General features: G+C 44.1%; 2 protein-coding genes and 3 long non-coding RNA genes across 6 annotated transcripts in view; 1 reads left to right on the forward strand and 4 right to left on the reverse strand.

Annotated features, from left to right (window-relative positions):
• The window catches only part of LOC119135176 (sprouty-related, EVH1 domain-containing protein 2-like), a 14,102-nt gene extending 4,759 nt beyond the window's left edge, over positions 1-9,343 (reverse strand). The window contains exons 1-4 of the mRNA XM_037272585.1: positions 8,771-9,343; positions 2,304-2,496; positions 2,029-2,197; positions 1,528-1,592 (exon numbers count right to left, since the gene is read on the reverse strand). Of these exons, the coding sequence (XP_037128480.1) occupies positions 1,528-1,592; positions 2,029-2,197; positions 2,304-2,496; positions 8,771-8,799 (456 nt within the window). The 5' untranslated portion in view covers positions 8,800-9,343. The remainder of the gene's footprint in view (positions 1-1,527; positions 1,593-2,028; positions 2,198-2,303; positions 2,497-8,770) is intronic.
• Positions 9,344-56,413: 47,070 nt separating this feature from the next.
• On the reverse strand, positions 56,414-61,329 carry LOC119135090. The gene is made up of 2 exons (XR_005100488.1): positions 61,020-61,329; positions 56,414-57,316 (listed from the first exon to the last, which is right to left on the reverse strand). It is a non-coding gene; the product is annotated as an uncharacterized LOC119135090 (long non-coding RNA).
• A 1,613-nt stretch (positions 61,330-62,942) lies between these two features.
• On the forward strand, positions 62,943-118,766 carry meis1b (Meis homeobox 1 b). Of its 2 annotated transcripts, XM_037271131.1 has the most exons (13): positions 62,948-63,586; positions 64,508-64,728; positions 65,354-65,495; positions 65,630-65,680; positions 65,769-65,819; positions 67,741-67,887; positions 75,750-75,861; positions 91,624-91,769; positions 102,959-103,035; positions 113,532-113,590; positions 114,900-114,989; positions 115,366-115,470; positions 118,199-118,766. In XM_037271131.1, exons 1-12 carry the CDS (start codon positions 63,575-63,577, stop codon positions 115,422-115,424), a joined length of 1,167 nt encoding a protein of 388 aa, XP_037127026.1. In that variant the 5' UTR covers positions 62,948-63,574; the 3' UTR covers positions 115,425-115,470; positions 118,199-118,766. The 2 variants fall into 2 exon arrangements, with proteins under 2 accessions (XP_037127028.1, XP_037127026.1); XM_037271133.1 differs by lacking the exon at positions 114,900-114,989 and having other exon boundaries at positions 62,943-63,586.
• Positions 82,205-85,531, reverse strand: LOC119134457. Its single transcript, XR_005100343.1, has 3 exons — positions 84,658-85,531; positions 84,407-84,551; positions 82,205-82,851 (listed from the first exon to the last, which is right to left on the reverse strand). It is a non-coding gene; the product is annotated as an uncharacterized LOC119134457 (long non-coding RNA).
• A 10,389-nt stretch (positions 118,767-129,155) lies between the features above and the next one.
• The window catches only part of LOC119134563, a 19,656-nt gene continuing 4,632 nt past the window's right edge, over positions 129,156-144,179 (reverse strand). The window contains exons 4-5 of the long non-coding RNA XR_005100368.1: positions 144,073-144,147; positions 129,156-130,134 (exon numbers count right to left, since the gene is read on the reverse strand). This is a non-coding gene — a long non-coding RNA (uncharacterized LOC119134563). The remainder of the gene's footprint in view (positions 130,135-144,072; positions 144,148-144,179) is intronic.

Genomic DNA, 144,179 nt, shown 5'->3' on the forward strand with positions numbered 1-144,179 from the left:
ATGTTTTATATTTAGTGTGATGATGATAGTGTATTATATAGCTTGAAGAATTGTTTGCTCGCCACCAAATTACTCAAATAAAAAAAAACATTTGGTCTCACTGTACTAGCGGGGCTTACTAGCTTAAAAGCGACATCCATTTAAAACAATGTTTCTCGCATGACCCATCTGTTTTAGCCATGGTGTCATTTTCACCCCTCGGAAGTTATTCCTAAGAATGATCACACGGACAAACTGTTCACCTCCAGCGCTTTGATCCCGTCCATCTGGCACATAGCGAGGCCTGAACTCTATGAATTATTTGCCAGATTTATATGACCCAGAAATGCGTTTGTGTGTGCGGTGAAGCTATACCCGTTATATCCTGGACGCGTTCCTGAGCAGCGCTCCCCACATGGACACTGCCATACTGAGAATTCCAAACGCCCCCCCTTTCCACCCTGCCCCCTCTTCTTTGCTTTCTTACAAAGCTCTTGCGGAGCAGCCGGCCAAAAATAACAAAACATACCGCCTGTACTCTGGCCTGCTAGGCTGCGACTAATTCAAAACAGGATCGGATCGCTAGCGGACTCTGTGAGCGAGTTTGAAAGTTTCTTCGATATGTCTTTTCTCTCATTTCAAATTCTGGCTACTTCCAAGTTAATTTTCGAGGCTTTTTTGTTGTCCTCCTGGGATGAACCTAGAATTTACACCCAATTTTCTCCGTCGCGTCTACTCCCACTGTTCCGAGACAGGGGAGACCTTCTGAAAGGGAGGTGGAGGACGATGAGGAATCATTTGTCCCGCCCCCTTCCCACCGTCCCCCGATGACTGTAAATCTGCTGGCGCATTTCGTGCCGTCCACGACTGCGCGCTTGGCGAGCCCTACCGGCCGCCGCACCGCCAGATCATTAACAGAAGCTAAAAGGAACAGCAGATATGGCAACAACATTGAAAATATCACATTACAGCGTTCCCTTAGTTTATCGCGATTCAGTTTTCGGCTTCAGCTTTTATGTGTTTTTACAGTTATTAGGCACACCCCCACTTCCAAATATCTGCTACAATTGTTCAAAGTATTGATGTTGCAAGGGAATCTCTTTGCCTATAGTTCCCAGTGTTGTGGAGTCCCGTGACAGCTTTGTCCAAGCCTCTTTTGGTGTTTGTGTGCATCTCCGCGGTGGCGGTACACTCCCAGCAGAGCACCTATTAGTCTTGGCCGTAGCAGACAGCCAGAGTCCAAAAGATGAACCCACGAGGCACTTCCTCTCGTAAATCAGCCGCCCGGCTCTAAGCTGGGAAACAGCTGCGAGCCGCTAGTTTGCACGCTGTTGCTCTCTTTTTAAGTTGCTCGAGTGGGTGGAGGGAGAGTTGGGGGGGGGCAAGAAGTAACCTTCTGACCCTGCCTGCTGCTCTCAGTGTCGTATTACAGGGAGGTGGGGGGGGGGGGGGGACCCTCTCAAGCAGACAAACTTTTTTTTTTTTTTTTTTTTAAACTGCAAACAGCTCTAGTGTTGTCTGAGTTGAGCGAAAAGAAAACACTCTTACGGTGAAGACGTCGTCGTCGCCCAGCTCGCCCTCGTTCTGGAGTGCTGTTGAGGAGGTTGTGGAACCTACGGGACAAAGAAAAAAAAAAAAAAACTCATTTTTTGTTGCAGGCCAAATTGACTTTGTAAGAAACCTGCAGTTGACACACTTTATTTGCTTTTGTGAATGAAAACCCCCCCGGGCCTTGAGTTTGACACCAGTGTTTAAGGTCGTTTACTGCTTCCTCTACAGTGTCAATTTGCAAACCTTATTCCTGTAAAGTTCATTTGGAAGCAACACTATGACTTGGTTTTGTGTATTGGGAACAAAAAAGGGCCTTTCCCTAAAAGTTCCCACAAAGTTTCTGGTTGGCTAAAATGTCAATAAAGCCCAGTAGTAAACACTTCTTAGTCAAGAATAGAAAACAATCAAATGAGAAATAGTAAGCACGGCAGTTATTGAGCGTGCCTGTTTTGTGTGGTGTGATTGAATGCTAAATGTTGTTAGCAAGGCGCTACGTACCTTCGGCCAGGTCTTCGATGGCTTTGCGCACTCCCCTGTCGAAAGCCCTGGCATCGGCCGGACTCTGGAAGGAAAGGCCGCACCTTCGGTCCTCCACCTTCCAGTGGTGAAAGGTGGGCGTGGCGATGGTGTACACCAAGTCCTTCCTCAACGGGCAGTCCATGATCACCTGACAACCCAAAGGACATCAGTCAGGATGAGGCTTGCAGGAATTTCAAAAAGATGAAAACTTTCCATCGAAAGTTAGCTCTTGGATACATCATGGCCGCCTTCACCTGTTTGTCCCGTAGCCGCTCGCCCCGGATGAGAAACTGGGAGCTGCCAGAGGGCGGTAGCTGGGGCAGCTCGGGCGGCCGGAGCCGGCACACCCCCACCCGACTAAGGGCGCCCCCATCCTGGGCCAGCCAGCCTCCGCTCGAGTCGTCCCGCGTCATCACCACCGCTTTCACACGCACGATGTAGCTGTCACTGCAACATGACAATAAGAACCACGCTTAGACACTCGGCCCGATTGCGCAACCTTTACACGGTAGTTCACTGGATCATCTATTCCCGGCATTGAGTTTGCTTTCCACACATCGGCAGAATGTTTGAGGGCGTCTGCAGTCACGACTTTGCCTCGTCCCGGCTCTAACGACGTGGGAGGTGTTGTACGCACACGCGCACGACCAGGCGGGCCTACATAAGTAACCGTATTTTATAAACTTAAACCTGGGCTCCTAATTGGTGGCATTTCCATCCTAAACTCTCATCTACTCGCACCTGCGCGATAATTTTATACGGGATTTTTTTTCTTGGGGGGTAAAAATAGAACGTCAATCTGCCGGCGATTCCACACGAAATGGAGGAAGAAGAAAAAAATACGCAGACGGAAGTCCCTGCGACAGTTTAGTCTACCGAGTTCACCAGTACAGAACAAAAGAGTCGTCATGTTCCAACATGATGGTCGCCACCCTCCATGGGGACACAATGACCTCCGTGCACTGATCTGACAACAACAGGAAGGAGTCTTTGTGTGTGTGTGTGTGTGTGTGTGTGTGTGTGTCTTTTAAAAATGAACATGCAAAGGGTGTGTGGACTCCACTGTTTGTCTGTCGTCACACCGTCAGCCAGCTTGTCATTCAGTCTCTTTTATGAATGTGCGTGGGTGGGAGGGAGGGAGCTGCTCTACTGGTTTCGCCACCTGTGCTCTGTGTGTGTCCATAGATGCGTCAAATCCGCGGCACTGTCTGTAAGCTAATTATATAACAGCACCTCTCTCTCTCTCTCCTGCACCTCCCTTTCCCCCTCTTCATCTCTCACTTGCTCGCCCACACACACATCTGTATTTCCATTCTCGTCCATTGACATATACAGTAGCGTTCCCCCGGCTCCTGAAACCTTAACTGAGACAGTCTTCAGTCATAACGACGGCTCGTATAAATAACTCTGGGATGGGCAACAAGTTGTCCGACAGACGTTCCCCTCTCACTTTTTTGTCAGATTCTCTGTTTGTTGCGTTTAGTTTAGTCAGCTAACAGTTGTAGAAATGAGGGACATCGTAAAACTTGGCCATTACAAAGACAATAGCGCTTAGATTTGATCACCATCACGAGCTGACTCTTGGTGCACTTGAAAACACATGTGCGACAGGTCGGGCCACCCACGAGCAGCACTAACAGCAAAAAAAGAAAAATCCAGACCTTTTTTTATAAGCACACATGGTTCAAAATACACAATGGCGGCTATCAACGCTCTCAGTGATGTGAATATGTCACATTTCGGTCTCGTCTTGTGACCCGTGTTTAAAGCCCCCGTCTGCTGACAGGCCCTGTAATCTGTGGTGGGAACACACAAGGAAGAGCCACAAGCGCTACTTTGATACACACGGCGGCGGAGGCGGCCGCAGCGTGTTCTAGACCAACGGACAAGGATGCACGCAAAAACATTTGCAAGGGTTGGGAACCTCATTCAGACAAAAATGACCAGCTTGAGCTTTTTTTTTTTTTGCGTCAAATTCTAAATTGTAGTCATATGAATTTTTATGTCACTATTTTTTTTGCCAAATGTTGTAACTCTTGCCACTCATTGGCAACTGCGCTGATAAAGGGCAATTCATCAATCACCTCTTCTAATTTAATCAGCCGATCCGTCGTCAGGTTGAAGGTCCGCTGGCGTGGTTAGCCTCCACTTCTTAGTTTGGCTCATTTGTTTGTGCTAATATTAGAAAAATATGACCCCAAAAATGTCATTCAGTAATGGCAATTGTTCTAAGCAACTTAAAAAAAAAAAAAAACACTCGACTGGGCTTCACCATTATGTACCAATTCAGAAAAAAAAGAAAAAATAATTCAATAGTACCCAATTGGCTTCTCTTGGCAGTCACATCAGTGAATACGTGTGTAATTAATTTTATTAGCCTAATGACATAATTGCCCATCATTTTTAATTTACTGTTACCAAATCAACACATAAATACACACCATGCTTGGTGAAAATTGTTTCAGAAAATGTACGACTTATAGGCAACTTGGCCCTATCTAGACTCCAGATAGAATCGGAATAAAATCTCGATTCCAGATGCATCGGAGGATGTGATTTATGCGTAACAATGCGAGTCACCTAACCGGGACTGCCGGTCGTCATGTGCGGCATCCGACTCATGCATGACTGTTTGCGATCGTAAAAAAAAAAGGGCTCGTGCTGTGTGATAAGGGCGGCGACACTTCCTCTGAATAGAGCTGACAAAGGCCACTCCTTGGTCTAATCAACACAAGCACGCATACGCGTAAAGGCTACGCTGCTTATGCCGCACACACCTCAAGTCCACGCCAGCAGGAAGTGGCGGTGACTTTTTGATGCGCCCGTATTGTTTCAGGCCAAATCTGTAACGCCGAGGCACACGTAGGCTTTCTTCACATATTTGATATTCAAATTCCAAATTTGGAATTTTGAATAAGTTTGGCTTTTCGAAAGATCAAATTAAATCGCAATTAAAACATTTTAAAATCACAATTAACTTTTGACAGTTGACTATGTTGATGCGCACAGCGTTTGATTTTTTTTTTCTTAAAAAAATAACATTAAAAATTGCTAATATTCAGTGGGGATCAAACTTTACCAATGCTGCTCCCCATTAGCTACACCATGCGCAGGTCTTGGGAAAAAAAATCAAATTTCCAGTCCAGTTTAATTTGCTAATTATGTAAACGCCTTTAATTTATCTTAACAATCTGAAGCATAATGCAAACCATGACATCTGACAGCCGGAGGGTGAGCCGCGCCGAAAGTTTCCAGGTCAGCGAGTGGCTCCAAGGTTTTGCTGACATGTTCTGTGCACTCCAAAATCAGTTAGGATTTTCATGAAAATGTTTTGACAGCGATCGTCAAAGACACCTCCAAAAATGGCTACTAAAGAATCTGCGTGAACTCGTCACGTATACTTTGCGAGGCGGCGACTTTGAAAAGTTCCACATGTTGAGAAGAAATAGAAATGGAATGAAAAGCTGCCCTATCCCCTCCGCAAACGAAAAAAGAGAGCGAGGTGAAGCGAGTTCATTCCCAACTATTGACACTGATGTCTCCCGGGGGGGGATGTCGCGATCGGCTTCTTGCCAATCCGACACCCTTATATGGAACACTCACTCGCGTGTCCAAGCGGAGAGGTTGCCCAGCCAAGTCATTCAGGCGGACGCCTTTGGAGTCGACATAAATTCAACAAAAAGACGATTATTTAAGAGAGGAAAAAAAAAGATGGGACTATATTAAAATAAATACGCCCTTTGTTCTTAAAACAGGACTTCCTTTTTGTAACGATACGGATTTTGTTAAAAAATAACTTTACGGAGAAATGTTACATTTATGTGATAACGTGACACAATCCTATCCGAGATTTGAATTGGCCCAAAGCTAATTGGGTGATTCTCACCTGCTTTTCTATTTTGAATCTTTTACCAATTATTTTACAGACTCAAAAGCTTCCGGATCTTGTTTTGAAAAGCGCTGCCATTGGGTCAAAGTGTGGTGAATAATGCAAACTGGAAGTGGTAGTTCTTAGCGTGTGTCGTGTTAGCGCTACATCTGATCCGTTGAAATCAAGGTGGAAAATAAGCTGATTGCTTCTAAACCTCTTACAAGGTCAAGCAAAACTCCCCATAATGCTTCATATCCTCTTAGACTTGAGCGGCTAATACTTTCAGTCCAACAACATTGTATTTAGATGGAAATGAATCAAAAGCCTATTTTTCTCACGCTTTGCAAGACTGTTGTATCTTAAACCCTCCTTGTGTTTGATAACTTGTCAACTCTGTTTACATAAACACTCGGATGTTGCGGTTTTCGCTCGTGGCGACGCTTATGGACCTAAAACTCCGCCGGCCGATATTCAATGTGATTTCCGGCTGAGTTATCACCGCTTCAATCACCCTGGAGTCATTTTGTATTTCAGATTTGCTGGGAAAAGCGCCACATCAAAAACGACATTATTTGTCGCGTCTTTGAAGAGAATTCCAAACGAGGGGATTTTCGGGCCTGGAAATGCAAAGCACATGATACGTGTAGATTGCGGTGGCGCTAACCACGTTTATTCACATCAATCATCACCCTAATAAAACGGCAAAGCAAGGGGCTGAGCTTGTAAGGGTCAAAGTTGACATGGACTCTGGCTATTATTAAAATCCCTCGGTCATTCCGTCAGCTGATAAGCAAAGATGAATTATTGTTTTAATGAAAAAGGACAAACAATCGGACTCTGTTGTTTGCTCTCGAGATATAAACAGCTCAGGCTATTATATAAAAGCTGTGATGAGTACAACACAGGAAACACTGTTACCATGGATCTGTTCCACATGATAGTGTGTGTGTGCGTGCATACTTGGCTGGGGGGGGGAGACCACGGTTTATTAAGTTCATAGAATTGATTGGAATGCGCTACCGACATGGTATTTTAATCACACACCGTGTATTTCCAACAATGCATGTTTAAAGGCGGGCCTCCCTTGGGTTACTTTCAAGGTGGAAGTATTCTTATAACCCTTGATCCTTAAATCCACCGTTCTCGTGTCTTGATTGCATTTGAGCCATTAAAAACATTTTGGGGGGAAATCTGCATCGAAGATTTGGAAATTGTGTACCCGCGATCACTATAAAAAAGTGCTCAGAATTTGAAGTCACATTCTACGGACAACAACGCTCTCTGTTGTGTGTATCTCCATATAGTTATGTTATATTTTAGGAAATTCCTCAAAGATGACGCCCGTGTAAGTAAACGTAGGTATGTCGGAGGTAATAAATGACCAAACAAGGCTACTCGAGTGCACTTAGCAAAGGCTGTTGGCACAAATTTAGTGTGTTATTCTTGACTGTTATTACCGGTCGACCGCCATGAAATTCCACACCAAACAGGGGATAGTCTCGATATCAAATGCTGACAAATATAAACATGAGGAACAGAACAATCTTAGCAAGGCGTTTGAGGGGGGGGCGGTCAATATGTAGACCTTCTAACTCGAGCGTCTGCTACGTGATGAGTGCTTTTTTGTTTGGAGTGGATCGCCTTTCCGTGGGATGCCAGACTGACCTCGGATGAATGTCAATGGGCATCTTGCCCACAAATTGCAATTAAAAAATATGCTATAGTCCGTCATCATCATTTCGTAATTGTCTTTCGTGCTGTGAAATGTAAGCGTCGGCATGTATTTTGAAAGTTGCTAATCTGCCCTTATTATAGCTATTGTGATGTGTATATATATCGCGCATGAGCTATAATAGACAGGGTTGTGCTGAATTGTGCAATTTAGCTCGTAGCTATAGCGCTGAAGTGACCTTCCAAAGAGCCGAGGCTCTGTCACTGTTGCTCCCGTGGAGCCGAGTGCGGCCGGCGGGCATGAATGGGGGAGACAGCTCCGGAAAGTTTCGAGGGCTTTTATGAATGACGCCGGCGTCACGCTACCGCAGCGCAAACATCCCTCTCGGATGCCCTTCGGGCCCCTTCCAACACCCCTCCCCTCCCTCTCCAAATGCAAGTTCCCACCGAAACATACTCTAATCGACATCGCAGAGCCAAAATGGCGAACCAGCATAACAAACGTCTCCATGTTGGATCGATGGAGAAGCCTCGTGGGTGCTCACGGAAGCGAGGCGATTATGACGCTATTTTAACCAACATTAACGTGATACATGTGGGATTTGCGAGGAAAACGTCACGGTTTCAAACCGTTTTTTTTTTTTATGAATGGGGGTATGCAAATGAGCTGCGATTGAAAAAGACATGGCGGATGAGGCGTATCGGATATCTCATATCCTGTGAGACTTCCCCTTTCGGTTAGAGGCACCACACACACGCACACACGGAGCTAAAAAAACAAATATTATAACAACACACGCGCCGATATGATCACTTTGTGGCCTTGTCTCGTTTTTGTTTAATTTGACGTGGTGAGAGCTCCAAGCTCTCTCAGCCGGGGGAAGTGTTTGTAAAACGGGGGGCTGCTGGCAGACGATCCGTTCACAAAATGTTTCCGATCCACCCACGCTTCGACTCCTCCACCACCACCACCACCTCGTTTTTCTCCAAACACAAGGTGGCCCTTCAATCTCGCCACCCAGCAACTCATATTGCGTTCTGTTATCTTGAATAATCTTAAACAGAAGGTATTTTAAAAAAGTAGCCGAGACCAAGTTAAGCACGAGAGGGGGGGTGCAGTGGGAGAGCGCAAAGGGGGGTAAAATGTAGGGGTGGTGGGGGTTTTATATGGCTACTTACTCGTTTGGGTGTGTTTCTTCTTCTATCATGTTTCCTCGCTTCACCTTAGGTCACGTAGCGCGGCGGATGCGTTCTCCCTCGTCCTCGTCATCGCGTTGATCCCCGCTACAAATCCACATTTACCACCAAAATATCCTCCTGGAAATCTTTGGTGTGCAGTGCGAACCCACCCCCCTTCTCCCTCTTCACCTCCCTGCTCTTATTCCTCGTCAGCCAGCTGCTTTTCGATTGCAAATGTCGAGCCCCTCTCCTCCGATATCCTCCAACTTTTCAGCGAGCCAGCAGGTACTGTTAGTCCGACGAAAGCCTTCCCTCCCCCCGCCTTGCAGGAGAATATGGACTCGCCCTCAGGTGCTGGCTGGTTGTCGTTTTTTTTGCCCTCCCCCCCCGAAAAAATGTCCTCCGCACGACGGTGGTTGTTGTTATTACAATGTAAAAATCGCGTTGTAGTCGCCGTGGGGTGGCCCCGCTAGAGCCCCATCTCTCGCGCTGCTACTCCATGTTGGTTTGCAAGGCAGCCAGGCAAGCAGGCAGGCAGCCCGAGTCGCTCCAGCGATGCCGGGGGAGGAGGAGGAGGAGGAGGAGGAGGGGGGGAAGCTGGGCGGAAGTTGTGACGTAGGTCTCCAGTTTGGTGCTGGGGCTGCAAGCCACATGCCCCACACCCCCAATAAATAGCACCCCGACTTAGCTCCTCATAACCACTACATGATTTCTAACTCATTGCGCATAAAATAGCATGCAGTAGTTTTGTCCTCTGATCAACTTGCATAGTACTTGTACTGAGAAAAAGAAAGAAAGAAGAAAATCACTGGACACATGTTCATCAAAACAATATGGTCCTATAGTTTGTGGCCTGAGTCTCAAATCCAAATCTCAACCACGGTTGACTACAAGTATACCTCACTCTAGTTTTATGTGCTTTCTACACATTTTATTGTCATCTGCAAAAAACAACAACTAACAAGCCTGGTTTCACAAATAGTAAAAGTAAAAAGAACAAATGAATGTTTTCAAGTACAGTAACAGTACAGTAACTACAGCAAGGTAATAAAATACAGCATTTGTACTTTGGTATATGCATGTGTGTGTGTATTTGCATGGAAATGTCAGTGTGTGCGTCTTACTGTAATAGAAATTTATAGACTATATTCATTTGCATTTTTTTCTTACCATTTTTTCCACAAAAAGATCAATAAAATGCTTCTGCATAATTGTATTAAAAAAAAGAAAGAAATATGATACATGCCTAGCATTGGATTTTTTTTTTTAATACAGTACGCAATTTTATACAGATTTAGACCTGCGGAATCTAAAGTCGAACTTTTCATGCCTTGTCGGTTAATCTCACCTCTCAGTGTGAACTAACATGCAGTTCCAAACTCCACATGCATGATTTACTCAAAAGCCCGATTAATTTTACTGAGACAATCGTTCTGGGTTGATCTTTTCCCACACCTATTGATCCGCTTAAAGTGTGAGCAAGTCAGATGATTGAGCGCTTCTGTTTACAACACCACTAAACACTAGACTGCATTGTTTGTTTTTATAAAGAGAGGATCACGTATGAACTAATCCCCCAGACAGGATCTTATAAAGCGCGATGTAGTACCGCCCTCTGCTGGTCATTGCTGCCTTTGTCGTACCATGACTTCGAAGATTAATTTACATTTCAATCTCATAGCATCGATCTCCTTTTGAATAAATAGAAATGTCATCCATCTTTTCCAGTCTTTCCCTATTTTTGTAATGTATTTTTAATAAGAAAAGGAGCACTCTACACTCTGTGGTATTGCACCATTAACATATAGCTATAATTAAAATTAAATAGGATACAGTATTTACAAGTTTGTGCATAATGATGTTTAATGCTAATGCTGTTTTAATGCCCACTTCGTTGTGTTCCACTTGTGCCTTGGTCACCAGGGGGCAGTGTAATACAAGTTTACATCATACAAAAACATTATCCACAAGTGATTCAGTAATCTTCAGTTGATATTAGTTGTTTTTCTCTGAGTATTAAAAAGTCGTCTGTCTACATGTGTTGATGCACACTTTGCGTTATTTAATTAAAGGGTTATTACTGCATAATTGCTAATTTTGTGAGCATGTCTATGGTGTTTTGCATTGTGTGTTAGCAGTACGCTAGCAACGTTTTGAACATCAATTCGATTTTACCGCGTTCATTAGCAAAAATATATATTTTTTCAATGTTAAAAAAACATTTATTTACAAATGAGTTCCATTTGTATTCTTTTCACATGGCCAATGACTGACTACTAGATGTGGACCTATACTGGCACCGTGTGGCTCAAATGGGAAAAGTTCTTGCTCTCGTATACGTGCTAAATTTAAGATGGAAAAAAGTTCTTCAGACTAAGAAATTTCAAGTCCTTGACTTTTATTTATTATTATTATTATTATTTTCTTTTTACAAATACAAGTAATAGACATGCGTACACTTCGGTTTGGGTATTAGTTACAGCCATACTCTTAGAAATGTGGTCTGGTTTATATCAGTGCACGGAAGACTCAATTCATCCAAAAGGCCTCGTCTGTGCATGCGTATGTACACAAACGCTTAATAAGAGAGAAGACTCGTTCATCATCGGCCGAGTAAACAGCACTGAGTATTTTTCACCATCTCCCTTGGCGCTGTATTGTGTAACACGGCTGTACACATTGGGATTAAACTGGCAAAGATGTTATGACTATATATTTATTAATTATTGGACTAGCAAAAAAAATAATTCTCTCAATTCTCAGAAGAATTCTCTTCTCCTGCTTCTCTCTTTCTGGTTACTGGACCGAGCCCTCAGAAGCTTTTGAGCTCCTTTCACACTAAATTTGAGCTTGAAAGGAACCTAATTTGTCTTTAATTCAAACCACACTGTGAAGCCCGGGACACATTCGTCAGCTCTGACTCCATGACCCCTCTCCATCCCCATGCGCAGCCCCCACGGCCCTCTCCATCCCCTCAGCCAATCAGAAACTATCAAGCCAGCGTCTCCATGTCTGTAACTTTTGTACACTTATGAAGTCTGCCCCCCCTCACCACTCCAAAGACCACCCCTCCACCCTTTTAAAATCAACAACACTAATGACTCCCACCAACACACAAACACGCACGTCCTACCTATCACAACAGCTCACATCCAGGTGATAAATGAGGTCGCCCCTAGTGTGTGGTATGAGTTCAAAGGTCACTCCAACCATTCTTGTGGGGTTCGAGGGCATTGGGAAGTCAGGGGGACCCCACTTCCCCCAGTAGACAGTCTCATCCACCAGGGGGCGACAGACAATCACGTTGTGCTCTGGATGCGCTCTCAGGTAATATATGAAAACAATCTAAGTAAAAGTGAAAATGATAAACCAAACTATAGTGCTGTTTAAAAAAAAAAACAACGGAAAAGATACAAGAAATTTGTTCAAAAGTGAGGAGAACGATAGCTAAAAGAGGAAGTAAATAATATAAAAAATAAGGTTTCATGGCTCATTTCATTCAAAAATAATCTTAGAATGGAGATAAACCCAGTCAAAACAAACATTCAATATATGAAATCATTATAAATTAGGCTTAATTAAATACTTAATCATTTCAAATTCCTTTGATGTTTGGAACAAAAATACATTTTGGCCAAGTGTTTGAGAGGCCGGATCTTGGCATCAAAGGCACATTTGTCTCACGCCAAAAACGCTCGCAAGCTAAATCATTTTGACATCTCCAGGAAATGGATGGAAGTCAATGTCCTCTGAAGTGATATGGAAGCATGACCGCATGCGTGCGTGCGTGTGTGTGTGTTGCAGGTCAATACCGAGGTCATCAGTGTTTAGTCTGTGGTTTTCGCCCGAGTGGCGGCTCCACTTTTCCGTTCGCCTAGCTGAGATTTACAGCCAAACCGTCTCAACTTCAGCCATTTTAGTTTAGCACTCATGTTTGGAAATATATCACATGAAACAAAAATGAAAAGGATGATTGTGCAAAAACTGCAAAAATCACACATTTTTGGACTGGCTTCATATCAGAGTCAGGCTGAACATATCAGTCAAGAAATCTAAGCCGGGCCTCGACGACAAAGTGGAGACTGTGGAGTCTTTCCAGCGCGGTAAGCTAACATTAGCGTGTTTGGTTAAGTGTTTGCTGTAACTGACGGCAAAAGATGTGATCGCAAAGAGGAAGCTCTGGTAATGAACTGGAGCCTGGCAGAAAGTGAGTTGAAAATAGAATAGATCTATCCAAATGAGTTTAAAAACATCTTCCGACTGACTCTGTGGGCTCTTTGAGTACATCAAATGCAATAAACAAACAGAACCATTTGCCCCCCCATGTGGGTGCGTTAGCTGTTTGACAGGACTGTACATCATAGTCTTGGATGGCTTCTAATTGAAAGTGACGGCTCTGTGTTTCTGCGGTGGTCAGTGTGGATACTTTTGGGGGTGGGGGTCTGGAACCTAAACCTGGAGGCGCAGACGGACAGAGTCTGCCCCCGCTCGGAACCATGTCAAGAATTCCAGTTCTGTTGTGGGAACTCAGTGTTTGGATAATTCAAGGTTGAAGGAGCCCATCATCATTTTATTTGATTTGATTATTTTGTCCCAGTCCATCAATTATGCAAAAATGTCCACTGCTGTGTTTTGACTCCACAGTCTCCACTTTACTGTATTGGCCCATTTTCTTTCTTTTCTTCGTCTCCTCTTCAATAAAATTGCTTTACTTTATAACATATTAGCGTAAAAGGCCAAGGTTAACTCTAAAGTCTTCATTTTGTTGTCCTCTGGTTGTTTGTTTTCTATTAGCATTCCTGCGCTAGCTATATATTGTAACCACACAAAGCAGTATTTATTAGCCCCTTTTACTCAGTTGCACTTGGTCATCAAAATTGTTTGCAGCGGCCTGCCAATCAGTGTCGATCCGCCTTGAGCGCTTGTTTTCTTTGAACACATTCGAAAGGCTCAGCCGGCGTGTCTTGTGTACGCCACACATGACAAGTCCCAAACATTTGCAATTGCTCATGACAGATGTGACATAAACAGCCTCTCATCTGCCCGGTCCGGAGCTAAACAAATGCACCGCTGATCAACCAAGCTCACTTAATCTCCCTGTTAGATTTTCCAAACAAACCCTCCTCACCACACACACACACACACACACACATTGTAATTCCGCTCCAACCAAAAATGCCTCGCCGATCTCATACGCCTGTCAGTTTTCCAGATTAGCTGTTTGGCATCAACTATCAAAGCTAACAACAGTGGAACGTCTTTTAAAAAATACTGTGTGTGCACAAATCGACCCCGCGCCCCCTGCCCTCTCAATCGGCCCCCTTTTGTTGGCGGCTTGCTCCAGGAGAGCGTGTTGATGGAGCAGCATCGATGTTCGGATTAGGGCACGCGTCCGTGATCAAGTGCTCAAACAGTAGATAAGAGCAGAAGGAACACACTTTAATCCTGTTAGAGTAGCAACTCCGACGGACGACGCTTTGTTGCACGCCTTTTATCGTCAAATATCAAAGACACAACAAACTGATTGTATCGCTAGCTCTCAGACAAGCTAACTGTACCAATTAACTGACTCGTTAACCGACATACGTTGTTTCTATGTTTGACGTATCTCTAAATATATTACGGGCCATATCTATCCATAAAATGTAAATCGTTCAGCAATGCCGAACAAAAGAAAGAACATCAAAAGAGAAAAGCCAGGCGTCCATTCACAAGTTTTGTCTCGGCACGGCTTTTCATTTTCACCCTGACTCGAGCGAGGGTGCACCGCAAAACTGTTGAAATTGGCTGCCGGGATGGCTTTGCTTTAGCGGCCTGTCACTTTGAGGTAGACGTGTGAAAAGGTAATACAACGTAGGATTTTATTCTCCCTCTCTCTCAACCCCTCCCAATCCTTCTTTTCCATTTTTTTTCTTCAACTACTTAGCGCCACCATGACTTTGTCCTTGTCCACGCCGTCCAATGACGACACTTTTAAGACAATTCCTGCTGGTTGTTTTAAAAGTACTTCTACGCCCAAAGGGATAAAAATGATAGACTATTAATTGGGGAGGGGGGGGGGGGGTCACATAATTTTATGTCCCTCTGGCATTTCTTAATTTCTGTCAATCATCTGTTGATTAAACTGAAGCACTTTCTTACTTTACGTTTACCCTTGCTCTCGGTTTCCATTGTGCGTTAACGTTTGCCCATCAATCGGACAAAGAAAGTAGAGCAAAGCAATTCTAAAGACACCACTGAAAAGTAACGAGATATTAAAACCCGATAAGCAAACAAATGATACAAATGATAAATGGCTTTGGAATGAGTTAAGTGGTTCTAAAAGGTACTTAAACATGAGCCCTGAAGTGGTCATTGGCCATACGAGCTCAAGGAGAACATTCAAACTCCGAAATTCAAACCTTGAACCTCACAACTGCGAGCCAGACAGTCGAACCACTAGATCAACGTGCCGCCCTGATTAAAAATATATTCCGTCAAGTTGAATACAAGCCTTGTTGACTCTGCTGACAAGTCCCAACACGTCAAGCCACCACGGCATGAAGATTAAAAACAACTGTTGGTAAACAAAACGAGCATCCCGCCGAGGCCGCCGCTAATCACACGCGCATCCTCCCGTATCACGACTGTTTAACATTCATCGTCGCCACGGTGACGACGAGAAGCACGTGCGTCAAAAAGCCGGCAATCCCAAGCGTGGGCGCAATTAGTTCTTAAATAAAGTGCCTGCCCTGCTACGCTTTGGCAACATTTTAATTAGGCAACCCCGCTCTAAACCCTCCCCTCCCGCCTTTTTTTTTTTTTTTTTTGTCAAATAAACAGTCCTGTTTGCCTCGAAAGAACTCCCTGGGGGAGGCACTCAGTGGTGAGGGTGCTCATGGTAGGAAATGGAGACCCGAGGAGATAATGGCTGTTTGTTTCTTTTGAAGGAGATCCAACGCTTCCACTTTAGAGCCCATCGATTAACTGCTTGCGTTGCCTAAGAATACTATTTTTGCTCATTACATTGAAAGAAGTTTCTTTAATAGTGTAATGCCGGTCTTGATTCTTTTTTTTTTTTTTTTTTTTTAAGTGGCTTATCATTAAAACTAGATGCTACTTTGTAAACTTAACTCTAGCAATTTTTTAAATACTTTTTATCTTTTTAGCAATTACTTACCTGTTTAAACTTCGTAAGTAGATTTGATTTAGTTATCTGTTATTTAAGCGTGCGAGTACTTTGTCGACCTCTGGCCAACCTGGATACTGATGTTTCTTCTCGTCGCCATAGCAGCGAGTTCTTTTTTTGGCCTCTGGAGGGCAGTGTAACCCAGGTGCTGAGCTACTGGTCAACATTCGTTGACTGCCCTCTGAGCAATTGCGTTTGGCCTCCTTAGATTTCATCCACATACTTTGACTTTATTTTGTAATTTCCAACATTTTTGTTTGGCTTGAACAAAATCGACTATACTCTGTATACGTCCTTTTTACCGTTTCTAGTTTTTACCGTCATGCCACGCACGTAAAAGTTTAAGCCCCGCAACCAATCCACCGTTGTTTTTTTTCAAATTCAGAAAGTGCTCGTTTAGTTGCTTCGACCCGGAAACTTTCGTCTTGTTTCTTGTCAAGAGTGTCTCAAGATAAACTCCTTTGACAGGGTTGCAATCTCTCATCTCCTCACCGCCTCTTCTTAGACACGCCAATCAAGATGTATTCACAGTGAAGGGCCAATGACTTATTTTCTTAGATTCGTAGATTAGCTTGGAGAAAGTTTATAGCCCTTAAAAGGCTTTGTTTTTCATCAGCCTTTGTTTTTCCTCGACGTTGCCGCGATGGGAATTAAGGCATAAAAATGGGAGCGGACCCTCCCAGAAAAGATTTCTGGCCTTCTAAAGAGTAACAGGATACTCACAAGTGTCAGTGATTTTCCACTTTAATCGTTTTTGACTGATTTTCAGCTTTTATTTCCGTGCTTGTAAGCTGACAGGACAACGGGGGAAGGACTATTGGGGAACTTCAGGACTTGGAATTCCTGGAACTTGATGTTCCACTGTATGTTCGGCCCCAACCCATAAGGTTCCTCCAAGGACTCCAGAGTCTTCTTTCGGCGGCAATAAGTTTTCTTTTCGAGATGGCCCAAGAACAACCGGCAGGATAGAAAACATCACCTCGGCATGACTGATATTGTTTTCCGATATACGGCAGAGAGAGAGAAAGACTTGGTCAGTCCAAACAGAGCCGTAAAGTGCCGCATGGTTAAGCCTGATGAATTAATAACAGGGAAGGCAGATGGGTCCCAGGGGCATAGTGGGAGCGCGGCAGCATGGCCGACAGAGTGCACCGTCAACACGCACACGCACACACGCACGTCTAAGTGAAAAGTGAGCCATTTGCATAAAGTGAATCACAGGACAAAGAGAAACATCTCCTCGCTAAACGCAAACACTTCAGTTTTCCAACTCCTGACCTCATTAGTTTCATTTGCTAATGTACAAATGTGGCCGAGTTGGGTCATTAGCACACCTAATGAAGGCCGGCCCAGCTCAAAATCAGCACCGAACGCGGATCAGCATTTCAGCCCGGACGCTCAATCGTGGCACTTTTTTTTTTGCCAAACGAGGAATTGTATAGCGTGGCTTCTCGGGTTTAATGGTCACACGGCCCTCTTGCTCAATTAGCCGGCGATTTATTGTAGGGAGGGTTGCTTTTTTATCATTTAAATTGCAACGCAGGGATGCAATTAGCTGGTTGTTTTTTTCTCATTAGCTTGCCCGCTAACGTCGTATTAGCCCGTCCCAGGACGCTTGCTGGACTCACAGACGCAGTAGTCGCTGGCAGATGCAAACTTTTTCCTTGTACTTGTGCTGGGCAATAAAATCAAATCTAAACAAAGATCTGAATGCGCCACCTGCTTAGAGGTCGAGCTTCCCCGGTTTGCGTTCCTCTTTTCATCTCCACGTGATTGTATTTGTTGGTAACGTCACATCGCTCTTGTGTGATTGCAGATGTGATGACAAGCCGGAATGAGACTGCGGCATCATTTACGACGGGCGGATGGGTCAAGGTTACCGTGCAATCTTCTCCCGGATGCGGAGGAACAGCATGGTGAGACACTTTCGGTTACAAAATAGATCAAATGGCTTTTTATTACTCGGGTCGGACGATGTCAAATAATATAACATCATAAAGGGTTTCCGAAGCCTCAACTACAACCGCTGCCTTTCTTCTCACCGTCGTCAAACGGATCCTGTTGGAAACAAAACAAAATATCCATATTTCATCGGGCGGCAGCGAACGGCGTTTAGAAATGTCACATCAACTCACGCGCTAAAAGGTCTCGGCGCCTCCGTCGACATCTCGATCGGCCCGAGCTGAATATTTGAGCGTTCCTCCCTGCCTGTCCGTCTTGGGCGTAGATTTCACATTGTGGCGAAGCCTCGGAGCGTTCCTGCGCCTGCGAGGCCTCCTTTCCAGAAAGTGTGTGACAATTCAAGAAAGACTTCAAGAAGTCCAACACACCACAGACAGTCGCCCGCACCTGTACGTACGCTCGGGCAATCGTCCGAACCCGAGGCTATATCGTGCGCCTGTCAGGCCGATGGCGCTCACGCGTGTTTGCCTTTCTGTGCGCCTACGCCAACTACGCTGCGCAGGAAGAAGGCAATGGAGAAGATGGTTGGAGGGCCTGTTTCTTTATTCATTACCCAACGGCCGAGGGGGTTCTCACGGGGGACCTGGCAACAACGCTTCTCCCGGGCCCATCAGTAGTGTCGCTCGGTCGGGGGCTCCATGCTACAAGCTAGCAGCCATCTTGTTCCTTTTCCTGAGATGATAACCTTCTAACAAAAAGCCCCTCAAAAATAAACTGTGGCTGATACAAATTTGAATAAATGACAGAAGTGACCCGGAAATGGAAGTTCTGCTCGTGATAGGCGATCCTTGGAGAAAAAAAAAAATTCCCAGCCACGTCCCACCCGGGATCGTTTCCCGCCCCCTCCCCTTCCGTAGAGTGAGCATCGATTACCGCGACATGACACATCTCTCTCCTGACCCTTTCCGCCTTGCCTCAAATCCTCCCCGCCCCATACTGATCAATGGCAATGCCGGGGGATCAATTCCTCAGGCTTTGGGGGTGTCAGATGCGATAGGACACGAATGAGGGCGCGCCGGCGGACGCTTCAAAGCTTGTTGCTCATCAGACAAACAATTCAAATTGAAGACCGCCATTGATACGAGAGATGAGAGGAGCGTTGAAGCTTTTTGTTGTTATTGTTGTGTGTTTTCGATTTGTTGTTGAGCCATGTGAAGCATGAAGAGAAGTACTTTTGACATTACCTCTCCTTCATCTTAAGATGTAGTCACTAATTGGGGGTCTCTAGGTCTAGACTTCGAAGCTCTTCCATTTGGATTCATTTGCTTTTATTTTAAGCAGCGCAGCCATTGTAGGATTTACGGTAGCGTTTGAGGGAAATTACTTAACTGCAACTATTTGTTATGTCCTATAAAACGAGATGAAAGTTCTTTCATGACAAAACAACAGGAAAAAGTCACATAAAGAAACGGTAATGGAGAAAATGGCAACACAAAAAGGAGAGATTGGGGAAGAATGAAAAAAACACACACAAAAGCATTAAAATTTAATTGAAAAATAAAAAGGATGCCGTCCCATGAAAAACATCCTAAATGGGTCTTGTGTGTGGCGGGAAGCAGCTCAATGTACCTGAGGCACTGCAAAGTGTTAACACGGAAAACACATCAGAGGAGGAAGCGGACGAGGCCCGACGGCCTGTTGGGGGTTGGCGCTGCGCGTGCATGCTAACGTGCACGCTAACGTGCTCGATACGTCCCACTTTGCAATTGTTCCGCATGGCGGGCATCGGGTCGGCCATGCTGCTTAGTTAGCTAGCTAGCTCATCGTCAAGTCTCGGGCAATTAGACGATACCGACCGACCAACTTGAATCCTCAACCAGCATTTTGTTTGTATTCCGTGCAAACACCCGAGTGAACATTTAGCTCCCGCGTTTGTATTTATATCTCAGTGTTAACATCCATATCAATACTTTTTATTTTTTGGTTGCTCCTCATAAACACGTTTACGGCTTCCTAATGCGTTATCATGCGGCGTTATTATTTAGACATATACCGCCGATTACGATACCTATATATAAGTAACGGCCTGGCGGCTGAAAGAGATGTTTTCTAATCCCAATCATCCATCGCGCGAGTGCCGTTTCGTGGAGTTCACATCTATTCCGGCGTGGCACATTTAATTGCCTGAAACATTTCGAGCTGCCGGCGTAAAGACGAGAGCTCTCAGGTGGCTTCTCAAGAGGAAGGCTGATGAGAGGCTATATTAAGGCTGTTAAACAGCGGACAGGGGAGGGGGGGGGGGCTCGGGTTTGGGGGAGGGCTCGCGGCAGGCCCGAAGAGACAAGAGCCTTTATTGGAAATGTAATTTTTGTTTATCCGCAATCACCTGCCGGCTCGTTTGTTTTTACGCACGCGGGCGCTTATAGCAAAGAGCGGCCGCATCCTCCCAAGGATTGCTCTGCGGAGAGGCTGCGCTTTATTACAAATAGGAAGGCTTTCATTGCAGATTGGGTAGGCGGAGCTACGCCGCTCTACTACTGAGCTTGCCCGACCGAGCAAAGAATCGCAGCCTTGAGTCATTTACGTTGTAGCATTGTTATTAAATAACATTCATTTACTGTCAATTTAAACTGAAAATAGCACACTGAGGATTAATTTAGACTTAATTTATTATTAAATTTATTTTTTATTATTTGATTTATTGTAATTATTGTTGGACTTAATTTATCATTAATTTAGACTTTTTTCAGTTCCAAATTTTATGAGGTACCTTCTGTTTTAAAAAAAAAACACAGATTGACCGGAATAGCAACGCAAACAAGAGAAATTGCCAGTCAGAGTTGCATGTCAAAGCTCCTCGTTTATTAAATTAGTTTTGAATAAATATTTGGAAAAAGAAGGTCTCCCAAAAAAAGGTCTTGCCCTCTATTGCGTTCATGCGATCCTGTTGATCCGCTGCAATGATGTCACGGTGTGCCTGCGAATTCACATTTGCTCTCTAGTTGCAGCTAATCGCTTTATCATCAGAGAACATTTCTCTAATAAGGTCGCCACCCTGCCTAACCTCCACCCTGTTAATGATCAGGCCGGGTCATGGCTATTAGTTTGCCCTTCCCCCCCATTGGGAGGCACCATTATCGCTGTTCTGTAGGGAAAGGGGGGGGGGGTGGCCTTTGAGGAGGTAATTTGGTCAGTGCAGAATTAGGGAGTCCTCGGGTGAAGTATGATGGGGCCGGTTCCTGGCGGGTCATTGCGGCTTCCTCCATATTTCTAAGCTTGATTAAAAATTGATCGGCGGCGGAGGCAATGTGAATATATTATTGCGGCCATTATTCACCTCTGACACATAATTGGACGGTACACACGGCTCTATTTGCTTGGTCGCCATCGCTTTGTGTTGTGTGTGTGTGGGAAGAAGTGAAACGGAGGCCGTTTGAATCCATTCTGGATGCTTTAGTTCGAGCCCTTTTTGAAGCGTGGATATGTACTATATAAAAATGGATACACTGCGTGTGAACGTATAATGACTTTGCTGCTTATCAGTCATGACCTATCCTCGCAAAAGTTAGAAATAAAGCCTTGAAATACACTGTTGGATAAAACCAACATGGATTTGGGATTTTTTACTTATCTCCGACTATATTTTGTCCTAAAAAGCAGCCCAAGTGTGGAGAATTCCCATAGTAGCGGTTAGCTAGCGTAGCCAGCGGGCACATAGATATAAATATATATATGTAAAAAAAAAAAAAGTGGCGGCTAATGCTATTTGCAATTCACTTGAGGCTTAGTGTGGTGCCATTGTCACGCCTTTTTAGCGTATTAAAACAGCGTGACAGAAAAGAGGCCTTGCACAACATGCTCTGCAAATACACCAGGGAGACTTTTTCATCTTTTGGTCTGCAAATTATCTTCAGTTGCAAGCTAACAAACGTGCGCCATACAACAAATGCTCACAGGAACGAAAAAAAGTGAACAATTCAGCCCACCAACCAACCAAGATAAATATTGTTCATAATGAGCCATTATTTGCTATAACTATATGGTACTCCTCCGTGTGGGAGGGGGCAGGGGGGGCACACCCACCCCTCACTCACAAAGACGTTTCCCCTCCCAAGTGGAAATCACTGGTGGAGATTAATAACGACATTAAGGCGGTAATGATGCTGCAACGGTTGAAATATTTATTAAAAATCCCTCTGCTAGCAATTAGCGCAGCATGTAATGGTAGCGCACAAGAAACGGAAGCCATTGTTGTCGGTCACCTTCATCACCCCCCCTTTCCCCCAATTTAAAGCCACCATTTGTGAACAGCATTGCTCTAAACAGCCTCTTCTCACCTTGACAACAGCAGCCGTGGGAGGTGTGGCCACAGTGGTGTACAATCTTAATTACAAACACGCCGCCTTAAGGAAATAAGCAGGTGATAAGTTTGTCAGGCATGCGGACTCATGAGGACCAGTCCAAATAAAACAAAGTCAATATAACATTCCAAGTTTCCCTAGAGCCGTTCAGGGAACACCATTTTTATTGGATGATCGACTGGCATCTTGGGGGGATTTCTTACTTCCAGTGCCTGGAGGGACGCTGTGAAGTTCCCCACACAACTTTTAGAAGAAAACCTCCAGAAGGCGAAAAGTGTCTCTGCTGGCTAACTGTCTAAAAAATAAGTGAGGTCGCCAACTACATTTCCAACCAGTTTGGCGTGTCCAAGGGATTGTTTTGACACGTTATACTTGTTTGTGTTCACACCTCTCAATTTTCCAGTGGTCAGCTCAGATAGATGACATGAAATGGCGGGAAGGCAGGAGGGGTCCCATGTTGTTGTCGCTAGGAAGGTCAGGGGTCGGACCATCCGATGGATCCGTTTATTGGCGGCGACGTGCGACCTCCAGGTGCTCATCAACAACGTCATTCAGGCGTGAGGCACGGAGCAAGAACCAAATACTGTGTGTGTGTGTGTGTTCTTAATGTAATAGCCGCTCACTTCACAACGCTGACAAAGGGAGAGCGATCAATTTGCAATATTGTCCACTGCAACAAAGAGAGGACATGAAAGCGAGCACATTAAGCGACGCCATTGTATGAACTCTGCAATCAATAAACATCAGGGCCATGAGGAACTGTGTGTGTGTGTGTGTGTGTGTGTGTGAGAGAACAATAGAGAAGATTGTTTAAGTTCCTGGTAAACTTTCTTTTTCCCCCGCTATTGTTAATTACCGTAATTTTCGGACTATAAGTCGCACCGGAGTATAAGTCGCACCAGCCATAAAATGCCCAAAAAAGTGAAAAAAACCATATATATGTATATAAATCGCTCCTGAGTATAAGTCGCACCCCCACCCAAACTATGAAAAAAAACCGCGACTTATAGTCCGAAAATTACGGTAGATAGTTATCTTTAGCCTCGCCGATAGAATGGATAAGACCTTAATTAATCTTCTCATCTAATTAACTGTCTTGCCGTTAATAACGTCAGACACGTCGTTGTTGTACCTTTGCCTGTCAGTGCGGAATATATGATAGTGAAAGCCGTTCCTTCATCAAACGCACTTCACGAAAAGGAATTGAAGTGGTGACGGTCTTCAAAGATTTTGAGCATGACAGAAAGTTGGTGTGGAAAATAATGATTAACTTGCATGTCAGACTAAAGAGTTTTAGTCAATTACATGGAAAGGGATCTGCAGAATAACTTGGACGCGGGAAAAGATGTAGCTGCGCAATACAATATCAGCAGTAACAAATGATGAACTTATTTTAATGAAGCTGTAGCAAAAACTGAATAGCATTTAGCATTTGAAGTCAGTCAGGCCTCACTGATGGAGCGACTTTTTGTTTCTTTGGTTCGTTCGTTGCACCTAATACTTACCTCATAAAATGAATGCTGAGTGTAAATGGATACCAGTCTGAAAAATATTCACACACACACAGTCAGTCAGTCTACTCGGTACAATCCCCGCTGGGATCGAGAGCCTCATTTGCATTATGATAGCGGGCAAATTAAGTACATTCCAGTGAACTCAAAAGGGCCTCCGTCACACCAACACACACGCACGCACACACACCAATGATTATTTTTCCTACTGGGAAGTCTTATTGGAAGTTTGGAGGGCACCCCATCCTGGGTAGGAGCGCTACAGAGTGGGCACCTTCCCTCTCAGTCAGAGAGGAAACTGGCGTTATGATGGCATTAATTATAAACTAGGTTACTTTCAATTCCCATGACTCCAATCATTGTGGCAGCTCGACAATACATTTCAACTTGAGCAGATGTAGAAAGGAAACCTCAAACCACCAGGGGCCCGCAACACTTTTACATGTCGCTTTTGGGAATTAAACCTGGGAACACTTTTTAAATGGTTAAAAAAAAAAAGCGCTAAACCATATCTCGTAACGTTTTGAGTTCCTGACAAAATCATTTCTAATCAGAAGAACAAGAATAAAATGCTAACAATAATCAAGATACGAGCTCACATTGCCGGCGTAGCTCCTTCAGGTCCATTTAGTTTTGCCGCCCCTGCTGCTCGGGGCTCATGAATAACCAAAGCAACGTGATCGTTCTCTACATTAAAAACTTCTACATTTAGATTTAGATCTCCCGTCTCGACCTCAGGTAAGAGAGCACTGAAAAATTTAACAGCCTGTAGAACCTTCCTCACCGCTCCTTCCACAAATTAAAAAGTAATTCACATCTCGGCTACTTTTAAAAAGGTCCGGCTCTGGCCTTGCCCTTTAAGATGAGCTCAAACTCACAGACTCCACACCTTGCTTGAAGGTGGATAAAAAAAAAACCAACCTCCTTATTGCATTAAGGCAATTAGACCATCTTTGCCCTAAATAATAAACTCCCAACCTTGCAGCACGTGTTCAATATTTCATCTTTTATTCAGATTCGAGGAGTGCTTCTATAGTGAATGCAGACCTCTCCGTAGTGCAGGTGGGCTTCCAAGGAGGCTTTTAGATGGCGGAAGGGGCGGGGCCAGTTGGGTAAAAGCCATTGGCTTAATAATAAATCGCCTACTTGTACAAAAAAAAATACACACAAAAAAAGAAAATCTGGTTGGCCAAATGGGAGAGCAAGTTAATAATAAAGGTCAGGATGAAAAGTAAGTAAAAATGCTGAGACTTGCTGAGGCAAAGGGGAAAAAATATAAAAAGGCGCCAATACAAACATAACAAATATTCTGCAGTGCTTTTAAATACAATACTTTGATAAGTTGCCACAAAACATAATATCATACCAAATAAGATGGTTTGCATGTCAATAAAGCCCAAATATCATGGTTGTATCAATTCGATACCATTTATTGATATTTTAAAGAATTAACATGGCCCCGCCCCCTTTAGCTCAAATTTGACCTGCAATAAAATATGGCACAAATAATAACTTTTGTCGCTTCATTTTTAATCGTTCTTAATTTTTGCATAACTGTTAAAGGATGTTACAGTAGATTGACTTACTGGGCTGAGTTTTCGCTAGCATCTTGCATGACGCCATGCTCAACCGAGCCGAATCGTACGGCGTCAGGGTTATTAATCCACAAACAAAAAGTAGGTGTCATTGAGAAGTAGATTAGGTGTGAAGGTAACGTAAACCACAAAAATCTCTTCATAGAGACAGTGACCCATCTAATAGGAATGGAGGATTTGTGTATGTGTGTGTATGGGGGTTCTTGGCGGTAATTAGCGCTGGTGGTTGCCCCCCCCCGTTAAATTGAATTTAACGACAACACAGCAAGTCTTAGCCGGCGCCAGCTAATCCGGCACTCCGGAGCATTATGCTTAATGGGCTCGAAAAGAAAATGATGGCCGCTCAAAAGCAAAACCAATTAACACAGAGCGGAGAGCTGATGCGGAGTGCTGAGCTCCACACATCGTCCGCTCGTCGTTATATAACGCCATTTCTGCTCATTTTGAATAATGGAGGCCGAGGAGGCGTGACATCATGTTGCGACCGCCACACCTTTGAAAGAAAGAGTCGGGGACAGAAAGCGCTGTTTTATTTTTCTCTTCTCAAATCTCTTATGTTTGCCAATTCACAAAAACTTGGCTTCCTCTGGTTTTGAGGTCTTCTTGCCCCCCGCATTGTGTTGGGAAACTTGGGTTAGCAAGTCTCATTGTAGCATAGCAGGCTAACACAATAAACGATCTGCTCCGTCGCTGAAACACTCGCATGTTAATACGAGAAGTCTGCTCAGACTTTGTAAGCTCCTGTGCTCCCTCAAGGCACAGCCCTGGCCATACATCATCGTAATTAAAGGCCGGCGTAATGACGCGGGGTCTCGGCAGCATGATTTCTGTCGGATCGCCATGCTGCTTCATTAAGACCACTCAAGCTAACGAGCTGTGGCTGTAATAAAGTCCTCCCACCGGTCTGCCGCCGGTGATGAAGGGGCTGTGAGCCAAGGCCTGAGATGGAATTAGTAGAGGAAGAGTTTTAGGTGGACCAAGGGACAGCCGCTGCCCCGGTGATGGGGGTCAAGGTGCTTTTAGATTGCTCGTCGACATATGCCAAGCAAAACATCAAGGAAAAGAACTGTATGGCTGGCGTTAGCTAGCACGCTAGCCATTATGGTTTGCTTTTAGATTGCTTGTCGACATATGCCGAGCAAAACAAGGAAAATAACTGTATGGCTGGCGTTAGCTAGCATGCTAGATGTTATATTTTGCTAAACAATTGAAAGACAACCCAAAATGCATCCCATGGAGCTCACATGGCGTTTTAAGAACTGTATGGCTGGCGTTAGCTAGCATGCTAGCCGTTATGTTTTGCTAAACAATTGAAAGACAACCCAAAATAAAATGCCTTCCACGAAGCTCACATGGAGGTTTAATTCCCGATTTGTCCTTTTAGATGTCTCTACTTTGGCACCAGGCAGTCTCGCAATCTTTTCGGTTAAACTATTTACAATCGCCACTCTATTTACCCTCCTTCTGCGGGTGGATCCATTTTTAGTCATTGATTTTCTTTTATCAAGAAATATCTGCGTTGGTAGACAAGACTTGATCAGGAAGCAGCATTTACGGCCTCTCCTTCCCCTCCGACTGCTTCATTGCCGCGCTTGGCTGTGATTAGTCACACGACGCGACATTAACCTGTAAATTAAAATTCTTCCATGCAATTTGATGGGTGATTTAATTCCAGTATTGTACCCTCCCCTCGACCATTCTTCAGACACCCCCGCCCCCCCCCTTCCCGGCGCTTTCTCCGTCTCCACCCGCCGTGGGCTAATCCCATTATGAATTCTTTATATAGCCTTTTCCCTTAATGATCAGCGGGGCCTGCTCCAATCCTGATTACTATTGTACACTTAGCACTACATAAAGCAGGGGATTAATACGCCCCTCCAGGATCGTTGCTATGGATCCACTCGTTGCCTTCCGAGAGATGTTGCCCGCCGCTTCAATTGGCCATAAATTGCTTTCCCTGGTGGCTTCCCACGTAACAGACAGCGCGCGTACAAGAATAGGGGGGTGAATTTCTCTCTCTTGTGGTCTAGCGCCGTCTCCCCGGAACGAGACGAAAGTGATCCGCTCTATAATTCATGACCCAGCACTTTTGCTTTCTTCTGCCTTCAAATTTTTCCCCTCTGTGGCCAAGACGCTGTAGTAACCCTGCTCTTCCTAATAACAATGTGAAAAGGTGCTTTAAGGGTAGGCGGGCCTCGTACGCCGACGCAAATTGTGAAAGAGTTGACGACATGATGAATTTCGACCCTGTTAATGGGCTTCCCTAAAATATTCACTGATGCTAACCGGCAACACAAGTGTGGACTGTCCAATCCAATTGAGCTCTCAGTTTAGCTCAAGACGAGTGTAACAGTCGATAAGGGAGAACTTTTGGAGTCCGACGGCGACCTGCAAAGTTTTTACTAAAGTAACTTTCGAAGCAGGCGGGGTGATGTCATGGCGGCTACAATATGTACAGCAACAGTCTATAGAGAGACAGCGGCTTGTGTTTACGTTGTTGTGCGAGACTGAAAGTTTTGCTTTCCTTGATCCGCCATCCTTGTAGCCCCACAGCAACTCTCTCTTCCCCCATAACTTGACGTGGTCAAGCCTCATTGCCCTCCGAGGGGCCCGGCCGGAGCCAGGCGGCTACAGATGTGCTTAGACAGCGTAACATCCCGCCGTAGACACCCGCGGCCCCCAAACGGTAAAAACTCACACTCCGGCGGCTCTCGCCAGGTCCACCACCTGCCCTGGCCTCTGCCGCTTTTCCCCCAGCCAAGGAAGCTCATGCATGGGCACACCGGGCAGCGGCCCAGCCTCTCACATCCAGGGCCAGGGCCAGGAGACGACGGCCAACAGCTGGCCGAGTGCAGAGGATGCCTGGAGGCTTCCACAGTAGATGAATCACCGCGGATTAATATTTAACTCCAGACTCCTGCTTCCCTCCAGCATTTCTCTGTCCTCCCCCTCTTTTCCTGCTTTCTCCCGCCGTCCCCCAATCCTGCAAAGAAGTTGGCTCAACGTACCTTCGCTGGAAATATCATACGGGGGTTGTGATAGAATTTGGTTTCATGTAACGTGAGTCAATACCTGAAGGATTTTTGCCTTAATATGCGTTTTATGAAATATACAGGGGTTCTCGGTTTACCACTTTGGCGGTGACATGAGTCGATACGTGGTGTTCTACAGGTTTTTGTGCGGTTGGGCCGATATTTTAAGAATCTTTACGAAATTCCCCAATTTTGAAAGAAACTCAAATGTCATTATTGGTGAGCCTTTTGTGAATGAATTGAATTTTGGTTTTGGATAGTTTTGTGTTTTTAACCGTGAGGTATTTTCCATTCGAGTTGGCAGATATTTTATTGATTCCAAGGGAAATTCCAGATGATGAACGGAATCCAAGGTGTCATCCTGGGAACCAAAAAATGAAAAAAAAAAAAAAAAAGCTGTAATCATGACTTTAAAAGTGCTTACATTGGTGATTTTGATGGCTTTCTGGAACTTTGCAAAACTGATTGACTTAAGATCATGAACAGTTTCACGTTTTTAGCCGCGAGACATTTTGAGTTGGATTAGTTCGATATTTTATGCATCCCAATGGAAATTCTTGATGACAAAAGAAACTCGAGTGTCATTGGTAAGTACTGTAGCAGCCTGAGAACCAAAATGACATAAAACAAGTATTTCTTTGCAGGTACTAAAGCTTTCGTTAGCCCCGTAGCGATGACAACCTGAGCCACGCGGCCCCGCGATGGCATTCCCAGATGGGATCCGCGTCGTGATGACTGCTCTGATTTTGCGATTAAATAAAAAACAAGACGGCTTCTCTTCATCTTCCTTCTTCTTTGTTTCTGCGACGCTGCACTTTCCATTCCCCCGCCGTCTTTTCCACTGTATATGTTTGCGAAGATATATCGTCCCCCCGCGGGTGCCTCTCATTCACATGCATGTTCGGCAAGGCTCGGACATAAATCCACCTCTTTATGGCCCGGCATAAAAGCCAAAAGCGAGGGGGGGGGGGGGGAGACGTGATTCTTCTACTGTACGTTCCGATCCCACTTGTAACGGATCGAGCTCTTGTGTTTGGTCTTCAGACCAGTGGTGTCCAAAGTGTGGCCGTGGGCCGTTTGCGGCCTGCTGTTGATTGTCTTAGCAGCCCATGTCATAGTGACCAACTGCTATACTACAGGGATTTTCAACCGGTGGTCCGCGGCCCTCTCGTGGTCCGTGGCGGTATTGCACATGGTCCGCAAAATTGGAAATGGAAAATAATTGTAACATTTTAAAAAAAATTATTTAGAGTTGCTTCTTGGTTATAATGTTGGTCCCTTGGACAAAACCAGTTGAAAAGCTCTGCTATATATTTAAGGATGGAAAATGTCAAAATGGCTCTGCGGCCCTCTGAAGAAAAAGTTTAGACAAGCCTGTTTGGGATGGCATTTAGTCTCTGCCTATATGGGTCCGCCATATATGAGACTGTGAACTTTTCTTTGTGTGGACACGTAACCAACCAACGGGCCCGGCGGAATTTGCGGGGGATTTGGTGGGAATCGCCACGGGGATGGAGGTCCCGGCGGGACCGCTTCCCGTCCTCCCGATTCAGGGTCGCTCGGCGGGTGCCGTCCCGCCACGCCATCCCGGACGAGTTTTCAGCAGAATATGACTCTCTTTTGTGCGCTAAGGCCCGAGCATAATCGGAGAGGCCGCAGATTGTCTTTCAAATATGAATATGCATATTCATAAGCAATACCCCTCCCCCCTCCCCTCTTCCTCTGCTATTCATTCCTCTCCTCATTTTCCATTCCAAACATGGCGCTCGGCAAATGAAAGGTTGCCGTGTCACACCCCTGAAGGTTTGACAATGGTAGAAAAATCCTAATTACATCCTTTTTTTTGTGATTATTATGCTATGATTATTATTGCGAATGTGTGGGCTGATGTTTGGTGAGTCTCCATGGAGACAAAAGTACTTAACAGCTCCGCTTTAGAGGCCAAAGCTGTATTATTTTCACTGAACACCGGTTTCCTCGTTAAATGTCAACGGACGCCTTTTTACCTAAAGAGAAATCCCGTCGGGGTGGGGTGAGTGAAAACATTTTGGATTCTGAATAATTCTTCCAAATAAGTTCAACTCAAAAACTTCTCCACCCAAACCACAGTGGGGAGTATTTTGACTCAGCGTGGAAAAGGATACTTTGAGCAGTGATGGCTCTTTAGCGCCAAAAAGACAAAGCGAGTGTTTGTTTCCAGGCGCTGTGAAATAAAGTGGTATTTTCAGAACGGGATGACTCACATGTGGACTGCGTATGGTAGTAATCACACAGCGGGAGACGCTTCAAAGTGCTTCTGTTAGTCATGTTTGGTCAAAGTAGTACATGGCCAATGAAGAATAACTGCCCCCACCTCGCTCAACTTAACATTTGTTGTAGTCTTCGCTAATGTGATGAAAGTCACGTCGATGTCACCTTCTCGATGATGTCATTGATCTTTTTCCAGCCGGTGCCCTCAAGAGTGACGGAGACCACCATCTTTCTTTCCATTGTTCTCTCTCGCTCTCTTTTTTTTTTTTTTTTGAAACCATTTCTTCAATGTACCAATGGCAAGTGTGTGGACCAATGGTGCAGTTTGCTCCGAGCGCAAAACTAGGCCAGGATTACTCTTGCCGGCTTGTCCCCAGTGAAGCGTGTGTTTTGAATGTGTGTGTGTGTGTTTTTGTGGGACCCAGGAGAACAAGCAAGCTTCCATTCTGTCCAACACAGCAGTGAGAAAAAGTGTTGGGCATATGGAGGCTGGCTATTGGGCCAGCAGGTATTTTTCCCAGCGTCTGCTCTCTCCTCCTTTTTGTTTCAGACTTTCATGTTTCACGCGCGTAGGGCCGCTAGCGACCCGCAGCCGCCGAAGCTACAAAGTCTCTCGTAAGGAACCCTGCAGGAGGTCATCAAAGATAAATGACAAGTCTGCTTATTCTTGATCGTATAGTACCTTTGTGGCGTCAGCAGTTTTATACGTTTAGTTGGCGGGATTTAGAAAGAAATGTGTCTATGTTGGATTTGTTGCCTTTATACGCGTATAATGTACAGTAGCCGAATATAGTATAGTCCTTTGCATATGACAACCATAACACAAACACAATTTTTTCTGCAGAAAGAACTTATTTTATCATTTATTTTTGAACCTCTTATGTGTGTCATTTGTGATCCTGCAAAACATGCTTTGTAAAACTAACACTAATTAGATCAAGTGTGGAGAACACGTGAAGATTTTTTTTTTTTTAAATCGGAAAGTCCCACACGCACACACACTCACCCATCATATAAAATCGTCACGCCTCCAAACTTAATTGTCCTCTTAATTAGGTTACAGATCAGTGCTTATGGCTGCAGGGAACACCAGCATATCAAGTCATATATCTGTGTGTGTGTGGGGGGGGGGGGGGTATACAGTCCATATAAAGTCCAATACGTGCTGTACGGTATCATTTGATATCAATACTTTGCATAATGTTATTTTTAATGAAAAACACAATTATAGACAGTTTCCTATGTTATAGATCACGTTTTTGCCTTCCATTGTTTTGCTCTTCCAATCGCCGTATCGTGATACCGTCGATATCAAAGTGTCGTATCTTGTATTTACTACATTTTGTTTCCAAGCCGCTGTGTTGACATTTAAAAAAACGAATTCTTGTAATTCTGTCATCTGTAGTGGAAACAGCAGTCAAGTGTTCCTGTGTATTCCACATGTCCAGGTTGTAGCGTTTAGCTCTGGCGTAGCGTAGCGGCAGTGGTGGCGTGGCAGGTGAAAGTGTTTAGCGCGAGCGACCTCCTCACTCGCGGGCCCCCCGCTTCTTGCAGCTGGGCGTCATTACAAGTTTTCCTTCTCCCGCTCTTGATTACTTCCCCGTGTAGCATCAGATTAGCCGAAGGGGGGGCATTTTTTTTTTTTTACACGACAAGGTACAGTGCGCTCGGCCATGTTATTTTTCTTTCTAGTTGAGTAATTCAAGAATGAGGTCTAACCGTTCAAAACAGTTGTACGGTGGACATCATTTGGGAATTTTCAGTTCCGTTCACCGTCCTCGGATTGAATCTAATTTGGAGTCTTTTCATCCAAGCTGATGGTGGGATAAGACTCTTTGTCGGGGGAAGGCGAGCGTGGCGGCTCCCAATCAACTGGGGCGGAAAACACCTGTTATCGCTACAGGTGCGCAACGTCGGCTCATATGTAGCGGCTTCTTCTGCAAAGCCACCCAAAGCCCAGACTATGACCTCCTCCGTTACATTGTGCTTTCAGGACTCGCATTCCAATCTGGCAAGAAACCGAGCGTAAACGGAGAACAGGGCGAAACCGATAAAGGATAACAACCGGATTGATAACGGCAAAAAAAAATACCGCAACTGAAGACAACATGAGAAAAGACACAAGAAACGAGAGAGCTGGGTAACAATAACACCAGATAGTTCGGGGTTTAAGAGAGGACAGACCAAAAAAAAGAAATCAAGAACGTAAGAATGCATTAGCGCCGCTAAAGTAACAAATCTGATGGTATCCCAGAGCGCCACATGGCTCTGCACAGTAAAGATAACAGCGATGGGCAGCAAATGAGAAAAAGACACTGTGCAGATAGATGGACTGATAGCACAGATGGATGGATGGATAAAAGCACACTTGCAGTAGATGAAGATGGCTACGAGCCCTCCAAGCCCCTCTCGTCTTCGGTCTTCATCGCAAACAGGCGGCTAGCGCAGGAAGCGGCGCGTGGCTAACGCGGTTACGCTGCCACTGACGCAGGGAGCCTCATGGAGCAGGCCTTTCTGCTTCTTGTCAAGACCTTGCCACCAAAGTCAATTTGTCCGTGCCCTGGCCGAGCCTAATAGTCCACTAATCGCATCAACCAGGAAATTACGTCGGCCGCTCTGTATCGATACCACCGGACATAATTGAGCAATCATTTGGAACATTACTGTAAACCCCGTAAGACAACAACAAAAAATATTTCATTACCTTGCATGACAACAGCAATTTAGTAGTAGTTCAGCGTAAATAAACCACACGATAGCGCTAGCTAGCATGCTAACATCAGCAAACACGAGCATAATTGGCAAATTTGTGAAACCATAAAAATAATTCTTTAATCTACGTTAAAGCCGAGCTCTGCCGTCCTCTAAATTCATGGCGGATGTAGTGAAATTTCAAGGCCTCCGATGCGAAAACCCGTTGGAGGTTACACCTCCCTCCCGTCTGTAGCGTGAGGAAAAGCTTGTTAAAAGTCTAATAGTCGCTATCAAAGGCTATTGATTAGCTTTCCCGCCCTGTTTGGGTGACAAAGTGAGCATTAAGCCCGAGCTACACGCTAGAGAGCTTTCTTAAGAAGGCGCAGCTCCTCGGGGGGATCCCCCCCAAAAGGACTCCGTCCACTCCACACATTGCTATCCTTTCACCCTCCTGCCACCAGATAATCCATTTTACAGCCAGGGATCAAACACTGAGCCCTCTGGCTACCATAACACACACATACACACACACGCTAAATAAACCTTCCCAGAGAAGTTACTTGTTCTTCCTTTTGGCTCCCTTCACCACAACCGAACATGACATTGCACCAACACAACAGGCGAGTCGTCCTTAAGTGCGTTTTGGGGTATCTTTAGCGGGGGCACTGGTGCAAACGGGAAGAATGGGTTATATCGGGCAAGTCGCTACAACCAAATTAATGGATGTCTGTTAAAATATTCATTTGATTAACCCCCGCGTTCGCATTGAAAGGCACACGCACACAAAATCTGCATTGATGTGTTTGTGTCGTTTTCGCTCGGCTGCACTCGAACGGGAGTGCACTCTTCGCTCGAGCTGGCTTTATTTGCTACGCCGTGCCACATTTAAGGTGGAATGTTGCTTCTTGTGCATCCAGCTAATTATCCAAGCAACGGTAAATACGATGCGGTTTTAATTGCATGTGTCGACGTCAAGCGACAATTAGAAGCTAACTCTGCCCATTAGCTATAGCGTGACACCGAGGCTGTATTTAGGAACTTACTAAGAGCTTATTCCATTTATTCATGATCAAAACCACACAGTGCGTGAATGTGTGTGTGTGTGAAGAGGATATGAAGTGAACCATGAAATGAAAACACCCTGCAACCATTTCAGCGCATCTCTCAATTAGGACATCGTCTTTGCCTAGCGAGTGTTCACCGGCTTCTTCTTCTTGAATGTTTACAATTTCTTGACATCTATTTTTTCTTCATCTGTTGTGCACATAACTAACTTGAGTCTAGTCAACAGTGCCCCCCCCCCACAGCTGAGGTCCATTGGAGTCCTCTTTGGATCTCAAGGCCCCACTCCATCCCCTCATCTTATATTTTATACATGAAGCTAGCCACTTACAGTCTGATGAGCAAGTCTGGCTTATTAACAACACAGCGCCCAGCAAATACTCATGTAAAATTAAACCAAATTTGTTTACACGGCACCTCGGAACAGCCCCACTGTTGGGGTTTTGTTGCAAAAAGCTCCACCATTTTAATTTGGCATCAAGTGCTCACCGCCAAGCTTGGCAACCATTTGCTGGGGAAAAAAAAAAAAAATCGAGATGTTTGAGAAAGGCGATACCCACTTGAGTGTTTGGGACACTCACATTTGCTCAGGGATACTCTGCTTGAATGAAGGCTCAATGACTCAGTGATGGCTCCACTTTGGGGGAATTATGTTAAGTATTATGATTGCTATGCTAAGTATTATGATTGCAGCTGTTTTTGCTCTGGCCCAGGCTGGTGGGAAGCGATCAGCATCGCTCACTTGTGTCAGATTACCACCACGGCAAGCCCAAACACTGAAAAGACAGGAGACACAGTCCAAACAAAAACACGGTTCTCGGAAAGGGCCCTACACTGACTTTGACTCGGTTCTCTCGTAAGTTCCTACTTGCCCAAATGGTTTGATCCTAAACCGGTTCTTAGCTGGTCCTCACTAAATGTTACTTCTACTTTGCCAGAGTAAAAGTGTCCATTTGTCAGAGTTCTTTGACAAGTTTGTCATGCTCCTAAAAGATAATTACGGTGTCTGGGGAAATGATCGTCACATTGTGCTTCGGAAGAGATAATTGCAGTGTTGAGTTATCGTACGGTAGTACAAATTAAACGCACCCATGACACTAACAACCCTTCTACATGTGAGTTGATGTGATGGGACAAATTTCCCCTGATGGTGGCAAATGAAAAACAAAATATATTTTTTTTTACATGCCGTGTGTTATTACTGCCAGCAGAGACCAGACTAGATGTGTTAAAAAAAACAAAAAACATTAATGGATCCATCATCATTGACGCCCACCGTCGCAGGTGCGCAGTCAGGTTGCGATTTAGGTTGATGGACGACTAATCAGCAAATCAATTAGGCCTTGACCCAGAAAGCGAGACAAAAGGAGAGGAAATTCCTTTCTTCCTTTCTCTCCTCCGGCTCGTGCCTGTCTCAACTCGGACCCTCTGGTGCCGTTGATGGCTCCGAATGAATCCTCTTGGCTCCGGAACCTATAGTTGCTTTTTAATAGATCCATCTATCAAAATGTGTAGTATTCAAAATGTGCACAAAAGACACTCAAGATACTTTCTCAAACTTCAGTGGTTGTGAGGAAGCGAGTATCCGTTGACAGCTGGCATGCTTCTCATGTCCGGTGGAGCCCCCAACGCCCTCCCCCCTTGTGTGGGAGACCCCCTCGAACTGAGCCCCTCCTTCCTATCCAGTGCAATCAAAGAAAGCTTCATTATTTTCCGACTCATTTGCCCCCCCCCCCGACATGACTCTCAGGTAATGCCGAGGCAGGTTGGCTGACCATGGGGCTCCCTGAGGGGGGGGGACTAGTACACCCGCCCCCCTTTTCGCCTGAATCCTCAACCCGGAGGAAGGAGTCAGGAAGAAAAAAAAAAATCTCCGCATCAGGAAGCGAGCCAGCGTCGGGACACAAGGTTTGAATGCGTGGAGTGAGGGACGCGCCGTCGTGCCTCTCCAATGAAATTACCCAGTAGACAAAGGCGAGGCCTGAGAAAGGGACACTTCCTTTGAAAGGGTGTCAGCAGCTTTGCGCCACAGCCACCATATCCATCTCTCGCGACAAAAAAAAAAAAACCAAACGATTTGCTTCTGAGGGAAGCGACAATAGCAGTGCCGATCCTTCTAATACTGTTAATAAAATGGGGATGAGATTTCGGGATTTGAATGCTTTACTCGGGGAGTTTAGTGAGAATATGTCTGACAAAGTGGGACGGCCGAGTTATTTACAAGTGAAAATCTCTCAGGACTGAGAGACACATCACGGGGAAAATATTCCAAAACACTTTAGCGGGTCACCTTTGCTACGTCTGAAAAACGTACATGTGTGATCTCTCCGTTTAGTGTGCCTGGCTAAAAATACGGGTTAGATAAAAAAAAATCTGTTCATAAATAATACTTTTCAGACCACTTAAGTGAAATCCAACCACTTTCCGTAGCATTTCCGAGTTCTTAGTCTTGTGTTTTTGCGTGTTGCAGCTCAGTAAGCACAACAAACATCATGGCCGCCTTCCAGGGACGCAAGCGTGTGTCCACCAACCATGAGGGGCATCCAGACAACGAACAAAAAGCACAAAAGAGCCACATCGCTGTCTCTGGACCCGTCTACCCGACCGTCCTCCCCCCACCCTTACTGCGATTCGCCTGCCAAGAAGAGGAAGTTCTTCTTGACTCCCTTTTTGGAGGTAGCCTGACACAAACATTGCTTTCACACCCAAAGCAGAAACATAGCAAGCTAGCCAAAACTTTTGCATTGAATTTGTATTGAGCGAAATGTAGCCAACTGCTTTGCTGAAAAAAAATAGTTTATAGAGAAATTTTGTTGGTCTGTATGGGTTGCTCTCGGCTGGTCAGTCAGTCAGTCGTTCGTTCTCTCAGTTGGTCGGAGTCTTTGTTCGGTGGACAGTCAATATTTCTGTGTGATTATCGGTCCCTCAGTGTGTTTTTCAATTGATCTCCCGGTTTGCCGATTCCTCAGTTGGTCGGTCTAGATCTGTTTCGAAGTTCCAATGCACTCAAATTGGCAAAACTTTATCCACAAACTCATTATTGATGACATCACCATAGTCCTCTGATCTAAATGGTCATAAGCGACCGCAACGGATCAATCCGACTTTATAAAGGAAAATGCGAAGTGTCAGGTCAGCGACATTGAACATGTAAAAAGGGTGAAGACAGGCAGTGTCGACTTGCTCTTTAGGCACGTCAGTCACTCTTTAGCCCGGCGATGTGACACTGAGCTTTCACATTAGTCACTACACTACCACGTCACTTCATTCAAATGGTTGCGTTTAACCCGGGATGACACGTCGTTCACACTCCAGCCCATCTCTCAGGCAGAAGGAGTATTCAAGAATCCCTTTTGAAATCGTTTATTATCCGACATACGAAACCCACCAATTTGTTGGAAATGCCCCCTTGAGAAGGTTAAAAAAAAAACAACAACAACCCTTGACACCAGTTTTACAGAGCAACATGAAACTCAGTGGAGGACACAGGAAAAGAAATCTCATGGATCCAGCCATTGGTCAAAATTTCTGAATAAAAACTTGCAAGTGTGAAGGTTATCCAGTAGTAATCTCCCCCAATGAAGTCACAAAGGCAGTGATTTACAGTTTGGGCTGAGAACAGGACCTCCAACCTCCTAATGAATATGACCTCAGCGTCCTTCCCACAATTCCCGAGACTCTCATTCTTTACTAAAAAAAAAAAAAAATCCTGCCAGTGTTTAATCATTCCAAGGACTCTGGGGTGAGCTCCAACTCTAACCAATGTGCCGGTATCCCTAGCGACGCCGTTGCCAAGACAGTTGTGCTTGGCAAGCTCTTGCTTCACCATGGAGATGCATCCCCAAGCCTCCACCCCTTGATGCCATGTGCAGGCTTGCTGAAGATTTCACATTAACAGCAAAATCTGGATTACACATTCATCTTTTAAGACCCCTGGAAATGGCCACAACGAGCCAGTTCAAATCAAAATGGCGGACGTCCTCTTGTTTGTATACTCATGATAGATGCATAAATATGGCTAAAAAGACCCTAAGACCACCATGGAAGACTCCCCGTGTCTTTGCCAATGGCTTCTTCAGACTTTTTTGTGGGTTGACTCATTTTCGACAACGTCTACCAAATTTTATGTTGTCGAGTGGAACTGGTTTCCAGGGCTGGACATTCAAAGTTGTCCAACTGTAATTTTTCAGTCCTTTCCACTTGTGTCTTTTTATCACAACCTTTCTCCTCTCCATTGACTCCAAACTTGATTTCTTCCGCCTGTTTTCCAAAAGCTTGCCAGCGACTATTTTGTTCCCTTTTCACCGCCTCTGCTCAAAAAAGCACCCCAAGCGACCTTTTAAAAAAAAAAAAAAAAAGAAAAAGGGAAGAGCCTCTTTTTCTAGCGCTCTTCTCATTGATGAAATGTTTCCTCTTCCTCTTCAATTATTCACAGCGTTTTCATTGGAGAAGTCCCAATGGTGCACCCAGTGAGATTTGCATCTTGATTTATTTGTCATATATCCTTTCTCGCGCTAAATTCTTGATACCTCTCCGGTGGTGCCATCCATGCATCTTTCATGGGGAGCAAACACGGCCACGTTACGCCTCGACTCTTGTCGGATGGATGAAAAATGCATTCGGTCATTAATTTCTTTTCTCCCGACTCGTGTTTTTTTTTTGTCAGGATTAGCACTTTTCTGCTTTGGCTGTGACCTGGAAAATGAGTGAGTGACACAATTAGGTGAAGATGACGCTAGCCACAGGGCAAGACGCATTTATTTATCAAGAACATTCCGCAAAGTTCATTTGAAGTGGAAGCTGCTATTCCTACCCAAAATCCGGTTTCAGAAAAGACTTTTTTGGAATTCTTTTGGCGCAAAGCCCAAACTTGAAAGTTGAGCGTCAGACTTGCGAACCACAAGGCTACCGTTTCGCCCCACTATACTGTATCTGATATTATTTTTTAAAATAGGGGGGCATTGTTGTGGAAGACCTCGAGGATTATTTCTTTCTTTCTTTTGTTCGGCTGACAGACAAAATCCAGCAAAGGAGACGAGCGGGTGACAAAGCTTTGAACCGGCGTCACGCAGTCAACACTTGAGCCGCGGGATGAGATAAACATGTTTGCCATGGCGTACATTTTATTCCCGCATCTACGCCTCTCTCTTTCGCCCTCGCCGGAATTCGCCATTCCCAATGGACTAATTCCCTCTCAATTATCTGCCACCCCCCGCCTCTGCCTCTTTCTCCGGATTTCTTTTCCGCGCCACGGCCTTCGGCCCCCCGAGTTGGCGTGAGCTGAAGAAGGCAAATGCGAGAATGCGCCGTCAAGCCTCACCATCTTCATCTGTGTGGCCAAGTTGGGGATGAAGGAGGGATGGAAAGAGGGCAGAATGATGGAGTGCGTATTAAATATACAACAGGCTGCAGAGAACATGTTGTGGGAAGTTTCTTTTTTTTTTTGCATTATCTTGATACATAACGTTTCTTTTTCTGTGCTATTGCTTTTTTTGTCAATTTCTTGGCTTTTTATTGGGCAATGGGTGAATTTAAAAAAAATGTCTAATTTTGTTCCATGCAACTTACGTTGCTGGAAATCCTCTACAAAATAGCGCTTAACCTTTCCTTCTTTTCCACTGTGGCATCGCATCATTTCTTTTATCACTTTGTCTTATTTTATTGAATCGTGCTGCAGTGTTTGCTCTCAAAGTGGAAAATCTCTCCGGATACTCGTCCTGTCTTCATGACAGCTCGCTAACGCATCTCCACATTTTCGTCGTGTTTGTCGTCTGATTCACACATCGGCCGAGAAGCTGCCTGAAGGAAATCGGATGGTAAAACATCGTGAAGACATCTTGGGATGAGGGTGTCGACGAGCGAGGGGCTATGTGGGTCACGTATGCGTGTCCGGTTCGCTTCTTTTCAGGGTGGAGGGATGCTGTGTGTGTGTGTGTGTGTGTCGCTAGGTAAGCCTGCCTGGAAAAGCGTGTTGCTCTATTTCTAATTCATGCTGTACCACCTGGCTAATGGTGTTTTTGGATCCAACCCCTCTCAGAACAGAACTTGCTTGGGATAATCAGACCTCCACCAAATGCATCCAAATTATTCATGACCATCCACATTATGTGGCGCTGATCAGAATATTGGAATATTCAAGCAACCGGCAGGGAAACGTCAGGTGGCATTAGGGTGCTGTAGTGATGATTGTTTCTTACCGTCCTCAGGTGGAAAGGGTTATGGAAATTTAGATTAGAGTGAGCAAAAATGATCACGATTATTATGATATAGCTTAAACAAATGTAATGTCAGGGTGTGTATATGTATATATAAATATTTTATATATTTTTTTAAATGTATTTATTATTTTTGCAAAATATAAAATTCTGGGAAAAATATGCTGATTTTTGTGGTAACGTTTCAAAAAATGTGGTTAAAATATTTTTGTGGTAAGTTATTAAGCCAAGTGAAGTGCACTTGAATTGGAGTGGTTTGCTTCAGGGCACAATTCAAGAGAATTGTTAACAATCGCCCCGTTGTGCCCGTTTCTAACAATGCCTTGATAGCATTGCAAAGCGACATAACAACGAGACAGTGACAATTAAAATCCAAGTTGCACTTTGCCTAAACGCTGACAGTGACATGCGGGCTAATCCTCTTAGCTGGCACTGTAAAGCTTTGTTGGTAAATATCAAGCGAATCAAGTTTGTTGGGGTTGGCAGTGCGACATTTGCGCGTGCATCCCATGGAAGAACGCTCACAAAAGTTCCAGCCTTGTTAGAAACTGCTTTGCCAAACTCCAACAACGCTCGCAGTTTTGTGTGATGTCGTCAAAGCGCAGCTAACAGCTTTGTTAATCGCTTTGGCAGACTTGGACGCATCATTTTATCTTTGCCTGAGTCTCAATTTACACGCTCAGGCAGCGTTAATCAAGATAAACATCGCTGACGAGGGCCAGTTAAGTAGAAATGAGTCAAAAGACGTCCCAACAAAGCACTTCTCTGTTGACTTTTTCAGCGCTCCTTCAAAGTCAAACTTCCCCAAATGTCAACGAGACAAATGATTGCCATTAAATGACAGAAAGGTCATTTTCGTCTTTGCCTGCAAGGTGGCCAAGTTTGTTGACTAAAATACAAAACTCACTCAAGTCCAAACAGCCACAACTGAAGCGGTCAACTTTTCCATAAGACCACTCTTATTAATATTTCATCATGAGGTCATACCGTACACCGTGTCTCAACGCCACTTAATGCGTTCATGTTAAAGCGAATTACGCAATCGCATCACGGGCTTGTTTTCTATCAAGATGACATCACCGGAGGACTGTTTCCCATCTCCTCCCATAAATGATAAGCGATTACGGCCTCTCAATATTGAATGGCCTGATTTAAAAATGATGAAGAGGAACAGAAGGCGTTTTTCCAGGAAGGCCTTCTTCTTGACTCCATTCTTGTTGATTCATTATTTAGCACAATTAGCCTGCGCGCAGCTATTTTTACAAGCATCTATAAGGGAGACTCAATCTACACAACAATATGCATTTCACCGCTGGGTTATTTATTTGGTACATTAGGATGCTATCGACGTAGCTTTTATCGCTTCACTTATTGGGTAGGGCTTTTGTTGCGAAGCGTTGATGACATCTCCTCTGATCCAAACACTCCCAAGTCCTTCGGAAATCGGAAAGATTCTGAAAGCAGTTTCGTGGATGGACAGGAAATTGTGTATAACAAAAAGTCGCTATTATCCTTGCTCGGAATTGAACAGGAAGGGCCCAATCAGCTTTGAGCCTTCATCAGTTTTACGACAACTTTTTACTGCATTGACAGAAGAATGATTTTGAATTACTGTCCAGTCTGACCTTTAGTCATGCATAGAGAAAGAAAATCGGTTGCACAGCTGTTGACTTGAGTGACCGATGCGCAACTTTAAAAAATGTCAAATTACGACTCCTGCGTCCAGGAGAAAACGGCTTTTGAACAGCTGTCCACTGTAATGACCACTGAGCATGAAAGGGTTAAATCCCTTCTCTTGCCTCGGAATACGTCCTCCCCGGGGAGCTCCGGAGGCTTTGATCCGGCTCTGCGCACCCCCAGAATGCACCCCAGTTAGAAGTCAGCGTGAGGGGGGGTCAGAGGTAAGGCTGCTGCAGATGAGAGGCAAAGAATGAAAGGGAAAAGGGAGGGGTGGGGGGTCTTGTAAAGATCAACTAGGGTTGACTGAAGGGGTGGATAAGTGGAAGGGGGGGGTTGGGCTAATGAAGCCTCTAATACCCCCCCACACCACTCCTACACACACACATAGACACTTTATTTCCCTAATTAGTCGCGATGACGGCACCTGCGAGGAGAGGTCAAAGAGCACGTGTGAGGTGCCAAGCACAGCGGTAACGAAGGCCTCATGCTAATAGAAGCTAATCACGCCGCGCGTTAGCACGGTGCTAATACGAGCCGGAGAAGATCACAAAACCAGCTTTTTTCATCTTGAAAGTAACGCGCCGCCGCCGGCCGGGTCCGCTTCGCAACGGCGGCTATCGGATCGGTGGACTGGACCGCGTAAAACACGGCGGTTCGTGCGTGCGCCGCAGCTTTAATCAATCAGCCTCATTTCCATCGGCCGATGGGATAGCCCCACTCGGGGTTGAATGGTTACAATACAAAAAGTAGTTTGGAGATTCTCGACGTGCTCGGGTATAAAAGAAAGTGTGAAGCTCTAATCCAGCATATCAAAGCGCATCTCAGATAACTGCACCCGTGCGCCTCTATCTCATCAAATCAACGTTCGCTCCGATAAAATTCCGCTCTGATAGAAGTCCGTGTGCGTATGTGTGTGTGTGCAAACCTCACTTCAAGAGCAAAAAAAAAAGAAAGCAAACAGTGCCTGAGGCCCCACCAGGAATGGCGGCCAAGTTTTAAAGAGGGGGGAGCCGAGCGAACATCATTAGGGAAATTCAAAACATTAGGGACACCCGCGTGCATATCCGATGCAAAGATTCTGCTCAATTTGAATTCCTTTTGTCTACACGTGATTCACGATGTCAAATTTGAGCATCAAGCAGCACAGTAAACCCATGTGGGGTGTTCTTACCAAAGAGAAGGTAAATCCCCCTAATGAGGAAAATGAGTACCCCCCATGACCGCCATCCCACCTGTGGCTGCTTTCTCTTTAATGATGCTTGCATCCCTTTCAAAGCCATTTTGTTAGTTTGCTTGTGGTGGATTTGTGCGAGTGGCGTGACGTGCATTCAAGATGACAGAGGCATCCAAAACAACAAAGTGCTCTCTTGAGGCTGACAATATCCTCTATGTCTCTTTCTGTGTGTGTGGGTCCATGTAAGTGTGCGTAGGGGCCGGGGAGAGGCGGGGGGGGGGGGGGGTTGACAGGCGCAAACGCTGATACGCTGTGGCGGCGGGAGCACATCCGAGAGCGCATCGGCGGCATCCAACTGGGAGCAAAAATGATATTCATTGGTCTTAAACGGTCCGGGATGGACGGAGGGACGTGTTGCCATCTCCTGTGTCATGTCACATTATGACCTCACAGCGAGGAAGGAGAGCCGGGAGGGCCAATCAGATGCTGACTGGACATAGAAGTGTCGTAAGTAGGAAACATATGTCGATTTATGAACCTTGAATACAAATGATGACATTATAAAACCAATAAGAAATCATAAGTTATAAATTCTTAGAGACTACCTGCTGTTATATAACCCTTAAAACCTCATTTGTGCCCACTATGTTCATGAAAGTGTAGTGAAGCTCTTAGGCAACAGGGGGCGCTGCAACAACTCTGCATTCTTTCCGTCATTCTTGAACCATCCTGACATGTGGGTCAGACTGACCCTTTTTACAACCAAATATTTCTACACACATTTTTTTTTAATAGATTTAATGCACTTGGATTTTTTAAATTGTATTTTTTAAATCTACAAGGTATTTAATGTATTGTGTCCGTGACACAAATCATTTATTTATAGACAGCAAGTCTTGCAGTGCTACACAAAGTTTGTACGTTTGCAAAACAAGTGCAACCGAGTTTGGGAGAAAAAACAAAAAGCATTAGCGCAAAACAATGTCATCAGTTTAAGAACAAAAGCCGGTGTTCATCGCCTTGTGTGGCATTGAGTAGCAGATCGTGAGGAAGAACAGCTGCGCCACCTTCAAAAAAAGAAAAAAAAAGCCCAGACAGCGCAAGGTCCTCCATTGTCAGGACGCATCTTGACACCTGTCACGTTCATTATGTTTTTGGTTTTGAATTAGTCAATGGAATGATTTTCTAAATTGTTTGGGCAGGTTCATATCTCTCCTGTTTATTGTATTTAATGAAGGAGAGATCTTCAATTTGAGCTGAAGTGGTTTTAAAAACACTTAAACCTGCAGAAGCCCTGCTGTATACATGTTTCATATTGTCTAGCAAACTTTTTTTTTTTTTTTTAATTTATTTAATGGAGAGGAGGGCTTAAATTGCATCCAACAATATTTTTAAAAAAAAATTGATTTCCAATTTCCATGATTTTTTTTCTAGAGTAGTCGTGGGCATTTATTTACGCAACCGAGCAAGCAACTATTAGATTTTATTGTTTTAATGGGGGCAATAGTTCCTCTATCCACAAACAAAAACAAGCAATATGAAGGGGGGGGGGGGGGAAATCAAATGTAGGCTTTCATGGCGCGTCTCCCCGCCATCTCGCTCGTCTAGCGTTAGCATCTCGGACGTGTTCGCAGCTGTGCTAACATCTGTGCACCTGTGTTCTCCATCCGCCCCGCTCCCTCCAATAAGCTGCCGGTGCCATGACGGGTATGAATAAAGAACGCAACAATCTGGAGTCTCGGGTTGCACAAGCTGCTGTGAGGACATGGCGCGACTCAATAAGGCATGAGGACGACTTTACTTTTTGAACTCGGATTCTATCGATGGACTTCTTGATAGGTTTGAGTTGGAATTTGGTGGGCAGATCTATCATGAGTAGACCCACAAAAAAGCTGACAGAAAGTCTGCCATTTTGGTTCAAAGTCTGATTTTCTCACTGGAATATTTTGAAAACTAAGATCCTGAAGTCAATTTCACTTAGCAACAAGTTCAAGCCTTGGCGGAGTTCTACGGGATCTGCAATTCTGAATTGCCGGGCTTTTTACTGAGACATTAACTCTATTAGCGCCAAAGAAAAGTGGTTATTTGTGTGTGTCGGGAGAGGCGTTTGTGAAATTGGGCTGGCACTTGTGCTCGCCAGCGTGTGTGGGCGGGGCCACGTTAATATGGTGCAAGGCCGCTAATGGCTTTATGATTGGATAATTAGAGGTAGGTGGGTAATTAGGAGTGAGTTGTGGGTGCGCGCTTGGCTCGGTCCACATTGCAGCGAGTGGAAACAGGATGACTCCCCGCTGGCTGCTCAAGGGTGTTTATGTGTGTGTGAAGGGAGCTGTGTGTGTGTGTGTGTGTCATATCCAGCAGCTTGCAGAATGGGCACTGCTGGACTTTGGTGCTTCTGTTATTGTTGGCAAATTTTCTCCATTTTATAGTTGTTTAACAAGAAATGTTTGCTTCAATTGGAATTTTATGATTGCAAAGTGCAATCATTCACTCAAATTGAGTTGCAATATGGATTTTTAAAAAATCCGGAGTAAACGACTAACACTAACGATGGCTGGCCTCCCTTTGCGCTCCAGTCCAGCGTCTCCAGATATCATTAAAAGGCGAGGCTGTAGCCGCGGGCTTCCTGTGAAAACCTCCTTCAAACTGTACACTTTATCCATAATTCAGCCCCCCTCTCCCGACTGAATTATTCACGCAAATAGCGGTCAAATAATGGAGTTCACAGAATCTTACTTACACATCAAACTATTTAAATGTTGATTTGAATTTTTGAGGCGCTCTGATGCGGTGGGTGGGGGGTGTAAGTGAGTAGCAAGTGTGGTCTTTTTTTGCCTAGATCACATTAGTGAGGTAAATGAATAAATTCAAATTATTTTTATGCTCACGTACCGGTCAGCAGAGTTCTGTAATGCAAGGATTTGACTTTCCAATCAGAAGAAACATTTCACACCGAAACCATGTTATATTTTCTGTTTTTTTGAAAATTATACAAAAATAAAATCAATTTAAGAAAATACAATTATAATGATAAAATCTTTATTTATTTATTTCCTTTACTGAAATACTTAGAAAATAATCTCAAATTTAAAAGACAAGAAAATATACGAAATTAAATCAATAAAATAAAGGGACAAATGATTATTTGTATAAAATATGAAGAATAATTAAAATAAAAAATACAACTTTTTTAATACGAGACCATGATTTTCAAATTAAAAATTGTAATTAAAAAAATATATTTTTAGAGTTAAATAAATAAACAAAATCCATGACTGAATACAGTTGCCAGCCACTTATCTATCAAACACTATTTTCACAATCTCTTCACTTTTTGTTGCCTAATAGCATAACAGTTTACGTTTTTGTCAAACAAGAAAAAGCATAACACATTCAATAGTCTCCTTTGATTGTGACCGAAGTTAAAAATATTTAACGCAGCTACGCTATTAGGCTAACGACTTGAGGGTTACGCTTTCATTACTGTGTGGATTCAACACTGACATGATAAATAAAAACCTAGACTGTCGAGGCTAGCGGCATATCTCATAACTTCCCCCGCATGCTCACACGAGGCCTCCCTTAATGTCGAAGAGGTACGGCAGGCTAAATGTAGCCGTGGCCCTCACTTGATACCGTACCAGCAAAAGGCTGAATTAACACGCGTTGCTTACTTACCATATCGTGAATCATTTACTCCCCTCGGAGAGCGGGAAGGCCATGCAAGTTTTATGGCGGGAAAAAGAATCTGAATTCCCGGGATAGCGGCGCACGGGTGGCTCATGCATAAGTCAAGCGTGCGCGCTACATGCTAGCACTATAACCTCGCTAGGCGATTTGGCTGGCGGCGTATCAGAGTGCACCACGCAGAGAGTGAATGTGTGTGGTGCTAAGAAGTAATCAAGTCAAATACTTTGTTGTACTTAAGGACTAGATGGAAGTATGTTTGCCACCTCTGGTCATACACATCAACTCACTCGTGCATATTCGCCGGATTGCGCCAAGATCACGGCTTCTTACTGCCTTTGATAGAACACACATACACACGCGCGCGATGAAAGCATTTGGGTATCATGTGAATCCGGCACTTTAGCTTCACGGCTGATCCCGGGCTCAAATGGACAAAATCTGGAGTGAAATACTTTCTGCTTGCTTGGGCGCCACTCTCATTAAATCTCCAGTGGGCTCGTTACATCACAGCGATAGCTTCAAACTCTATAGATGATCCACTGAAGGATACGGAAAAACGCCGGTTTTGGAAGTTGACATATAGACCTGTGTCTCAAAATTGAAAACGCTCTCGCCGATGCGATTACAATTCGATATGATGCGATACCGCGCTCTGATACATTGCGATATTTAACGATACGATTACGATACCGCGTAACGTGCAAACGACATAGTTAAATGAAGCGATCCGGACGCCACGCAGGTCACAGAAGGCACGAGGAGGCGTAAGGAGCTAAAGATCACCGGCCAAGCAGAGAGCAAGGAGGCGACAACCAATTTGACACATCGGGACGGAATTCCAGCAGCGTCTGTCACCATCAACACGTTTATCCTCCTCGACGCGTTGCTGCGGGAGACGGGCCAAGTCGTCTGTCGGATAAGAGGAGACTCAGACGAAGGATCAAAAAGCACCCGATGCTACTCGGGTTCCAGCAGACGGCAACAATTTCAATATTTGAAAAGTGTGCATGTATGGAGCAGGCGTGTTTTGGGGGTCTGAATGTCCCCCGTCAACAAAGCACTGCGAGCCGCCTTAGCGCCGAGCACATTCTTCCTGCGGGGTTTTTAATGTTTAATGCTAGCGTTAGCGGCGGTGTGGGAGTATCCCGCATTCTGCAGTGTTCCCAAATGCGGACATGAATATTGTTCATGAAATACTTAGTGCGACGACATTTTCCGCCATAAAAAGAGTTTAATAGTCTGAGCTCAGTGTCAGCCAAGCGTTAATTTAGACGGGCGAAACTATCCCAAAAAACGGTTGGCGCTTTTAAACAACAGCATACATAATGTGTTGTCAAATGATTGGAAAAGAAGTGGGAAATATGATATTTGTACATTAGTATTGCAAACTACATTGGAACAATTTTGTTCCATTTGAGGAAACCGTTGACTTTAATAGTAATCTATTGTACGGGACGGACAGACCACCTGCTGTCCCGTCAAGAGGTTTGTTGACGATTCCCAAATGTAAACACAAACACAAATTCTGTTCTTGACCTGAGGTTGGAGGCTAACTCACTAACTTCCAGAGGTCCTCCTCCTCTTCTGGGAAACATTGCTATGAGTATAACCTTTCACATATTGATTAACTGGTTAGTAAGAAAAAAAGAGCCAGTCGCATTAAGGCCTAATGATGAGCAATTTTAGGACCCGGGGGGACCCCAGCTGGTTCCGGGTCCAGACATATTGGCTCGTGATGAGCTAAAGTGAGTCCATTTGCACACAAACAATATGCATAATGGACAAATAATGGAATCTTCTAATCATTTGTTTTGGCTACGGAAGAAAATGACATGAACCCTGTGGCCTAACACTATTAGAATTTCAACTATGAAGCCCACCCCCCACCCTTCCCTTCATTTTTTTCATCTGGAGATGGATTATTGCGATTTGCCGCCGTGGCTTTTTGCTCTCTTGCCAACTCCCCGCGACATTCCCTCAGTGTGACACGTGTCTGCCAATCACTTTGACGGACAGCTGACACAGAGAGCACAAAGACTGTCAGTGTGTGCTTGAGTGACACCTCGGTGCCAGGAGACCTTCCCCACGTCATCTCCCTTAGTTATGGTCAAAAATCGTGACCACTGTATTTACAACCTGGCAAAAATACAGATGAATAATTATCATCACTCATTCACTGCCAGACCAGTTGAAATGGACCTTTGACGTCTATATCCGTCAATGGGAGTGAATGAGTTAATATAAAATGCTTTAATAACCTGAAAGTGGTCCTTGTCACTTTATTGATTCGTGACGACATTTAATGTGGAACATGCTAAGACTAATGGGCTATTTAAAGCATCAGCAAGCAAATACTCGCGATGTTAAAGAAGGTTTATTTGCCTTAAGCGGCCATAAACTCCACTTTTGGGCCCTTGTGATGATGTCACGAGTGGATTTTAGCTTTGGAGCTTTGGGTAATCGCTGTGAGGCGGATGAGGCCCGCTGGGAGCCCATGAAAGTTGGAACGGGATCCTTGTGTGAGGGTGCTACCCGCCCTTCCTCCTTCTTCGTCCAGGGTGGGAGATTAACACCAGTGTCGTATTTGACTCTGTTCGCCAGAAGTGCACGCTGCTGTCACACGTTCTAACAAGCCTAGACTACACACATAAGTATACACACACACACACACATGCACGCACACACACGGGGGGCAATATAACTGATCACCAATTTTGCATGATGTAAAAAAATATCTGCCCATCTGACCATGCCGGTCAGATTTCTTTTTAGTCTTTGTCTATTAATTTCTCCATTTTTGTAATTTGTGTAATTTTAAAGAAAAGCTTTTTCTCAATATTTTTGTTTTGGTTGTAGTGTTTTTTTTTTTTTGGGTGTATTTCCCTCATATTATATTTGTCTTATATACATTATTTTCTAATATGCTTGTATTTTTTCCTCATTTTCTAATACTTAATATTTTGAGCCGTTCAAGAAATGTATATAAAAAATTTTCAGGGGATTGTTTTCCTCCTAATATTTCCCTAGTATTACTACAGAAAAAAAGAAACATGACATTTAAGTAGAAACACAGACTGCTGCAGTTTGGCGAACCTCTGGACCTTTTCTGTGTGCATGTACGTGTGTGTGTGCGTGTGTATGTGTGTGTGAAATCTGTAGAACTGGAGAGGCTTCAGAGGAAAGTGAATGTGCATGTGTGTGTGTGTTGCAAGTACATTGCTGCAGTAGCCCGAGAGAAGCCAAACCTGGCTTGGTGCACTCAGAGAGGCCTGGCGGTGGGAAAGCTCCTCTGATATATCCACACACACACTTACATACACACACACACACACATGGAGAGCCAGGAGTCAGCTGTCTCGGCCTGTTTCTCAGCTCATTAAACCAAATCCCGACGACGGGAGTGAAGAATTTCAATTAGAAGGCTGACTTTGATGTCACTCTAGCGGTGATTTTTTATTTTTTTATTTTGGCGTGTAGCAGGTACAACACCTTTTGTGGTCTCTACTGTATGTTTACATCATTGAAGCATGACGCCGCATACGTGTAAATCTGACAAAATCCCTTTCGGGCCTTAGCCCCAACAAAAGTGTTTGGGGAAATTTGAGATTTAGTATTTAGGAAAACATTCTACCGTTTCAAATCTGGCCACTCTGAACCTCAGTTGCACTTTTTGTGAGCAGGATACATAAATAGATCATAAATCAAAGTTCATCTTGTAGATTTTGGCCAGTGGGGGAAAAAACAACAACACTGAAGACTTTTTCAGCAACATGAAAGAGGACAGTGGTAGATGTAAAAATCATCTGTTTTCTCTCATATTTGAATCTTTTATGGGGCGTCTGCGAAACATCTCGGTTGGCCTTCTCTTCTCCCGCCCGCGCATGTCACCTCTGAACTCCTCCTTTTTTTTTGCAAAAAAAATCAGCCGTCGTCCGATCCACTCGCATTAGGGATTTACTTGGTGGATCTTTGGAATCAAGCAAGAGGATGGATGCCCATTGTGTCCCAATCAAAGCACTTCCTCCTGGGGTAATCCCTCCATCTGAGCAGGAAGAAAGGAGGGGGGGGGGTCTCTCGATTCTATGATTTATGCTTCTTTGCTGTCATTATTCAACTGTTTATTGGTCTTGTTAGCTTCCCTTTTAGCGTCTTTGCTGAGTGACTGACGTGTTAGCAAAAAGACACAATAGCCGCCTTCATCAGGTTAGCTCAACGTTAGCGTACGGCGTTGCAGATAAGCCTCAGATTTCGTCGCTTTCGTCTGACAGGTATTGTGTCGTCGTTTGCCGATTATCGTCAAGTTTACGTCTTGTTTGTCAATAGCGATCTCCAGATGGGAGCTAGAATGACGGCACTGTCATCACTCGATATTACCAACAAAACATTCCAGTGTGTCTGTTTATGAGCTGTCAGATTTCAAGTTAAGCCGTTCTTATCATTATGAGATGTATTTCAACCTCAACCTTGATCTTTTTTTTTTTTTTTTCGTAGCACCTTTTATCGTAGAATTGGGTCAAGGTTACAACATAGTGTCAAATTTCTTGTGTTATGCTTGCAAATTTTGTTTTGCGCTCCAAGTTAAGTGCACCTAACACAAAGTGGCTCACCTTGGTATACATTGAAGGCCTTCAAATTGAATACCCCACTCCCGGCATGTGTGCATTATCTATACGTCGTAAAAGCTATCGATTGTTTGATGGTAACCTTCTTAAAGTTTACTTCTCAAGAGCTCGACTTAACTATCATCATTGTGGAAATGCTTGGAAGTGTCAAACTTGTTCTAACAAGATGGAAACTTTGTCCGACGCGACGGCGGCCAGCGCCTCGGTCATAAAAGCAATTTTTCCCTGACTGTGGCGCTCTTAATAAGTTTTGCTGTGTCTGGGCCAACGCAGATGTTGCTGTTGTGTCTTTTGGATCTCTGAGTGGCTTTTGTGTTTTGTCTCAGTGGCAGCTGCTACTTCTGGACCGCTTCGCTCACGTCCGTCCAAGTGTTAAAGTCCCCGCTGGACCAGTACACAAGACAGATGTCAACACTGGAGCTGTTGACTAAAAGTCACAGCCTAAAGAAAGGCATTCATAATGTAAAACTTTTATGCGGATGTAAGTCAAACGCTAACCTCACCGGCTAAGCTAATGATGTTAGCGACGTGCTAAAATAATGCTATGTGGTTATAAGCAAGTGTTATGCTACATTTTACAGAAATTGGACCAAATAATCCTAAATGTTACGTTTGGAAAGTCCGCTATAATCACACGACACTTGGCATTGGTATTTCAGTTTCAAAATCTTTGATGTTGAGTTCTCGTCAGCGTCTAATATCTCTTGTCCCCACGGATCCATTGATGTGGTGTAACCCAAACTCGTGGTAGTCTGCTTGCATCAATTGAAGTCATTGAGCGCAACACGCAACCTTTACCGGCCTTGTGAGCTCCTCGAGCGCAGGAAGTCAAAATAGACGAGTGGATTAAGTAGGAGGCGGCAGCCCCGGGAGACTCATTAGAAAGGGGGAGAGCGGGATATCGGAGGACTGATCCCAGCTGGATGGACTTCCCTGCACATGTGACCCATTGCGAACGTCTGCCGGGTCAGGGACCAACCACAAAAGAGCTAGAAGATGCAAAGATATAGTGTGAGGTAGAAAATAGGGCACTGCAGCAAAGTGGAGACTGTGGAGTGTCATCTAGCACGGCCAAATGTTTTCATTGGTAGCTGTGGATCCTCATCGGAGTGGAGACTGGTAGTAACTATGTTTTATGATGTTGAAAGGAGAAAATGCAGCAAAAGGAATTTCTTTTTGTGCACTTCCGTGCTTGAAAAGTGCATCCATGTGTGGCCACATTGTGCTGGATGATGTGAGTCATTGCAGCATGGCGGGAAACGGTGCATTAAGGTTTACGACTTGTGAAAAGAGGTACAGTATCATCACCTGCGTTGGCCGCCACCATGACATCACGCCACATGGTCTGTCGTCGCCAACGCAGGCGGGCTTCCAATTGCAAACCACCGTAAACGTTCAGTTCAGCACGCTCGCCAACCAGCGTGTTATTTTTCTAAGCCGACCCTATGTGGCCTGGCCTCCCGGGCCGACCTTTTCCGCCCGCCGCTTTCAAACCCGGATCAAATGTTAGCCCCTTTAAGGAGCAAAACAGTTTGATGTGGATGAGCAACTGCCTACGGAGGACGTTAATCTGCAATGCTGTAATGTATTTAATTTCACACCCTCTCACGGCCCTGTTTGGGATTACCCACGGGAAGGGGCCGCGGGAGCGCTTTGTGTGGTTGGGCACAAGGACATGGCAGCATTGGGAGGGGAGGAGGGAGGGAGGGGGCAGCAAAAGAATTAAGAACAACTTAAGAAACAGAGAGGCAGCAATATATTTTGTACAAGCTTAAATTTATACTCCAAATTTGTCACTTTTTTGTTGTTGTCAGTCTCCCGTGGCATATAATATTGTCCCATCATGTAATATTTGAGGATGCATGACTAGAAACCACAACATTAAACACACATGCTGACGTTACCGTAGCTTTACCGCCCACAGTCTCCACTTAGCTGCACCGATACGGTTTCTTGCCCGTACTCTCTTTCTGAAAATAAAAAATGTTTTTTATGATCCTTTTTAAACCTTATGAAAGAAACTGGACTTTTGGACAAGACCAGAGTTGAATTTTTGTAAAAAAAAAAAATATATATTTAAGATGTCACGCCAACTACTGGCCTGGCATGCAAATGACAGTTTTCTGTCAAGCTCAGTATGCAGGAAATTCTTTTGTCCTTCTGTGAAACTTTCCCAAAAGGAAAAATCTGACTTTTGTTCCCTGGAAGAGAGAAGAAAAGATGAAATATATATATGTAGTCAGTCTGACATACTAAAAGGGACCGCGGGTGGAGCGGGGCAGGAAAAAAAAGTGTTTATAGCAAAAGAAAAGAGGAAGAATGCCACTTAACAATTTGGAATGCTTGTATTCAAACGGGAGGCTGCAGCTGGAAAATCCTATTCTGGGCTCAGGGAGCGACGGATACAGTCTTTGAGATGAGCATCTATGCGGCCCAGACACGTACGCCGGGGGAGAGAGCGGCAATAATTCCCCGATGACGGCAGCGCACACTGGCTCCTTTATATCAGCCCCCGCCCCCTCCCCAACCCGCCTAATATCCAATTTACGGGCTCAGGCCCCCGGCCAGCGCGGCCCTCCAGAACGCAGCGGCCCCAACGCCAGCATGAGATGGAATTAGGTCCAAGTTCTCTTTCTCTTGCCAAAACTTTGAGGCTTACAGAAATATGAAACTGTTTTCCTCCTTCTCAGTCCCACTTGGAAATCGCCAAAGAATAAGCAACTCGTAATGAGATTAAAAGACTTTTTTTTTTTTTTTCTGCTCTAAACAACTCAAATGTTTGTGTTACTTGGAGATTTGTAAAAAGTGGGGAGGGATGAGAGGGGGCTTAAGGTAGAGGGCAGTGAGGAGAGTCCATCATGCTTTGATGAGTGAAGGATTTATCCCAGCCCACCCCCCCTTCCCCCAAAAGTAAAAGTTAGCAAGTGTATACATGCTTAAGAGGCGTGATATCCCCCCTCTGCTGATCTCCTTAGCCTCTACTTAGCCTCCCTAAGCAACACACACATACGCACACACACACACTGGAAGCTCACCTCCAGCTCAGTGAGCCTGTTTCTGTATTTACTCATAACAAGGGCTTAGGTCAATAAGAATATTCTGTATGCTGATTTATGCTGTGACCACTCGAGGATCATGCTGCTTTTTTTTATATTTTTTTTATATATAAATCTCATTGCACTGTATTTCACGAATTGGACGCTGCAGTTAGACTCCGCAGTCTCCGCTTTGCTGCAGCGCTTTGTTTTCTTGCTGCCCTTTGTGACAACTGGACATAAGAAATGTTTGTTTCTTGATCCCCCCCCTCCACTTAAATATGAAGTGTTTAACACGCACACTAGCCTTAGAATTAGCGTTCTCCTTAGTCTCCACATTGCTGTAGCAGTCCAGTTTCTCGCAGCCCTTGGTCCTGTCTGGAATATAAAATAAAAAATGTGGAGAAGGTCCACCGTGTGGGGAAGAGGGGGGTTATCGGGGAGGCGTCAAAGTCTTGGGTGGCGGCGATGAGCAAAAAGGTCCTGAAGAAGAAGAGCAAGCGAAGGCCAGCCCAGTGCCATGGAAGGTTGCTGCTAATTCTTCCATATCTAAGCCTCTTTGCACAAACTCGCTTTGTCTTCCAAGTCACAGTCATTAGAGCCTAATCCTATCAAGCAGGGGCTAATCTGAGGCCACGGGGTTCAGCCCCCTCAGCGCCGCTGGCCGGCCCCTTACACGCACATGCATTTACGCGCGCACACACACACACTCTCACACATCTAAAAAAGCCACCAGACGACACTCCAACAACAGTTTGTCTTGCAAAAAAAAAAAAAATCATTGTAAGAGTAACAACAAACAGTGGTTCCAAGACCTAACGATGACGTAATTAGAGGAGTCAGTCATGTCCATCCCAAAAGTCATTCAAACTTTTTTTTCAGCTGCGCAAACCTGGATCCATTTTTGTGTGTGACGGCGGTGCATCAATTCCCCTCACATTCCGCCACACACCCTTCTCCCCGGGCCATCATCATCACTCTGGTCTTTATTTCAGTGCGGACGACGGGCCCGAGATTAGTTATTGATCAGCCGACATATAAATTATGCTCAAGTGAAAGCCAACAACACAGAGACTATGGATCGGCTATCGACCCTCTCCGATTTATCATCCCATTTCCACAGCGCCACCAGCGCCCTGCCAGGGGGGAGGTTTGAAGAAACGTCGGAATAATGAGAGGAAAGGGACGTTTACGACCAAGCCTGGGTATTCTGTTTCACCTTTCAGATGTCAGAAACGGCACACAAAAAAAAACAGGATGCATTGAATGCGGCGTCTAGATTTAGAACCGCTACAAACAAAAGATTTACTTCCATCCATCCATCCGTTTTCTGTACCGCTTTGTCCCCACAAGGGGTCGCGGGCATGCTGGAGCCTATCCGGGCGACACCCTGAACCGGTTGGCAGCCAATCGCAGGGCACACAGAGACAAACAACCATCCGCACTCGCACTCACACCTAGGGGCAATTTGGAGTGCTCAATCGGCCTATCAAGCATGTTGTTGGGATGTGGGAGGAAACCGGAGTGCCCGGAGAAAACCCACGCGGACACGAGGAGAACATGAAAACTCCACACAGGAAGGGTCGGAGGTGGACTCGTACCCGCACCCTCCGAACTGTGAGGCGGACGTGCTGACCAGTGCTCCATCGAGATTTACTTCCACGCAGGATTTTATTTGAGAAGAGATTATGGGCAGTTGCAGTGAAGCGGAGACTGTGGCTACGATATACTGCAGCTTCCGGAGGGAAGATGATATGCATTGTTACTGTTGTCATTTCTAGCTGTGTATCCTCAAATGTCACAATAACGCAGCCATTTTGCTTATCCCACAGGAGACTAAGGGCGGCAAGAAATGATGCAGAAGGAACTGATCAGCTAAAGAGGTACGTGCAGATTGAGGCAGCTTCATTGATTGCCTCACTCTTACCATTTTAAAGTATAGATTTCCCTACACGTATGCAAAAGAAAAGTCCAAAATATTTTATTGATATGTCAAGTAGAGGTACTAACTCAGAGATGCGTTGAGTGAAGTTACTTTATACAAAAAAATGTGGCTAATTCTGTTGAAAAATGCAACAGTTGTTGACTTTAATGAGATTTTTCTGTCAAAAAGATGTAGCAACAATGGGTAACAGCTGGGATGAAAAACACAATTGAAATCTTTCTCCAGGTGTTCTCATTGACAACTTGTGATTTTCTTTGGCTCAAACGTTTGGCATTTCAAGGCCGAAAAGAAAACGTTGCAATTAAAGCCACGCAGGTGTGCCACCATCACAAAGGACGTCGAGATGGATGCTGTCAAACGCTAAACGACGGTCGTCATAATTAACGGAAGGACGAATCAATCGCGGGATTCGTTGACAGCAGGCGCCGCTTTTGTGAGCCGCCTCGACTCAGATGTTCTGAGCTGCGTTCGCCGACTCAATCCCTTACGCTTGGTGAGATTCCTCATTCGGATCATGTCAGCGTGACATCGTGTCACCCACGACCTCTCGGTGAACTTCGGAAGAGATAACTTCGGGGAAGGTCGCCTTTGGACGCAACATTAGGTACACCTGCACACAAGATGCAGATTTGTTATTGTTAAGATTTGCGCATTATTCCGTCAGGAATTTTAAAAAGTGACAGTTATGGATCTGAAGTTGTCATATTTAATCTCAAATACAAAAAAGATCAATGACAACATTTGTCAATCATGTAGCTAAAATAAACCAAAATATTATGACCCATACACATCTTAAAAAAAATTCCAGATAATGCCTGTTACGTCCTCCCCCACCCCCAGCCTAGAAAACAAAACACTCAGAATGTCATTCCACCTTCAGTCCCCTAGGGGCGCTCACACCTCAGTTTAAGAACGGGTGTTCTCTAGCAACCAGAAAACAACAACAAAGACTTAAGTCTTAAAAAATGAAAGCAGTGACATAGTACAGCTGTAAAAAGCTGATGAATACGCCGCTACATTTTTATATTTTCATATTAGCTAAACAGTGTTCCAAAAATAAGAATAATCTGGCATTTGCTTTAAAGACCCATCTGCTACGCAGTCAAGCAGAGGGGCTTTAAATATGAAATTATTACTCGGCTTTGGAAAATTACTAATCTTTCCCTCAACTAAAAATAGTCACTTGCTCAGCAATAAAAACTGAAGTTTTTGGGAGTCTTTTTGCTGTTTAAAGTTTAATGTTCGGTGTATTACGAGTGGGAATTACTTGGCTGTCATCGCTAATGGTATCACGGTACGGCCGTCGTGCGATAATTGGTGTAGTGGGAATACGTCATCTGTGAAATGAAAGAATGTAGAGTAACAATACGATATTTTTCCAATTATATCAATCGTATCACGATACAGCGATAATTGATGTGTATCAAGAAAATCTACGTTCCTGCCTTATGATATCATGATAATTGGCAGTGATACCAATGACATCATGATAGAGCAATCGTATGATTTTGGAATTTTTATATTAGAAGAAAAAAAATCGGGGTGGATCAAGTAGTCCAATCTGATTGCAATATCGTTATTTTTTCCTCATCTTGTCTCCCAAAGATCTTCTATTGGTGAGCTCAAATGGACTTTTTTTTTTTAAGTCCTCCAGGCTTTTGCCACTCACACCCGTCGCCATGAAAAGATGAATCTTCACACCTCCCTCCGCTTCCTCCCCCTCTTCTTGACTCACCCTCTCTCCTCACGTCCTTCCTCACTTTCCTTTCTCACATCTCTCCATCGCTCCCTCCCTATGAGGTGCTGATCAATTCACAGCCTCCCTGCGAGGTGTGACCACCCCTCACCCGTGCACCTCGTCTATCCTCGCCCTCAACACTTTTTGGGGAGGGGGGGGGGCAAGAGATGATCTTCGTGTGAGTCCATTAGCACACCTGAAATAAAAGCTGCAGCATGGCAAATGTTCAACGGGGGTGGGAGGGAGATGGGTGAGGTCGATTCAGCAGTCTGCTATGACCCGATCGGTCTTTGCCACAATGTGAGAATGGATTTTATTGTGATACCCAAAAGGACTGGCGCAACTCGGCTTCCAATGATACCACTGAGAACATACATTTAACACACGCGCAATGCATTACGATTTATTGAAAATATGTTACGATTCACTCCATTTACGATGCGATATGATATGGGATAATTTGTTCCGATTACGATTCATTCGAGTATATGTTCCAAAGTGAAATAATTCACTCCAAATAGATTACAGTGCCTTATTTTAAATACGTGATGATACGTGACAGCATTGTTCAACCCAATTAAGAATGGCATCGGTAAGATGCGTATAGTGTCACGATGCTGTTCAGAACTGCAAAAACAGCTTGCTCTTAATGTTGTCTCATCACAAATAACACCTCACATATTTAACACCAAGGAAGGGGAAAAAAAGTTCACACCATGCCGACTACCTGTTTTAGTTAGTTGTAATCTATAAATCAAAAGTGTGCGTGTGTAGCAAAGCAGATGTGAATCCCTTAAAGGTGCGTGCGTGCGTGTGTGCGTAGGTGTGATGCACTGCTGTCTTTGCACTCCTTTATCATCAATGACGCCACACCTCGCGACGTGTTTGACGGCTTGCGTGTGCAATTTGCAATTCATTTGGAATTAGGAATTCAGAAATTAAAGCATAATAACTGAATGCCTCACAAAATGTTGTTTTTTTTCCTTTCTCGCCATGCCAGATTAGCAAATTAACTTCGTGGAGATGTCTGACATTTGAAATGAAAAGACAAACACACACAAGGTGCTCCGTTAAGACTTTTTTTTTATTTGTACTAAAGATCAGAGGACAAACAAAGTTTATTGACATGAGCCAGGCACATCATTATGGACATCTGCACCCTGTAAAAATATCCAATACAGAAATGACGCCTTTATTGTTCACTATCCAATGACAAGGTTTTACGAGCCTAGTCCAATGTGATATTAAATTCTGTATATTGTGTTTTATTTCCTCATGAGTCAGGTTAAGCATCTTTGATTCCCTCAAAAGCCATCATTTAAATGTAAGTTATTATTATTATCATTATTATTATCATTATTATTATTATTATTATTGCTGGCCTTTAATTACTGTTGGTGACTAAATATTTAGGGACAGCTTTCAGTTTGACGCAGTGCAATTTTACACATGTTTTTAATGAATCACAACATTATACATATAAGGAGAAAAAACCCTCTGTAAATGATCCTTTTCCACATCTACTTTTTCTTGATTTTATTTTTGATATACATCAGTGTCCTGTCTATCTAATTAATGAATACAACTATCAAGACTGAGCGTTGCATGTTTGACTGTTCGGGCGTACCTAATATTGTGGTTGTGTGGGCCAGACGATATTTACAGTGGGATTGTTTGCCTGTCATTTCCAATTTGTGCGCTAGGAGGCGCACACGATTAAGTCTTCGTGTGTATGAGAAGCGAAAGGAGACTCGCACTCAACCCTTCAAAAGGAAGCCAACCAGGCGTGATTAAAATGCAACTAAACTTGTAATTATTTAAAACACAAAATTGAAATGGTGGGATCACTGTCATTAAACCAAACGTAATGCTTCTATTATTATTTTTCACCTAAAAACTCACATTATGTAATATTAAAAGGTTGATCAATGGAAGTCAATTAAAAACAAAACACTACGTTGAAAAAAAAATGCGAAATTATACATTGACATTTAGTTAACCGGCATTTTGACTTGATGTATCCTATTTTGGCTTGATTTAACTTAGTCTCTCAATATAAAACAAACCGAACATGAGATGGAAAAGTCAATATTTCGTTCATTTTATTTTACTTAATTTAATACTGAGCTAAATGCTGACAAGTTTTTGAGGGTCCGGCTGCATGTTTGCAGATCACAAAGCGTTTCTCCGTCAGGCGACCATGCAAACATCTTTGAAAGTCATTTACTTTGATTATTGTACAAATAAAACAACCTCCCCTTAAAAAAAAAAAAAAAAAAAATCACACCTTAGACGCAACACATTTGTGACTTTTTGTCTGTCCAACTGATTTGCTGTCATATCGAAGCCCCCCTAAACGAGGCTGGCGAAAGTGGAGCTTGGCGTTTATATAGACGCTAATTGAAGCCATCTAATGACTTTAAAATGCCTCTGGCGTTACTTAACTGAATGGCCAGCTTCTCATAGGACCCCCTTTTGTGCTAAAATTTCACTACAAACACACTCAAAGTACATCTCAACAAGTTAGTTATACTTAATATTCTTTAGAAAAATCCCAAATATGAATCATACTCACCAATTTCGAACTAAAGTGGATGTGCGTAAAAGTCCGTGCGTCCTGTTCGGCTCCGAGGAGCGGACTGAAGGAAGGTAAAGAAGGAGCCCTCGCACGCCTCTTCCCCGCGTCTCGTCGCCCCCAGCCCGGCCTTCTCACAGCCGTAGTACCCGCTGAATGCGATGGACGACTTCCAGCCACCGCAGAAACAGTCTGGAACTTACGCACCCGCCCCCACATTAATATTAGCATAATTATCCAGATCAATAAATACATATATCGTCTAAGCCTTGCGGTGACGTCATGCAGTGCACTATTTTAAAGTCCATATGGTTTGGTATGCAGGAATGACATTTATTGAACTTTACACCTCATACTCATATTATACAATATAAATGATGCATGATACTGGCAAATATGACGTCACTAACTAGTCATCACAGGTATTGCAATTTGCACACTTCATTACCTGAACATTTACTAATTTATATAGAGTATATTAATGCATTTGATGGCAATTGTGATCACTAGTCAAAGTCCTATCTTGGTACCGAAATCACTTATTGCATTTTACCACTTTATATTAATTATATACTAGAAAATGTGCTGACGACACTAGTGGAATTTACATGCAGAAATCACATGTATTTGACTAAATACATATACTGTACCCAAAAATATGACGTCACTGTAGCCTTATCACAAAATTTCACCTGCATAAATACAAAGGAAATATTGGCGTCATTGGTTGGTGCTATATTTTGCATTTATTTTATTTTGCGTGATTTCCAATTTATATTGAATATCATCATAAATCGAACTATTTGTATAAAAATCACATGTATTCCACGGCTTAAAACACGAGGAATTGTGATGACGTCACTTTTAAGTCCTCGATTTTGCATCATAACATGGACTTGTGTGCTGTCGTGTTTCCACATGAGAATAATTCTTGCTGCAAGAAAATGTGCAGTGCAACTTAGTGATCGAGTATTCTAGAATCATTTAAAGACACGAGACAAAGAAGTAAGTATTTGTGTAAATGTACTGAGTTTAATTAAATGACATTATGCATGCCATTTAATTGAAGGAGTTGCGTTTAAAGCATGAATTTGCCTGGCACCGTTTTTTTAAGTGATGCGTTTATTGTTATTAACCTTTTCCCCAATCAAACTGACCATAAAGAAGCGCCACAATGTTGTAAATAAACTGAAAGTGTGGCCTGACAATAATGATGATCATGTGCTTGCTTTTGCACCTTTTCGCCAATGTGGCCTCGGACCAATCAATCAATTATTCCGGGATCGATCGATGGAGACGGCCAATCAGAACACCTCCCTCCAACAGCCCCCTTCAGGAGCCCACTGCCATTGGCCAGAGCGCCGGCCGACTGGACTGACCCATTCGGCTCACTGGCAGGGGTAGAGATGATGGAGACACTTGGCAAACTACTTCTCACTTGTGATTTAACATCAAATTAAGCCAACTCGGCCATCTATCCACACTCCATGTACTCATTCATTATTGTTACACGCCGCGAAACGTGACACGGAAACGCGAAAGAAAACTTAGAATCAAAGTGAATGCGAGCCACCGAAACAGACTGGACAAGACCAGTTAGGTGGCAAGAATGTCACTTTTGCATCGGTTATAAAACAAATCATTTACAACAATAGAGCAATATTTTGTGTTATTTGGCAGCGTTGACTGTCAGCGATTGATTCGGCGTCTTTTGCGATCACGTATAAGGCGAGGTTCTGGTAGTTTGGAACCTAAACGAGCTCACTGCGGAGCACTAAAATGGCGAGTTTTTTCAATGGACTCTGGTTTTTCCACGCACCCCCTCCATTCTTCAAGTACGCGTGCCTCACTTGCAGCGGACAGTCGCGACCTGTTTATGGCCAGCACTACTTCCGGGTTCGAGCACACTCGTCCTCTTATCTCCATATATACACGCCACACGGCTCCTTTAAGAAAAGCCCCGAGCCAGAATGATGAGCCCTCCTCCTCTTCCCCCACCTTCTCCTCCTCCTCCTTCTCCTCTTGAGCTCTTCCACACGTCTTTGCATAAGTAATTCAAGCCGCGGGAGAGCGGGCAGCCAGCAGCCGCCGAACCCAGGGAGATACGCTTCATTCCCGGCCGCGAGTAGGAGCGCCGAGCCGGTGTTCATTCCAGCGGACCAAAGCTAGGGGAGGAATCCGCGCAAGCAACGCCGGACACCCGGGGGAGCCGACAAACGAGCCATGAGAACCACCGGGTGTCTTCCAAGGCTTTGAATTAATTTTTTTATTTTTGGGGGTGGGGGGGACTCGGAGCGAGAAGGAGAGCCGAGGATCGACTCTCCCCGGCCGGGTTCAACTTGGCAGGCACCGTGGTGACTGGCTGGAGGGGGAAAAAGCCCCAAAACAACAAACCCAAAGGATTTTCTCTCCAGTTTTTTTTATGTTTTCTCTTTGTAAATGTAACCCCCCTCCTCGCAATTTTTGTTTGGATTTGCTAATTTGCCGTGCAAGGCTGGCTTCCGAGCGGATTTAAGTGGGATTCGAATCACGAACTGCGGGCAGTGAAGAGGCTTATGGCTCAAAGGGTACGTACGACCAAAGCAAGCAACCAAACACGCGTGGACTTGAGAAAAAAGTTACTTTTGGTGTCTTTTTTTTTTTTTTTTTTGCACCCACATTACGCACAGACAAGCTGGTTTTGTATTGCACCGACCCTTCCACTCGCACACATCCACACACACTTCTTTCGTGGACGTGTTTTTGCAGATGACTTGTGACAGCACTGCGTGGATTTTCTGGGTGACAAATCTCAAACATTTGTCTCGTGACTTGAGATATCCACCCCCCCAAACACAAACACGCATTTTCTCCCTGTTAATAAAATTCCCTCAAATGTATGATTAAAAAGTCATATCGACGACAAATATGATTTGATTTGCACATTGTGCGCAAAAATCTGTCACGCTGACTTGTTTTTACATCTCATCGCCCGGAGATTTGCTGCCGTTGTTTATAAATAACTTCTCAATCCACATCGGAAGACTTTTAGTTTGAAGACTTCACAGCAAAGCAGCACGTTGTTTAATGCAAAGATCGTTTTGCATCAAAAATAATCAGTGACTAGGGTGTTTACTTATTGCACAATTTTAAGATTTGAAGCCTTAGGGACAACGATATGCTTATTTAATTGTAATAATTCAATGAGTCCCTTTTTACGTTGCTCCAAACTACGTATAACAAAGTTGAAATTTAGGATTAATCTATAGCATTTTTTTAATCACTCCTAAACGCAACAGTCATTTTGTTTAAATTCTATCACTTGACGTGTCAGCCGCTTCGGCTTTCTGCTTTTCTTGCTTTAAAATGCTCAAAAAGTTGTCTTAATTTGCACAATCCATCCAATTTAAATTGAGGTGAAACACTGAATAATAATTGCATTTTGTGAGTATAATAGTGCGGGTCTCGCGGGTGTAACCAGTGCACGTGTGTGTGTCGTTCCGGTGCAGTACGAAGACTTGCCCCACTACGGGATGGACGGGGTGGGAATCCCGACCACCATGTACGGAGACCCGCACGGCGCGCGCTCCATGCAGGCCGTGCACCTCAACCACGGGCCCCAGCTGCACTCGCACCAGTACCCCCACACGGCGCACACCAACACCATGCCCCCCAGCATGGGCTCGTCGGTCAACGACGCGCTCAAGAGGGACAAGGACGCCATATACGGGTACGATGTGGGGAGGGGGCGGCTTCCGATAGTTTCAGCGAGGTGCTCGGCTCGCTTTCCCCGGGGACAGCGAGTGCTTGCCAGGCGAGACTCGCTGAGACCAAGGTCGATCTCCGTGCATATTTTTGTAAACTCGACTGACTACGTTATTATTTTTTTCTTAGTATACACTTTTACGTGTTGTAATAAAAGTTAATTGCATTCTTAACTGTGGGAGTTAGCTAATAATTTTAGCCTTTTAAGCAAGTGGAAATAATGACGATCTATTAGTAATTTAATTAATCGTAGCTCATTAAAAATGAAATATGCGTCACGTTCAGACTGGTGCTGCATATTCATTCAGATTTTATGGCTTTTTACAATTTGCATAAAATGTATTTTTGTGACATAAAGTTATACAGTACAGACTATACGTGCCCACAACGTGCAGAATTGTGTTGCACTATGCATGCATGCATCCCTGCAGGGAGGCTCCCCACGGGCGAATCCCTGCAAAACTAAAACAATATATTTAAAAAAAAAAAAAAGAAGCATGGCCAAATGCAGCCTGCAGTCGTCTTGACCCAGCGTTGACATTTGCCACCGTCTGCTTATACTCTGTAAATGTGTGTGTGTTGCCATGTAGGCACCCCCTCTTCCCGCTGCTTGCACTGATTTTCGAGAAATGTGAATTAGCGACGTGCACCCCCAGAGAGCCCGGTGTGGCGGGAGGGGACGTGTGCTCGTCCGAGTCCTTCAACGAGGACATCGCCGTGTTTGCCAAACAGGTCAGCGAGCAGCCAAAAAGCACTTCAAAAAAAATAAATAAATCAACTTTGACAAAAATGAATGGAGGGACTGAATGGCAATGTTGGTGTGTGACTGCATTGACATGATTATCACATGGTTCCTTGGTTTTTAGATTCGTGCAGAAAAACCTTTATTTTCATCAAATCCAGAATTGGATAATCTGGTAAGTCACTGAAACATTTGTGAGCTGTGCATGTCATCGAAAAGAAGAAAAAAAAAGCTTGATTTGTGTCATTTTTCCCTTTGTGCAGATGATTCAAGCCATTCAGGTGTTACGGTTTCATCTGCTGGAGCTGGAAAAGGTAAGAAAAAAAATGGATAACATCTCTTGTTCCTAATTTGCATAAATATATATTTGCTCGTCGCTTATAATTAGCGTTCAAATCAATCACGCCACGTTTTGGTTTTCAACTTTATCCTCCCCGCGCATGTTAATCAGTGTTGCCAGACCAGTTCTGACCCATTTCTGTTCGTGCTTTGCCTTAGTCGTTATTGTGAGGAGAACATGGAAGGGAGGGGGGGGGGGCATCCAAAAGTGCACGAAATGCGAGCGTCACGCAGGGGTGGCTGCTGGTGGGATTTTTAACACGCGTGTTGAGTACGTCGTGGCCCGTGTGAGCCCTCGTGTCACTGCCAATTTTCAGGGATATCTCCATCCTGGAGGGAGGGGGGGGGGGGCAGGGGGGAGGTAGAAGTATAGTCATCATGAAACCGACCGCCCTGGCCGCCTCATTAGGTCCACCTGCATGCATCAAAGACCCCAGAAACAGAACATTCTTGCACATTAGACCCACTTTGTAAAGTTTGATTTTTCTTGTGTGTGTGCTTAATTATTTGACCAGTGATTGGTATCACTTCAAAGAATTAAAAAGTGTTGGTTGAGTGTAAACTTTGTCTGTTGTGTTAGAAAGTTTGTTTGCATAATTGCTTGTGGCTTGTTTTATGGTGTGAGTGTGTGTGTGTGTGTGGTTTGGAGGGCTGTTCCTAATAATTTGGCTGGCACACTTGGGGAAGTTTTTGCGCCACGTATTTTGACCGGTGATTGGTTTGATTGTTCTGAAATTTGAAAGCATTTGTGCCCGAGATAATCCACTCTCCATTTTGTGTGATATACATTTTTATTAAGTGATTTTACGCACCTCCGTTGTTTTTTAGTGTGTGGTGGGTCAGGGCTGTTCCAAATATTTTGGCTTAGAGGAGGAAAGTAAAATGTTGATGTTTTTACTTTGGCAAATACGGGTCAAGCGTGGTCATTATTTTGACTGGTTATTGTGTAAGATGAGTTTTTCGTGAGTAATTTATTGCGTATTGTTTTATTGTTTGAGAGCTGTTCCTAATAATTTGGTTGAGACTCTTTGAAAACTTTGATTTTTCTTTTTTTTTTTAAATAACTCAAGACATGCCACATTGGGATACTTAATATTTTGGATTTTGACCAGTGATTGTTACAGTTTTTTCTTTTTTTTGGGGATAAAATCTGTTTTTGTGTTGTAATATTTTTTCAGGCGCCATTTCCTTTATTTTGCTTTGTGCTGCAGAAGGGCTGCTTCTAATGTTTTTGTTTGATTTCTTGATTTTTATTAGATAGAGTGCAGGTGTACCTAATATTTCAACCTGTGATTGGTACTGTTTTATTTTTTTAAAGTTTGCTTGAATATATTCCGGTGTCCTTCTGACTTACATTATTTTTTTTCCAAGTCATTTCATCTAACTTGTTCTCTAGAGTGAGTCAGAATATTCATATTTTTTTAGATATGCAATAATATAATGTGCTTAATCATTTGAGCAGGGATTGCAATTATTTTTATGCATTAATAAAAACTTGTTTCAACATAATCTACATTAATTTTGTGTTAGATTACTTTTTACGAGTGATTTATTGCAGATGGCGTGCGGCAGGGCTGTTCCTAATATTTTAATATATTTTATTATAGTTATACACTTTTTTTTTCTAAGAATTTCCTGCAGCTTGTTTAAAGTTCCTCTTATTTTGCTTACTTGCACAGATGAATAAGTGAGTTTTTTTGCAATTTTACCTCATGAAGTACTAATGTAGGCATACTGAATATTTAGACAGGTGACTGGTCCTATTTTTCCCGAATATTTAAAAAATGTTCCTCGAATATTAACTGCTCTCCTTTTTGGGTCAGATTGAATTTTTTTTTTTTTTCTTTTTCTTTCCACGTAAGAGTGCATCTGATTGCTGTTTGGTTGTTCGTGCAGGTGCACGAGCTGTGCGACAACTTCTGCCACCGCTACATCAGCTGCTTGAAGGGCAAGATGCCCATTGACCTGGTCATAGACGACCGCGAGGGGGGCTCCAAGTCAGACAGCGAGGAGATCACCCGTTCCTCCGTGGCTCTCGACCAGGTACACACACACGCACGCACAACCCCCCCCCCCCCCCCCCCCCCCCCCCCCCCCTTTTTCTCCAATCATCCCCTCCATCGGAATGAGACATTTTCTGCATAAATGCTCCCATTGGCTCATTAAGACTTGACCCGCTTTCCCGTCCATTTGAATTTACGGGGCCCTTTCCCAGCCTCCACCCCTCCTCGTGCTGGCCTCGCTCGAGCCCAGCAGAGCGCATCGGCGGCGGGGTGCAAGGCCGAGGTGCTCCCCGGTGTCGCTTCTGCTCGGTCTCCCCACTTTTTTCCTTCCTCCTCCTCCTCGACCGTGTGCACGCTTCATTAAGTGTCTTGTCAGTGTTTCTCCTCAGACATGAGTGCACATTGCTTATCGAGAGACCAAAACCACTTCCCCCACACTCCCACCACATCACAGCCCCTTTTATTTGCCTTTTGCAGTAATAAGTGGCAAATAAAGGTGAAATGAGCAGAGGTGGGAAAATGAGTGCGTAATTGCTTGATGTACTGTAGTATTTGTGTGTTGGGCGTGTGCTCTTAAGGGGTGTGGCCTAATGAACTGGAGTGCTAGTTTTGATGTGAGTAGTGGCCTACAGCAGCTCTTTGTGTTTTCATTTTTTGTTTGTTTGTTTGTTCAACTGTCTGGTTCACTTATTGGCGGCCATTGTGCATCTGTTATGTTGCTACTCCAGGGACCACTGTGTGTGTGCGTGTGTGTACTCATACTGATCCATACACTGGCTTTTGAAATATCGCAAGATCCCAGTAAAATTCAGCATTTGTGCACAACGTAAAGACGGTTGCAAGTCAATGAGATTAAAGGCGACATAAAAAAGTCACCAAGCTAAATAATTTAAATCCGCGCGGCGTCCATATGGGTGAGTGGCTGGGAGAGGCTGGATGGCAGGGCTGAGAGTGAAGACTTAGAGAAGGGAGGGAGGAATAGACGGAGGGGTATTCTTAGTGTGTGTGTATTATTAGGGAAATGAAGATCAACCGGCAAAGATAACACAGCGCCTTTTTAATCCAGAAAGAGAATGAAATAACACACTAAGTGTCTCTTTGAGGGGTTCCGTGTATCCTCTCGAGGATTTCTTTTTTTTGTCCAAAGTGGCTTTTTTTTTTTTCTTTAGATGGAGCAGATCAGCCAAGACGAATCCGCCTGTTGTGGCTCGGGTCATATTGACCCATTATTATTATTTTTTGACAGTGCACCTTGTAATGAGTTCATTTGACCTTTTTCCGACAATGTTTACAGCCCAGTCCTTTCTGATCATCAAACAGTCCCCGGGTCAGATTGACCCAGGGATGTTATTACTGTTCCAGAGAAATAGATTAACAGCTGAGTGAAAGACTCCTCACGTTTGAATGGTGAGGAGGTGACCAACCCTCCTGTTCAGTTTGTTCCTTTAGTGTGCCAAAAATTTGATAACCCACCATGATAAACCTTTGTGGCAATAATAATAGTTTATATGAGTGTAACTTCAACAACCAGTTGTATAGATTATGAAATTAGCCAGGGTCAATTTGACCCACAATGTAATAAGAGCATTAACGCACTTCAAGTTGATTCTGCCTCTGACTATTGATGGAATAACAAATAAGAATACAATGTAAAAACCTTTTGACATCATGCACATGGCTACTTGCAAAGTTCTGTTCATTTTTATTTTAATTTTATTCTTTTACATTTTGTGGTCTATTTTTGCGTGACGTCTTATCCGCACTGGTGACATCCTTAACGAATTGGCCCTGTGTGGGTGCACGCATTATCTTGCCCCCCTCCCCTTCCACATATGTATTTTTAATATATGCCCCCGGGGCATAAAGTTGAAGAGCAAGAGCAAATTTGCACAAAAGCAGCAATGTTAACAAGAAGGCACATTTATTCATAAAGCAATTTATTCCGGTGCGAGGCGAGTGTAGCAGAGAAAAGAAAATGTCAGGGAGAGAGAAAAAAGACTTTGAATTTATTCAACTTGATTTTTTTTTTTTTTTTTTTTTTTTACAAGGCTTGACAGTGTTTGGGAATTATGCGACTGCCTTGCATGTGTCACGCCGCTAATATTCGGAATATTTAAGCTGTGTTGTTCTTAGCCTGCCTGAGCAGGCCGGCGTGCAGAGGTGAAAAAGTCAGGAGGCTGGTGAATGCGACCAAGCCAGTTTGCTGCGTGTGCGTGCGTGTGTGTGTGTGTGTGTGTGTGGCGTGTGCATGTGCATGTGTGTGTGTGTGTTGGGACTGGCCTGATAAATGCAGCACCCCCTCAGGTCCTGTGTTGAGTGGAGCGACTGGTTAGCACCGGTTGGACTGAGTTAACCGTTTCCCCGCTGCTGTTCTTTCTGCCCCTCCGAGAGATTCCCAACACATTGCCGACCACTTACATACGTATTCTCGCTAATTCGCAGCAGGGACTTGAAAATGCTTGAATTGGAATGCTCCAGTATTTAAAAGTGCTTAAATGTGTGTGATTTTGAAAGTACTTGGTAGTTTATAAACTGTCATTCTTATTCTTAAATGATCATCAACCTGCTTTTTCAAAATGTCAAAATACGTTCAGATAATCACTTTGCAGGTTGAAAAGTCACCTTAAAAGTGTGTGAACCCTGACCTAAAAGCACATCACTCACATTTGGATGCAGAAAGTTGCCACCAGTGCCCTTAATTGGACATCCAGGGGTGAAGGGGAGGGAGGGTGGGTTGGCGGAAGGGGCTAACGAAGTGTGAGAGAGGCTAATGCCGCTAAGAACTCTCTGGGTGTCTGGAGAGCCTCTCCACTTCATCAAGTGGGACTGAAAATAATTGGAACTTCCCTTTCAAAATATTCCCGCGTCTGACAAAGTCGATACGCCCCAATTCATTCAGCAGGTGTTTTGATTCCGCCCATATATTTTTGTTGAATTTAATCCCACCTAGCCCTACTTTGAGGATGTGGTTTGAGTCCCAGGTTAGCTATTAGCTTAGCGCAAGGACTGCCAAATGCTTTTATTGGTGTCCATTTCAAGTCATGGAGACCTTATCAAAAATAGACCCTTGGCATGTAAAGCGCCACAAAATGAGTTTGATTTAAGTTATTTAGTTTAGTTTTAAATTTAAACATTGGGGTGAGGGTAGGGTCACTTGAGCAACTCTGCGGGGATGCCGCAGAGAATGGCTAACGGGCTGGGCTATCTTCGGTAACAAGCGACGACGCAGTTATGCAACCCGTCTTTCCAGGTCAGCAGTGTTGGTTTAGGTAACGCCGCTGGTCAATGGGTGACACTCCCTCCCCCTCTCTGAGTCAGGCGGGGAGGGGAGGTGCGTCACCCACCATTTTCCTAATCGGGTCGCCCCGCTATTGCTGATCTATTAGCTGGAATCACATGCGGGCTTCTTTTTGTGTGTCTCAAACGGCTCCTCTCAAAGCAAACTTCTGAGTCGCGCTCAAAGGGGGTATAGAGAGGGGGGGCGGTGGTGGGGGTTGTCGGTAATGGCGGCTTTTGTGGCGGCATAAAGGGGTGGTTTGACCCCCCCCCTATCCTCGCCCTCCCCCTGTCTTTCGGGGCGGTGGATTCAACAAGTGGCACAAAAGAGGGGCAACCACGTGACTTGTGTCCGTCTTAGCCTGCCGGAATAGCAAGTAGGTTCATTCAAAGGAGGGGGTTCTCTTCGTCAATACCCCCCCCTCCTAAAAAATGCAAAAGTCCATTTTGTAGCCCCAAAGTTATGACGGCTGACGTGCGGCCACGTTTGAATTCCGAGCAAACAATAACGTGGCTTATGTGTACTTAGCTAATGGAAAGAATCCCCCCCACCCTCAACCTAACCCCCTGCCGGCCTCCCACAATGGCCGCCGTGGCCATCGTGCTAAGCTAATGGAGGAATGACTAGCACAACTTTTTCCACTCCAATTATACAGTATACATTATTTAATACAATTTGTGTTTTTCCCCCTTTCTAATGAAAATGGGATGAGGCTCACCTTGTTTTCATACAGCCGCAAAGCATTCTGGGGGATGGAGTTGCATGTGTGTCATTTGCTTTTTAAGAGTTAATGTGTGTGCGGTAGTAGTGTGTATGTGTGTATGATGCAGAGGGGGATTATGTATATTTACGCCTGTGCCTCTTTAAGTATGCACATATTATTCCTGCACCCTGGTCGCCTGTAAAAAAGCGGAACAGCTCAAAAAAGATTTCAGCACCTCGGCCTTAGCCGTTATTATTAATATTATTATTACTGCAAATCAATCAGCGAGGTGACATTTCTTCTTGCATGAGCGCTTGCTTGCTTGTATGCATGAAGAACCACCCCCCCCCCCACACACACACACACACGCACACACACATTCGCACGCACACCGGGAATGAGAGCGCACTGGATCGGAATGCCGAATCACAATTTGCAGCGAGAGGAATCTTTTCATGGCGAATTAGGGAAGAAAAACGATGATAAAAAGTGTGTGTGTGTGGGGGGGGGGGTGCTTAACTCAGGATGGGGAGTTGCCTGCGTGCCTCTGTGCGCTTCCCTGGGCGGCAGATTTAAGAAGTTTAGCAAAAAGCGAGGCAGAACAGAAGCAGGGAAATTGAATTTACTTGACAATTAAGCGTTGGAATACAACCTAGTGCACACGCAGCAGAGTGAGCGAGCGAGATGGAGGGATTTGGGGAATATGCAGAGGGAGGAGGAATGGCGGCTCATTAGGAGAACACAGAATAAATCAAGTGTGTCGCTTTGTGTGCAGTCGGCCTGTCGCATTTTTTTCTTCTCAGCGGATCTTAGGGCTGCTCAAACTTTCAAATGCTTCACCTTTTGCTGTGCTAAACAGGAAAAGAAATCCAGTGTGTTGGCCTGGAGTTAAAGATAGCGCAGCACACTTCAACAGTGGCTTTTTTTTTTTTTTCATTGTTATAATTTCTTTTTTCATTTTAACTTTTTTTTTTTTCTTAATTATTATTTCAATTTTTTATTTATAAATAAACTAGACTTGAATATTGATATATATATTTTATGTGGCCTGTGACCACACTGAGCGGCTCCTTAATTAAAAAAAAAAAAGGGTATTGGGGGAAAATATAAAAAATATTGAAGAAATACAACAATGTGAAACTGCGTATATACAGACTGTAGGTTAAAGTTGTAATTCCACCAATCGCCACTAGATGGCAGACATGTCTTAGTTGCACTGCAACTGTCTTATGTCTTTAAATTGTGTTTTTTTTATGCAAGATAGCACTTTGTTCTAAAAAAAAAAAAAAGGTCATTTTATTATTTCGATCTTCATTTCTGATGTAGCCTATACGTGTGTGCACAGGGCGTGTACGTGTGTGTGTATGCGCACTTTGCGGTCAAGGTGTGTGTGCTTTTGTTAAATAACGAGGAGTGTGTATATATGTGCATGTGTACCAAACTAGAAGAAAGGGGAAAAAAGTCTGTTGTGATGTATTTGCCAATGGGTGTGTGAGCGTCTGCTGTGTGCGTATTGGCATGCGTGTGTGTGTGTGATCTCAGCATTAATTGCGCGTCAGATCAGCGCTCGCATCTAAGGGCGGCTTGTGTGAGTATAAATAAACTCCGCCTCTTCCACCCCCCCGTCCCCGCGGAGATGCCATCCGGGCCCCCCCCCTTCCCATGGGACCTAGGCGGCCACCTCCCAGCAGGCACTGCGCTCTTTTGTTCAATTACAGCTAATGCACAACTTTGCCTCCCCACACTCCATCCACCGTGTTCTAATTATATTTTCAAATTAAAACACAAAGAACTTGCACGCACCCGGGCACTGGCGTACGCGATTAGCACGTCTGCCTCACAGGCCCGAGGTTCAGGTTTGAAGCGTTGGTACTTTTCCAAAAAACACGCCAATTGGCCATTCTTGTGAAGACTTATTTGCCCCTATGTACTCCTGGAATATTGTCCTTTTGTTCCCCGTCTTGAACACTCACCAACTGTCTCCAGTTGTGCAGCATAAAAGGATGCAGATTGAAACCAGTTGATGGTTTTTTTTTTTTTTTTTTTTTTGGGTACATCTCCTCTACCAACTTTTTTGTCCGACACCAGATCTTCCATCACTCAATTTGCCATGTTTGGGCTGACTCTTACAGGTGTTGTTGACTGCACAGAACTTTGTGTGTGCGTGCATGCGTGCGAGTGATGCCGTGATAGTTCTCGTTTGAAGTCTCGTCGTTCCTTTCAGAAGCGAAATAACATCTGGTTTGGTTGCAGTGTGAGGCAGTCGCATCGGAGGAGGCATGTGTGTGTGTGTGTGCGCACACAGATCCACATTTGTAGTGGGTGTGTGTGTGTCTGAAAATAACACTGTCAATGAGAGGTTCCCCCGAGTTCAGTCAACCTTTGGCAGCATATGCATCAAACTTTCGCTTCAGTTTTGTCCCAAATAGTTCTGGTTCTGTTTGAGGAGGACTTCCTCGCTTCTGGTCTGGCTCTGAGGGGTACATTTATACCACAGAAACCTTTTTCCCTTTTGGGGTTTTTGGACCAAAGACAATAAAAGGATTCATGCAGGCTTGCGGAGACTGGAAACATTATAACGTGGGTTATAGAATGTGACGTATGTAAGTAATGCGACTCCACGGCACGCTTTGGTGAATGTGCACTTGTGTCCTTTTTGTGCTGCATCAGAAACATAAGAGAAGAGCAGTCTCTTCTTTCACATACTAGAGAAGCCAGAAAAGTTTGTGACAGGGAAAAGAACGGCTGAATTTATTTGGAGCAGAGGCACGTTAACTGGTGGCAAATGTGCTGAGTATAATTGGTTGATTTTGAACACTGCCACATTACAAGAGGGTGTGCACATTTTTGCAACCATATGATCTCAATAATCTCAATTTCTCTTTTGATGCTTGAATTTGTTTTCCATTTGATGTGTAGGTCAGATTAATGGCGGTTCATTTGATTTAATATTGTTTGTCTAAACGTTGCTACACCGTTTGTGTTTTTTCAAAACTACGGCAACATGCTTGTTTAGTTGGCCCATTTGCGGCATTTTGCATTAAGCTAGCGTACGTTTGTAAAGAAAAGTAACAATGTTTCGCTATGGATGTACGCTAAGACGCGTTAGCTCGCATTTCATCAATTCTGACATTTCATGGTGTCATTTTCACACTTCTTGATGCGTCCACAGAGTGGTATTTCTCGACGCAGCTCTCAAACGCCACTGTATATATTTGAATTGATTTCTTTGTGGATGACATCACTTTCGCTGGTCGCTCGCTGTTGTGCTTGTTGTCATCTGCTAGCAGTTTGTCCCAAACAGAGACAGACGTGGATTGCATGCTTCAAAAAGCTGGGAACTCATGCAACATGTTGGCTTGCTGCTTTTTGTTTTTTTCTTTTTTCCCCCCTTCTTCATCTTTTTCTCAACCCTCATTCCATATGACGGTGTCATGCACACTCACTTGTGCCTGCATGCCCTTATATGAGCGCTCTACTTGCGCCGTATGCAGAAAGAAAAAAAAAAAGACACAACAGCACTCTAAGCAGAGCGGAAACCTCCGCCAAGGCTGAGTGACTATGACACAGTCTTTTTTGTTGTTTTATTTCAACATGCTAATTAAATTCCGTGTCAGTCGAACCACCGCGCCTCGTATTTTATTGTGTTGTATGCGTCATGCTGCAAAACAAATAAATGAAGTTACATGTCGGAACAAGACAATTAAGTCACCTATCGTCTTTGTGCGGAGCCTTGTTTATGTTTTATATTGTGTAAAATGACCAATTATTTTGAAGCAAAATTTAAATGGATACACTAACCATATATACGGAAATGGATGATAAAATTATAAATATGAACGTAAAATATGCTTTGTATCCACATTAACATTGAACACCGAGTAAAGTCTAATACAGTCGTCCATTTTGTGTTTCTCCACAGACGTCTTGGAACCGGGACCATGACGACACGGCGTCCACGCGCTCCGGGGGCACGCCGGGCCCGTCCAGCGGCGGCCACACGTCGCACAGCGGCGACAACAGCAGCGAGCAAGGTAAGGGCAGCCGCTTTGTTGCGCGTGGCGCTCGCCGCGTTACATCAGCCGCATCAAGGTCAGCCGAACGGGCGCCTTGCAGGCTCTTTGCAACAGTTGCCGCTCAGAAAGCTCTGCCGAACCCCAGACGCCTTCTTAAAGCCACGATAGGCTTCTGGTGCTGATGGAATGTTGTCATAAGCACGCGGTTGTGTTTGCAATCAGTTACAAAATGGTGATTTGCTGCCCGGTTCCGGTTGACTCCAAGCACCTGTGGCAGGGTTTTTACTTTCTGGACCCGTATTTCACATCTGTGTCAATGTATAGCACTATGGTAGATGGGCAAGGGGGGGGGGGGAGCAAATTCATATATTATTAAAGATGAGTGTACAGGGTTGGCAAGTGGTAGGCGCTGCCACCAATATGGCTTCCGCTCCAGCGAGTGGACATTTTGTGTGTGTGTCACCAACACATATCATGTCATTGTTGTCATTTCTGGTCGCAGGAGAAAAACCTCGTTCCTCCCGTTTGGGCAGTTTTACTTGGCTTCACTTTAAGGGTGTAAGAATGTGGATGAAATCTGCTTGATTGAAGTGTGAACATAAAGAATCGATAACGCATTTTCTACGTATTAAAAGTGTGTGGAGGGAACAAATAGGACCGTCACTATCAAGTCTTTTTTGAATTGATTATCTGTGAGTAATCAGAAGAATTTGGTATCTTGTAAGCAATTGTCAGACCTCGTGACGAATTTCTTCTTAGTGTTTTGTTGTGTTTTTTGTGAACACTTAGCAACCTTTTTTCTTTTTTTTTTTTTTATTGCAAAGTTGCCATGTCACGATCCAGTCGATACTGGCAGAAAATCCCTCCTGGGTTGTTTGATATCATTTTCTGCTGAGGTGCTCGATATTGATATTGTTGTCAAAGGTCATGATTAATTTATTTGATACATTTTTACAGTTTTATTTTTTAAACATCAGACTCACGGTCAATATCACCATAAAAATCATAAATTAATCGGCATAACATTAAATGGTGACTCACCGTGTGATTCTCAACAATCGGAAGCTAAAACACTTTTACAGGGATTTTTAACATTCGTGACAGTTGGGGAAAAAACCAATTCTGACACGGAGTGTGTTTCCCTATACTTTGTAGGTCCTCCTGCTATGTTGTGTTTATGGTCCAACCCTTTCCTTCGTGCTACATACAATAATTATGATGTACAGGAACTTCATAAGCCTGTGGTGGGCCACTGTCCAAATATTTTTGGCCCTGTGGAGTGTCTTATTTTGAATCCTCTTTCAATTATGGAATTAGTTATAGTCCTATACATCCTTCCACTTTCTAGCTTCTAATCATATACTCGGCTATATTTGCTGCGTTTTCATGCTAAATTCTGCACACTGTTGTGGTTCTGCGGCGTGAGGCGTTCAGGCTCCCTCGTGCGTTACGTCAGTGACTCCAAAGGCTTCACTTTTCTTATTCCTGTCTATTGGTAAAAAATTCTCTCTAAACAAAGCACTGACTAGACAAACAGTACCAAGGCGAGTGCCTGGCATGCAATAACATGATTATTACTTCCTTAATTGGGTTAGAGGCTGTTAACATGTGTCTACCATTGTGTATTGTCTTCACAGGGTTCATGTTTCATATGCTTTGGAACACACACACACACACACGCTAGTGTGTATTACGCACACACACGCGGGGACAAGTACCGGAGGCCATGTTGGACGCGTTTCAGTATTTATGTGGGTTAAGAGCGCTCTCCGCTGCGTCATATTTGCCTCTGTCAGTCACTCTGTAATCTCGCTAAGCTGGTTATTTATGTTTGTGGCAACCCCCCCCCCCCACCTTCACCCCAAACGCTTTCATCCGCCACCTACTCTCCCGTGTCTCGCTTTCATTTCGCCGCCGATTGTTCGGCCTCCCACTCGCTCCCCCAAAACGCCGCCTTTTGTTTCTCATCACCTCGCAACTTTCTCCCTCCTCCTCCTCCGCTTCACATTTGCTTCCTATCTCCTCCTTCCTCTTGTTGTTGTTTTGGCTCTTGATTTCTTCTCTTTCTTCCACCCTTCCGCCTCTGATTGAGTTCTCCCTGACCTTTTCCCTCTCCCACCTCCCCCACCACCACCACCACCACCACCATCACCTTCCTCCGCAGGAAGATGTCGGCTGCCAGAGTGCTCCGGGCATTTTCTTTCCTCCCTGAACGCCTCACTGGACACCGGTGGAAACATCCTCTCCGGTGCGAGGATACACGGCTAGGAAGGACAGAAATAAGCTCACATGCAAACGTGCCTTGGCGCTGTTTGCTCCGCAGTCTCCACCTTGCTGCAATAGCCCTCTTTCTCCCTGCCCTCAGTCTCGCTTCTTTAATTTCCAATTGCCAAAACGTAAAGTGTGAATATGTTCGCTTCTTAAATTCCCCTTTGGGTGCATTTTGTGTGGTTCCCCTAAAAAGTCCATTCACGGGGGTTCCCGGGCCTTAACAAGGAGGCTTAGCTGCACTCTTGCGTCTTCAGTGTGACACACTCAGCCTCGCACACTCCAGTGTAGCGGCGAGCCTCACAGGGAGCTGTTTGCCTTGGCTCTGGCCCGCGCTCTCCTCTCTTACAAATGCTGTGGGTAATTGGTGATACATATCTAATACGGCCAGTCATCGCCTCGCTCCCTGGATGCTTCTGACAGGCGGCGGCGGAGGAGGGAGGGAGGAGGGAAGAAGGAAAGCTGTGTGGCGCTCCAAAAAAGAGAGCAAACACTCGGCGGTGTGTTCTTGTGTTTCCCTCTCGCACGCCAAGCAAGAAGGAGCACTTTATTTCCTCTGCGGGGCCACGTTTGTGATCTGATTGGAATGATCATGTCATATGAGTGTAAAAAGAAGTTATTAATGTTGCCTGAATGAAAAAAAATCAAAAGGAACAAGCAGATTTAATCACGTACCGCTCAATGAAAAATACATTTTGAATTATACCTAGCATTTTGCATTGTGTTAGCATTAAGCTAGGAGACGTTGGCAAGTTATGTGCTTTGGTTAAGTACACAACGTGAGAGTCTTCTTTTTCCCTCTCGTAATTGAGCTGTAGTTGACTAGCGCCAGTGGCTGTTATACAAAAGGGGCACCGATGGTGGCGGCTAGCTGGCAAACAGCTGGGCTAACAGAGAGGGGACTAATTAACACCACCATCACCGCCATTGCTGCTGCTGTTGGCGAGGAGGGGCAAAAAAAAACAAAAATAAAATTCTTTAGAGACTCTTTTTTAATGACGTGCCAAAAAAAATTTTTTCTTTTTCTGTACATACCAAATGAAATCCAGTGTGAGCCGAGAAAGAAGTGAGGGGGGTGGGGGGAAATGGCACTGGTAGGCTTGTGGTCAAGGCATAAACACCCGAGTTGGGAATGCGGTGTGGGAGCCACAAAAAAAAAGAAAAAAAAAAGTGGTTCTCCTAATTGCTCACAGCGAGACGGCGGCGGTGCCGTGTGTAAAAAGCCTCGTTAAAACTGAGATTTTATATAAAGTCACATTAGCAGGCTTGCGCTTACTTACGCCTTGCTTTGCTACTTCAAAGTGGGGAAAAACACGCTGCATTGAATGCAGCACGACTGATTTTTTTGGTTATATTTCAATTCAATGTTCTCACTATAATGCTATTTATTTTATTCATTGAATTTTTTTAATTAATCGACTGTTTAATCGGTTATTGGAATTTTACCCTGCCAATTATCTGACTCGGCTTCAAAGAATCCATATCGGTCACAACTGCAACCTCACATAGAGTCCATCAAAACTTGCCGGCTTTGGCCTCCCATCGATCCGACCGTGCTATTTTAGATCCATACCCACTGACCTCCGCCAAGGTCGGCTGTGGCCGGATCGAGCTCGCCCAATGGCTTGGCTCAGCGCGGGCTCTCCAAAGCGGCCAATTAATGGGTGCCGTTGTCCAACAGACTGGAAGAGGGAACTGAGAGCGTGGCTCTCGCTCTCCCTCCCCGCGGGCCTCGCTCTCTCCTCGCTTTCGGAATCAAAGCGTGTGGAATTAGCTCCACTTTAACAGGCCATCAGTGTCGAAAGAACACAGGGATCGGTCTTGGTTGGCCGGCACTCAACCGTAGCTTTGGCGCACGTCCATGCTTCCAACGCAAACACGGCTGCATTTATTGAAGTAACAGTAGATTTTCAGACAAAAATAAGCTCTTAAAAAGCCTCACATTTGCCTTGGCCCGTGCATTATTACCGCCCTCAAGGAAATTATGTCATCACAGTTATGTCTATGTGAATGTGAATACAAATTGTTTGTTCTGGGTGTAGTTTTCACAAAAATATCTATATATTTGATATATTTGCCTCTTTGGTGTCCCGTTATATTAACAGCCTCTTTAAATATGCGAAGATAGCGCAACAAAGCTATAAAAGTCATCTCGTGCTGTTTGTGGCGGCGTAAACACGTTTGAGGAAGCTAGTAGCGTTGTTTGTATAGAATTTAGTGCATGGCAAACTGCGTTTATGGGCTCACCTGGGGAAGGAAAGCGCTTTACAACTACTCTGTCAATGCTGGAAAGCGATAAACGCTATATTGCAACGAGCGCGATAAGATTAGCCACGGTGCAGGAATGTGGGAATGAGTAGCAAGCGGACAATATGTGCAGAGAGTGTACCTAATCGTTTGTCCAGTGTACATTTTGGGATGTGAAGCGGCTCCGTGATGACTTTTCACATGATGGCGCGGTTGTAAAAGTGAGGTGAAAAAGAGGAAATGGGAGTTAGGTTCTCACATGGAGACTTGGGGATGAGCGGCTAGCTAACCTGACGGACAAAGCGACACGTACGTTTGCGCTGTTGGCATCAGAAGCACTGGAATATGCCGACTTTGAGTTGGGCCGGCCGGCCTCTCCGTTCCACATTCGTTATGGCTGAGTCACCAAATGATTAGAAACAGCTGTCAGGAGGATGAAGTGCCGTTGGACAGTACGCAAAAGTACAACCACTGTATTATTAATAATAAACAGAATTGTTTCATTCATACCCATTTGACCGACCGTATCACAAGTCAGTTTTTTTTTTTTTTTTTTAACGCCTTCGTTTTTAATATTTCAATATCTGTTTTCGAGGTGGAATTAAAATATGTATATTTTAGACGTGTCATTGAAAAAAATCTGCCTTTATTGTTATATCAACAGTATTTAAATATTTAAAAATACATATTTTATATGCATCTATATTTATATGAATAAATAACAAGTAATCATACTCATTGTATTTATTGATTTTTTTTCTAAATCACAAATATGAAATATATAAACATTTACACTTTTTTTTTATACAAAATAAGCCCTTTTAATATAGTACTTTTAATCATTTTTCAAGCCTCACTTTATTTTGCAATTTCTTTTACTTTTTAGTCTCGTATTCCCATTATTTGTAAAGTGGCCAGTCAGCATCTATTCACTTCTTAAGCTGTTGCGTTTGAGTGGAGGGGCTGAATAAAACCCGGACATACTTGATTTACTCCAACGCGGCGATGCTGGAGGAAGGGGTTGTCAAGGGTCACTGAGTACAAAGCATATCTTTAGCTCCCATGATGTAATTGTAGGGCCCGATAATGATGTACGCGCATTCTCGCTCGTTTGTTTACGGGATGCGCGCTACTTTAATTTGAGAGCGCCCAGCCTATATCTAATTGCTGGTGTTTTGCTCAAAGATACCATTTACACACAGCAGATTTGAATGTGTAGCAAAGCCCATTGTGGAACGGGACGCTTCCCAAAAGTGTCGCGCGAGAGGGCTCAATTCTTTGACTTCATTTTTCAGCGGGGGCGGCACCATAATTAACGTGCTTTTCCGGCCAAATGACTGAGTGTGATTCGTTTGATTCTGTAAATATAGATATAAAACACGGTTCAAATGCGGTACCATGTACAAGTGAGAAGTGGCGCTTCCATCCGTGGGAACGTCGGAGTGCAACATAGTTGGATGCTACGTATCTACTTTTTACATTCGGCCTATCAAAAATCAGTCGATTAAAATGTATTGGATGAAAAATTGAATCCAACTGAACTGTACTTGAAAGAATGTTTCATTCCGTGAGTCTCTTCATAATATGTCATTTTTCACTTCTCCTCTCTTGGAAAGACATCTTGCAGATTATCTTCTTCCTCACCAAACGTAGCCAAGTATGCCTTAAGAGCCGAAAGGAAAGTGGAAAAAATGAAACGATACCACGAATTATTAATACATCTATGAAGTTCAGAAAAGAAAAAAACGAAGTGACGTATGCTTACTTCATGCTGTTTATGAGTCAGTCCAGTAAAATATGTAGAATGTTTTTATGTGGAAAAAGCAAAAGTCGGACGAGCGTTCTGTGGTAGACTGTAGCATACTTTACTCCGCCCCGGCGCCAGTATGGCAAACATTGAGAGACATCTGATGCTGCTATGGAAGACAAAGTCTATGAATCAGACATCCAAAATAAAAAATAAACATTGGACCGCATATTTAAGCACCAAAAGAATTATTGTCGAGTATCAGTCTATTAGCTTAATGCTAATGCTATTTTTTTCCAGTTTAGTATCAAAGTCATCATTTTGGTATGGTGACAGCCACCCAGTTTCCGGAACTTTTCAAAAACAATCCAGACCGATGACACAATCTCGACCCCCGCCACAACTGATTGATGGACTAAGTGCTTTGTCTTTTGTCCACATTTGCACTCAATGCCTCTTGCCTCACACACACTTGCTCAAATGTTTATTTAGCCGTTTGATGAAGAGATTAGCGCCATCATCATCCTACACTCTTAAGCCAGTCGAGAGGGGGGTCCATGTTGAGGAAATCCAGGATTTCCTGACACGCGGGGGTCCGGGATGGCAAAACTGCGACGGTAGCGACACATCCACCCGTCCTGGTAAAACTTGATGAAGAAATAGGAAGTGGTGGTGCCAGCTGGATTCTGCTCTCTTCTGTTGTTGTTTATTATTAGGCCCGTCCGTCACAGTGGTCCGGCGTAGAGCTACAAACAGCAAAGTGCTAAATTTAGCTTCTAAAGAGGATGATGAGGATAAATAGCCTGCTGCCTACCACTGTGCCATATGCTGCTCTCGCCATTATATTGTCTCACGGATATTTCCGCCTCCTCCCTACCCCCAACACCACCTCATATTTTATGGGACGATTTATTAACATATCATTTACTGTACATTGGCTATAGAGCATTTCAACATTGGGAGCTAGCTTACAACTGGGAATAGTTTGGCTTACATGAACGATTGTCTAAATTTAGTTCTGGGGTTGTTTAGCAGGGTCCAAAGACGATGCTGTTATGGGGTAGTACTTTTGAGAGAACCAGGAGCTTCTTGAAAGTTCTTTCCCTACTAGCAGGATCTTCCAAATTTACCCAATGGTACGATCCAAAGACTCCAAACCCTCAATGGTCCTCGGAAACTTCCTATCAGTTCTATGTTGCGTGTAAACTAAAAAGTGGCTTCATCTCTGGCTCAAAGTGGAATTTTCCAAAAGTGGCGATAGTAGTTCCCTTTCATCCATTATCGCTTCCAGCTGCAAGGTAACATTCCCCCCCCCCCCCCCATCTGTAATCTCCCGCAACTTACTTGATATTCCCACTTGTAAATGTGAGCCTGCAGTGGAATAGAGATGAGCACTCTCTCTCTCTCTCTCGCTCTCTCTCTCCTTCTCTCTCTCTCTCTCTCTCTCTCTCTGCATTATTCTCTCACATGCTCGCCCTCAAATTGAAATAATTCAATTTATGGACACAGTTCCAGACCTCCCCAGCTAAGACCATTATGCACGGATGCCCCCCCCCCCCCCTCCATCACCACATCGCCCCTCCCCTCTTTTCCCAACAAAAGAACGGGAGAATTTACCAGCGGGCTCTCCAAAAAGACACCCACGCAAAGCCAATTTCATGCCAGCCCAGAAGACCCGCGAGAGGCGCCATTTTAGCCCCCCCCCCTCTCCTCCTCACCCGCCACCTCCGTTTCCCCGCAGGATTGTTTTTATCATCCGATGTGGGTCGATAGCGATTTAAATTTATTCTTATGGATTATTTTATCACCTCGCTCCGCCACATAGCGAGGGTTCCCTGCTACGATGTCGCCGGTTTGATCCCCTCAATAATCGCCCGATGTTTTTGACTCACTCAAGGCAAACCTGACACTTAAAAGGTGGAAAAATGGCGCTTGCTCTCGTGGGAATTTAGTAGGATTTTCTGCCAAAAGGGCGCAAATGTGATTTTTCCTTTTACTCCTCAAAACAGAGGACTTGATTGACCTTTAATATGACGCTTAAGCCTTGAATCGAACACTTGAGTTAAAGACTTCTTGGTAAATAAAAATAGTTCGATCCAACCCATTTGCATACATAAATGCACAATAAATAGATTACATTTTTAAATATTTTTGTGAAATTAAATAGCGGCCAATGTAGATTTTTTATTTTAATTGAAAAGCTGAGATGCTTGGCGCTAATGACAAGGGCTGAAGCTTGACCTAAGGCTGACCCTCAACAAACATGGACCCCCCCCCCCCCCCCTCCTTCACCCTCCTCACCTTCCATTACCTCCCCTAAGGCCTAATCCCACTCCCCATGTATGCTCTCTTTGACATGGATAGCAGCTTTCGGGCTTGAAGTGGGGAGATAAAGACCTGGGTGAGTTGCGTGTTTAGAGGAAAGCCAGTGCCAGATAACAAATACCTGTAGGGAAACACACAGGAGGGGGGGGGGGGTCTTAGGGGTCTTGTTTTGTTTGTGTGTTTGCAAAGCAACACGAGGCAGGCCACTTGTGGCTTGTGGTACTCACATGAGGACGTAACTTGATCATCTGCTGCTGCTGCGAGTCAGTGAAACTCAAAGAGATAAGAGATGCTCACCTGAGATAACCTCCTGACACAAACACACTCACACATGCACGTGGGGGTCAGACTATTTCAGGAAGTCACCCCGCCACCTCCAGGAAATGACTCCACGGGGCTATTCGGTAGGTCATATCACTCGGTCCACATGCAGGAAGTTGGTCCGTAAAAAGCCAGCTCGCTTCCTGTTCCTATACGAGGTCCAAAACTTTATTCTGACGATGGTCTTGAGAAAATGCCTTAGGTGAGGAGTACCGTATGTGCTGATCATATGCTGTCTAAAGTTTTAAGATTTTTTTTTTTTCCAGTGGAAGTTCTTGTAGTTCCTTGAACTATAAAACCCAGGGCTGGAATCTCTGCTCCTAAAGCTCCTAGACTTCTAAGAACCTCTAGCGATTGGATCAATACTGAAAGCTCCTTCCCGTGGGTTCGTGGACCTCTCAAATGCCACCTCAAGTTCTGAAACCGTTGAATTCTCGGCACTTAAACACTCACTTAAGCCCTACAAAGGTTCCTGGACATCTCAAAAATGATCCCTTTGCTGGGTTTTCCTTCTAATCCAGATAATTTACCTCACAACTAAATTTAGACACTGGCATTGTGGTTGGAATAAACAATAGTCCTCCATAAGATCCTCTTTGTGACTCCATAGTATCATTTGACGCCCACACAGGGGTCATATCACTGGTTCCACACGCAGGAAGTAAGCCCGTAAAAGCCCCGCTCACTTCCTGTTTCTTGACTAGTCCTTATCTGGTACGCATGGGGAGACTTGATAGGACAACAAGCCCCTCCCTCCACCAACCCTCGCCTTACGCCGCATCCTGCACCCGTCAAGGACGTGCTGACAGCGAGGAGGAAGTTGAAACGTTATTTTTAATCCGCACGCCGCAGCCCAAATGTAAATGAAACAACAAGTAGGAGGCAGCTTAGCTGGTCGGACCTGTTCGCCAAGCCCGCTTCCCACACTGAACCCTTCTATCGCCGTTTACTCGGAATAGCCGGCTCCTGGCCAAATTGAAATCATCAAAACCACCAAAGATCACCATAGAAATAAACCGCAAATAATTCATCGAGTACAAAGCAGGAAGGGCAAATCTCGACCGAGTTTGGCACGGTTTGAAAGATGAAGTATGAAGATTTATTAGTGAAACGTGCCTTCTCACGTTTAACGTGCTCACTCTCACAATTGTTTGGCTGCCTCTTAGATGGCTTTTGACACCTCCAAGCTTCCAAGTAAAGAGTGGTAGAGCGAGGGGGGGGGGGTCAAATGGAAAAGTGTGGGGGGGGCAAACAAAAGCCAAGAGCACTTAGCGGCACAATGGCACGGCGGCGGGCCTTTTTCCAAAAGTCAGCTGACAAAGTCCTTGAATGCGGACGTGGGACAAAGATGGAGACCCTTCGGGCTCAACTAAAATAAAGGGGGAAAACCAACCCCCGCGATTCGATTTAGTCAGGCCAGAAAAAGAATCACATGAGCCCAAAAAAGTCAAGGACACGCACTTCCAGGCTGCCTGGAGTTAAGTATTGTTGACTATGTGGATTATTTGTTGTTGCTGTGTTTTATTTCTCTCGCGTACGGTGGCCGCTATCACAGTAACACAAAGGCAAGAGCGGGTTAGAGAAGAAAGAAAAATCAATAGCTATACAGCAAAAGTGCTCGACATGAAAAGGGTGAACTCATCACCCGACGATTCCATCTTAGCTTGTATCGTCGGCCCCCTTTCTCCCGGAAGTGGGAATAAAAGCCAGTGACTGTGTTTATGTGTGTGTGTCATAGGTTTAATGTCGTGTCGCTTGCCGGCGCTCTGGGCCGTTTTGCGGCGTGTCAAGGCAGGCTCTCGGTGATGACCCTTTATGGTGTGGTGGGAGGGGGAAATGGCACCGAGAGAGCAGTCACATTTACGCTGACATTTTTTGCCGTCACCTATGGCGATGTCAACAGCCCCCCCCCCACACACACACACACTTTCCATTGTCATAGCCATGAGAAGAGCCATGCATTTGATGTGGGTTTAATCTGAATTCCTTAACAGGCATTATGTCGTGACGATATACCGAAATAGTGTTGACCTACATTCAGTGATAACGCACACAAACACGCACATCAGCCGACCTTTTGCTGCACGCACAAAAGCACTTCACTGCCTCCCGTTCATGTCTGTTTAAGAGCTGCACTTGATGGTTTTGCAGGGTCTCTGTGTGAAACAAGCGAATTTCCACTACTCGTCAAAAGTGTTTGAAATTTAAAGGCATTGTTTACAGTGGCCTACAAAAATCCACTTTCAAGCACAACATGTCTTATTTGTGACTCAGCGGTGACGTGAACTTGACCCCGTTGCACTTTATTTTTTGGTGTCACAACAACTCCACTGCATCTTTTTTGTTTGTTTTTATGTTCCGCTTAGTGAACTCTATCCTGGCATTGGGATGGGATCCCACTGCATTGCGATCCCAAAATAGTGGCGTGGCTCCCTGGCGCGGGCAGGAAGGGAAAGTCTAGACGAGCCGTGCTGCGCGGTGCCGCGCCGCCGTCTTGTTTTGTCCGCAGCGCATGTCATTATGCGCCCAATGTTGTGGAGGCGGGGGTGAATTTCTCTCGCCTCTCCTCCCAAAAAAAACGTTTTGGTTACTCAGAGTGTTTTGTGTCCAAGTGTGTTTTGTTTTTGGAATACATTTCGTAGCCATTTTTGGAACGTTGTCTTGTGGAACATCCCGGGAAGAAAATAAGATTTATTTTTTTGGGTGCCGTAAAAGGAGAGATGCTTTTGAAATTCTAGCTTCGCTTTGGAATCAACTAGGAATTCCAGCATGTTCAGAATATTTGGCAGATGGGAGGGTCCCCCCTTGTAAGCGCCCCCCCACACCCATCCCAGCCCCCAGCTTTAGAGCTTCTGAATGGCCTGACTACAATAACCGTCACTTATTCCCCCCCCCCCCCCCCCCTTCTTCTTGTGAGCCCAACGAGGATTGCTGGGAATGCGCCGTTTGGCAATGGAGACATTTTTTTTTTTTTGTTCAGTGTTCACATTGCGCTATTTTGCAATCAGAAGCGTTCAATCGTAAATGATCTTCCATCGTTTGATCAGTCTCGACGGGTTTTCAACACCGCTTCCTACATCCGATCTTTTCCAGATTTGATCGCATGCGGTTGCCAAGAAAAAGTCACACGTGAGCTGGAAGAAAAACCAAGCTGGTTCTGATTTTCCTCCACCGCGTGAATGTTGCCTCTGTGAGCAGCACCTGGATTTCGGCCGGCCGTCTCACCTGCTACACGAGAGTCCAGCGCGTGGAACCTGATAGTGAGGCCCCGGGGCCCGCGTCTCGTCCCGGCCCGGTCTGGCGCGCCGTTATGTAAGACAAGCTCGGTAGAGGTCACTTGACAAAGCAGAAATGAGCCTTCGCGTGACTTCTTCCCTCTTAAATCCAAAATACGCTCCATAAAATCTCCAACTGACATCCCCTTCATAAACTAAACGATTCTCATGCTCATGACATCTGGCACAAAGCTAATATTCATCACCCTTTGCGCGTTTGGCACTCTGGAGCAAACAAATGGATATATTAGAAAGCTTAAATGTCATAATTCTCCCACGGGGCACCGCGAGCAAGACGGCACGCTTTCACACATGACCGAGTGACAGAAATTGGCGGCTGTTCATATTTCCAGGCGGTGGAAAAAAACGTTCCACACCTCCGACGTGGCGCGGCGCGAGCCACGGCTTGTAATCAGATCATAACAGATTAGCCCAGATAGCAACCGATAATGTCAGCGTTCGCCTTAAGACGTAACGCTAAAGATATGAAGCGTCATTAGTCGTCTTGATAGCGCTTTTATGTCCAAGCGCAATTTGTATTGTGCTGCTGTTGTTTCAAATCCAATATATGGCCGGATTAAAAAAAAAAAAAATCTAATATTTTTAAATATTTTGTTGATTATCTCAAAGCGTCAGATACAAATCCCCCAAAACTGTTTAGTCTTTGTTACTAACCCACCACTTGATTGCTGATAGCATTTTTTTTTTACACAAAAAAATTATTAATTTCCCCCCTCTTCCTTTTCCAAATGATTTGAAACATCCTTTTTCTGACAAAAAAAAATATTTCATAAGGAATCGGGAATAAAAAACAATGAATAAAAGCTACTGCCGCCGAATTAGCATGGAAGCGGCTAATGCTAACGACGCCAGTGGAAATGCTCGGCCAAACACGGCCAAGACTAACCTACTTTTTACGTCATTATCTGTTTGCTCGCAATGTGTGTGTGTGTGTGTGTGTGTGTGTGTGTGTGTGTGTGTGTGTGTGTGTGTCTGTGTGTACTTCAGCGTGTGAGGCGACTGATAAAATATTCTTTCCCTTGGTTGGCCCCGGGGCATTTCAATTGCCCCTGGCTCCTTCCAGTCACTGGCCTGCTCCTTAATTGCCACACACACACACACACACACACACACACACACACACACACACACACACACACACACACACACACACAACTGCCGTGCTTGGAAACACACATGCATAAAGAAAAGGACGCACGCTCACAGACCAATGCACATCTATGCATGCATGCATGCATGTTGCACACACACACATACACGCACACACACGAAGCCTCACACCCCCATGGCCAAGCACCACCCTTCATTGATTCGGCCCTTCTTCAACCTCTTCTTCTTCTTCCTGGTTGTTTTCATGTCTTGGGTGTCTTGAGTGTGTTTGGGACATTTTGGCGTAAGGCCGGCCATCTTGAATGTTTGGAGCCTTAACCCTTGCTGGACCTCTATTTTCAAATTTTAATTATGGCAACACTTCCTCAACATGTCAACCACTTTCCCTCCCCCCCTTTGCACTTCCTCCTCCGCTTCCTCTTGCCGAAGCAGCCGCCACGCTTCCCTTCGGCAGAAATTAGCCCCAGACCTGGCGGAGGTGATTGGTATCAAATTGCAGCCAGAATAGAAATGCCAATAAAATTGACGGCGCTTCCTCCGTGGTAACCAGAAGCATAAGCGAAACCAAAACTGGATCATAACCCGGGTTAGGAAGAAGGCTTTGAGTTGAAAATGTGTCTTTATAAACACATTACATACTAGAGAAAGAAACAAAAACTAGGTAAGCATCTTTAAATGCGTCGTTTGCTATACTTCCCATCCCATGATTGCCTCCCTCCCCCCCTTTCCTCGCTCGCTGGCTCAGTGGCTCGCCGTTGCCAGCGCGCCATTTGCTTCTGTTTTCCCAACTCGCACGGGACGAGCCCTTGGGTTTGTTATTGTAGGCTTTGCTGAACATGAGCTGCTCTTTACAGCGGATTCTGAGCATTTGCTTCCAATGAAAATCTGCTCTTGGATTACAAACGCCTCGGCCGCACGGACGGACGGACCCGCCCGCCCGTACGCATGCGCGATGTCTGAACTTAAAATTTACTCTTAAAGAAATGTTGACAACAGAACACTTTCTTTATTAGCTCTAACCTGGTGTTGCATTCTGGGAATTGTAGTTTTAGTGTGCAAATTCTATTATGGTTGATTTGGGGGTTCTTCGGATCTGCTCTTGCGCTATTTGATACTTGTGGTTCCTGGAACCAGAACCAATCAGACATATTGAGAGGTGCAGAGCCCAGCTTCGAGTTACTCTCCAAGCGGGAAACCTTTTCGTGTTGCCTGGCCGCCATTTTCTTGCGCATGTGTGCATTATTAATGTTCGCACCTGTGTCTGTGGAACCTTGTTTTATCACTGCGACTTCATTAAAAAGCTCTCCATATGTGCGCATATGCATCTCGGTGTTGCGGGAGCTGGCAGTGCTGATCCGGGCGCGCTCGCTATCCTAATGGCGTGTATAATTCAGGTGCCCCGCAGGCACGCTTTCAGGAATTCTTTTGCCCGAGGTAATGGGGAGCAAAGGCCCCAGGTTTTAGGCCGCTGATTATTCCGCTGATGGCGGCGGGCGTGGAAAAAAGTCATCTCCAGCCGGATTAGCGCCAACATCCCCATTAATTATCAATGTGCTCGAGGTTTAGCGAGGTGTCGCTCCCGCGCCGCCGGAAGCCGAGCCCGCTTTAAAAGTGCTTTGTGTGTAATCAATAAATAACCGCAGCCGATTCTCGCGGCGCTTTTTATTTGTGTTTTTCCCCCCCCGCCGCGCTCGCAGCTCAGCTCAGTCGCTTGTTTACCGCTCATAGCGTTTCTTTGATGAATGCCGTCTGCCTTCTTATTTTGAATACTGATAGCAACAATTAGGCTCATACAGAGCGCTAACAGTAATTGGTGAGATGTGCGCGTATATATATAGGTACAGTATATGCGTGAATGTAAAGGGGAAAAAAAAGCCTTTGAAAGCCCCCCCAACCCGTTTTAAGCCGTCTTCCCCCTCAGGTGAGGTGAACTGGCCTTAATATAGCGCCTTATCGAAGCCCTACAGGTTGCTGTAAGCACCCGTGACGCCATTGTTATGAAAAGCAGCTAGCTTTGTTAGCGCCGTTTTTTTCCGCGCTACCTTTTATTTGGCAGTCTCCCCTTTTGTACTGACGTGTTACTGTTTTCTAGCGCGAGTCAAATGGCGGAATAACTATTCTATGCCCCCCCCTCCTCCTCCTCCACATGAAGGATAATAAAGACTAAATCTCTCTGTCAGTTTCAATTCTGCGGGCCAGGATGGCTGAGTGGGGAAATGCGACCTTACAAGTCCTTTGTGCTGGGATGCGCGCCATGTTTTGACTGTGGGGGTTATGAAAGGCAGGGATATTTATAAAAGTATTAAAAATGAATGCGGTTGTGATGCGCGCTATTCACTTTGGGCTATTGTAGCGTTTGCCTACAAAGCCCCCCCCCCAATCGCTATTTTATCGCCCTTTGAGGTGCTTGACGTCAACAAATGGTGCTTCTAATGTCTCGCCTTTTTTGATTTTTTTTTTTTACAGGCGACGGCCTGGACAACAGTGTGGCCTCGCCGAGCACGGGCGACGACGACGACCCGGATAAGGAAAAGAAACGTAACAAGAAGAGGGGCATCTTCCCTAAGGTGGCCACCAACATCATGCGGGCGTGGCTCTTCCAGCACCTAACGGTGAGTTTGGATCGAACACCACTAATATCATAACACAAGTCATGACTTTAAAATGGCCATCCCCTTTCATATATAACATCCAACACGTTGGTCCTCAGTTGCTCTCAGCATTGCATTTCGTGTGAGAACAGCAGCCGCTTTGGTTTTTTGCACGCCAAACAACACATCAATGCCCGCCTGATCACAGCTCGCTCATTCTTCATCATCTTTTCCGACTGTCACGCTGCACCTCTCGTTTATAAACACACGCTTGTGTTGGCATCTGCTCGGAGCGAGACGCGCCCCCACGGGCTAGTGGCTTGTGGGGACGCTTTAACAGAGCACTTATTAAAAACAAACATGTCATTCTTTTAAGGAGACTTAAAACTGTGAGAAGCACCTTGTGATGTGCTGATAGCAGCTGCGGCGGCTGCGGACCACAAGATCACACCGGGGCATTTCCTTACTCAGTGAGGCCTTGATGGAGTTCATCTTTACACTTGAACTCATCCAACCCAAAATGTCACGCCAACACTGCGGGCGAGATTCGTCCCCTCAGCACACGAGGCTTGATTTACAATCTCGATCTAAACGCCCAAGAAATAACGGCAAATTAATGGCGGCAGATTGGGGTCGGGTGAAAACTCGATTGTCCATGTGAGTGTGGGCGTGGCCAGTGGCGGACAACTGCTCCTTCGTGCGTGTGCTTGGAGATAAAGACGCAAACGTCACTAATTCTTCTCCTTATCGTGATTTCTTTCTCCTGCCTTTTTACCTCAAGGTTCCAGTCTTATTCCTTTTATTTCATGATTCCATGGAAGTGACAGTTCAAAGCTATCTGGCAGTAATGTGTGAATAACTGCTTCCGCCCGCTTTTATGGCACGCATCATTTTTATTGTATCGCCATCATTTTAATCGCACTGCTTTCCAGTTAATGCCACACTTACGAGTCGCTTCAGTGTCTCAGCTGCTGCTTTTTCTCTTACACCAATTGGATACATGCACACCAACAAACCCCCCATTATCTTTCAAGTGTATTTAATAATTGAGCACGCATGCAGGAGAAGATGTTGATACAGCAAAACTAGACTAGAGCAGTGGGCACACCACTCCCCCCATTGCTGCCCCCTCAGGGGAGTCGCTGTTGTGCATGAGTGGAAGAGAAGGTGGGTGGCAGGATGAAGCTGCCAGGAGATGGCAGGAGGCGTCGAGCCAGCTGTTTCCGCATCAGATTTTCGATTTGAAGAAAACTTGCATACGTAGATTTGAAAATGAACCACATATAGAACCTGAAAAAAAAAAGGACCCAAATTTTTGGTTGCGAGATGGTGAAGAGTGACCCGATGCCTGCAAAGCCTTGGCATAAGTATCAGAGCTGCCTCGCTGGCCTCTGAGGTAGGAAACCCTCTTCAAAGCATCCCATCATGCATTTGGAATGTACACCCTGCTGCCCCTAACCCCCTTTGCTTTCATCCAAATGGTATTTTCTTGTTTAATTTAACAAGAAATGAGAAGTAAATGAAAGCTCGGGCCTCCGATCCCCCGACGCGCCCCGTGATCCGCGCTCCTCTCCCCTCTGAAAAGGCAATTTGTGAAATTATGTGATGGAGTAATTAGATGGAATTCACAAGCACGCCCCCCCCCCCCAACTGTTATTCACGTTCATGGCTGCCTGCCTCCACCAGGGAGGGGCGGTGGTGTTAGCGTGTTAGCTGGCAGACTGCGCCGCGATCTCGTACACATTATCGCTAACACTCCCATTGCTGGCTGAGCTCCCTGCCTATTTGTACACACAGTCGCTGTAACGAGAGGCAGCCGCGATCGCAGCTCGTAAACGGAGCCAAGCCGGCTCGGCGACCCGCCCTCCCCCTCCCCGCCTCCTTTTCTCCCATTTAAAACGTATAAAACGCACCAAGAGCGTATTCCAAAAAAAATCCAACTGGAAGGCATAATCCACCGTTAATACAATTAGAGGCTAATTTAACCGCACACAAAGTGAGGTTTTGTGAAAAGCGACATCATTCGTTCAGGCACTGGCAGAAAAGCCATGGAACAACTCTTATATCATTTGGGAAGTTTTATTGATAAGTGAATTGGATTAGCGGACTATACTTTCAAGGTAAAATCATAAGCTAGTCCTGTTTTTATTATTGCTGTTTTGGTGAACGTCTTCGTCTCGCACATTTCGGCAGAAACTCAGCACTTTCAAGTAAAACGCGCCCCTTAGCAAGAAATTAGCATCCGTTGTCGTTGCCATTCGTCACTGTTGGTGACGTGTAATTCTCGAGACGCAGTTATGCCGAGCTCTCCCGCGGGCTTCCAAAGTCGGCCTCAGACGGCGTCAGTCTGAGGCTGTTTATTGCTGGAGCCTGAACATGTCATCACAACGGTCACCTGGGGCAAGATCATCAGTTCGCCCTTCAAATAGCGTCGCTTTGTACTCATGAACAAACGCTGACCTCGTGGACAAAAATACTCTTCATCACTCCACCCTGTTGTCGTTCCTCCCAAATCTTAATTCTTCATTTTACCAAGAAATTTGGAATGCTGCATTGCGCAGTGCTGGAAAGTCCCAAATGTTGACTCCGGGGGGTGGGAGGGAGATATTTCTGGTCCATTTTTTTTTTTTTATCTAACTCTTAAAAGTGATTTTTCTAAAATCGCGTCTTTTTATTCTTAGAAACGCCACTTCATCCTTTAATTCTGCCATTTAGCCATCTTCAAAATGCCACAATGTGTCCAATTGAGTCAAAGGCCGTTGACCCTTAAAATAGAAACCTTTTGACAAACGTTTTCGGGCCTCCCATTCTAAGACTTTATCCAAAGTCTGTCCCACGTGTCTCAGTGCTGCTTGCCGCATGATTGTTGTTGTCTCATCAGAGCGACGAGACAGCACATCAGCTGACCGTTCATCCGTCTTGAGCTCCCGTCAAAGACAAACAAAGACGCAATGTCCATCTCGCCGCGTGCTGCGCTTCGCAGCGCAGTCATGTCTCCTCCTCCCTACGCGATTACAATCTTAATGGAGCCTAAGTGGCTGTCAGAATCGAAGGCGCCAGCGCTTTACGCATTTGAAAGAGTTGACAGACGGCGGCGCGCTTGCGCCAGCGGCCTGGCGTGACGGCCGTGACATCAGAGAACAAGTCGTCGTTCTTTGCTCGCTCTCAGATGCTTTCTGTGAGGCGCTGAAAATGCCGCCGGGATGTTTATGACTTACACTGCCTGTGTTTGTTTGTCGGTCTGTGTGTGTTGCACCGTCCACGGCGTCAAGCCGCACGGGGGGCGATTTATCAATTTTATCGATTAGTGGAAGTTTATTGCGGATGAAAACATTTTTCAAGTTTAAAAATAATTTATGTGCAGTTTGCAAACCAGTTTGGGTGCCACAGGATAATTACACAAGAGTAAATTCATCTTTTTATTATTAGACTTGCAAATTACGACTTTTCAGCTTGGTGTGTTTGGTTGAGATTTTAAAAAAAAACTTCATTCTCAAAAATCCAAATTCATTATTGTAACAATTGAACTCTTTGTACTCGAAAAATTGCCACTTTTTAATTCCTGCAACATTCCAGGTGTTCATGTTTGATCATGAAGCAACATTTTTATTTGAATGTCATTGTTGTTTAGGGAAACCATTGATGACAATAACAATCAACCTTTTATATAGATTCAGAGATTTGGGTTTACGACTAACTCCCAGCCCAAATTAAAGGTAGCAGACGCCACTTGGTGTCAAGCAAGGAAGGCAGCTGAGTCAACTTCTGACACACACACACACACACGTACATATGTGCGCTCATTTCGTTGCCCCCAACCCCCACATTGGCCCACACCTTATAATGAAAACATCATCAATTATCCCTCTTGACAGGCCCTAGAGACCAAAGGCAGACAAGGGGGGGCATCTTTTTTTGTTGACTGACCTCCTCACACACACGCATGCACAAACGCTCGCTTTTGTTAAAGCATCAAAAAAAAAAAAAAAACAATAGCATGATGAGCCATCTTTGCCAAATAGTGACCCTTGGGAGTTTGTATGCAACCGGGAGTGATTCAGTGTGGCGTCTTAGTAGTGATGGTGACTGGGATCGGGGGTAGTGCTATGACCAGTGCAGAGGGGTCCCGACAGATTACATGAAAGGCCATCTGTTCTCTGATTGATGGACAGAATGATGGATGATCTCTTTTTTTACGGAAGCATATTTGGTAACCCGAGCAAGAGGTCAGAATGGACCCTCGCTCCGAGGCGCTGCCTGACCTCTCCCACACAAAGCGAAAAAAAAACCTAATATTACATATGATTATGAAATGCAACAGAGCCACCATGTTGACGTATCCTAATAAGTTTTGCGTGTGTGTACTCATAATCACCGATGTGATTAATGGTGTCATACACACACGCTTTTTCACACTTTTTGCTCACTTTCATTATCAACTGTGTGCTATCAACTTGCCAGCGTGTACGTTTGTGTATGAGTGTTTATGTGTGTATGGGTTTCATGGAGGGAAAAAAAACGAATAACTCTAAAATGACAAATTATTCTCTGTTGGGCGCTAATGCATTACAGCAGATACACACGCACACTCAACCGTGACATCAGCGCGTGGGTGGGATGCGGAGTTCCCCACCATCGCTGTGGTATTGGAGAGTGTGTGGCAAGTCCAAGTTTGGAAAATACTGTCACAAGTTAGCTTGTGTCTATCAAAATATCCAGTTTAGCATATTTTTAGAGACCTCCTCAAGCCTCAACAAATCTAAGTTGACTTTGCACTTTCTGCAAATTTGTCATTAAGATGTTATTAATCACTGAGAAATAATGACATCATCAAATAAAAAAGGAATATTTAATTTCCGGAAAACATATCTAGTTGATTAGTGAACTGCAATAATGTGGCAGGATTTTGGTACATATTGCAAAATTGTAAGAACATGGACTGGTCTGATCCTTTATCCAGTTACTCACCCAAATTCCAGCATTTTCCTTGCCAAGCTTCAGTTAAGTTGTAAAATGGATGAAGCACTTTTTGGCTACTTTTATTTATCAAATCAGCAGTTTTACATCAAAACGCTTTAAATTAAGTTCAGCGGCTTTGAAGAAAGTTTAACATAGCCTTAGTGTGTGTGGGTGTATGTGTAGCTTGGTTGTGTTCAGCCAGCAATATATTAACTCTGCTTCAGTGTGAAATCACATTAGCGCTAGCTGTTAGCCGCTATCCATTAAGGCTGTTTTGGTGATCCGCGGGATTGTCGGATCTCTTTTCTGGCTGGAGTCAGCAACTCGATGCCTTGGACTTACTTATATGGCCACATCCCCGCATGTCCTGCGTGTGTGTGTGTGTGTGTGTGTCACTTATGTTATTTCTGCTTGTGATGGATGCAGCCATTTTGACACGCTTATAATCAGCATGCTCGTTCATCAACGGGCTTGTGTGTCCCCGTTGACTCAACTCATATGAAAAAAATAGCTCTTCCATTGTTTTATTTTCTAATCCAGCGATCTGTGTCCCATTCAATTCCTCTATTTCATTTGAAACCATTCCAATGTGACTTGTTCTATTGCATTTTTAATCCAACACAATGAAAAAAGGCCCAAGCCCAAAGTGGAACCCAGAATCTTAGAACTGTGATGTAGATGTCACCGTACGCCCTGCTTTAGTGATAATTGAAAGATTATGTGTGTGTGCACTAATTTGTGTGCATGTTTTCAGTGTTGTGTGAGGATTTTTGTATTCAGCCAAGCCTGTGGTGAATGTAGACAAACAGCACGTCATGATGGTGGAAAAGAGAAAAGCACGACATTTTCCTCACTTGATGTTATTTTCCAGTTTCCTCCCCCCCCAACTAAATCGAGTGGTCTTATGTCTTATTGTAAACACCTTGCACGCTTCACCTCCGTCCTGCAATCGGGAGGTGAAGCAAGTGCTGCTCACTTGTTTGTTACGACGGATTAGCTCATTGATTTGTCATAGTGGTGCACTGATGGAGAAGATGAGCAGGAGGAGGAGAAAGAAGGCCCAGCTCGGGCACTTAATGGAAACTTAACAAGAGGAGGGAGGAGGCAAATGGAAGGAAAATAAAAGAGGGGGGAGAGGGAAGGAGTCTTGTAGCGTGTGAAAGCTAGCAAAAAGCTAAATATAGAAGCGATGGATGGAAGAGGGCACGGGCAGGTGAAAGGATCTACCGTGTAGAGATGAATGAGACGTCACCGAGCATCGGGGCGCAATTGTGAAATTACCTCACTAACTTTTCAGCTTTATTCACCCTCCCCAAAGCTGACTTTGTAATTAAACCATCAGGGGCAAAAGGCTAATTATGCTAATAATGTAATAATATCGCCACGGTTATTAGAGTGTGCCCAAATTGCTTCCTGTCGGGGATCGACTTTTGGCACGTTTCCCCCCTCTCATAGTCGAGTGAAATAAATGACAATCAACAACAATAAAGTAATTTCTATGAACCAAGTGGAGGGGGCGGGGCTATAAATACGAAGGCATCCCACTGTTGCCCTCCACCCTCATGGCCACCCCCTCCTCCAAGGCGGCAGTGGCGTCGCACCTCCAGCTGTGGCTGCCGTTCACCAATGCCTTTTGGAGTGCCCCCCCCCCTTCGCTCAAATAGGCAGTAATTACCAGCTTAAAGAGGTTTAGTGGTCCAGCAAACTACATAATCACCCCTTGAATTAGCCCCGGCTCATCAGGCGCACTCCGACGAGCAGTCCGCCGGCGCGCCATAAAGGGGCGGCAGGTGTAGCGAAAAGCTCGGCCCACCCCCGGTGATGAAAGTAGCGAGGCTAAATACGCAAGTAAAAATAAATCCGTGTTTGTACTTTGGCACTTCCCAAAGCTGCGAAACCCGATTTCGCACGGCACAGAATGTGAATTAGACAAACGCCGGCGATGAGGATCAATTACCCAAGATGAGCTACGCTTTCCACACGCCGCTAACTCCATTTGTTTCCCATAAGGCCGCCGCATTGAGGGAATTCCCTAAACCAACAAAAGCTGTTTTTTTGTTTTTTTTGCGAGGAAAAGCGCTCATTAATGTGTGAAAACATCTGTTTGCCCGCCTTTATCTCCAGGAGAAATGAAGAGGCACTCGATGACAAAGTGCCAATTGTTGAATTATTCATGTTACAAGCTCAGAGATGTTTATGTAATTTTTTTTTGTCTGCAGTGTTATTATTTTTTTGGAGTGTCTTGTTATTCTGCTTTTGAGAAAGCACCAATCAAAGGAAATTAGTTTGTTTTTGTTTTGTTCCCTCATTTTTTTTGTTTCTCTTTATGCCATTTTTTTTTCTAACACCCCAAACCCCCCCCCCCCCCCCCCCCCCCCCCCCCCCCACACACACACACACTCCCACCCTCCAACTTTCCTAAGTAAGTCAATGGAATGCTGTTGGATGTCTCGTATACTGAACCTGAAAAAAGTACTCTAGTAAAAGTACAATTATTTTAACAGGAAATAATTTAACGGGAACATTTACAATGTTTTTAATCCGTTACCTTGCAAGCTTGTGTCTCAACGAGACAACGACTGAACAGGAAGCAAATTTAGGGAGTACGCACAGCTCAGTATGTCGGAAAGTCTGCACTTGCTCAGAGTTTTGGCATAACAATGTGCTCACCTCCCCAAATATTTAAAGCAACCTCATACCGGCCTGGCAGCTCTTGCAGTAAACAGTACGTTCGTGAATGTGTGTGTGTAGCTAACCCTCGGGCCAAACCCCCCCCCACCGGATTAGCCGTCTGGGAGCGGGCCCGCTGCTCGGCTTGTCGCTCGCCCGCCAAGTCAACAAGCAGGAATCAACATCCCGCTTGTTGATTGTATACAAAAGTCGTTCCAAGATGACCATTAGCGGCAAGCTAGCGCTTGTTAGCGTAACAACGTTTTGATCCTCCGGGGTCACTCCGGTGTAAAAGGGGTCACGGCCCAGGCAGAAATTTGTAGCTTGCTAAGAAATTTAGCATTGCGCGTTGGTAGAGCACGACAAATTCTGCGAGTGCCGTTTAAATGATCACATGACTGGCATTGTACACCCACCAAAAATGGAGTTCACCACACAAGGAGCTGTCGTACGGCGAATAAAAAAAAAGTGTTCATGTTTGCCATTTTGCACATCACAGCCGGTTGCGAAGTTGACTGGATTTAGCGACATCAGCGCTTATGTTTCTTGTCAAAGTGTATTTTTGGTGCTCCTCGGGGGTTTTTTGTTTGTGCTGACACGGCGAGATGAAGACGTTGGCGAAATAATCCTCCTCCTCACTGTAAACTGGAGCATCACCGCCGCTTTTTAACTTGTGACACTTTTCCTCCCTTTAGGGAAAAGAGTGTTTTTTATCACAGCATTAAGAACATTTGGCACATTGTTTTTTGTCATAATCATTTAAACGTTATGAGTGGATTTTTTTTTTTTTCTTCCATTAATATGTTAAGGCAATGGAAGACTGAGGCAGAAAGGATCCATATTTTTCTAATAACATGACAATCACATAAAATATTTCAATACAATAAATCACACTCATCGGAAATCCAGGCAGCCAATCGGATGCTGGAAAAACGCTGGTGTTATTGTTGCGAGGACGAATTTTGAATCTGAACTAGTTTGCTAATGCGTAACTGGCCTGCATTACTGATTCTGCAGGCCCTGGCCAGATAAGATTACCAGAGCAACACATACAGGCTGAAATCTGATTGGACAAAAATATCCCACTATTGGGACTTGTCTCGCTTTCTTTTTTCTTCTAGTGAATCTCAAAACTCCAACATACACATGAGCTGTGACTCTGCAAAGGGCTCGGCGAAGGTCTGACCCTTCCCTCCCCCATTGTAGTTTGATTTGGCAAAGACCCACTTACTTATATTAACACGCAAAATAGCACAGGGTCGGACTGATAAGATGAGGGAAAACATAAGCCTCCCTCGCGTCCTGGCGGCCACATGCTTGCAGCGAGCAGGCTGTGAGTTCTCATGAAAGCGCTTGTATATTTGGAGAAGACATATCATTAAGATAGAGCAGAGGGAATGGGAAGGAGGAGGGGAGGATGCGCCGAAACTTTCCATCTGCTGCTCTCAAGAACACGCTCCCGCTCTCACTCTCTCGGCACGCCGATTCCAAGCCAAAGGCCATTAGGAGACGCTGCATTACACACCTTATTAAAACTTCGCAGTTGTGACGGATTGGACTTCATTTGGCTCGCTGCAAAAGCAAGAGGGGAGGATAAAAACATTGTGTGTTGTGTTCTTTGAGAAAATTCTGGGGCGGGTTTTCACTATTTACATGGACTCGAGTCATTCTGTTTGCTAACTTAAGATGACTAGGATGAGTAATGAGCATAATGTTTTTCCTCACAGAGTCGTAGATGTCTGGCAACCTGTCCCTAAATCTCAGTTTAGTTTAGAGTCGGGATCAGCAGCAATTTTAGCTACAACCAGTTGGAGGGACGGTCTGCATGTTCAAGCTGGTTCACGACTTTTAAGAATTTTAGAACGTCCGGTCTAGAATAAGGAGGCGTGAGATGTGTATCCGCATGCAAAGCGTAGCCATGCAAACAGGCTACATTTGTTCTGCGTTGTAGCCTGTGGCATGGACCCCTCCCCTTTTCTTCTTGACCCCCGCATTTGGTTTTTGTTTTAACGAGTGGACGACATAGCCAACGCTCACATGACGAGCACCGACATGCTAGCGGCGCATCTTTTTGTATTAATGGACAGCAAGCAAAAGCCTGAACAATGGTGTTTTATGACTTGTGAAGCACGCGGGCGGCAGAGCGGCGCCTCGTATCTGCCATCATTGCGTAACTTGTGGTTGAATCGGTCTGATTTTTACACAATACGATTTTCTGATATAGAGCATGCTGTACACCTCATACCAAGTTACCAAACAAAATATGCGACGTTAAAGGGCAAGGACCCTAACTAAATAAATATAGTGCAGATAGCTAATGAGGTAGTATGTCAAACTCTGTCACTCGTTCATAAAACAATATAGACATAGAAAATACAAGGTATGGTCATATAAAGAATACCGTTTTTATAAACCTTGACTTTTTGATCGCAAGCGTATGGCAGCTAGCTAATCTGTGGCTAGTTAACATTTAGCGTTAAATTCTAGCGTAGTCGTCTTCATCTTAACTTTAGACTTGAACGCACCACACCGCTCATTGAAAATCTAAATCAGTTTGTCCGAGTTGATAAATCCAATAAAATAGTATTATTGATGTTGTTGGCAAACTATCGTGACTCAAACATGCTGCTCGAATACACAAACAGGGTGGACAGCATTTTGGCTGGAGGCGACAATGCAATTATAACTTACTGCATGGAATTAGCCTCCATGTATTCCCCCTCCCACTCCTCCTCCTTCCCCACAGCCCATCACATGGACAAGGGGAATGCTGGAAGCGGAAAAAAAAAAAAAAAAGAGAGTGAGTCTCCCCTCTCTGCTGTCTGCCGCCCTTCAAACAAAACACAGTCCTGTTCATTATGTGGCATGAAAGGCTAAAAAAAACGGAAATAAACATGCTGGCGCCACACCAATTTTACACGTCTGATTGTTGTGTGCTTTGTGTATGAGCTCACACTGTGTCAGTTCACACACGTGTCATGTTTTAAATATGAATTGAAAGGACAGACCTCGAGTGTTCTCTTCTATGTTGAAATACAAAAAGAGCAAGTGTAATTTCACATTTAAGAATGATTTCTTTTCATACTTCCTAATAGGAACATCCAAACAAGTGCAAATTTAGCCAAGTTCCTTAACTTCTCCGTCCAGTCACACTCAAGGCGAACCGCAAATATCGGGCATGAATGTTGTATTAATTTGAGTCGTTTAATAATTTATTTGAACCTTAGGGTAGGGTGATGATACAACATACATCTTCAATGATTTTTCTTAAAATAAAAAAATAAAAAAACAAGTTTGAATTTATTATTGATTTTCTCTAATCAAGAATGATACACAGAACGGTACAGGCTCAAATATATGCATACATTCCTGTCGATCTTTTAAGAAGTAGGAAAGTTCTCAAAACGTCTTTGGACTTGGCAATCTAAGCCCATTTTCCAAACAATCAGAGAATTTTAGATTTACACAAAGTATTCCATTCATGATGTAACACTGAGGCAGCATTCGAGCCTATCAGATCAAATAAGCCCCTCCCTTGATAGGAAGTAAACTAAAGTGTGCATATTTTCTTTTTCCTAAAGCATCCGTACCCGTCAGAAGAACAGAAGAAGCAGCTGGCACAAGACACGGGCCTCACCATCCTACAAGTCAACAACTGGTAAGAGAAGCTCACTCGGCATCACGCGTGTACGATCTCATCCTTCCCTCAGGCCATGCCGGCTGCCGGTGATCGGAATTAATGCCGCCACTCCGACATCAGCCCCCCCTAACCCACCCCCATCCTCCGCCTCTGCCCGTTCCCAAACACAGAAACACACGGCTTACGGAATCACGCTGGTGCGGATCAATCTAAACAGATATGGCCTCAAGTCATTTTCCAAAAAGCAGCTTTAATTAAGAGTCAAACAAGCATCGGAAAGCATTAAAAAATAATAATAATCAGGGCACGCAGAAAGTTAGCTGTGGTGATTAACGCACGGATCAGGCTCGATTTTCACGTGGGCTTGTTTTCATGTTTTTAATGACGTATATTTAAATCCTTTTTTTAAAGGAGTTGATGAATATTTGATTGGGCTCCACTTGTCTCTGCGACATTTTCATTAGCTCATGTTAGAAATGCATTTTTGTGATTTAGATCAGGTTCTTTTTTTTTTTTTTTCTCTCAGCAAGCAAAAATACATTAAAACCAAAATCACACAGACTGAGGCTTGAAATTAACAAATTCATGACAATTTATCATACTACTTATCACTAGCTGGTTAGCGAATCAAAGCTTCTGTAGGTCTGATTTCAAAATTCTGATCATTCAGAAATTCATTCTTTTTTGTAGTTTCAAGTTGTTCCAATTTGGCGATATCTGATTTGAATATTTTTTTTTCCCAAACCTTCTCCTTCCTACCTTTACCCTAAATTCTTGACGGTTAATGATGTTTCTTTGAAGATTTGTGGCCTTTCTGTTCAAGATTTTTTTTTAATTAAGATTCTCAACTTGCTGGTTGACTTAGCTTGAAGCAACCTTTTTTTTTTTTTAATTGGGTGCTAAGGTTGACCCAAAACAAGGCTTTTAACCTGAGCTAGCTTTAGAAAAAGGTACAATGAGGGTCTCGTGTTTTTGCGACAAGCTCCTCTTGGTACTTTCCAAATCCGAGCCTTTCTTAAAATGTTTATTTACATGTATCTGTCAATTGATTTGAATCTCAGTCTGTCTGACTGGTTTGTTTCCCTTTTACACCTTGACTCTAAATCGTTGACTGTAGAGAATATTTCTCTGAAGATTGCGGTGTTCCTGCTTAAAAATTCAACATATTATCATTACGACGCTTCACTACTTGGTTAGCTTAGCTCGAAGCAGCCTCTTTTTTTAATTGGGTGTGGAGTTTGATTCAAACTAGCTTTAACCTGAGGGTAGCGTCAGGGTGAGAAGGTAGAAAGAGGGTCGTCTTCACGTGGTCGTATCAGATTGGATGCCTATCAGCGCACACTTGCCGTTATTAGCCGCGGCTAATTAAAGGGCCGGCGCGGTCCAGCTAAGCGTGGCCCCCATTTGATCTGTAAAAAATGAATCGTGGCAAGCGAGGGAGAGCCAGAGTGAGATGAAAAGAAGGAAAGAGGAGAAGATAAGGAGGGAGGAGAGGAGATTAATCCCTCTAATGATGTTAACATGATGCCCGCCATTGTTCAACGGGAAGAGCTCCAGAGACAGGCGGTAGATTAGCACGCCAGGCAGTCTATGGAGAATTCAGCACATGCACACACGTGCACATTGGAGTGGAATAAGGACCCCAGGGAAGCCCGTGTGGAGGTTATCACATCAGGTGACCTCGCTGAAATCCATCAGGGGATCAATTCTTTTAGCACAGATAAAAGCCAGTGTGTGTGCTGCCTGAATTGCCTTTTGTAGGCGTCAACATGCCCGAAAGCTCACCAAAACGCAGGTGAAAAGGTTTTTATTTTTGTGGTCTTGAAGATGACCCCCCCCACACAAAAAAAATCACTCAGTAGCGTGCCCTGGAGAATTACATGAAATTATCCCTCGACGCCATTTTTGCTGGAAGATAACAAAATTTGGTGGACTCAAGGATCCATGCCTTAAATTCAATAGGAAGTCGGCCATTTTGGTTTAAAACAGCCTTTTGAAACGACGTGAAAATCAATTGATAGTCGTGCGTTTGGAGCCGGAACCATCATTTTCGAGCTTGCTTTTAAGATATTAAGTCACCTAAATGAAGCAGGTACATGATTTTTTAGCATATTCTCAAACGACTAAAGACAAGGTGGGCGTGTATACAATGCGTACATCGTGGGAGAGTAATCTCTGTTGGTACGTGTGTCCACGAGGGTGGTTAATCTAGAAGGTATTAGCTGTAAAAACCAACGCTCGGATCCAACTGCCTCCTCATATTGTAAAAATGTGTGTTTGGGTGTGTTGTTGTTGTGTGTGTTTCCATGTGCTGTGACAGAAAAGCGCACAACAGCAGCAAGCGCAAGGGAGGTTACATGAGGCAAGTGAGAAAGAGAGAGAGAGAGAGAGAGCACTGCCATTTTGTTGGTATGTTGGTGTTGTCGCACTGCCCTGGAAGCTCTGTTGCCATTGGGTGTCGCCATAGCAACCCCCGGTGATGGTTACCTCCTGACCCTCTGATTTGGTGGAGTCAATTTGCCTGGCTGCCACTCACACACACACACACACACACACACACACACACACACACACACATTCACTCACTTGACCACCAATACTGACATTCTGATATACTGTACACGAAGCAGGCCGCATTAATGTTATGGTATTTCGCTTTATGTATTAGCATTAACCTTGTGGTCTCTAAATCCAAATAATGCGCTTGTTGCAAAAAAAAAATCCTTTCACATCAAACCAATTTAATCCCAAAACACCAGAATAGACAAAGAATATGAAATCATCAAGCTTCTTCGGATCGGCAAGATGTTATTGAAGTAACTTAAACTATGACACATCCTGGCTCGCCATGTCCCTCACGTGCACTCGGGCGCCGCGTAGATGTGTTAACACACGTCGCTGTGTATTATTGATGAGGCGGCGGCAGTCGCAAAGCTCGGCAGATTAAATAAGAAATGCTAAAGGCCGGCAAGGGGCGCAGCTCGCTCATGAATTATTGGCACGGTGCCGCCGCACCGGGGAGGTTTCCCCCTTTGAACAGGGAGGGGGGGGGGGGAACACTTTACACCACCACCTTGTCCTTAAGGGGACCTGCAGTCATGTGATCAGTCGCTGGCCTAACTGACCCTGAGAAAATAATTGAAAAGAAAATACAGTATACGACTAAGAAAGGCGGCATGAGCGATGATGACTTCACCGCTCCCAGTAATGCATTTCCCACAATAATGTCTACTGTAGCCAATCGTCTTAATTACACGCAGACGTTCTTTTCCCTTCCACACGCGAGTATTTCTCATTGCGTTGTCAATTGCGTGCTGTCATTATTCTCATCTCCTTGGTGTCATGAGGCACGTGCGGCGGGGACACACTCGCACACCAGGAAGCCGCGCTTGTATTGTAACAAACACACATACGAGCCGAGGAGATTTTCCCTAAGTTGCGCTTACACGCTCCGCTGATGTAAAAATCAATGCGAGGGTCATCAGGTTTCTCCTTCCTGGGCGCAATTTAATCACGGCCCTTTAAAAGGCGGCGTTTGAGCCATTGTTTGGTCAATAAGGCCGCTTTTAGCAACATCTTAAGAGCCGGGAGAAAGCGAGCGCAGGCTACTTAAGACGGGAGGGGCCCATCATGGCGTTTCTGGAAGAACCAGAACCTCTTATTATGTACACAGTTGCATTAAACAAAAAACACACAGTGTTGATCTATCCAGTTCTCCACCAAGCGTGACCCAATACTTTTGTCCATTCTTTGTACTTCTCTTCTTAGAAAGGGTTGTTGACGGTAAATGTCTTGGTAATGGATGGACGTCATAAGAGAGAAGAGGAGCAGGTTTTATTACATTTCTGTAGTCTTACTGTATTAAAAAAAAAAAAGCGTGACTTCTGGTTTATCAGGATTTGACATCGCCTCCCGGGGAATCCCTCGGCCCGGCTGATGCTATCAAGCCCGGCAATAACAATGATTGTGAAAAGGACACGTTGTCGAGACCAGTGTGCAAACAACTGGTCCGGTGAGTCTGGTCATTGAGTTCAGGCTTGCTTGCGTGTGTTGGAATGAGAGGATGCCTACTTCTAGTTAAGTTGGGTCAGTCTACATACTCGCGTGCATATTTTTGTTGGGGGAACATCAAAATTTCCACTCTTGGAAGAACTGTGTTAGAAAAGTGTGACACACAAAGATAGAAAGACAATAGTATGCATATGCGCAAGAGTGTGTCTGTGTGTGTGTGTTATGAATTCTTCTCCTCACTCCTCATAAATCATCTCCATCTTCATGGCGCGCCAGCCCGCCGGCTCACAGCCTGGCCGTGAAGTGAAGATTATCAATTCATGCACGCGTATTAAAACCAATACTGTCATTTTCCTTGTGCTATTAATAACGACGCTGTTTAGCACGGCCTCTGCGACTAAGTCTGCTTTCTACATTCATCTGGGGGAGCTATGACCAATTTCACTGTCACCATCATGCTTGTCATAGACGGAGGTAGAGCGGGTTACCTGCGGACTGCGAACACACACACGAAAGTGCACAGATTTAACAAGCAGACTTGTTGCTAGGTGAGGCAGGGGTCACCTGACTGGGCTCATGCCAGGCTGTTATTAGTCAGGAGGCCTTGCTGGCTGTGTTTATACATGCGAGCAATATCTCATGCACACACACACACACACAGTTGGATCCAACTCCTGCTAACAGTAGGCGGAGGATTACGTGCATGCGGTGCGGGGAAACATAAGAAAAGTGTGAAATTTAAAAGGGGCTTTAAAGTGAGATCTGCTGTGAGGGTCAACTAATCCCCCCGCCCTCGCATACACACACATAGAAGATACACACTTATCAAACACACACTCCATGCGCCGTTGCACCTCCATGCCTGAGTTTGGCGTCCATTGGAAGTGTCGTGAAACGAATGCTAAACTGGTTTACTGAGTGGGAAGACAAGTTGGGCAACCCCAAACACACATGTATGTCCAAAGACGCACGGTTGTGTTCATGACAGCCAGCTGCTTAAAAAGGAATTAAGACTCTGAACGAAAAAGTCCAAATCCTGCTGGCCATGTTGCCACTTTCTGTGGACCGAAAATGAAAATTGCTCAGAGCGCAGGTAGTAACCAGTCACGGCTCGGGGGGCATCATTTGGATGCAATTTTATGGACTGTTTATAATTTTAGAGACAAATGATACTATTTATAGTCACTGAGGAAAGTTCAGGGGGATGTAAAAAAAAAAAAAATCTTCCTGTGGGAACATAACAGAAAATAATTGAGAAACCCTTTACTCTTACTATTATTTTATGTCATATTAATTTCAATAAATTTTTATACAAGAAATTCTACAGACTTGTTTTGAATGACAGAAAAATTGGCTAGCTCCGGCCCATTCGGAATATTCCGGAAAACAAACAGGAAACTGAATGGATGAGTGCTACGCCCCACAGATGTCAGCACGTCTTCGCTTGACACACACACACGCACACCACTTGATTGCAGTTAGGCAAGTGCCCAGTTTTGGTCGCCATGGTAATCCCAATAACAAATTCACAACATGATGTCATTCTCATATTTTACTGTATATAGACGCAGCATCAACATGTTAGTTGTAACCTTTTGGGGCATTTTATCCACATCGCGCACAAACTGTTACAGGAGACATTTTTGAGGCAAATGAAGAGAAAAGCAGGTGTAGCCTCAAGGTGGTGTTTTGTGATCGAAAAGTAAAACAGGTCGGGAAGTTATGAGGCGCTGGAAGGGATGCTGTAGGGCAAACACCTCCGTGTTTAAGGCAAGTCGACACAAGCTGAAGATCGTGTTCAAAGAAAGCATTTTTTTATCAACGTGTGCGCGCAGTTTTAGCAGTGTTGCTAATGATAGCATAATATTGTAGAAGTGTCTCATCTCATTTTCCCTCCATTATGTTGTTAATCAATCTGTCAAAAAAACAATAGATGTTTCTTTTGTTTATGCCGGCGTGCGCGTCTTTTTTTTTTTGTCTTCTAGTATATTACTTATCAAGCAATCACAAATACTGGATACTACTAATATCTTCATGACGATATTCATGGCGGCAAAAAAAAAAAAGTACTGCTTGTAAGTTATTCTTTACCTTGTTATGTGTGTATTTTGATGGTGATTTATGTTCTGGCCAAGTGTGTTTTGCTGTCAATTCATATTTGTCCCTGATGATAAAGTATGACTGATTATCTGGTTTCTTACACTTTGTTAATGTTTGTATTCAACTGCGCGCTACTAAATCCTGTCATGTGCGGCTGCTATTATGCGAATAAATCATCCCCTTTTTCCCGGCAGTATAAAGGTTTAACCGGTTTACTGTTAGTTTGCGAGTTTAATGCGGGAGCAGGAAGCACATGTGGGCAAGGCGTTAATTGCGGTTTGAGGAGCAAACAATGGATGTCATCCGCGCGCTGACGAGCCCACGATAAGAACCCATGCCGAGTCCTCGCCTTCTCCTTTTTACTCTCTTAAATCACCTTGAATGGCAGCCGACGGGAGTGTGCGCGCCGTGGCGAACGGTTATTTTCAGCTCTCCGAGATTTTGAATATGCATATTGCACCTCTGTTGGCGTGCGCCCAAATAGAGCAAATAAGTCCTGCTCAGTGTGTGTGTGTGTGTGTGTGTGTGTTTGGTGAATTTAAATGAGAGGGCTTGCCGCGTAACCTTTTGTATCTCCAATCTGCATCTTTCCACCAGCTCGTTATTAAATTACCTCCCCGATCGGTCACAGCGCCGAGGCAGCTGATGAAAAAGACAATTTCTTGCTTTTAATTGGCCATTTCACGTGCGCCGCACGTACACCTGTGCGCGCCCGTGCATGCGTGCGTAGTACATGTGTGTGTGATGTCATGAGAATAGGACATTATCTTGGCAGTCGCACTCAGTTCCAGTCTCTTTGTAGACCAGGGATGAGAAATTGCTGCAAAAGTCAAACACAATCTGATTTGTTTGGATTCCAAAGTAATTAAATTCCCTCATAGGAAATAATGGGAAAATACTCAAAAAAGAAAAAGAAAGTACTGTAAACTAACTGCCAATTTCCACATTTCGAATTGGGCTGTTTAGAAGTTTAGAATGTGTTTTTAACACAAAAAAATTATAAAGGTATTTTAGTAAAAAAAAAAAATGTTTCCTTATTTTTTGCTTCACATTGTGCTGCTCCTTTTGATACGTACATGAAGTACTTTAGTAAGTTTAGTTCTTCACATTTTTTTTTTTTTACCTTGCCGTGGTACCAAAAGCCAAATATAAAGGCAAAAAGTGGAGCTACGTTGAAGTATGCGCCACAGCTTCCAGGCGTATTACCAAACGCCCCCTCCGAAAATGTTGGTGTTTCTCCAAGTTGTACACACTTTGAAGGCCTTGAAACGTTGAGGTCTCTCTGTATTCTGGAGGCGCATCAACAAAGACCGCATGGCGTTCTTAGTTGTGGCGCAACACATGGACAGCATGTGTGTGTGTGTTTGTGTGTGTGCCCCTGCTGGGACTCCAAACTCCAGGCGCTTTGCTCCCACGACGAGGCTACGGGACTCCATTTTTATTTGGGGTCACCCCCTCTCACCACGTTTTGGGCCAAAATAGCCCAACTATTGTGGCTGCACTTGAATAGTGAGCCTCATTGTGTTGGGTTTTTTTTGCCTTGGGGGAGGCCGTAAACAACGGGCATGTGCGGTTGGCTCGGGGGTCGTGCGAAGGTGAAAGAGGAGCTGGCCGTTTACTCCTCGCCTTCTCATTCGCCGCGGCTTGTTAACGCTCGCAGTGAGAGTGTCTGCTTTCCTTTTTTTTTTTGTCCGTCATTCTGCCTCTCGTTCCCCCGGCTGCTATTATGAGAGGCATTTTCTCCTTTGTTCCAGGCCCCATGGTGCATCTGGCCTCAGATACGGGCACGTCGGGGACAGGAAGCTGGCAGGAGGAGGGAGTGGGCGGGGGAAGGGGGGGTGTCCAGTATGAGTCAAAACCGGACCGCCACTTTCCACCAGAGAAGGGAGGCATGATAAGGAATGATAAAACAGCCCCAGAAAGCAAATACATTAAAAGCTTTTGGTATTGGTGGCAAATTACAGTGATGGAGGCAACGTCTCCAATATTTATATTCTTTTCAAAATTGTAAGCAACATCCGGTTATGATATAAGAAAAGTATTGTGATGTTATCAATATCATTAACAACTCGCATAACGTAAGCTTTGGTATGCTTCCAACGGCAAGATTTCGTGATATCGATATCATTGTGCAAAGCATCACGATACCGTCAAATTTGATATCATCTCCACACAATCTAGGATGAACAAACACTCGGCTTTCGAAGAAGCGCGCCTTGCCAAAAGCTCCTCCGTCTTGCATCAGTGTGTTTGTCGCAGGAAAGAATATAAAAAGGAGGCTTTAAAATATATATGGGAGGGGGGGGGGGGGGTAGGAGGTCAACTGTTAGCCAGCACTGGCCCACGTTTGACCTTCTGTAAAGGGCCCGCAGAGGAGAGGAGTTAGAGGAATGCTCTTCGACGCTCCCATATCTCCCCCAGCGAAACAGGCCCCCATCAGGGAGGGCTGGTTGGGGTGGGGGGGTGTTGGTGATAAAACTCCAGACGTTCCCTCATTTGATGGTGCTCTGCCATGTCAGTCCATTCTCGCATTCCTCCCTTGCTGTCCTCACACCCCGAAAACAGACGCAGAATTCCCCACATTTTATTCCAACAAAGTTCCAAACATAGCCCCCCCCCCCTTTGGAATTCTTGCTAAAGCCAGTTTGACTAAGCAAGATGAAATTTGGTAGACATCTATCATAAGTAGTAAATGGTAGTAAAAAAAAGTTTCTGGAAGCCATGTCTGAAAAGTCAGAAGACATTTGTAGTCTGCCGTTTTGGTTCATTTCCTTGAAAAAATATTTTTAAATTTCAACCAGACACTAAAAATCTGCCGTTTTAGCTGAATTCAGTGCCATTTCCAGGAGGATCTTTCGAAGCGAACCTCTCCCACCAAATGATTTCGAAAATTCAAATTGCAACATGAAACGTGGTAGCCACGTTTATCATAAAAAAAAAAAAAAACCCATGTTTGGCAAATTGGCTCAAAGCCGTCATTGAAAGACAAACAAAATAATCAATTCAGGATTTTTTATCTTGCTACCAAATTTGAAGCATGTACACGAGACAAATAGGCGACACAAAATTACCAGAATGATTTGTTTTTGCGTGTGGGTGGAACACAGCGGCTAAGTTTGATGACTCGTCATAAAACACAAAACGCTAATAACTCAACCCAATAACTCAAAGTGCAGATTTTTTTTTTTCTCCTTATTGGGAGCCTAAACGGCGCCTAATCTTGTGTCATCTCGCGTTTGTTTTTTCTGTTAATTTGCCGGCACTTTTGTATCCAAAAGGAGACACGTCCCTTCGGTAATGAGGGGTCAAACTTTTGTTTTGCTTCTCTGCTCCTGCTGCTCTCCGGGATGGGGCCCTTTAAATGCTCCCTTTTCTTGGGGACTTTTTGTTTCCTTAGTTTTGGCTAATGCTCCCCTTTTAAGACGTGAAATGCAAGAGTCCGTTGGGGGCAACAGCAGGAACACATAAATCAAGTCCCCAAATCCCCGAGAGGCCGAGCTCTCCTCGGGGTCATTGCACTGGTCAAAGGGTCGATTCACCAGGGGTTAGGTCACAGCGGGTCAGTGTGTGTGCGTGCGTGCGTTTTTGTGAGTGAGGCGCTGAGAATGAACAAACAGCAGATTTAAACACAGGCGCTTTTACTAGAGTTTAAATTCTATTTTTATTTATGATTCTCCGGCTGTCACATGACTAGTTCTCCGTCATTGGTTGTAGTTTTCAATTTAAAAGATTAATTTTCTTGATACTGTATGTTCAAGAAGAAACACATTCTATTTTTGCGGGGGAACCATTTCATTTTATAATGATGCAAATGATCATTCAAACTAAACTAAAACAAGCTGTGTAAAAATATAAATTATATTATTATATTAATGCATTGTAAAATCATTGAAATTATTTTTATATCATATATGGAATCTTTTTTTACTGAGTACAATATCCTTTCTGCGGTTACTGCAATACAAAAACAAAATCCCAAAAGATTTATTACTGTGGAATAATTTCATGATAGTTCCTAATAATTTAACCATTCCAATCAATGAATTTGTTCAGTGCCTGGCTGGGAGACGTCATATGTTTCTCCCGCCTCAATTGAAAGGCCCAAATATGTTAATCCTTGACTCGGGATTAACCCCACTTCACTATCAGTCCATTGCTTTGATTCCCCCTTCCCTAAATTTGTCTTTGTTGTTGTCTGCAACGGTTGGGCGTAATAGCGCCACCTGTTGCTTTGCTCCTTTTCCAGTGTTAATTAAACGTTGTGCATTTAAAAAAACAGAAACGTTTTCTAGATGTTCTCAATTTTGACTGTTTCTTACATCGCAATGTGTGTTTTCATCTTGACTTACAAGCTTTTCAAGGTCGCCCCTTTTAATCTTGTTTCCCTCCCTTTCCTCCTCCAGGTTCATCAACGCCAGGAGGAGAATAGTGCAGCCTATGATCGACCAGTCGAACCGCGCAGGCAAGTCCTTTAAAGTTGTTGTGCTCGTTTGGCTTTTTGGCTCCAGACCTCCTTGGGCAACTCGCCCCCGTCAGCTTGTCCCCATTTGTGGCCGTTTTAGGGAGCGGTTATCCCCCCCCCCTCCCCTTTACACGGCTTAGTTTAGGCTGCTGTAAACTTTATTACCTGTAATAGGGGTGAAAGGTCAGGGCGGTATTAGGGGCCGCAGTAAAGTTCAAAGGCATCCAGAGGGGCCGAGATCTTGCTTCTGCTCCAGTTGACCCACTGACGGCCTCAGTGGGAGCTAAGTGGATTTCTATGAGGGCGTCACAATGGGCCAAGCGTTCTCGGGTTGCACTTAGTTGCCCTCCTCGATTTATGACGTGCACACTTTGTGTTCTGCGGCCAGCTGTTTACATTAAAAATGCAACAACGTCCATTTTGGGAAATAAATGTACACCATAAACAAACAAACAAAATCATCCTAATATGTTTCATTGGTTTATTTGGAAACGACAACAACACCTGTTGGAATCTGAAGTAAACAAGGAGATAAAACAGCGAGGGAAAGAAATAGCAGCAGCACCTATTTGTACCTTGGAATAATTAGAGAAAAACTATAAAAAGCCAAAGACAACAACAACACCTGTTAGAACTTGGGTGGCCCACCTGAGAATAGACCACAAAAACAAAGCAAAACACGCACGCACAAAAAGACAATTATATCCTTTTTGAATCTGTTAGAGGACCTTGGAATGTATAAAGAAAGAAAAGAGAGCAAAATTAAAAACCAACAGCGGGGGTGGCAGGAAAATAAGAGTAGCAACAAAAACTCATTGGAATTTGACTGAGGTTTTGTGGAAAAAATACAGGCCAAAAGTCACCCAAAACTTGCTTCCATTATTTCCTATGACGGGAATCAATGTATGGATTCTCCTGCAGCGATTGCTCATGTCTGTCTCCATCCTGCAGACTGGAACTAATTGAAACTGGCTGCTAATGTACACGCTGTCCACAAAGTCGTTTAATGAACTACTGCCTATGTGAATGTGTGTGTGTGTGTGTATATATATACTATTTCCATATTATTTTGAATGCAGTGTGTGTTGCATGTGTGCGCCATTCAAACCTCATTAAAGCCTACCAGGAGCTTAGCGGTATAAAAAGTCCGTTACAAGACAACGGGCTCTCCGCTCCATCTCCCGCTCGTGCGTGCAGTGGTCAACAGATGACCCTGCTTCGGCCACTCCGCCTTAATTACAAGCGCTAATTGATCACTCTGCCCCCCGCCCCACCCCCCCTCCCTGATCTCCTCCATATACACACGCAGTAAGTCAAGGAGCTCCCTATAACCCAGATGGCCAGCCGATGGGGGGCTTCGTCATGGACGGCCAGCAGCACATGGGAATCAGACCACCCGGTGAGGAATTTGATGTTCTCGTTCTGTCGTCGTTCACCTGCCATCGTGCAGCTACTATATACAAAATGCAGATGGCATCTTCAAGATGATGGAGATGCGGCAGCTCCTAAAATAGCATGACTTCATAGCATGACATCATACATAGCATGGCGTCATAGTATGATGTCATTCTTCAGGGTGACAACATTGTAATGTGACATCACAGAGCGATGACATCATCTTCGCTTTGTCGTACGCAACGCCGTGGTCGTGTGCCACGCAACACTCGTCAGGATGACAACGTAGTGTGACATCATAGCATATGACATCATGGGGATGGGGTGTGGACATCGGAGCATGGCAACACACTGACTGGTTTGAATGTGCTGTTTCACAGGACCAATGGGCGGCATGGGTATGAACATGGGCATGGAAGGTCAGTGGCACTACATGTAGCCCCGCCCCCACCCCGGGGGTGAACAATCGCAGCAGTGACGCGAACGTAAGTCTGCCATCTAATACTTACATATATTTTCATTTTTTACTGTTTGCACAAAAAAATTATTGAGGATTATTTTTGCAAAGTCCAAACCCAAAAAAAACAGGTGAGGTTTGGCACTATGTTTTTTTTTTTCAGTTGACAGCAAGTGACAAAATGGCCGCCCAAATATTTCGCTGCTTAACTCGACAAACATAATATTAATGACAATGCCTTGTTTAGTGGAAGCACATAAAATATTGTCAAGAAAATTGTTGACTTGACCCTTTTTTTCCCCCTCCAATCTCTTATTTTCTTTTTTCTCTCTCTACTCACTACCTTCCTTCCTCCCTCCCTCCCTCACTCGCTTGTCTCGGGGCCAAATGGCCTCCCACGTCATTCCGGGACATACTGTACGGGATACGGCGAGCGGTCGCTAGGGTCGTCTCATGTTTAGAAAGCGCACACGAGAGCGTCTGGAAAATTTAAACAGAAAATGTTTTTGTGCACGCCGATGTATACTGTATGTGCATGCGGTAATAGGATTACTGCTGGCACAGGGAAGGGGGGGGTGCAAACTAGTGCAAGAAATGGAGGAGGAGGAGGTAGCCAGCAGGCTATGGAGCTTAACGGGGCCTAATTGACTCGATCCAAATTAAATATGCCGTCAGCGGAGGTGTGACCAATGGATTTGACTTATTCAGTTTACCAAAATGGACGCCATTAACCCCTACGTGGAGTGTGCCGCTATTCCCCCCAAAAAAAACAAAGAGTCTCATCGTGAGGAGATGTACTTACGGATATGCTGTCTAGATTTTGTGTGCGTGCGTGTTGGGCGTGTCCAAGTCAAACGTCCCTCCTCCTCCCTGGTAGCAGCTGCTCGCCTTCCCAGCAGACCCCGCTTTAAACAGCCTCAATTTGCCTGCTCAATCCCGTAATTGGGCCACCAGAGGAATCCCGGCCCAGTCAAGATGAGCAAGAAACATGGAGGGAGACGGGGAGGGAGAGTCAATGACGAGGGGGGAGGAGGAGGGGGGGGGGGCACGATGGAACGGACCAAAGGGAGGATGAAAAGGGGGGGTGGGAGTCTTACAGCTTCATCAGCTTGTATTGGTGGCGTCTTTTCTAGGTCAATTAAACGATGAAAGTCTTTTGTGAGCAATTAAATTAATAGCGTATGATGATGGAGTGGGGGGGGGGGGTCATTATGTATTCCAAGCGTTTTTCATTAGCTTCTTCTGCTTCTTCTTCGTCGTGGTCTTCATTGCCACATTCAAGCCAATTAGTGTTGCTTGGTGACGGTCCAGTTGGAGCCCCCTCCTTGTGAAACAATACACCTGTCAGCATGCATGAAGTCGGACAAGCCAAGCAGAAGACACCCCCCTCCCCATACACACACGCACGCACGCTCTTTGAACGCCACCGAGGTGACTCGCATGTCACCTTTGGCCCCGTTTGCCATCGCCCCACTCGGGAGCCAAATTTGGTTTTCTTATACAAAATAAAATATGGATGCTTGCTAAAAACCTGTCAGACTTTTGCGAACTTACTCAAACACGCAGTCCTTTCACAAAGTCAAAACCAAGCCATTTCATCCATTGTGCTTTTTAAATAATAGTTTGGGAGTTTAGCATTTGCTGATTTTTCATTTTCCTTGATCCAAACGTGTGTGTGACCGCGTGAGCGATCGGCGCCGGTGAAGCCCCCCCCCCCATCAAATGTCCGTCCCCCATCTCGGCTGGAGACGCTTTTGTCCCCCAGCCCCGGCTGCAATCATTAAGCGCAAATTTGTTAACCCTCGGGCCGAGGGGTCGAGATGCGCCCCCGCCTCCTCCCCGCCATTAACTTCCCTTTCTGTTGGATGAACTTTTACTGTTAACGAAGGGCGTGCCCCCCCCCTGCTCCCTCCGTATTGTCCACGTGAATGCTCGTCCCCGTTGATTCGGCCCCTGCGGAAAACACGGGAAGTCTTAAAGCCTTGCGTATTGATTGACTTATTAGCGAAAAACCTTATTAGCAATTTGTGCTCCTTCAAGCTCTTTATTGGGACTCGGCGTCCATTGACTTCACACGCATCGACTTTCGTAGTCAGCGTGTTCTTGTTAAGCGTGCAAAAGATGGATTTTTCTTTTATTGCCACATTTACATGCTCTGCTTTGGTAGCACAGGTGACCTTTTAAGAACAGGAAAACAGTCTTAAATGGGATTTTACAAAGTGTGAGGCCTTAAATATGTTATGTCGTTCTTAAATCCGACTTTCATAGCTATTAAAAAAAGAAATGCCGCAAATACATTAAATGTTGCCATATGTCAATAGTAACACTACGCTGCGGCCAAGGCTTTGCCAGCGCTTTTTGAATTCACCCCTTACACAACAAAAAATACCACCATTACAAAGAAAAAGAAAACTTTTTTGTCATGAAAAAAAATCCACTGCTTGGCAAAAAAAAATACCCAAGAAAAAAAATATTTGTATATATAATTTTTATTTTTTAACTACTTATTTTTAATCAAAAATTCACTTATATTCTCCGAAATTTAAGACTATAGTATTTCTACATATAAAAAGCTATTTTTCTCCTTTCAAATTTTAATGTTGCAGTTTCACAAATCAAACTTTGTCAGATTGTCTCATGGAACGTAATATTATCATCCAACCAAACCTCCTTGACACGATTTTCAAATCCCTTACAATCGTTAGCATTAGCATTGATTGGCATTATTAACCGTCTCTTTTTGTGTGTGTGTTCAGAACCGCAGGCCACAGCAGGAGGTCCTGTCACACAGAGGCGTCCGTACGGATTTACGGGGACGGGATCCCCTTCGTCCCGACCGCAAAGCCGACCATCTTCCTTCCTGCACACTTCCGATACCCCTTCCACTTGTTTATTATCACCCGGCCTGACTTCAAGGCTCCATGTTGAGCCCGACTCCCCCAAAAGTCCAGACAGACCACGCCCCCGCCCCAGTTTGTGGCCGCCACCATTCGGACCCTGTTGAGACTTTCCGTGGCGCTCCTCGAAAAAAAAAAAAAACTCTGACGGATGAGCAGGACCACGGCGGGAGACGGGTGTGAGAAATAGCCAATGTCTATAAAATTGACTGGACACTTAAGAAACCAAAAAAGAAGGTGCCCACTTCACGAGAAAAATCAAGAGAAATAAGGCTGGGGGGAAAAGACATGAAAAGTATATGGAAGCAAGCAAATATACTGTCAAGTGGTGGCAAACCATGCTGGACTCTCACAACAACTATTGTAAATGCTATTGTATTGTTCTGCATATTATGTTGTTTCTAATAGAGTTCTTTTTTTTTTAAAAGGCCTCAACTCATTTTTCCCTGCTTCCATTCTTTAAACATCTTTATACACTTAAGACACTCATGTGCAGAACTATATCAGGGCAGGTATCCATCTTCCATCTAAAAAACACAAATACGTATATTGAGAAACGATATAGTCGTGGCCAGAGAGTGTAAAAAAAGGGGTGGCCATGGCTACACCTGGCCACCATGTAGCTACGCCCCTGGATTCTAGTGAGGATGAATGGATGGATGACATTCCTCCTATCACTTTATGCATCTTTTCTTAGAAGGAATTCCGCAAAAATACTTTAAGATTCTTGTTTGACTTATATCTGTATTTTTGGAGGGGGTGGCAATTTATTCAAGACAAAGGGCATCTGTCTTGAATAAATTGCCACCCCCTTCAAAAATATGACTATTCATCCAATACCACCTTTTCCCTGAAGAAAGATGGGCTTTAGAAAAGGAAAACATACATTTCTCAAAAATTGTTTTCATGGAATAAAATTTCCCAAAAAGTAAAACTTGCTTTTCCACGAAAAAAAAAACGGGACTTTTTTTGCTCCCAAACATTCAGTATTTTCCAAGAAAGTTTTTGTTCCTTTGGGGGATAAAAGACACTTTTTCAATTTAGCTGACTACTTGCCCTTTCTCATAATTATTTTTTTTTTTTTTTAAATCTCACAAAAGTAAACAGGTTGGTTCTTCCATTGAGACGCTGCACTTTAAGCACCACGTGCCGAACTTCATTGCCACTTTCAAGTACTTGCACGTACCTGCGCCTTCCAAATGTTTGGACTGCTTTTGAGTGGGCACGTTCGTTTTTAAAAATCCCAAGAACAGATCGGCAGTGCTTGGCGTTGCGAGCAGTTTGAGGGTCATTAGTGGGGCGTTTTGCTTGGAGCGGAGGAGACTGTGAAGGAAAAATTCTATAAGGCCGTGTTGGAGCGCCCCCTATAGGGAGGTTGTGGCAATGTTCAAGCGCGGAGCAGAAACGTGCACTCGGATGAGAACTCTGTCAATTAAAATACATTTATCAGAAGAATAATGCAACTTTCTCTGACACGTACGAAAAGTCTCCCTTTGCAGTAATGTATTAGCAAATACAAGGTATTTAATTCTTAAGTTCAAAATTAAAAGGCAGAAAAAATTATTTTAATCACCTTGATTACTGATGCATAGTTTTTTGCAATATATATTTTGTGTAATTGGAACATTATTTCATATTTATTTTTGCAGCAATGTAATTTTTAAACATTATATGGTAGTTCAGTCTTCGCCAATATTGCATTTTTTATTGGCCTCACGCCATTTTTTAAAGTTATTTTCTATACTTGCCATTAACAAATGTTCAGTTGAAATAAACAGTGAGGAAATATCTTGCGCAGGAGCTCTTAATAATAATGTCAAAATAAAGAGCGTCACACATTGCTGACCTACATTTCAGCGTGATTGACATTCTCCTTTCAAAGTCGTCTTTTTTTATGAAACACTTGCACGTTGTATTTTTTAATACATTATCACTTATTTTTCTGTTTCATCTAACAAAACTTTTTGTTTTTTACTTGCACGTATATGCGAGGCATTGTGCGATCCGTGGTCACTCCATTAGGTACACCTGCTCAATCGAACTGAAAAACTCGGCCTAAAACATTGAATGGCCTTTTGGAGACAGACGCAAAACAAAAATGCTAACTTTTTGTACAATCTAGGAAAAAATCTTGAATGATAATGTACTTTTATAAAATAATAATAAACTATTTTTGGTCCCAAAGTAATATTTAAATAATAACTTGCAAATTAAAAAATAAGCCTGATTTCTTATGAATAATACCCAATCTTTCTTTTGTTCCACATTTCGAAGATGGGTTCATGAGAGTCTTCTATGCAGGTGTGCTCTTGTGAAAATCTTTTCATCACCATAAATGTGAATTGCTGATGCCAATCACTGCTTGCCAATGTGCAAGTGATTCCCACGCGTGAGCAAAACACGTTGTGGATACTGCAATTTTTTTTTTTTTTTTTTGGCCAAAGGTCAGGCGGGCGGCAGCTGCCTTTGAAACAAAAGGAGCAGGCAGAAAAGGCAAAGGAAGCCGTGGGCCGGGTGGGGGCCATTTTAGATGTCATCTGTCTCCTTGGCGATGGCCGGAGGGGTGGGGGGGTGTCCCTCCGAAGCCCCTCGGGTTCGACCGGGAATTGTTTGCGAGGTGGCTCGTTTATCAGCGTCACCTCATAATGATGGGCCCTCGCTGCTCCTTATTGATGTGTGTGACTGCGTTACTTCATCAGGCCGGGATCGATGGAGTGCGCAGTGGGCGGGGTCACGCCAAATTCAAGCTGGGAATTTGAGATTGCGAGCCACCACGTCTTTAGGTTGTAAGTTCAAATCAGGGTTTCTATTTAAACAATGCTCCAGGTGACAATGAGTTTTGTGGTATGGTTAAATACAATTTGGTGTCGATCTAAAGTAATGGTTTCAGGTTTGGATAGTGAAGCAGCTGATGTGGCTGTAGAAACTGTCAAAGATATAAACGTGCTCACGTCCCGGGTTTGGCAACTGGGTGCACAGTGGCGCCATTGAGCGCAGGCCGGCCGGAGGCCTCCCAAAGTAAACAGCGAGGGGGCACGTCTGGTGTGGGGAGGGGGATCTCAACTCCAGCACCACACTGACAAAGCTAGCCCTCCAGCATTGGCTGGTTTATGTACATTTGCGAACTGAATACACAACACAACACTGATGACCAAAATTGGCAAAGTCAAACAAGAGCAAAACACAAGGTGACGTTATACAAAATGGATGACAAGTGTTGATCATTTTCAAGTATGATGATTCACAAGAATCAAGCTAACGAGCTCACAAGCGCGCTCAAAATCAGTACGCCTTGGTCAGTGTTGTGTCGGTCCTCACAAGACACAAATTTGAATTTGGAAGGTGTGCTCGTTTTTTCTTCACTTTTGTTCTTTTTATTGTACACTTGGATTTTTCTTTTAAAATATGGTGTCGAATTCTATTTCCACATTACACTGACTTTCAGCACAGGGTTCGAATTTGCACAGGAAAACCTTGCCCTTGCTCTACTGTGACATCAAAGTGTCTTTAATAGGGAACAACTGGCCCTTGTTAACGTTTCCTTGTTAAATGAATTAATGACGTAGTTTTGGATTTACGTTTGACGCCGCACTGGTCTTTTGTCGAGCGTCTTTCAGCTTCGGTGTAGGGAAGGGAAGGCAGAGGCGCTGGCTGTGTGGCGTTCTGCTCTGCGTGGCATTATTTATGGAGCATGGACAGTTTATGCCGAGCGATGCAGTCAGTCAATGAGAGTAAGGAAGGGGGAGCCCAGGCAGCCGGGGTAAGGAGGGTGGAGGGGGGGGTGGGGTGTTTTCCATGAAGGAAGCTGTGTTGTGGAATAACACACTGTGATAAAGATGTTTCCCCTGCGACGTAAAACAGCAGGGAGTACCAACGGCCACTTTCTCTTCCAACTGACTGTGAGCCAACGCTTGTGTTGCCTTATATGCTCGCTCGCTCGCTCGCTCTCTCTTCCTCGCAGTTACATCATCATGGCATCTGTGTCATCATTTGTCTTGGACAATTAATTCAGCAGTCAGTGGATGGATGGATGGATGGATGGATGGATGGATGGATGGATGGATGGATGGATGGATGGATGGATGGATGGATGGATGGATGGATGGATGGATGGATGGATGGATGGATGGATGGATGGATGGATGGATGGATGGATGGAGGAGAGGCCTTCATTGTTCCTCGAGACAACTGAAGGCTTCAAGATAGGGTTAGGCTTTCGAGTTTAGTTTGTCAATCTCAGGTAAGGCTTTAAAATTGAGGCTCAAAACCAATGTCAAGGCTTCAGATGTCTTAGTTTCCAAACTTGGGTTAGCCTTTCGTATTTGAGATTCGAGATGGAGAGACATTAAAAGAGATGAGATGGTCATACGTGGCGACATAAAGCTTCACTTGCTCTTGTCCATGCTTTCTTTATCCGTCTTGTAAAAAGATTTTCTTCTTCTTCGTCTTCCTCGGTGACCCTGAGCCAAGCTTCATCTCTGCGAGCGTCGCCGTTCGTCCTTGGCGTCCTGAGCGGCGTTAACGGCGGCGGTGAGTTGTGGCCGCGCCGTTAAAAGTGCGCTGCGGCCACAGTCAATGTTTATGTGCACCAATCAAAGGCAATGTGTTGATGTTATATGGTATTATGGACAAGGAGGCTGTGTAAAACACGACGTGACGCGGTGGGGAGGGGGGGGGCTTTATGGGCCATTGAGCTTTGGAGAAAAATGAAGTGTTGGGCTGGAAGAGCAAACGTGCGGATGAGACAGTTTGACGCTCAGGGTGCAGACTCATCAACGGACAAGGGATTTATTGGAGGATTTATTTGGGCTAGGGGATTTATTTGTGACAAATTTCCGTCTTTCACAGCATGGAGCAGTCGCTCAAAGTCTTAAGTCTGTCATAAGTTGGAAAATACATCATTTGTGCATAGAGGCATGGATGTAATAACTGAGGTCTGTAGTTGGTACTTTAAAAGTTATCAAAAAAGTTGTGATATTAAAAAATATCTAAATGTAAAATCAAAACAACCTTCCTTTTTTGCATTTTTTCCCCCTATTTTTTTTTATTATTTATTGTAAACCTTTTTCGAATCTTATGCTAAAGTCAATGCAAGAATTCAAAGTAGGACGGTTGAGCTACTTGAGTTGACAACGAGCAGTCAAGACAAGTAAGCGTAGCCCACCAAAAGTGCCTTGTCACTCCGGAGAGCTGGCAACCCGGAGGACAAGCTCAATATTGTTCATGGCGCCCGTATGGTATGGATAGAAAGTTGGCAGTTTCGCTTTGTGGCTGTCAAGCGGGAAGAAGGATTGCACACATTGCGGCGTGAGTCTCTGTGGCGCTCTGAAAAATATCCAATTCACAGCAAATTGGACCGCACTTCCTCCTTAAATTGCCTGTTGAATTTCCTTGTGATAATCTGTGAGATAATCGCGCTCTCTTAGGCGGTCTGGTTGGAACTTTACAGCTCGCAGATTAAACCGAATAAAGTGCCTAAGAAAAATATCAATAAAATTGTTGCAGCTAGGTGGCAAAACTAAAATTCTACATATTTTACAGTGATTCCACAAAATTGGCCCATTGGCATTATTCACTTTAGTGATGTGCATTCCAGTTCTTTTAAGTGAACTGACTCTTTAGAATCAGTTCACTCAAAAGATTCGTTCAAACCCTAACCCTCAACCAGTAGATGTCAGTAATGCACATTGAAGCTGGTACCACCTCGCCGTAAAACAAAACGAAGAAGAAAATGACGTAACTTCCTGTTTACGAACGAGTCGTGAATTGCATTTCCCGTTCACCAACGGAACGGGAAAGTAAGTGAACGAGTCAGTGATTTGCATTTCCAGTTCATCGCGAGAACGGATCGGTGAGGAAGGAATCCTGACTTTCCCGTTCGCGAACGAGTTAATGGGTCAACTGCCTTCCTTCCCGTGCATCAACGGATCAGTCAGAGAACGTGTTGCGTCTCCCTCCTGGCGTGAACTGTGTAAGCCAGAATGTGGATTTACGATTTGCCAAGGAAAGAAAGTACCACTCACTGAAACACCACTTCTTTTATGCACGTTTTCTCCAAGCTAACGGTTAACTTTATTGCATGCAAAAACGGGCAGATTATGCTTCTCTTTGGGTAATCTTTATCAAAGTCAAAGTCTGCTTTATTGTCAATCTCTTCACATGCCAAGACACACAAAGAAATCGAAATTACGTGTTATTTTATAACACTTAAAATAACGTGTATGCATATATACGCCTACATATTGTTATCCAATATATCTACTGCAATTTCACATTAGATTGCTGGTTTGAAATGTACTTTTATTATTATTATTTTAATAAACATTAAAACCTATTAAACCTTGTCTGGTGTTTTATTCCTTGTTTTTACTTTATATGACAATATGTATATGTGTTTTACGTTGTGTAATATGTGTTGGTGTCCCCCAAAATAAAGAGCAAGTAGTCAAAGGGATCATCAACACAGCACAGAAGATCATTGGCTGCCCTCTCCCCACACTGGAAGACCTACACAGAACCCGCTGTCTCAAAAAAACACAGAACATTCTGAAGGACACTTCCCACCCTGGCCACTCCCTTTTCGAACTGTTGCCATCAGGCAGACGCTACAGATTAATTAGGTCGAGGACTAGCAGATTCGCCAACAGTTTTTACCCTACAGCGGTAGTCACATTGAATGCAGCTAAACGTAAATGATTATGTCTGTGTATGTTCTTCTGTGGGTTTTTGTCTTGTTTTTTTATCTTTTTATTCTATTTATTCTACATATTTTTTATCGCATGCGCGGATCGGTTGGCACTTTTTAAATTTCGTTGTACATGTGACAATGACAATAAAGATCTATTCTATTCTATTCTAATACACATTCTTGACACGTACAAAAAATGCATAAAGTTATAAGGTACACCTGAAAATGGTGGTGTACCTAATGGAGTGTCCGTGTGACGTCACAGATCAACCAGCCAATCAGGAGGTGAGGGTGGGTGTGGCAGTTTTCACTTTCAGTTCAGCTTTGGCCATGATTTTTCCCTAATGAAGTGGCCTGTTATTAGGTACACCTGAAAATGGCGGCGTACCTAAAGGAGTGTCCGTGTGATGTCACAGATCAAACAGCCAATCAGAAAGTGGGGGTGAGGGCGGGTGTGGCACTTTTCACTTTCACTTAAGCTTTGGCCACGATTTTTCCCTAATGAACTGGCCTGTTATTAGGTACACCTGAAAAATGTGAATCTTGGAAATCATGTTGGAATGCGGCCCCGAGGACTAGAGCTTGACACCTGTGACCTTTGACCATGATATTTCCCTAATAAAGTGGCCTGTTATTAGGTACACTTGAAAATGGCGGTGTACCTAATGGAGTGTCCGTGTGATGCCCTCGTTAAGCGCACCTGCGTGAAAAGTTTTAGCTCCTGCGGAACGTGAAAGGGGCTAAAACTTTTCACGCAGGTGCGCTTAACGAGGGTCACTTGGAAAACATGTTGGAACGCGGCCCCGAGGACTAGAGCTTGACACCTGTGACCTTTGACCATGATATTTCCCTAATAAAGTGGCCTGTTATTAGGTACACTTGAAAATGGCGGTGTACCTAATGGAGTGTCCATGTGATGCCCTCGTTAAGCGCACCTGCGTGAAAAGTTTTAGCTCCTGCGGAACGTGAAAGGGGCTAAAACTTTTCACGCAGGTGCGCTTAACGAGGGTCACTTGGAAAACATGTTGGAACGCGGCCCCGAGGACTAGAGCTTGACACCTGTGACCTTTGACCATGATATTTCCCTAATAAAGTGGCCTGTTATTAGGTACACTTGAAAATGGCGGTGTACCTAATGGAGTGTCCGTGTGATGCCCTCGTTAAGCGCACCTGCGTGAAAAGTTTTAGCTCCTGCGGAACGTGAAAGGGGCTAAAACTTTTCACGCAGGTGCGCTTAACGAGGGTCACTTGGAAAACATGTTGGAACGCGGCCCCGAGGACTAGAGCTTGACACCTGTGACCTCTGACCATGATATTTCCCTAATAAAGTGGCCTGTTATTAGGTACACTTGAAAATGGCGGTGTACCTAATGGAGTGTCCGTGTGATGCCCTCGTTAAGCGCACCTGCGTGAAAAGTTTTAGCTCCTGCGGAACGTGAAAGGGGCTAAAACTTTTCACGCAGGTGCGCTTAACGAGGGTCACTTGGAAAACATGTTGGAACGCGGCCCCGAGGACTAGAGCTTGACACCTGTGACCTTTGACCATGATATTTCCCTAATAAAGTGGCCTGTTATTAGGTACACTTGAAAATGGCGGTGTACCTAATGGAGTGTCCATGTGATGCCCTCGTTAAGTGCACCTGCGTGAAAAGTTTTAGCTCCTGCGGAACGTGAAAGGGGCTAAAACTTTTCACGCAGGTGCGCTTAACGAGGGTCACTTGGAAAACATGTTGGAACGCGGCCCCGAGGACTAGAGCTTGACACTTGTGACCTTTGACCATGATATTTCCCTAATAAAGTGGCCTGTTATTAGGTACACTTGAAAATGGCGGTGTACCTAATGGAGTGTCCATGTGATGCCCTCGTTAAGTGCACCTGCGTGAAAAGTTTTAGCTCCTGCGGAACGTGAAAGGGGCTAAAACTTTTCACGCAGGTGCGCTTAACGAGGGTCACTTGGAAAACATGTTGGAACGCGGCCCCGAGGACTAGAGCTTGACACCTGTGACCTTTGACTATGATATTTCCCTAATAAAGTGGCCTGTTATTAGGTACACTTGAAAATGGCGGTGTACCTAATGGAGTGTCCATGTGATGCCCTCGTTAAGCGCACCTGCGTGAAAAGTTTTAGCTCCTGCGGAACGTGAAAGGGGCTAAAACTTTTCACGCAGGTGCGCTTAACGAGGGTCACTTGGAAAACATGTTGGAATGCGGCCCCGAGGACTAGAGCTTGACACCTGTGACCTTTGACTATGATATTTCCCTAATAAAGTGGCCTGTTATTAGGTACACTTGAAAATGGCGGTGTACCTAATGGAGTGTCCGTGTGATGCCCTCGTTAAGCGCACCTGCGTGAAAAGTTTTAGCTCCTGCGGAACGTGAAAGGGGCTAAAACTTTTCACGCAGGTGCGCTTAACGAGGGTCACTTGGAAAACATGTTGGAACGCGGCCCCGAGGACTAGAGCTTGACACCTGTGACCTTTGACTATGATATTTCCCTAATAAAGTGGCCTGTTATTAGGTACACTTGAAAATGGCGGTGTACCTAATGGAGTGTCCATGTGATGCCCTCGTTAAGCGCACCTGCGTGAAAAGTTTTAGCTCCTGCGGAACGTGAAAGGGGCTAAAACTTTTCACGCAGGTGCGCTTAACGAGGGTCACTTGGAAAACATGTTGGAACGCAGCCCCGAGGACTTGAGCTTGACACCTGTGACCTTTGACCATGATATTTCCCTAATAAAGTGGCCTGTTATTAGGTACACTTGAAAATGGCGGTGTACCTAATGGAGTGTCCATGTGATGTCACAGATCAAACAGCCTGGCCACTTTATTATCTTGGAAAACATGTTAGAATGCGGCCCCAAGGACTAGAGCTTGACACCTGTGACCTTTGACCATGATATTTCCTTAATAAAGTGGCCTGTTATTAGGTACACTTGAAAATGGCGGTGTACCTAATGGAGTGTCCAAATGACGTCACATTCCACCCCGCCCCCTAGGTAGTGGCCGTGATCCATTGGTTTGCCCCGCCAAATTGGGGGCGGGGCCACCTAATGTATTTACACATAAATACCTGCATTTGTTTGCATTTGCATACAAAGCAAGGTTCTAATTCTAAAAGTACATATAAGTTTATGCTCGCACCAGGGATCGAACCAATCCCTTTCGGAGCAAGAGCCCGTGTCATTAACCAGTCGGCAATGTCGACCTGGAAGCCTGCGACCGTTTGCACTCTTTTGTACTGGTAATGTGCATTCCAGTACAAGTGAACTGAAGCTTTAGAATCGGTTCACACAAAAGAATCGTTCACCCAATCGTTCGCTACACTTATTTATTTATTCATTTATTTATTTTTACCTCGTGTAGTGTACCTATTGAAGTGTCCATAAAGTGTACATAATCACAGGCCACTTCATTAGGGAAAAAGCTTAAGTCAAAGTGAAAAGTGGCACACCCGCCCTCACGATGATAAAAACAAGGATTAAAACACCAGACAAGTTTTAACATAAATGTTTATTAAAATAATAATGATAAAAGTAAATTTCAAACCAGCAATCTAATGTGAAATTGCAGTAGATCTATTGGATAACAATATTTAGGCGTATACATGCATACACGTTATTTAAAAACTACTACAAGTGTGATAAAATCAAGACTACCCAAAGAGAAGCATAATCTCCCCGTTGTTGCATAACGGCGCATCCCTTCATGCACTAAAGTTAGCCGTTAGCTTGGAGAAAACGAACATAAAAGAAGTGTTGTTTCAGTGAGTGGTACTTTCTTTCCTTGGCAAATCGTAAATCGACATTCTGGCTTACACAGTTCACGCCAGGAGGGAGACGCAACATGTTCACTGACTGATCCGTTGATGCACGGGAAGGAAGGCAGTTCACCCATTAACTCGTTCGCGAACGGGAAAGTCAGGATTCCTTCCCTCACTGATCCGTTCTCGCGATGAACTGGAAATGCAAATCACTGACTCGTTCTCTCACATATCCGTTCGGTTGGTGAACGGGAAATACAATTCACGACTCGTTCGTAAACAGGAAGTTACGTAATCTTCTTCTTCGTTTTGTTTTACGGCGAGGTGGCACCAGCTTCAATGCGCATTACCGACACCTACTGGTTGAAGTCATGTGAACGGAAAAAAGAACGAATCACTTCCTAAAGTGATTCGTTCACTCTCGTTCACTGAAAGCATTCATTCGTTTGAACGAATCGTTCACTCACGAGCCAACACTAATTCACCTGTATTTTTCACACAGAATGTTGCAAAAGATGTTTCACACGGCAACACGGCATGAACCAATCTGTGGCCAGAATTAGGTTGAGGCCCATGGCAAGAAATAGCTCGGACAGTGAGCACATTGTCTCTGACAGCAGCGACTATAAAAGCCTTCAAAAAGGTTCTTGGACTTTGTATGTTTTGACAGGCACGACCAAGGTGTGAGGGAGTGCTCCACAAAAACGTTGCTGAACATCGCTGACACGGCGAATGATGACATCAAAGCGGATCAAATCATTGCAGGATTTGATATCAGCACATCGGGGGGGCTGGCGAGCCAGATAAAATACGTCGCAGTTTGTTTGCTAAAAGCATGAAATATATCTGGGAAATTTCAAGCAGAGGGAAAAGTGCACACATCCATCACGGCTTGTTGCTTCTCCCTTATGACTTCTTGCGCTTATCGCCTGTTCCACATTTCATCAAACGGCACATTCCTCAGCAACGGTTTATGTTGTTGACTTTTATCAGACCCTTTTAGGACATGTAAAAGGAGTTTTGCGCTTATCCCGTAGATGAGAAAAAGATGGGCAGAAAGGGAATACAGTGGCACAAAGTTGAATGGAAGTCAGCTTGACCTCTTCTCAAGCACAGAAGAAGACAACATGAAGGCAACTGAAATTCTTGTCGCTCGCCCAACATTCTGTGTTGGTCACTTTCACACAGTCCAATGACACAGGACAGTGTGAAAGGGTCTTAAGATGGACAAAACACTTTGGTTGACAACCGCTCCATGTCAGTTCCTTTCAGACAGTCCAGCGACACAAAGATGGGCAGTTTTGGGGTCTTCCTTTTCATGGCAACAATATCCCACTTGGCCAGATTCTGTGTGAAAGGCACAAACAAATACAGTAAATACGACAATATGCTATTTTGTACCAAAAGAGGCATACAACTAACTTTTTATAAATATGTTCATCATCACATTAAGTGTATCCAGAACTGTGTGGTCCATCATCCAAACCCTTTTGTCTCCAAGGAAAGTAGATACGATTTCCCTCCTTTTTTCATTTTTCCACACTCCCCCCATACAGTGCGAGCCACAGAACTAAATCCACCCAAGGTGCTTCCAGACAGAACGCCGTATGTCATGTCAGCGCCGGAGCCCGACGCTAGCTCAGGAGGACAGACGGATGCGAGTAGACTTGGAGGAGGTTGCGCGCCGAAGGGATTTGCTGCGGCCTATTTCATGTAAGGCAACGGCGCTGTCTCGGGAGTTGGGCCGTCTCGTGGGAGCCACATGTGGACTGCGGTGCTTGGACTGTCACTGAGGTGATGAACACCAACTTAAAGAAGAAACTAAATAGCCTCACTTTGAGTCTTTCATGTATTCACGTCGTTGTACTGTTAAGTGCTAGCAGAAGCTGTTAGCGCTAAGATTCTCCAGTATTGCAGTTACTGATGGTGTTCCACAAGTGTCTATCCTCGGACGACGGCTTTTTATTCTTTGTGTAAATTGTATTAGCAAGAGCAACTCCTGTGTTATATTTCATTTTTTATGCAGATGATAAATTCCAGATACAGTATTTCTAAATGAGCATTTTCTAAGTAGTTTTTGCATTACTCTAATTAAAAACAAGTTTACCATTCAATAAACAAAATGAAAAATCTCTGATGGCAAATGTGAACTAAACGCTTGCTTTTTTTGCTCAACTTAAAGAGAACTATCAATCAAACATTCTCACTTAACATCTCTAAGTGTCTATTCACTGACCGTACAGCAAAAAAGTGCAAAAACGCTTTGAATTCACGAGTGAGCGGCCTACTAGGCCGATCAGATGGCGTGCGGCAGATGATGGAACACTTATTGTGATACTTGACACTTGGAGTTGCAACAAAAGAGAAGAAGAAAAAAACCCATTTGAAAGCATCCTTGGCAGCCGCGTTGGAAAACGTGTTTCCTGTTTGCGACCGCCAGTCAAGAGAGGATTTGGAAAACCACAATAAAAGTTTTGATTCAGGGCTGAAAGCTTTTTTTCCCCAACAGAGTCAGAGCAGCACCAGTGTCACGCCGGCTTTGCAAGTTTTGAATCACCTGTAAAGTCCCTGAAATTTGTCATTGGGTTTTTTTTTCCTTTTGCAATCTAAAACAGTTCTCAGGCGTGTTACATTTATAAAAGTGACTTTTTAATATCTTGTACACAAATAGAAATAAAATCTGCCCAACTATCAAGTGTGAAGTTTTACACAGTACTCAATTTTGCAAATTAGCCAAAGTGTGACATAACAATTCAGCAAAGCATGTCCCAATCACAGATTTTGTCAACTAAGAAGATTTAAAAAAAAAAACAAGGCTGTTTTAATTTCACACTTGATGCTTGGGCAGAGCCAACTATTCGGATACAAGCTATTACAAAAGTCAGTGTGACATGACATCTCCCCGGACGTAAACAAGCACACGGTGCAACTGGAGGCCGCATTCAAAAATGAAAGAACTTGAAAGCTCTTCACTTGAAATAAAAGTCATATTTGGCATTTCTTCCCATGAACTATGATTCTGTTTCCCCCTCGCGCCTTTTCAATAAATCACGTGATGACCAAAAGTGTTGTGAGCTTCAAACTACGAGGAATGGTAGACGCGAGATCAGATGTCTTCGATGGAGCTAATACGCACGGCATGCTGATGACTTTTGTAGAAATGAAGACGAATGGCGACGTCGCCGCAGCGCTCTGGTCACCCAAACACATGTGGCTGATATTGGCGAGGGTGCAGGGGAGTGATTAAAAAAAAAAAAAGCAGAGGAGGTCACGGAGAGGCTACCAGCACATGGAAAAACAGTTAGAAAAAGGAAAAAGACTTTATAGTGTTAAGTTCCAATTTTGTGTTTGTCCAATTACACAAATTAAATAATTTTTTTCTGCAACAAGTTGTTCCTTTTTTCTCTCTCTGTATGTTAAAACATGTTCGGCCTAATGGCAAAGAGCTAATGTGTTTTATTTAGCTACTTTTGTTCTTTTCGTTTCAGTTTGACGAACTGATCATCGAGATAAAATCTAATCGTTGTTTGTGTTGATGGCTTCCAATATATCTCCTCATCACTGACTCGTGTTGTTATCGTTGGCAAAATATCGAGTCGACGTCGTAAGTTACACCCAGGTTCCCAGTAAACAACGTCTCTTTTTAACGTTAAATCGTAAAAATGACATGTACGTCGTTCGCTAGCAAACTAGTGGTGAGACACATGGGTTCGAGTGGAGTACCTTTCCCCCCAATTCTTTTGCGCTTCTTCCTTCTCGACGACTAAATCAAAACATTTGCCGAAGTGTCGGGGTGAGGCGGAGGACAGCGCGCCTTGTAAAACATATGCACTTAATATCCAGCTCATAAAACTTGTACAATTAAAAGCTATTTTGGAAAACAGAGAAAGGGAGAGAAATATTTATGCGTCTGGCGCTGGATAAAGGTGGTTTTATCTCAGGGCAGCGAGGGCCCGCTGGGGCACAGGTAACAACTGTCAACAGGCCATGGAAGGGTGCTGAAACGCTGTGGGGGCTCGCGGCGGGGTCCTGCCAGATGTGAGGGCGTGTTTTCCTCTTTTTAACTCTTAGGTAGGCTTCATTTTCCAAGCAGTGATTTACTGGAACGGACGCCAACTTGATTGCGTACACAAACTGATGTGGAAACTGAAATGCTAAGCCCCATGCTGTGGGAGGAGTTAACCAAATGAATTGAATTCGCACGCACAATGTGATGAATCAAACTGTGCTGGCTGATTTTGCATTTCTAAATAGCACAGTTGACAGTCAGGTAGTAACACGCTCGATTTGCTCTGTTTCGATTTCGACAAAGAAATAGGCTTGGCCAGTCATTTTATTGTCCTGTCTTTCTATTGGACCAGCGGCGCCAAGTATCATGGTCTAGGTACTTGACAATGGGGTTTGATTATTTTATAATTATGTAATTCATTGTTTTAAAGTATTATAGTTGGGTTGTATTAAAAGTTAAACATTCCCATTTAATGTATTTGTTCATTTGGCCTTCATGCTCCCAAATAAAAAAATAAACAAACGGATAAATGGATAAATAAATAAATAAATAAATAAATAAATAAAATAAAATAAAATAAATAAATAAATAAATAAATAAATAAATAAATGAATGAATGAATGAATGAATGAATGAATGAATGAATGAATGAATGAATGAATGAATGAATAAATAAATAAATAAGACACGCCCGCTCCAAGCCAAGCAAAAAAAAAAACATTAAAGTTCAAGTGTCATCGCAGCTCCTGACGGAGAGCTTGTCTTATTTTGTTTTTAAAGTGTCTGTCCAGTCAGGTTGATGGAAAAGCTGCGAAAAGCAATTCTAAACGTGAGAATGTGCAGAGCCCTCGCAGTCGTCGTCGTAGCGGACGGCAAACATCGTAAATCTGGCCGCGCTCTCTGTTTACGTTGCGTTGACCTCGCCGTGCCCTCCGGGCCGAGCTCGGCGTGATCCTCCGGGCTGTTGACGTACGCAACGTGCGTGCGCGTGCTTGCTTGCCGTCTTGAGACTTCACTGTCAATAGGTGTGCATTTCAACTGGAAGTCATAAACCTATGAAGACATCAAGTTACTAAACATTATACCCTCATCCAAAACTCACCTTGTCTCAAGAATTTGACAACAAAGATAACACCGGAGTAGAAAAGTGACCCAAACTATTTAAGTGCCAAACAACCCAATTTTTTGGAATATTAATATTTTTAAATAAATCGGGTTATTCTTTGACCAAACTGTTTTCAGGAAATATACCGCTGCCTTGTTACTTCAAATGATATATCAATATATATACAATATATTGAAATAATATATACAAATACTTCAAAATGCTGCAGCATATATATTCCCTTTTGCAGTCATATCATTTTTTGTGGTATTTACAACTCCAAATTCTCCAGAGTACATGTAAGCTAGTCTCTTATGTGCATGTATGCGGCAGATACAACTGAGGGACCATTATGCTTTTTGGAATAATAACGTCGGGGGGGACGCACAGCCTCTTCTTGTTGTAATAAACCCCATGCACACACACACACAGGGCCGCACACACGTCCAAAATGCCGTAAAAATTTACGGGCTGAACATTCCTGCGGGGTCAAGCAATTTATCAAATGCTGCACATTCTGGTTTCAATTACACAGGCCATTGTTGCGCACGCTCGTTTTTAGCAGGTTCATTCGGCCCGGTTGGTCGGGTCACTCGGAACCGCCGGCCGCCATCTTCCCATCCTCATCCGAAAGTCACTTGTCTCGTTTTCTTTTTCTGTTTGCGATTCTGATCTCATCCCCCTTCCTTTCTTTCTCTCTCTCTGTGGTAGAGTGGTGATAAATCCGCATTTTATTGCCGAAGAATTCCTCTCTCCCGGCAGGGCTGACAGCTCCCCACCGTGGGGGACGCGGCCGGGTCCAAACCCGATCCCCTCCCCATCCTCCATCACTCCATCCCTGCCTCCATCTGGCCCTGATTAGGGGGAGAGAGTGGAAGGGTGGCAGGGCGTGGCCGAGCGGAGGAGGAGGAAGAGGAGGATGCGGCGTCCACAACATGTTGTCGCTATGGAGGTTGAGAGAAAACCAAGGACAAGGTGAAGACAAGCGCGGTCGCATCGGGAGGTCCGGATGAATGATACTAAGCGCTGGTTGGAGCTTTTAAAGTGGAAGTGACACGCGGGATGTAAAAAATGATTGGGACAAATAAGTAAACACTCACGCTCGCCTACTTCGCTTTTATGGCCGTGAGATCAAAAGCGGCGACGGATACGAGGGAGAAGCCACGCGACGCAAGACAGAGGCGAGAAAATGAGGAATGGACCATTAGGAAATAGTGGGGGTGAAAGCAAAAAATTAATTTGAATATAAAATAGAAATACGCTTGCTGTGGAAAAAAAAAAATCCACAATTATTAAAGGACTCAACTTATTTGAACTATGAGATCTTTATAAGCAAAGTTACAAGAAAAAAAATCAATATCATAAAGCGGCCGAGTGTTCCTCTGCTCCTGCATTCCCTTTGTTGTCGTCAAAGATGAGTTTGTAAAATAAAGATGATCAAACCGGGCTGCCAGACACACTTTCGATTAAATCTTTACGACGTGTGAAAGGTTAGCAGACGTGAGCTTGCCTTTGCTAATTCCGCCGTACAGCTGAAACGTGATAATGACCTCATTTGGACTCGGTGTGTGTGCGCGTGTGTGCGTGTGTGTGTGTGTGCGTGCTGGCAGCCATCGTGTGCCACGCAGGCCCGTGTAATAAACACAAGTGCTTTGGACAAGCTGGTCCAGCACATGAAATCCTCCGTAATGTACTTTGGCAGCCTCATCTCCACATTAGTGGAGTAACTGTGTGGTCAATTCAAATGGTGTAAAAGTTATTGTGTGATCAAATCATCAGAGATTCTGTCTTTACAAATAGAATAATGCTCTTTTTTTACTGGGAGGTTTTATATATATATATATATATATATATATAAAACAATGTTTATTACTGTTCAACTGCACCACACCATATAGCGCTGTTCCTAATATTCTGACTGTCAATTTCTTTTTTCACATTTTAGAATAACCAAGCAAAACATGCAGTTTATCCTCCGATGTGTTTGTGTGGAATTTGCAGAATTTTCTATTTGGGTGAACACTTCCAATCTCAGTTCATCAACTGTCACATTTACCCGACGATTCCTTTCATTTAAATGTAAACTCTTGTCTAATTGAGATTCACTCAGAGGGAAAAAAAAAAACGTAGTATGATTTCTATTCATTATTACACGTCCATTTATCTACGAGAGGAGACGCGACGGGGAGGACGGGGGTATAACTCTGAGGAATAACAATACCATTAAAAAGCCTGCGCGGCAAGTATCAATCATGCTTGCCGTTAATGTCCCTCCAAGCCTATTCACGCGCCCCCCCCCACCCTCTCTCTCCTTTCTTAATGTCCACCCATCTGTGTGTGTGTGTGTGTGTGTTACATTCAAAGCCCTCTAATCAACAATCGCTGCATCTGGGCCAGATAATGAATGGCATTGTTTATCACCTCTCTCCTGCGCTAGGTGATAAATGCATTTAATGCCGTCATCTGAATAGGAAATGAGAGCGGTGCTTTTCGGCTTCTTCTTTTTTTAAATCTCAAGGAATGATCGTGTTAATAACATTTTCGCCGTGGTGATGATGATGATGATGTTATCAGGAGGCCCGCCGAGGCAATAAAAGCGACGGGCATGGCAAATGAGTTTATAGAGCAATTGAGTTTGATTTAGTGGCTAAATGATGACAAATTTAGCAAATATCCGACAAGAACAACTCGTAAGACGTTCTACAGAATTGCAAGAGTGAAGTAGTTTGTAGAAGTTATTTTGTTTGTTTGTTGCCACTCCAAATTCCAAATATTTTATGGCTTTAATCGCAACATTGGTTAAATTTGTGTGTATTTTCAGTATCCCAAAACAAAAATACTATTTTGTTTATATCCCAGTGGAATAACAGAGGCCCCGTGTTAGAACCCTGCGGGACGCCTCAGTGGAATACAGACACAAGCAGCTCTCTCGACAGTTTTCAAGCGGTCCCTTCTGGCCCTTTAACTGGGAAAAAAGCCCCCGCAGCCCAAACTACCTCCCTCCCTTTTCTTTATCAGTATCAGACACAATCATTGATAAAGACAAGCTTTCTGATAGCTTCTCCACAAGTGATTTGCTGCTCATACCAGCTCCTTATAATGCACACGTGTGTTGGGAGACAACGAGGTTTCTTACCCTCTCTTTCAAGTTAAACACAACTGAACTGCACTTCAGAGAGCATGCGGAGTACAATTTAAGAATCACTGATATTGATATACGGTATAGATGGCATCAAAATGATAGATAGATAGATGGATCTTCAACTCCATCTGAAAAATGGGCAGAATAAAACAGTGATGCCTGCTCAAATTTGATCAATGTCACGAGTAAAGTGCTTCATGATGGTTTTAATTTAAGGCTCAGACACTCAGAAGACGCTGCCTTAACTCTTCTGTCCCATCACTACCCTCCCTTCTCCCTCCTCCTCTTCTTCCACGCCAGCTGGGCTTCGGCAGGCTGATGCCGGGTCCCGCTAGGTGCCACTGACAGCTGAATTATACCACAGGCCGCAACGCTTGATTATCAGCGGAGAAGTCATCAGGGCGTCCCGCCGCCTCGCACCCCCAGCCTGTCTTCCCCAGCGCGCCTCCCCTGTGTCACCCCTCGTCAAGACAGGGGCGCCTCCTCTTGACAGGTAATCTCAACAATAACAATTACCGCCATTACTGGTGTCATACACAAGTGGCGCACCCGCAACAAAAGGCCTTTCTAATTCAGCGTGCAGACACCAACAGGTAACAAGGTATCAGCGCAGAGGGGCACTACCAAGCTAAATTGAAATGCAAATAATTGATGGCGTTTGCACAGATATGTTCAGAGCTCAAATAAGATATTTTGGTTCCTAAACTTACTAAAATAATCATCATTTACATGTACCGTATACTAAGAACATTAAACTTCAAAAAAACTTAAAATGAATTAATTAGATTATAAATTTAGAAAAACAGTTATATCTTTTCACACAACCGGAATAATTTTTTTTTTTTAAACAAAATCAATTTAAAAGGCAAAAAATGGCTACCACAAGATAAATACACACAGCTACACTGATTTGAATTGTTTTCTTAATAATGTTAATGAACACACTTTGTTGTGCTGGTGCCAACATTTGGAAAAAAATAGCAAAAAAATCAAAATAGCAGGCCTCTAAAAAATGAGACAGACCCCAATTAAAAATCACAATAAAACATGATAAAAACACAATCTAAAACAGGCAGATAAGCACATTGCTAGATTTTTTTTTTTTTTTCAACACAATTTTTTTCAAATGAGTTGTTTGCTTTTTATGGTTACGTGTATTTTAAAGGCATTTCATTTAGTGTAGAAATCAAAAAGCACATTTGTAAAACCACTCACTGTAAATTATCATAAGCATTTATTGAGAATCCCTAATTTATTAGCATTTTACTGGATAAAATTCTAATTGACAGTGAGGTTTTGGGGAAGCTTATGTTAGTATTGTCAGGTATTGATGATGCCATTTGATCAGAGAATTTTATTGATTTTTTTTTTTTACTAGGCAACTGTAAATCACAGATGGAACGGATAACAAGTGAGAACATCAAATAATATCATAAGGGACAGACGGGGGAAGTTAATTGAGAACACAAAAAAGATGGCATTTATTGCAAAATACAATGCCAAATTACGAGGAGGAAATACGGCGTTTTAGGATTTACTTATTTTCGTGACTTGGTTGCGTCTTGCCATGCACGCAACGACGTTCGACTTATAAATACTCAGCTTTAATTCGGCGCCTAAATAAACCCAAATCACGCAAGCGTAGTGGAGCGGAAGCGCAAAGTAAACAAGGCCCGCGGCGTCAAATAGTCAAAGGAGAGACCCTAATGAGAAGACGTGGGCTTCAATTAACACGCGTCACAGCCCACAACATCAAATGTCACTCTCATTCGGCTGCCGAACACAAACAAAACACTCGACTCGGACCGACTGGGTTGTCTCGAAGAAGGACGGCCTGGATGTGGAAATGAGTCGGAGAAAAACTGCAACCATCGCAGCTTCTTTTTCCCTTCCGTTTTTGTTGTTATTTCACTACGTTTTTCGTTGCAGTTGTATTTTTGTGCAGCGTCTTGCAAAAAAAAAAAAATCATGATTAAAAAAAAAAAACGTGCAAAAATTGCTGCGCGTGTTATAAATAAAAGCACGGATTCGACATTTTGGCATTTACAAAAAAAAAAGATTTGCAAAAAAATTAAATAAATGCAACACCGGAAATATACATGGATAAAAAGCATGATATCCTATTCGTGTTGATCATTGTAAATGAAAATATCAATTATATAAATTGCGAAATGAGCCTAAATTCAATGTTTTATCAAATAAGTATTTTACGAAATAATGAACACCTTACAGGGCTTACAATGTTGAGCATGTTCAATGTAAAGCACAAATAATGTGATCACTATAAATATATAAATATATTCTCCACCCTATCCAAAAATATACTTTAAATAAAAATAGAGAAGCTAAAACAAAACAATTATTTTGAATTGTTAAATCGGTTTGAAATAACTACGGTTCAGTGTGCACAAAAATACAAAACAAGCTTTCAAACCACTAAACAAAAATAGGCCATAATAATAAAATCATTTTTTCACAATTGTTTTAAATGTCATTTTTATTCAAGTAAAAACAGTTCATACAACTTACATAAAAACAACATAAAAAACAAATTCACTTCTACTGAATTCATTTATTCTTTTTTGCCATCCATGTGAAAATAAAAAAGGCAGTAATTTGAAATCAATCAAATCTACCTAGCAACAACATTTTCCTGCTCAAATGCAGGCTGAAAAAAAGAACATTTTAGTCTTAATGTTGCTGTTCTCCTGACCTGAGCCGCTCGTCTTCCTTGGCTGGCGTTTTTCTGGCCCTCCAGTCTGTCTGGGCTCCTTTTTTTTTTTTTTTTTTTTTTTTTTTTTTAGATCTTGCGCATATCATTTACATTTTTCAGCACCTTGACGAGGCCTGGCTGTCACATCGTCGCTGCCGCTGGACCGCTAGCTTCTCCGCGGACGATTGCCGCTGGCAGAAACAAAAGGCCGAGGAAAAGTGCAGCGAGGAGAGAGAGGGAGGATAAATGAGGCCTCTGTGTACCCCCCAACCCCCACACACTACGCTCCCCCCCCCCTCGACAAGCAGCCTGGCCCTATACGTGACTCTTGAACCAGGCTGCGTTTTGTGTTAAGCAGCACCCCTCTCATGACAGATCTGCGGCGGGGTCGGCGGTCAAAGTTGAGGACCGGGTCGTGGTGGTGGTGGGGGGGTTGTACTCTGCAAACTCTCCACCCGCATGCCTTCCCCCCCCCCCAACACCACCACAAATTTCTTTCTGGCATTACGTCACTCAGCTGACCCTTCAAAACAAAGCACATTGCCGAATGTTTACGTATTTGCGGGCATTTTTCTCGCGGCCGTTAAAAGCTGGGCGAAAAGCAATAATTCACACGCCGACTCGATGTAAACACGCCGTCGAGGCTGGGAGGATGAGAGCTAGCGCTTGCTAAAGCTAGGCTCAACACTTTGGAAGTTGTTTGCGTTTAAAAGCTTGACTGCTGAGTTGACGACAGACGATACCGCAAATTTGATGCCATTCCAAGGAACGGGTGTCACCAATGTTTGGTTAAGATGAGAAATAAAAACCTTCGTTTCATCATCACTACAGCATGTCAATATAATCAAAATTGGTTCGGAACTTTTCAACACTTGCTCAGAATGATGATTTTCAAGTGGATGTGAATTTGTGATAGCATACATTTGAATACTGATGCGATACCAGCAAACTTTACAAAAATTTCGGTATTAATATATATTCAGTAAAAGAAGCTTGGCAATATATCAATTCGTTAATCATTACAACTTGCGAATGAATTGTACACACAGCATCACTTCACAATGTGAAAATCAATTCTGGTACACAATTCATCATTATAGGTTGTAAATATATCTCAGACATGTATCATGCACTTCAGTATGTCATTTCTTTTGAAAACAAAAATGTTATGGGAAAATGTACTTTTGACTTTTGGATTGTTAGGAATGTACCCTTTTTTTTTTACAATAGTTAATTAAACAAAGTATTGTGGTTTTGCCTCGCACACATGCTCACAAACACACACAAACACACTTTGATATAAACAAAGGTGGAGACAAACCACATGAAGCGGAACACCGCCGACCACAAGCAGAAAGACGGAGGGAACGTGTGATGGAGTTGGACTTGAGGATCAAACAATAAACAGTCCATTAAGTGTGTGGTGGTAGTGGGGAAACAAGGTGGGTGGGAGGAGGGGGTGATATCAGGGGGGGGGGGGGCAGCGGAGGAATGATGGGAGTTTATTTAAAGCACAGTGACCCCGTGGCCGATGGCTGCCTCAGTGCAGGGATGAATAAAACTTTAATGGCTCATAAAACACAGCGACCCCCCTCCCACTAAGTCCCCCACCACACACCCCTTTGTGTGCGACTTTGCTGCGTTTATTCCCGCCGGCCAATCAGGTGTCTCGATTCTCCAAACAGCAGCAATGAGGAGGAGGGGAATGATGGTGGGGGGTGTCATGTGAAAAGTTTGGGGAAGTACGCCTGTTAGTGTTCAACTTCAGTACGTCTAATAATCCACAAACTGCTTTTTAAATGCTGTGAAATAATGTCACAGTTCTCATACAACTGTTGTTTTGATTGTAAAAAAAGATATACTTGTGATTGCCAATACCAATGTAGATTTGATCTTTAGCTCTGGCTCATAGGCTTGTTGTAAATCACATTTTGGTTAGGCTTCCCTAGGCCTCATTAGTAGCAGAAGTCATATTTGCAGGAGTCACGTTGATAGTGGTTAAGGATTGCGTATCATTGGTCAACGCCAAAGCGGTTCTTGGATTTGTTTTTAGATTTTTGTGCAACGTGAGAGCTCAGTGTCATCAAGTGAGAAAGAGAAACAGGATAGATGATCATTTCTTCCAGTCAGAATTATTATGGACTAGGATGCTAATGCTAAGCTAGGCTAAATGGCTTTCGAGCTCAGTATTTCAACTGAGGGACAAACTGGATTCCTCCATTCCCCGAGAATACGCAAGACAGGAAATGAGGACAACACACGAAGTCGAGATTGAAAAGTAGAGCGATGAAGAATCGAGCGAGTTTTCACATATGCGAGGAAATCACACACAACCTTTCCACCTCTTTTGACAGAAAACTGTGAAGGTTCAAAGTGTCGGCAGCGGTCAAATCAAACCTATGTGAAGAGAAGAAAAGCCAAAAGCCCGTTTGCCTCTTTGGAAACAACCTGGGATGGTCTAAAACACTTTGGACGGGTAAACAAGATACGGAAATGTAGAACGTCGGGAAAAAGTTCTTATTGACACACAACTGCGGTCAAGTAGTAGCAAAAATGGATTTTATGTTGCGAGGGTGGTACAGTATATATTTAAAATATTTATATCCTTATATTATTGTTGCCAAAGTCATACTTTTGCCATTTGGCCACTGGGGGCAGTATTATCATAAAGTTATGCAGACGCAAACGAAGAAGAGTTTCACAACTACTTTAAAAGAGTCAATCTATTTGTAATTCTATGTTTGTGTTAGCATAGTGATATAATATGATATAATATTTCTGCTCAACTCCATCTAAAACCGAGGAACCCCTTGCACAGGACTTGTATTGGTGTGGTCCAGTAACGCGTTCACGACAAATGGGATGCGATGGACTTGGCCCCGGCAAAACCAGTGAATCATTGCGGGACTTCCTGCGCTAAATTACACGTAATCATCGAGTCATTTAAAAGACTTGATCAAAGGTGTGAAAAGTGGCTAAGAGTAGGAGCGGAGTCACCACGCTTGACAGCCTGGCAACGGTTTAGAGCAACTATCCCAGACCAACATCCAAAATCTTGACATCATCTCCCGCACTGACATCACTCCACGTGTGATCTGGGCAAGGCGGGAAAAGCTTTCGCCGGCCATTATCGTGTCATCAAAGCATCTGAAAGAAAAAAACAAAAACGCCGCTCCCCGGAGGCCCGCACTCGCCCAATTATCGCTCTGTTATGTCAAGTGCATTTGAGCCCAAAATTGCTGCAAGTTGGATGGTTCAAAGCTATCGGGTTGCCGTGTGAAAACACAGCGACCGTGACATCACTGCCACTCAAGCGCACATTAACGCACACGCAGTTGTTCTCAAGGTGACGGAATGACAGTATATGGAACTATCAACTTGGCTTTATTGTCATAATAAAAGATGGCGGTGCAATACTGTGGGATTCGGTATCAATCTGATATCAAGCTAACATCGCCATTAACTGATAATGACACGTTTTAATAATTATGGTAGTTGCAGCATCAAATTGTTAAATCTGAAGGGATTTTTTCTTACTTATTGATAACATTTGTCACCAAATTTTTCAAAACATGCAAGTTATAGATGATTTTTTTGCGCAGATTCTGAATCTGCCCTCATTTTTTTTTTTAGCACAAAATAATAAAATGAATGCAAATAATACTACAACTAATAATGTCGTTCAAATAAGGGATGAAATAACATTCTCCAGGTGAAATACAAAATAGCCCTCAGGCATGACTGTCACCCTGATCACTTGCTCATTAAACTTGTCCTTTAGCAACACAATACACTAAAGCGCTCTTTAGCGTCTTCACACCAACACACACTGGGCTTTGTGATTACAGGGTGTGAGAAGTTTGTCAGCCCAGTGAAGGCGTCTTCTTTTTTTCTCCCCGAGATGGTTGGGACCATTACACACGACCCCTGACCCTGGCGGGCACCCTGAGGTGAAATAGTGCAGGCCTGCTCTCACTCAGCCGAATCCAGTAACAGCGAGGCAGGCGCTCGTGTGTGTGAGAGAGAGAGAGATAGGAAAAGAGAGAGAGACAGAAATCTCCAAGAATGATTTGGCTTGGTGACTTTGACTTTTCTTTTATTTTCTGTCCCTGATGTTTTTCTATTTATGGCCATGACCAGGAATGGGCGCAATATACAGTAACCAATTGTTCAACATTTTTTTAATTTATTGTAAATAATAAAATTAAAAGAAATGAGTAAAACTCTGGATTGATTTGATTGGTGAAAGTAAAAATGACATACAGTCCAGCACATAGTAAAAATAAGAAGGTAGACTCACTTAGAGGCTTACTTACTATTTCATGCCAGATTTTTTGAAAAACTCTCCAGCTGCTCCAAAACGCTGTCGCTTTGCGTACTTGACGAGAGCCCTAGAAGATGACATCATAAACAAATTGAAATT

The sequence above is a fragment of the Syngnathus acus genome, chromosome 15 (assembly GCF_901709675.1).
Source record: "Syngnathus acus chromosome 15, fSynAcu1.2, whole genome shotgun sequence".
Classification (NCBI taxonomy): Eukaryota; Metazoa; Chordata; class Actinopteri; order Syngnathiformes; family Syngnathidae; genus Syngnathus; species Syngnathus acus.

Bases quoted from the DNA above. Each gene is read 5' to 3' on its own strand.
- meis1b (XM_037271131.1), top strand. The intron at 91,770-102,958 runs GTGAGTTTGGAT...TTTTTCCTAAAG, and splicing joins GGCTCTTCCAGCACCTAACG to CATCCGTACCCGTCAGAAGA. The intron at 103,036-113,531 runs GTAAGAGAAGCT...TTCCTCCTCCAG, and splicing joins ATCCTACAAGTCAACAACTG to GTTCATCAACGCCAGGAGGA.